At 40.6% G+C, this 144,179-nt stretch overlaps 1 long non-coding RNA gene across 1 annotated transcript; it reads left to right on the top strand.

Annotated features, from left to right (window-relative positions):
• Positions 1 to 51,054: 51,054 nt before the first annotated feature.
• Positions 51,055 to 105,313, top strand: LOC130540806 (uncharacterized). The gene is made up of 4 exons (XR_008954809.1): positions 51,055 to 51,354; positions 64,253 to 64,366; positions 91,305 to 91,515; positions 104,277 to 105,313. It is a non-coding gene; the product is annotated as an uncharacterized LOC130540806 (long non-coding RNA).
• Positions 105,314 to 144,179: the final 38,866 nt, after the last annotated feature.

The following is a 144,179-nucleotide window of genomic DNA, read 5'->3' as shown; positions in this document are numbered from 1 at the left end:
AAAACAGATACATAGACCAATGTAACAGAAAAGAGACCTCAGAAATAACACAACACATCTACAATCATCTGATCTTCGACAAACCTGACATAAACAGGCAATGGGGAAAGGATCTCCTATTCAATAAATGGTGCTGGGAAAACTGGCTAGCCATATGCAGAAAACTAATACTGGACCCCTTCCTTACACCGTATACAAAAATTAACTCAAGATGGATTAAAGACTTAAATGTAAAACCCGAAACCATACAAACCCTAGAAGAAAACGTAGGCAATACCATTCAGGATACAGACACGGGCAAAGACTTAATGACAAAAATGCCAAAAGAAATTGCAACAAAAGCCAAAATTGACAAATGGGATCTAATTAAACTAAAGAGCTTCTGCACAGCAAAAGAAACTATCATTAGAGTGAACAGGCAACATACGGTATGGGAGAAAATTTTTGCAATCTACGCATCTGACAAAGGTCTAATATCCAGAATTTACAAGTAACTTAAACAAATTTACAAGAAAACAAACAACCCCATCAAAAAGTGAGTAAAGGATATGAACAGGCTCTTCTCAAAAGAAGACATTTATGCAACCAACAAACATGTAAAAAAAAGTTCAACATCACTGATCATTAGAGGAACGAAAATCAAAACCACAATGAGATACTATCTCATGCCAGTCCGAATGGCAATTATTAAAAAGTCAAGAAACAATAGATGCTGATGAGGCTCTGGAGAAATAGGAACACTTTTACACATTGGTGGGAATATAAATTAGTTCAACCACTATGAAAGACAGCATGGCAATTTCTCAAGGATCTAGAACCAGAAATACAATTTGACCCAGCAATCTCATTACTGGGTATATACCCAAAGGAATATAAATCATTCTACAATAAAGACACATGCACATGTATGTTTATTGCAGCACTATTTACAATAGCAAAGTCTTGGAACCAACCCAAATGCCCATCAATGATGGACTGGGTAAAGAAAATGTGGTATATATACACCATGGAATACTAAGCAGCCATAAGAATGAATGAGATTATGTCGTTTGCAGGGACATGGATGAAGCTGGAAGCCATCATCCTCAGCAAACTAACACAGGAACAGAAAACCAAACACCACATGTTGTCACTCATAAGTGGAGCTTGAAAAATGAGAACACATGGACACTGGGAGGGGAACAACACACACCAGGGCCTGTTGGAATGTGGGGGATGAGGGAAGGGAACATAGAGGAAGGGTCAACAGCTGCAGCAAACCACCATGACACACGAATATCTATGTAACAAACCTGCACGTTCTGCACATATATCCCAGAACCTAAAGTAAAATTTTTTTAAAAAAGCAAAAACTAAGCAAAATATATGAACAAATATTTCACAAAGGAAGACATGAAAATGGCCAATAAGTACCTGAAAATTTCTCTGCATCATTGGTCATCAGAGAAACACAATTAAAACCACAATGAAATGCCACTACATACACACTAGAAAGGATAAAGTATCTGTTAAAGTAAAACGGTGTGATGATGTGGAACATATATCTCTCTTATATTGCTAGTGGGAAAGAAAAATGGCATAACTTCTTTGAGAAAGTTTGGCAGTTTGTATTTTTAATTATAGACCTGTCTTTGACCTCATAATTCCAATTCAAGGAATTTGCTCAGTGGAAATAAAAACACATATCTTTACACAAATTTGTACCGAAATGTTTATGACAACTTTACTTATAACAGCTAAAACCTGAAACAACTCAAATGTCCATCAACAGGAAAACAGATATGAAAAGTATAATATAATAAAATATTACTTAGCAATCAAATTGAGTGAAATATTGATATATGCAACTGCATAAGTCACACAAACGTGCTAAGAAGCTGTACAAAAAACAATGCAGATTATTTTATTTATGTGAAATTCTAAAACAGACAAAACGATGGTGAAAAATTAGAACAGTGGATGCCTCCAGTTGGAAGCAAGGAAGGGAGATTAACTGGGGACGACTGCAAGGAACTTTCTGGGGCGATGGGTACGTTTGTATCTCAACAGCGGTGTGGTTTACAGGGGTTTGCTCATTTGTCAAAACTCATTGGATTGTACACTAAAGATTCTCCATTTCCAAGTATGTAAATTGCATGTAAATAATTGTAAATAAATATCAAACTTTAGTTAGTAGATTTGATTTTTCCAGTGGTATGGGTTAGCAATTCTGAAATTGCTTTCTATGTATTCTAGACTAGAGTAAATGAGTAAATATATTGAGGATAATAGAATACAGATTTCTCTCACTATTGTGAAAGGAGTTTCAAATATGAAAAGGAAGAAACAAGATTCTAACCTGTAGTGTTGTGCTTGGTTGGAATCAGAGAATTAAATCAGTGATTTTTTAAATAAAGATAAATAAAAAGAAATACATATTTTTATACATGTCATAGGTGAATATACATATCACTATAATACATACATGTATACACCAAAATCCCTCTAAATATATAATTCAAAACACAGATTAGACATAGCTGAAAAAGAATGGAGAAAAGGAGAGACTGTTGGGAGGCCATGGCGGGTGGATCACAAGGTCAGGAGATCAAGACCATCCTGGCCAACATGGTGAAACCTCATCTCTACCAAAACACAAAAAATTAGCGGGGCATGGTGGTGTGCTCCTGTAGTCCCAGCTACTAGGGAGGGAGCCTGAGGCAGGGGAATCGCTGGAACCCAGGAGGCAGAGAGTGCAGTGAGCTGAGATCGTGCCACTGCACTCCAGCCTGGTGACAGAGCGAGACTCCATCTAAAAAAAAAAACAGGAAAGACTGACCAGAGAGTATTACCATATTACTGTAAATGCATCACAGTGTGAAAAAATAAATATTATGAAAGAAGTAGAATTAGAATGTCCAACATATATTTAACAAAATTTCCAGAGGAAGAAAACAGAATTACCAAAAAGATAATAGATGAAAATAACTGCAAATTAATAAAATATCCTGTTTGATGGAACACATGGAATTTGTTACGATGAGTAACAAATCTATACCGAGACAACTTTGCAAGAGAATAATATATGGATTCTGTATGAGGAATATCAACTAGTTTGGACTGGAAGAAGAAGGAGGAAGAAGGAGAAGAATCCTTCAAAGCTGTGAGAAAATGAAACTGTCTAACAGAATTCTATACTCAACCAAATTATTTTTCAGTATTGTTAAATTAATAATAATAATTCCAGCAGACTAAACTAGTATTCTGTTCATAGATCATTTTTTGAAAGAATCTAGAAAAAAATTAATAAATGTAAGTATACTGAAAATAAAGACTTCGGTGATTTAAAAAATACTGTAGACAAACTTACAAGATGAACTATAGATTGATATATGTATTTGCAAAGCATGTAACCAAAAGGATTGGATAGGTAGATAGACAGATAGATAAAGGTAGATAGACAGATATAGGTAGATGGACAGATAAGCAATTAGATAAAATATATAATTTCATCAAGAATATAGAAGTAGAAATACATAATACAAAATTGGCAATTAATTTAAAAGACAATTCATAAAGAAGAAAATTCAAAGGCTAATAAGTATGGGAAAGATATTTCCACTAACTAGTCATCAGGGAAATGCAAATTAAAACAATGTAATACCTTTAAAGAATGTGTTGCTACAACATTAAGAAGCTTTAATTTAAAAAAAATCTAATAATATCAAGTGTTAGTGAGAAAATAAAGAAAAGAGAAATCTCCTATACACTAATAGATATGTAAGCTGTTATGACCACTTTGAAGAACAATTTTGCAAAATCTGGTAACTTTGAGATGTGTTTACTCAGTGACCTACCATTCCCCTTTGGATGTATTCACACCCGAATTAAATACTGACAGAAATATGCAAGAAGACATGTGTAAGGATGTTTGTTATAGTGTTGTTTGTAATAGGAAAAATAAAATAAGACAACTATGTACGTGTCCGTCACAATAAGAATGAACAAATAAATGATATGTTAAATCAAAGTTAAGATGAATAAAGTGTCATCTATCAACATGGACGATTCTAAAAGTTAATTTAAACAAAAAGGCAACTAAGGAATAGATTGATACAGAGCTAGAGGTAAGAATACCAGGTATATAAATCTTAAAGAACACATCACACACTATTCTGTATAACTTAAGGCTACTTTAATATGGTACAAGCATAAAACAGAAAAGAATCACAGTTATTCTTGTGTTAATCTTAGAAAAGATTCTCTTAGAAAAAGGAAAAAGGAATAAAATTGTATGGGGAGTAGGAGGTGGTATGCTAGGGGATGGTCCATTAGCCAAATCCGTAATGTTTGTTTGTGTTTTTGTTTCTGTTTTGAAATGGAGTCTTGTTCTGTTGCCCAGGCTGGAGTGCAGTGGCACAATCTCGGCTCACTGCATCCTCCACCTCCCAGGTTCAAGTGATTCTCCTGCCTCAGCCTCCCAAGTAGCTGGGATTACAGGCACCCGCCACCACTCCTGGCTAATTTTTTTGTTTTTAGTAGAGATGGGGTTTCACCATGTTGGCCAGGCTTGTCTCGAACTCCTGACCTCAGGTGATATGCCCACCTTGGCCTCCCAAAGTGTTGGGATTAGTGGTTTTTTTAAAAAAAAAAAATCTGAAGAAAGTAAAAAAGTATTTGCACATGTCAATTTTGTGTTACTTAAATATGTGTGTCTATTATACTATCTGTACATTTTTATATCTGACAAATTTTGTAAATATAGATCACTTTAAAAGTTTTTTTGGAAATTAGTATCATGCCAGTTAATTCTACAGCTAGGCTACAAAGTGTTGTAGACAAATGCCTGCATAACAAAAGTATAAAATATAAAAGAGAAGGGTGCAGATCAATTATAAAATCCTGGAGATTTCTGGAGATGGAAAAAGAGAAACAGGGTCACAAAAGAATATAAGGGATTTTGACTCCCTCTAGAGTGATTAATTTAAAAAATCAAAGTGAAAAGTAGCAAAAGGTTTACATTTGTGAATTCTAGATATTGGGTAAATATGGTAATTATGTTTTGTCATAACATTTTTGTGTCTGTTAGTTTGACTTACAATTTATTAAAATTATTTTTAAGTGAGTCAGAAAAAAACTTCCCAAAAGTTTCCCAAAATTTTAGCACACGTTTTTAATTCCTGGTGACTTGGGTTCCTTGCTTTGCAAACTTTTTGTTTAATTAGATGTGTAGTGAAAAAAGAGGGGGAATTCAACATCTCCATAGGAGCGTAATGGCATGCACACACATAGCAACACAGAGTTGTAGCAGAAAGGAATTGAGAGTGTATAAGCACAGAACCTGTTAAAAAGAACTCACTATATATTAAGTGTAATTAAACACACACACACATAGACATATATATATATATATATATATATATATAATTTGAGCTTCAGTTTGCTCAACTCTAAAATGAATGGATGATGTTGATCATGACAACGATGACGATAGAGTTTTAGGATGTTAATGTCTGACTTTAGCTCAAGAGCTGAGAGTATGGTGTGGTACCCAGTAATCATTTATGAATACTTGTACTTTACTTGTATCTATTTCTTTCATTAAGCAACAGTGCCTATGCTGTACAATGTCAAATCATTTCTTCTGGGGGCCATTTTAAACACCCTAAAATGTATAATATATTGGAATTATATAGTCAAGGCACTTGGCTATGGCTGCCCTGGCTGCCCCTGGTCCCCAGGTATCACCCAGGAGTACCACACACCAGATAGTGGTTGTCATGACTACTCCTAGCTCAGCCACTCACTTTTTGTACAGCCTTGAGTGAGTCTTGTCTTCTTCCTAAGTCTCAGCTTTCTCTACTGTAAAAGGAAGACGGTACAGTTAACTACTAAACAACAGGGGTTTGAACTGTGCAGGTGCACTTATACGCAAATTTTTTTTCAATAAACACATTGGAACATTTCTTTAGAGATTTGAGACAGTTTGAAAAACCTCAGACAAACACATGGCCTAGAAATATTTTTAAAAGGAGGAAACAGGTATGTCATGGATGCATAAAATATACCTAAATATCAGCCTATCTATGTGTTAATCAACTGTTTATGTTACCAGTAAGGCTTCTGGTTAGCAGTAGCCTGTTAGTGTTTTCGGTTTTGGAGAGTCAAAAGTCGTATGTGGAATTTTGACAACACAACGAATTGGGGCCCCTAACCTCCACATTGTATAAGGATCAACTGTAATTCCTACCTGATTGTGTGAAGTTTAGGGACACCCAAATAAGAAGAGCCATATGAATGTTCCTAATGATCTCCTGAGAACTGCAGGCCTATTCCTCATCAGTATTATGGAGTAAGGCAGATCTCTAAAGAAGCATGCCACATTTGTGTTCAAGTTTTCAGAATTTTGTAAACCTTGCAGCAAGCCTGTGGTTCAGTTCTAAGACCCTGAGCTACGGGGCCTCCAGCATTTTTTAATAGAATGACTGCCTTGTTTAGGAAGAATCTAATTCTTATGATTTAAAGTGCTGTTGGCAGCTGACACATTGAGAAAATTATCAAAATATAATTTAACTGCCACTTTGGTAGGGAAAAACACACTTGCTGTTCATAAGAGTAACACAAAGAAACGTTTTTCATCTGAAAAAAACAACACTGAGAAATTGTGCTTTATCTCAAGACCTTTACTCTGTGAATGTGTGTAATGCTTCCTAATTATCAACTTACATTAGGTGAAAAATGACAAGAGTACAAGAATTCCTAACAAAGTATCACTCTGATAAGATCCTCACCAAATATGAGAAGGTTCTGGTTTGATCTGTTTGGAGGGCAGACAGGAGCACACCAATCTCACATTCCCCTACCTCCTGGACAGTTCCCCTAGGATGTCACCTCAGGCTTCACCTATCACTGCTCCACCTGCGTGTCACCTGCCCTCCCCAAACAAACCCTCCCTCTTGACTTCTCAACTCCTCGCCCGTCTCAGAGGCACTACACTTGAAACAGTATTGTTTCTCACTACTTCCTCTCAGGCTGAACCAGAGGCACGCAGATGAATGGACCAGAATCCATAAAGGGCCGGCTGCCTCTAGCTGTGCTACCTTGGGAGAGTCACTTGACAGAGCCTTCAACCCAACCAAACACTGCAGACCTTGTAGTTGCCTCTTGCTTTACTGAAATGTGGGCCTCAGGTCCACCGTGATAGAAAGTAGGTGTTTGACCAAAAGTTGTGGACTGCATGCTGAAAATGACAGTAGCCAGGTGGTCTTTGCAGATGCCTGCCAGAAGCCTGGGGGAGGGGATGCTATTAAGCTGGTGTTACGAGTTAAACTGTGTTCCTCCCAAACTCATATGTTGAAGTCCTAATCCTCAGTACCTCACAATGTAACCTTGTTTGGAAATGGGGTCACTGCAGATGTAATTAGTGAAGATGAGGTTATTAGGGTGGACCCTAATTCAATACTAGTGTCCTTATGAAAAGGGAATTTGAACACAGAGACAAGCACACACGGAGGACACCCCATGAGTAGAAAGACAGAGGTCAGGGTGATGCTTCTACAAGCCAAGGAATGCTAGAGATTTCAGCAACCCCAGAAGCCAGGAGACAGGCATGGAACAGATCCTCTCAAATCCCTCAAAGGAACCAGTTCTACGGACTCCTTCATCTTGGACTTCTAGCCTTCTGAACTGTGACACAATACATTTCTGCTGTTTAAGCCACCCAGTATGTGGTACTCTGTTATGAAAGCCCTAACAGACCAATCCAACTAGAGGGTGGGATAAGAGACACCCAGCTTCAGCTAATGGTCACTGCTGGACAGCTGGCTGTTGGACTTTCAGACTTTTCAAGAGATGTTAAAAGTTTCCCACTATGTGAAGTATTCCAGTTCAAAATGGGCAAGTAAGTCAAAAATTTGAAACAATGCTACTAACCCTCCACAACACAAATGTAAACAAAAAAAACTTGATTTATGGACTAAATGACCTTAAATTCTTCTTGATAACATACTGGGAAACTGCGACTTTCAAACTTCTTACCTGGGAACATTCTTAAATCAATAAATTCCAAATCATATGGATGACAGTGTGGCAATTCCTCAAGGATCTAGAACTAGAAATACCATTTGACCCAGCAATCCCATTACTGGGTATATACCCAAAGGATTATAAATCATTCTACTATAAAGACACATGCACACATATATTTATTGTAGCACTGTTCACAATAGCAAAGTCTTGGAACCAACCCAAATGCCCATCAACGATAGACTGGATAAATAAAATGTGGCACATATACACCATGAAATACTATGCAGCCATAAAAAAGGATGAGTTCATGTCCTTTTCAGGGACATGGATGGAACTGGAAACCATCATTCTCAGCAAAGTAATACAAGAAGAGAAAACCAACCACTGCATGTTCTCACTCATAAGTGGGAGTTGAACAATGAGAACACATGGATACAGGGAGGGGAATGTCACACACCAGGGCCTGTTGCGGGGTGGAGGGCTGGGGGAGGGATAGCATTAGGAGAAATACCTAATGTAAATGATGAGTTGATGGGTGCAGCAAACCAACATGGCATATGTATTACTTATGTAACAAACCTGCACATTGTGCACATATACCACAGAACTTAAAGATTATACTTATAATAAAAAATTAAAATTAAAAAAAAATCTCAAATCAAAGAGGTTTAGCCAGAGGTCCAGGTTACATGCAAAAGGAAAAATATAGGTGAATAAATATGTATGAACACTTTGTATTGCCATAAATGATTATATGCATTTTACACATAAATTCTCACATAATCTTTATAATAATGCTAAATGGTAGCCATTGTTTATCTCTTTGTAGAGATGAGAAACTGTGATTCCAAAAAGGGAATTACAACAAAAAAATCAACATCACCTTGCTGTTTCCTAGAAAACCATCTTGTCTGGCTCCAAAACTTCTGCCTGTGTTACGCTACCAGGTGCCTCCAAGGGTGTGTGGAGGTGGCAACTGAAATCACTGATGGCACCCAGGTCTTCTCAGCTTTTTGGGAAGATTGTTAGAGCTCACAGCTGACAAGCAGCAGGGACTGCTGGAGCCCTGTGCACTCTTCCTGCAGGAAGCCCTGGGAGCAACTCATAGATGTGCACACCTTCCTTTCTGCTTTTCTGGATGCAAGCTCCTTACCTCCTCTCTCAGCACAAGCTCCTTAAGTCATTCCTCTGCTGCTTGGTGTGGTCATTGCCTGGACGACCCTCTGCCCATCAGTGACCTCTGGATAGGCCTTCCTGTATGTGGTTCTTTCCTCTTTCCATTTTCTCCATCCACCATTGCTACTTGCATTCCTCAAATCCCACCAATTCCTCAAAAGACCACCAATGTGCAGGAGCTGAAATCCAAAGCTCTTTTCTGGATGGCCAAGGCCTGCCCACCACTAGGCTCCCCACCCCTACCTTGGAGTCTTCCTGCCAGGCCTCATTTTGTGATTTTCCTTGCATCTCATCTGCTGACTCCTGCTCCTGGATTTTTTTTCTCAGATATTCTACCTACATTTTAACCTCCTTGCTTTCTATTCAGATCTTCTCTACATCAAAAATATCATCTTAGAAAATCTGCTTGGAAAATCCTCGATCTAAAGTAACTAACTGATTTAGCACTTTTGGTGTATGCTGATGCATTTGCTTTTCATTGTCAAAAGAAGAAAAAAGGCCACTGCTGTTAGGAAGCTGGACTCCTGGACCAGTTCTTGCATGTACTCAGGGTGTGATCTTGGGTGCATGACTTGGCTTTGTTGGACACAGATTCACTGTCTATGGAATAAGCATAGTGAATTCAAATCAATCTCTCCAATATTTTACAGCCTCTAAGATGCCTTGACTCTACATACTTATTTTAAGCTCTCCCCATACTCAGCCCATTCAATCATTCACAAAGGCATTAATTCAGCAAATAGCCCCAGTGGGCTACACCACTTTCCAGATGCAATTTCATTTTAACAGGAACAGAGACGTAAACCAAAAAAAAAGTGCATCATTTCCACTAGTGTAGAGTGAAGCTTATTTGAGGAAAGTAAACTAAAGAGTAAGCAAGTAGGGGGCTGGGCACGGTAGCTCACACCTGTAATCCCAGCACTCTGGAAGGCTGAGACGGGCGGATCACGAGGTCAAGAGATCGAGACCATCCTGGCCAACATGGTGAAGCCTCATCTCTACTAAAAATACAAAAATTAGCTGGGTGTGGTGGCATGTGCCTGTAGTCCCAGCTACTCAGGAGGCTGAGACCAAGAGAATCGCTTGAACCCAGGAGGCAGAGGTTGCAGTGGGCCGACATCGCGCCACTGCACTCCAGCCTGGCAACAGAGCGAGACTCCGTCAAAAAAAAAAAAAAGTAAGCAAGTGGGTAAATACGGTAATTTTCTTCTTGAAAGGCGCTATGAAGAAATAAAATGATACAGTGACTCAGACAGTGGCTGAGGGGAAAAGAAACATATTAGATAGAAAGCTCCAGAAATCCTGGTTGATTTGACACAAAGACCTACAGAACAGGTAGGAGCCAGCCCTGCATAGATCTGGGAAAAGAGCAGTCCAGGAAGAGGGAACAGCAGTTGCAAAGCCTCTAAGTCAGGACAAGTTTGCAGAAGTTCAAGGAGTAAAGCAAATGCCAGTTTGACTGGGGAAGAGAGAGTGAGTGGACAGAACTGTAAGATGAGCTGGGGCCAAGTGCACAGGCCGCAACATATCTGGCTCTGCTGGTAAGAAGGAGGAGTTCAAATCTTATTTCAGATGTAATGGGGAACTATTGGAGAATCACCTTTATGTCAAGAATGCAACAGCTCCCCTACAACTTCCTGGCAAGGATTTTAGGGTACAGTGTCAACTACACTGAAAACCATTTGAAAACAAAATCCAGCCCCTGATTCCATAGTAGAAGTGCCATCTATGTAGACCTGACTTAGCTCCAGGGCACAACTTTACCCAAAGACTACAGAAGCCGTGTTCTTTCCATGACTGACTATACAAACTCAGAATGTCTGCCCATGGAAGAAAAGACTTCAGGGACACACAGTAATGCTCACAGATTCCAGAAGGGCACTTTTGGGAAGGGAAGACCAGAGAAGGGCTTTTGAGACCACTTAGGTTCAGAGGGGCCTAGAGGGGTTCCAGAGAAAGACACTTACCTATGAGAGACAATTTTCCAACAGCCAGAGTGTGTCAGGTTCTAAGAGAAAGGAATTCCCAAGAGCAGAGGCTTCTGTGTCTTGGGAGTGACGGAGTGATGACCCAGGGAAAGTGGCAGGGTTGCAGGCCAGGTGGGGAGTTGGGCTGGAGGCTCTTCCAACCCCAGCATTTCATTATTCTTTTGTTTTCTGTCACTGGGAACTGAAAATTGGTGCCAGGGTTTTACCTACAGAGAAATTTTGAATTATAGTTAAAAATTAACTTTTCAAATAAAATCATACAAATCTTCTTAAATAAAGCCTATCAGATTTTAAGAAGAGTTTGTCTTCATCAGATTTCAACTGATGAAGGAAGAAAGAAAAAAGGAAAACTTCAGTGAGAGTAAAAATGTAGAATCTGCCCTTTGACTGATTGATCTGATCAACAGCAATGTGTCATTTAGAGTTCCTCAGAGAATTATTAGCACTGGCTAGAGTCAGCCTGACCAATCTCACACACACACACACACACACACACACACACACACAAAACACACATACACATGCATACACACACACACACACACACATGCTGATGGAAAGCAGTGGGGCTGGAGGTAACACTTACCAAAAGCATAAAGTTAAGCCTTTCCATAAGCAATATCTCCACTGGCTTTTTTATATACTGCCTGCAACTCAAGATTGAAGAACTGGAGATTTTCATTCCTGTTCTTCCTCTTTCAACGGGCAATGTTGAAGCCCATGGGTTTTGGAAGAAATCTGGCTTTATTTCCCAGCTCCTCCAGGTAGCATCTAATCATGCTGGGCAAGAATTCAATTTCTCTGAACTTTAATTTTCATCAGGCAAAGAAAAAGATATAGAAGTAGCAATTGTTTTCCAGGGAAAATGTAAACATTAAATGGAATGACATACATAAACTGCTTAGTTAGAGCACATAGTGCTCTGACATTTTAGCTGGAAATAATATGCAGCATTTATTGAGTGCATGTATTGTATTTGCCATGCACACTCTTTAAGTGTTTTGCAGTGGTTTTCTTTTGTATTTAAAATTCATGTCGGCCAGGTGCGGTGGCTTACGCCTGTAATCCCAGCACTTCAGGAGGCCGAGGTGGGCAGGTCAGGGGTTCAAGACCAGCCTGGCCAACATGGGGAAACCTCGTCTCTACTAAAAATACAAAAATTAGCTGGGCGTCGTGGTGGGCGCCTGTAATCCCAGCTACTCAGGAGGTTGAGGCAGGAGAATCGCTTGAACCCAGGAGGCGGGGTTGCAGTGAGCCAAGATCGCACCAGTGCACTCCAGCCTGGACAACAGAGCAAGACTCCATCTCAAAAAAAAATAATAGTTCATGTAATCCTCACAGTATCTATATTGGCAATAAACATTATTGCCATCCACATTTTATAAATAGGGTCACTGAGGCACAGCGAGTGTAACTGCCTTGTTCCAGATTCCACAGTTGGTCCATGACAGAGCTGAGATCAGAACCCAGAGTCCTAACTCTTGGCCATTGCAGGCAGTGTCCTTTGCTGCCGCAGTGAATTCAGTAATGCATGCACAGTACTGAGAAGCATTACCTGCCCTTATGCTTTCTAACTTCTTTTCTTCTTCCCACCATTGCAGTGGATCCATCCTGCTGCAAATGGTCTTTTTTTTTTCCAGAGCACAATCTAAATATACATGGTTCTCTACTTAGAATCCTAAAGCTCTCCCACGGCCGGCAAAAGGAAACTTAAACTCCTCAGAGTGGCTCACAACCTGACCTCTTGTTCTGCCAGCTTCATTTCCTGTTGCTCTATCTCTGAACTAAACACCCAGTCACTTCAGACTTCTCCCCAAGCAATGCTGTTTCCTCATGCCCGTGTGCTGGGGTGCCCACCGCCCTCCCAGCTAGAATACTCCTCTCAATTCCCTCTCCTTGGCAAAACTGCACTTTCTACTCTCTTCTGGGCATGCTCCGTCCTGCTGACCTGGTCCTAATCTGTTTACTCTCACACCAGTTCTGTAGGGCAGACGCTGTTGGTTTTCAAACGGGGAAGCCAATTCGGAGAAAATGGTGTTCAAATCATACCGCAGGAAAGTGACTAAGCTAAGATTTAAGTCCACACTTTTTACTTTCAAGACTCTTTCACCTCCCTTGCACAATCTCCCAAGAAGAACTGGGGGCATTATTTTCTAGCTTCAGCGAGACCTGGGAAGGCTGGTGTTTCTCTTGATGGGGCATAACGTATCTCTGGGAGTGCCTGAAATTCCCTCTGGCTGGTCATCCTCACTCCTGGACTGTGTCTCCTTCCGCCACATTCAATGACCTCTGGGCCCATGGAGTCCAGGACACCCACAGGCAGATGTAGCCACAGCTCGAGGAAGGTCTCTCTGTCTCTCTCCCTCTGTCTGTCTCCCTCTGTCTTGCTGACTAGGAAAGGCACAGGCCAATGTAAGAAGCAAGCCTGGCCTGGGATGCAAAATAAAATGGAATAACGGGCATGTGCATTTTATCAGAACCAAACAAATTGTGGCTATAAACATTCCGTCGCCAGTGAAATTGCAGCCTTCTTTGAAGATCAGTGTCTGTTTTTTAATGTATCTATATTAAAAAAAAAAAAAAAAAAAAAAACTGGACCAAATTTCCATTCAACCAGTATGGGGAGGGAGCAGGGGGTGGGAATGGGGACTGAGCCCTGGGAAATGAAACAAGGGAGGGAGAGAAAGGAGACCTTATGTCCTGGATTAGCACACTGATTAAAAGCAAGTTTCTTTCTCTTGAGCAACCCGCCCCCCCACAGCCCATCCGCAGCCCCGCAAGCCACTAACCACAGTTATTCCACGGGGTCTCTCTTTGCCTTACTTATTTGATATCCTCAGACTCAACTGTTGTGGTTCAGACAGTTTGTCTTAGGGGTCCTGGGAGAGGGAGAAAAAAGGCAGCCTCCTAATTGTCTGCAATCGACTGTTGACATCTGGAAAGTACTCTGGCTTCTAACCCTCTCTGTGGATGGTGCATGAGTGCCCCCCACCCACTGCCCACCTCATCCACCTGGGCTTGGCAAGCGGGGCAGCTGCCACCACCATGCACAGCTGGGACTCCTGCCCTGAGCTCTGGCACCCTCCAACACACTGGGGTCACCTTGCTCCCTGTCCATTCCCCAGACCATCTTGTCCAACCTGTGGCTTCAATTACTCTCTGAAAACTGACAATACCCAAAGCCCTGCTTCCAGCTTTAATCAATCTTTGTTGCTCCAGAACCGCATTTGCAACAGTATAACAGACACTCTAGTTACTTCCATTTCTTTCTGGGTAAAATAAAAGAAAAAGACAAATCCTGGACATCTCATTCTAAGTAACTGCTCCTAAAGCAAGAATCTCAACTCTGACATGATTAAATGTAGCCCCACAGCAGAACTCACACATGTCTCCTGGAGCCAAGGTCCCTCCTTTGATTTTTCACCCATGCATTCTTCTGTCCTTTTGTTCTTCCAGACATTTCCACTTCTGTATGAGTTTTGAGTAAACACTCGAAACTTAAAATTTCTAAAACTGAACTCTTTCTTCTACAGTCTAGAATTACTTATATTTATTTATCAGTAATACTCCAAGACTTGATATTTCCAAGTCTTCTCTGATTACATTCCTCTAATGCAGTACAAATTATAGTCAGCATAACACATAACAATAGCAGTCACCGATGTTTTCTAGTAACACTGTTACTATCACAATTACAGCCCCACTACTTCTTGCCAAGTGTATTCACTCATAGAATGAGTTTTTCTTCCCAGCTTACTTCCAGGAATTCAATGTCACTTTCAATCAGAAAACTAGATGCAGTTAAAATAGAAAATTAGGGAAAAAAAATGAACCCCTTCCCAAAGAAACTGGATGATATGTTTTCTTAAATTTTTATAGATTTGTATTTTTATAAATTGTGCACTTTTCTATAGGTATGCTGAACTTCAATGCAAAGTTTACTTAAAAAAAAAATGGAATAAAAATGCCAAGATCCCTCATAAGGCTCTGGGTGCTCCCTCTGTTGGGAACCTCACTTCCCCTGTAATTTTCCCACTATGCCTGGCTCTGATTTCTGGATGTATTGAAGGTCTGGTTCAAATCCTGCCTCCTAAATGTAGCTTTCTCATATTTTCCTCAATCAAGGTTTGTCTCTGCACTATTGAACACCCCTCCCCATCCTAATTGGCTCGATTTATTGTCTTTCCCACAAACGTGGTCTGGTTCTGTCTTCAACAGCACCACAGTCCATCCAGAGCTCCAGCCATAAACCTGGAAGATGCCTGTGATGCCACACTGCTCATATGAAATCAATCACCAGCTCCTATGGCCTTTATATCTCCACATCACTCAAGTCATCTATTTTTCTCCCTTTCTTCAGCTAATATCCTAGTTCAAGCTGCCATCATGTCTGGATTAATGTGAGGTGCTCGCAGTGAGTCTCCCACACACCGTGGCCCTCTTTCAATCAATTCTCCACATGGCAGCAAGGTGATATTGTTAAAATGGATGTTCCCTGACAGTCCTGTTGTCTGTTCCATTCTGCCCCTTCTTAAACCTCTCAGTGTCTTCCCTTCATCCTTACAATAAAGGCCAAAACCCTCACCATGGCCATGCCTCCTCACTAGCGTCAACTTGTGCAGTATCTTCCTGGATTTTTTCACTCCAGCCACACTGACTGGCCTTCATTTTTTCCTTCAAGAGTCTTCACCCTAGCATTTCCTGCTGCCTTAAACTGCTCCTTCTGCTTAATCTCCACTCACCCTCAGAAAGCAAAGGATTGGCTTTTCAAAGAAGTTTTTCTGACTCTTTCATATTAACACAGGCTCTTCCTCTGCAATGGACCGAATGTTTCTGTCCCCATCCCCCAAAGTTCATATGTTGAGATCCTAGACTCCAAAGTAATGATTTTAGGAAGTGGGTCCTTTGGGAGCATGTGGATCTCAGACTTCCAGCCTCCAGAAATATTAGGTTTCAGCTCTGAGGGAAAAAAAAGTTGAAAACATTTTACTTGTTGATTTAAAATTATATTACAAAGCTATACTAAACAAAAAAGTATGGTACTGGCATAGAAACAAACCCATAGACCAAAGGAATAGAATACAGAGCCCAGAAATACACCCAAACATATATAGTCAACTAATTTTTGACAAAGGCACCAAGAGGACATAATGAGAAAATAATAGTCTCTTCAATAAATTGTGCTGGGAAAAACTGTATTTTCATATTCAAAAGAATAAAATTAGACCCTTAGTTTACACCATGGATGAAAGGCCCAAAAGTAAAATCAGAAACTATAAAATTTCTAGAATAGAACATAAAGGGAAAGCTCCTAGACATTGGCCTTGGCAATGATTTTTTGGATATCACACCAAAAGCTCAGGCCGTAAAAGCAAAAATAAATAAATGAGACTATAACAGACTAAAAGCTTCTGCACAGAAAAAAAAAAAATGAAATGGCAAACTACATGTCAAAAAATAATATTTGCAAACCATATATCTGATAAGAGGTTAATATCATACAACTCAATAATAGAAAGCCAAATAACCCAATTTTTAAAAAAAATGTGCAAAAGACCTAAATAGACATTTCTCTAAAGAAGGTATAAAAATGAACAATAGATAAATTAAGAAGTGCTAAACATCATTAATCATCAGGGAAATGTAAATAAAAGCCACTATGAGATACAACTTCATGTGCATTAGGATTATTGACTGTTATCAAGATTTCAAAAGATAACAAATGTTGGAGAAAGTGTGAGAGAAAAGGAAACAAATTCTTGTAGACTGTTGGTGAAAGTGTAGATAAGTTTAGCCATTATGGAAAACAGTATGGAGGTTTCTAATGAAATTAAAAATCGAACTGCCATATGATCCAGCTACTACTCTTCCAGGCATAAAGCAAAATGTTACAAAATGACCACCTTCCAAAGGTAAAGAGACCTGCACTCCCATGTTTATTGTAGCTTTATTAACAATAGCCAAGCTATGGAAACAACCTAAGTGTTTGTCAACAGAGGAATGGATAAAGAAACTATATATATATATATATATATATATATATATATATATATATGTACACACACACACACACACATTTATATGTGTGTGTGCACATATAAAATGGAATACTATTCAGTCTTAAAAACAAATAAATAACAGAAATGAGATCTTGCCATTTTCCCCAACATACATCAGCCTGGAGGACATTATTCTAAATGAGATAAGACAGACATTGAAAAAAAAAAAAAAACAGAAGAAGAATGCATGATCTCACTTATATGTGAAATCTAAAAAAAAAAAAAAAATCAAAGATACAGAGACGGAGAACAAAACAGTGGTTACCAAGAGTGGGGGTGGGAGGGGATGATGGGGAGGAAATGGAGAGATGTAGATCAGAAGATACAAAGTAGCAGATGTGTAAGATGAACATATGTAGATATCTAATGTACAACATAAGGACTATAGGTAATAAAATTGTGCTTTTTTGCAAATTCATGCTAAATGAGTAGATTTTAACTGCTTTTGCCACTAAAACAAAAGAAAATGGTAATGGTGAGATGATGGATATATTAACTTGTTTCACTATAGTAACCTTTTTACTATCCATGTGTATTCTATAACATCATGTTGTATACCTTAAATACACACAATAAAATTTATTTTAAAATAAGTTTTTAAAAAAAGATTTCATGGAGCTTTACTTACTAGGTTTTAGATTTCTTTGAAACCCACCACTTTTTTTTTTTTCTATTTCTCCCTTTTGGAATGAAAATGTCTGTCTACACCTGTTTACCATCGTATTTTGCAAGCACATAACTTGTTTAATTTCACTGGTTCACAGATGGAGATAAATTTTACCTCAGGATAAATTGTACCTGGAGTCTCACCCATATCTTATTTAGACAATATTTTGATGAGACTGGACTTCAGACTTTGAGTTGACAAGAGAATGAATTAAGAATTTTAGGGCTATTAGGATGGAATGAAAGTATTTTACCTATGAGAGGAATATGAAGTTGGGAGACCCAGGGGCAGAATGCAATGGACTGAATATTTTCATGTCTCTAAAATCAGTATATTGAAATCTCAACCTCCACTGTGAAGTATGAGGAGGTGGGGCTTTTGGTAGAGAATTAGGACTTGAGGTTGAAGCCCTAATGAGTAGGCTAAATGCCCTTATGAAAGGGACTGCAGAGAGCTCTCTTCTGCCATGTGAAGATACAGTGAGAAGCTGGCTGTCTGCTACCTGGAGGAGCTCCTTCAACCAGAACCCAATCCTGCTGGCACTCTGACCTCAGACTTCTCATTTCCAAATTGTGAGACATAAATGTCTGTTGTTTATAAGCCATCCAGTCTCTGATACTTTGTTTCAGCAAAGTCTCTTCTAAGAATTCAGATTTGTCACAGTAAAATGCTAGCTTTGAAGTTCCAAGATTAAACAGGAAGAAAAACTGCAGAGAAACTATCCAAGAGGTAAGTAAACCCAATTTGTTTGTCTTGTCTCCATTCGAGATCATTGACTCAGAGAAATCTTGGATTAGCCTCCACCCCACCAGGCATGCATTAAGCCACCCTGTTCTCTGACCCACAGTGTCCTGTACTTCCCAATAACATTGTGTCTCATGCTTCTGTTTCTAGTTCAACTCTAACCTCTGTGAAGACATGGCTTGTGCTTACTCTGCATCTATAGTGTGTAGCATTCAAATATATTTGTAGAAGAAAGAAAGGAGAGGAGAAAAAGTGAGATCTCCTGGCCTCTCCTCAGGTGGGTGGGATGGGAGTTAACTAATAGTGAAAGACAGAAAAAGGCAATATCCGAGAGAAAAGAGAAAGTGTGAAAGCAGTTCAGGGGCCCATCAGCAGAGAGGGAAAGGGCACTCCCTGGCCATATGTGAATATTTTCATAGGCTTTTGAATTGGAGATCATGACCCTAGAGATTACAAAGTGTGTAAGATTTGGGAAAATGTGAAATGCATATATGCAATCATTTTGCAACTCTCGCAGATGGTCTACCTGTTTGTGTTCACATTGCTACTTATTAGAGATAACTCAGTGTATTAAAATCTATCTAGACACTGTATATCATGATGTTATCATTCATAGTGTCCCTTTATGATGTCTAAAATTTGATTTTCATGTTTATATGTCTTCAATCAAGTCCTCCAACAAGGGAACAAGGGGGATGCAGTTGGATGGAACAAAATAGATGGTTGTCTTCCTGCGTTAGTATTATTTCTTTAACCAATATTTTTTGGATACGAAAATTCAATCATCTGAAATCCACTTATCTTTATTGTATATTTCACAACTTTGATGATAAAGAGAAAAATCAAATTATTACAAAAGGAAAACATAAAATGTATTACCTATCAAAAAATAAAATTTGACAACCATGAATAGAAATGACAGAGAACCGGGAAACAAGGTCTTCCAAGTGTTTTGTAGAAATAACTCAAGTGTGAAGATATAATAATGCCTTTTTACCTTTGGTTTATTTTTTTTTTTTACTTTCAAAGACACAAAATTTTACCTCCCAAATCCCCCATCTCAGAAAGTTTCTGGAAAACACACTGTAACCAAATAAGTGAATCATAGAGAGAGAAAAAAAAAAAGAAAATGTAGAAGAGAAAAAGGATCCGCTCCAGGGTACCATTGTACAAAAATACAAATCAAGATGGTAGCTCTATAGCATGTCCAACTGAGTCTAGGAGGAAATCAGAGAGCCTGAAGAATATATGTAAGGAGATGTTTTATAACAAAGTAAGTATATAAGTATATGTATTGGTTTTAACTTGTAAAGTCAACCAAAAAAAAAAAAAAACAAGAAAGAGATATGTGAGGTGAAAGAACAGAAAGCCAGTGGGATCCACCTGATAAAATTATAGGGATATTACAAACAACAGAAAAGTGGAGGCAAGAGTAGGGGTAGATGGGGGAAGATGACAGGAAAGCACTGCTAAATTTATAAAATAGGAATACATGATAAATATTTCATTAAAATGACACTGGTACTCCTAGAATTAATAAGTAATTACAGCAAAGTTGTAGGATATCAAGTTAATTTACAAAAATCAATTACTTCCCTATATGCCAGCAATGAACAGTTGAAATTTGAAATTTAAAGCATAATAACATTTACATTAGCACTTCCCAAATGAAATACTTAGATAGCTAACAAAATATGTACAAGATCTATGAGAAAAATATATAAAATCTAATGAAAGAAATCAAATAACTGAATAAATGGAGAGAGAGTTCATGTTCGTAGGTAAGAAGACTCAATATTGTCAAGATGTCAGTTTTTCACAACTTGATCTATACTTTTAAAAAATATCTATAAAAATCCCAGCAAGTTGGTTGGGGACAGTGGCTCACGCCTGTAATCCCAGCACTTTGGGAGGCCGAGGTGGGCAGATCACCTGAGGTCTGCCTGACCAGATTTCAAGACGAGCCTGACCAATATGGTGAAACCCCGTTTCTACGAAAAATACAGAAAATTAGCTGGGCGTGGTGCTGTGTGCCTGTAATCCCAGTTAGTCAGGAGGCTGAGGCAGGAGAATCACTTGAACCCGGGAGGCAGATGTTGCAGTGAGCCAAGATCGTGCCATTGCACTCTAGCGCTGGCAACAAGAGCAAAACTCCACCTCAAAAAAAAAAAACAGCAAGTTATTTTGTGAATGTTGACAAACTGATTCTGAAGTGTATATAGTGAGGCAAAAGACACAGTAGAGTAAACACAGTATTGAAGAAAAATAAATTTGCAAGACTGACATTACCTAACTTCAAGACATGCTGTAATGATACAGTAATCAAACCAGTGTGGTATTAGTGGAAGAATAGTCAAATAGATTGATGAAACAGAATAGAAAGCCCAAAACTAGACATGTACAATTATAGTCAACTGATCTATAACAGAGAAGCAAAGGAAATGCAATGGAGAGGAGATAGTTTTTCAACACATGGTCCTGGAAAAACTGAACATCTATTTGCCAAAAATATGTACATATATATGAGACATAGTTCTTGCACTCTTCACAGAAATCAACTCAAAATGCACCTAAAATATTTATCTAAATATAAAACATGAAATTGTGGAACTACTAGAGGAAAACATAGGAGAAAATGTGGATTACCTCCAGTTTGAAGATGACTCTTCAGATACAACATCAAAGGCATAATCCATAGAAAGAATAACTGATACATTGATCTTTATTACATTAAAAACTTGTTATCTGCAAAAGATATTATCAACATAATGAGAAGACAAGCCGTAGATTAGAGGAAAATATTTAGAAAATACTTATCTGATAAAATATGTTGTCCAAAATATCCAAAGAGCTCTTAAAAGTCAACAATCAGAAAATGAACAACCACATTAGAAGACAGGCAAAAGACCTAAACAGGTACTTTATCCAAAAAAAAATTCAAATAGCAAATAAGCATATGAAAAGATTTTTCACATGTTATGTCATCGGGAAAACGCATATTAAAACAACAAGGAGATACCATAGCACACCTATTAAAATGGCCAAAATCCATAACACACTAACAACACTGAATGCTGGTGAGGATGTGAAGCAACAGGAACTCTCATTCATTGCTGATAGAATTGCAAAGAAGTGCAACCACTTTGGAAGACAGTTTGGCAGTTTCTGACAAAATGAAACATACTCCTAACATATTAATAATAGCCAGCAGTTGTATTCTTAGATATTTACCCAAATGAGTTGAAAACTAAAAGCCACACAAAAATGTACACATGAATATTTTTAGTAGCTTTATTTATAAGTTGGAAACAACCCAGATGTCTTTCAATAGAAAAAGGCAAACAAGTAACTAAATTGTAGTATATCCAGGCAATGGAATATGATTCAGTACTGAAAAGAAATGAGAGATGAAACTATGCAAAGACATTAAGGATTTAAGTGCATTTTACTTAAAAAGCCAATTTGAGACAATATGTACTGTTTAATTCTAACTATATGACATTCTGGAAAAGGCAAAACTACATAAATAATAAAAAGATTGGTTGCCATCAGGAGTTAGAGAAAGAGAAGGATGACTAGGCAGAGTCAAGGATTTTTTCTTCTTCTTTTTTTTTTTTTTTTTAGACGGAGTCTTGGTCTGTTGCCCATGCTGGAGTGCAGTGGCGTGATCCCGGCTCACTGCAACCTCCGCCTCCCTGGTTCAAGCGATTCTCCTGCCTCAGCCTCCTGAGTAGTTGAGATTACAGGCATGTGCCACCATGCCCGGCTAATTTTTGTATTTTTAATAGAGACCGGGTTTCACCATGTTGGCCAGGCTGGTCTCGAACACCTGACCTTGTCATCCGCCCGCCTCAGTCTCCCAAAGTGCTGTGATTACAGGTGGTGAGCAACCACACCCGGCCAAGCAGAGGATTTTTAGGACAGTGAAACTATTATGTATAACACTGTAATGGTGGGTCAATGTCATTCTTTATACATTTGTCAAAATTCATTGAATTTACAACACAAAGAAGGAACCCTAATGTTCACGCCTATGAACTTTGGGTGATAATGATATGTCATTCAGGTTCATTGGTTTTTAACGGACGTACCATTCTGTGGGGATGTTGATAGTGGGGCAGACCGTGCATGTGTTGGGACAGGGACTATGAAGGAGCGCTCTGTATTTTTTGCACATATTTGTTGTGAACCTAAAACTTCTCTAAAAAAAAAAAACAGAGTCCACTTTAAAAAATTACAATGGGAAACAATAGATAAGCTAAAATAGTAAAATAAAATTAACCAATAAAATTAACTGAGTTAAAATCATTGAGTTTTAAAACAATGTAATGTAATACGTAATGTAATGTAATGTAAGTACATTGGAACTAATGTAAGTGACCTAAATTGTGTTTTATCTTGGTATGAAATCAATAAATATCTGATATTGGTAAAGTGAGAAATAAGAGTATAATAATCCCATTACTTTAACAATTCAACAATAAAAAGCAGTAAAAGTGATTTATTTAGAGGATTAGGGTACGAGTAGAGCCTGGAGACTGATGATTTGTATCATAAATTCTTATATTCTTTGACTTTTTAAGCACATGTAAGGAATAGTTTTACTTGACACATTTTAAGGGAAAAAGCTATTATAAATATCTGAGCCTATTAGAGAGCTACTTATGCAGCTTTCTTGTTTCTTTCTCTCTCTCTCTCTCTCCCTCTCTCTCTCTGTCTCTCTCTCCCTTGCTCTCTCTTTCTCCCTCTTTCTTCTTTCTGATAGGACCTCACTCTGTCACCTAGCCTAAAGTGCAGTGGCATGATCATGGCTCACTGCAGCCTTGATCTCCTGGGCTCAGGTGATCCTCCCACCTCAGCCTCCTGAGTAGTTGAGACTACAGGTGTGCAGCACCATGCCTGGCTAATTTTTGTATTTTGTTTTTGTAAAGACGAGGTTTAATCGTATTGCCCAGGCTGTTCTCAAACTCCTGGGCTCAAGCAATTCACCCACTTCAGCCCCCAAAAGTGCTGGGATTACAGGCTTGAGCCAACATGCCCAGCCATTTCTTGTTTCTTTAAACACTGATCAACTTTATTTTTTGTTGCAATTATCTGTAATTGAGTAGCCAGATTTCTATTTTTTAGACCACAGCTTTACGCTTATTCCTTTCTGCCTAGGAGTTGCAAATGAAATTATACACATTCTTTTTATGGAATTGTTTGAAATGGTTAAATTTCAAAAATGTATTTTAAAATGCAGAAAAATTTTACGCTGATCCCTAGAAGCATTCTGGCAGCATTGTGGATCATGCTTTTTCTTCACTTACTGAGAGTCAGCACCTCCTGGCCCATCTATCTTGAACTTGCGTTGCTGAAGTTACTTTGAGCTTTATAGGGATTGGATATTCCAGATATAGCAATCATGATAGTAGCAACAATACTAAATAATGGTTTATGTTAATCAAATGACTCTATGGGCAATATATTGTTCTAAGAAGTTTTAAGCATCATATTATTTTAGCCAGACGCCAGTCCTGTGGGGGCAGCTACTAAAAACAATGGTGCAGTTGAGTGTAGACTACAAGACCTATTACGGGGATTTCAAACCAAGCTCAGACACATTCTATTTTTTACCTGTAGGACACTTACTTTTAATGTCGATTGTGACTCAGCTTCCTTATGTGTAAAATGGGAATAATAATCACACTATGTACTTCCTAGAGTTTTGGTGAGGAGTAAATGAGTCAGAACATGTAAGCACTTAGAACAGAACCTGACACATGACAGGGAATGCAGCGTAATGGTGAGGTCATCCCAATTTTATAGATAGGAACTGAGTCACAGAGAGAGTAAATGGTGGAGCTAGGATCCAACCTGGAGGTATGACTCATTCATTAGTCTTTTTACCACTGGGTCCCAACTTTGAGCTAAGAGTCCCACCTTACGTTTGCTTTAATAACCTATTGGGGGAAGACACAGGCTTTGAAGACAGATACACTTGAGTTCTAAACCCAGCTATATCCCCTTCCTTAGCTCCATGGCTTTGGGCAAGTTTGAAACTTTTCTGATTTTGTTTTCTCCTTAGTTGGGGGTATGAAAACCTCCCTTGCTCGGTGGTTCAGAGGGTGAGCTAAGTCAATGTGTAGAAAGTACCCAGAATCTCATTGGAACACAGCTGTGATGAAAGAACTCTATCATCTTCCTTTCCTGATAAATCATGTCCAGAAATGTCTCTGCCCTCCAGAACCTTGTAGTCTGAAGGGACATTTAGATTAATAAATGTTCAGATTCAACTTTCCTTGCTATTTCTTAAGCACCCACTATGCCCCCAACATTGCTTGGCAATTCCACATAAATTACATCACTTAAATTACAAAGGATACTGTTTCCTTTTAACAGGTAAAAGAGATGAAAGTTTTGAGCCATGATGAAGCTTAAGTATGAAAGGTACTAGCACATAATACAAAGCCCTTTGACTGAAAAGCAAAAAGAAAAAAATGCGTAGAAACAGGCTGATAGTTGCTTCTCTGTTGTCTACTGACTTCCCTTTGCTTGTGAATTACTAAATTCCTTATGAGAAGGTGAACTTACACTTCAAGAGAGTGCTCTGTGGTCTCAGCCTTTACCAATCACGTTTGCCAATTATTTGGTTGGAAAATAGTGAGTATAGAGTTGTGTGATTAGAAACAGGGTCCTCACAGCCCACCCTGATGGCACTGAGGCCCCACAAAAAGGCAGCAAAGAGGGTCATATGGTGGATGTTAGCAGACCAGGAGACCATGGCTCCACAGAGACAAAGATGCTTCCCACACCCTATTCTGCCTGTCTGCAGAGTCTATTTCTGGAACCCTAGGGATACCTGCCACAGATGCTGTTGGAGCCCAGGTCAGGACACACATGTGCCCAGTGTGTGTCACAGCCACTCACATGTCATGATGAAAGAACCATCACTCTGCTCCTTATATAAGGGGCTTCTGATAATAAGCAGCCTCAGAGATCTAATTATTTATCTGGAGGGAAAAAGTGATTGTGTCGGTTTTGCCTAAATGCTCAAAGTTTCATGGGGAAAATATTAACAAGGACCTGCTTCCGGGTTGCGGCATCTCACGGGGGTTGACAATCCTTCCCCCAAACTGCGGAGGGGAGGCAACAGGAAGGACCTGGGCATCCACTGGGAATAATCACATTTTGGGCCACTGTTTATGCATGTTGTCAGCAGAGAGAAGAGAAAAGCAACAAAATCTGCTTTTCATGGGCAGAAAGCAAATCTAATGTTCCGGTATTTACAACTTCAATATTGATAGAGTCTCTTGCCTCTGTAGAACTGAATCACAGGAAAACATGTAATCTTTCCTGGCCCTTGTTTGGATAGGGCAGAGATAAATTAAAAAGTTACTTTTTCCTCCCTTTACATCAAGCAGTACAACTTATTTCTGTAATCAACATCAGTGAGATTCACCTTTCGGGAAATCAGAATTTTCTCTTCAGCCACAAATCCATTTTAGGTAAACATCATTGACCACCCACATGTAGAGACGCTTTGTTGGGAAAATCACTTTCCCTTTTTTCCTTTTCTTTGTGATTTTGTAGCAATGTATGGGAGGGTGCATTCCACTAAGAAAGTCTATTGTTCTCTAGACTTATTCCACGTAGGACAATGGAATCGAGGTTTGTTTTGCTGAACATACATTATAATTTCCATAAATACAATTACATTCCAGTGGAAAATATTCTGCAATAGAAGTGCAGTCGCCTGCATAACTGTAGTGTTGGACATAGAAAATGAAGACCGTATCATTCCCTGAGACGATCAAACGATTACTAAATTTTTTCAAGTTTTCATATTGAGGGGATACTCAGTCATTTGTTTAATAACTGCTCACCAAGTGGCTGTTACATGACAGTCATCGTTCTAAGTACTAAAGGTACAAAGGAGACATCACTCCTGCCTGCGTAAGGTTTTCTGTCTGCAGAAAGAAATCAGATTTGGACTCATAGCTCTCACACCTGATTAGCACTATGAATATCATGTAGGTGGGATTTGGAATGCATAGGGATCAAAGGAATGTGATTTAATCTTTACAGTCACCTGGAGAGGGTTGCAATATTACTCACATTTTATAGTTTTATGGCTGAGAAAGGAAATGCTTAGAGAGGTCAAGCAGCAACCCAAGGCTACAGCTAGAAAGTAGCAGATTCTGAACCTATATCTATGTGCTTAGAGCCTAGGTACTTTCTTCCTTCAGGAGGACAAAAACAAGGATTGCTATGGTGTTTGCAGCTGTCCCTAAAATTGTCTTCATATAATACAATTTTGATGTTGGTGATACCAAGACTGGGTTTGAGTATTTGTAAATGTACTGGGGTAGGTTAACCACAATCTCCTGTTATTCTTAATGGTATGAACATGTGTCTATTCAAAATCATTACCATTTGGAAACAACAGAAATATCCAATGCACAGCAAAGAGTAGGTAAATCATGTATCATCCATATAAAATCATAATATGCAGATATCTGAAATATTATTACAAAAGTATACAAAGTTTTTAAATGAATATCAATGAAATGGAATTGAAAGGTACAAAATTGTGTGTGTGTGTGTGTGTGTGTGTGCATTCACAATCCTTTGTAAAATGACTGTATGAAAAGAAATGAGAAGAAAAATACCTAAAATATTAACATGAGAAGTACATTTTAAAATTCATTTTATTTTTCCAAATGTTATCCAATATATATTCATTGAAGTAATAAATTAAAATACAAGTCATTTTATCAAAGCCATCTGTACTCACTAAGAATAGTCAATAAATCACAGCATTTTTAGACTTAATACCAGTCAAGAAGAGTCACTGTCAGCTTTTCTCCTTCTTGGTTTCCCCCTTACGTGGTCTACAACTGATATTTTATGTCATATAAACACACTGAATTTTGCAGTGAAAGAAATGTGTAGAATTGCAGTTGCATTGGAATATGATGGAGAGATGTATTTTTAAATATATCAATGTTTATCTCTCTCTCTCTAGCTATCTCTGTCCTATCTATCTATCTATCTATCAATCATTTCTCTTTTTCTTAATTTCAAGGAACAAATAATTTACACTTCCTGAGCACTAACAGTGTCCCTGGCACTGAACTTGAATTATTGCACTGAATCCTCCTGAGAGCCCTATGAGGAAATTATTATAGATGCCCCCATCTAATGTGACATATGCAAGCCCACATTGTCAGCAAGGGGCAGAGCCAGGATGTGCATCCGGGCAGCCTCTGTCCACCCCTCCCCTCGCAGTCCCCATCAGTTGGTTTTGTTACTGTGCCTTTCTCTTGAACGCAGCCCTTGGCGCTGTCCCTGGCTCGTGGCAGACACTCAACACTCAGCCATGGTTGTTGCTGCTACTATTACTATTCACTTCTTATTTATTCTTACATCACCTTTTGCGGGTTGTTATACCCAGTGCTTTTTCTCCTGTTTATACCTGTTTGAAAAAATATAAAGAATCATTCAATTTGAAGATTTTTGGTTTATCAAATGCAGAAGAAGGAAGAGGATATTTATATAAGTTTTTCAAGATGAATCTTTTAGAAAACCTACAAATCAAATAATCATTCCAGCTAGGGCAATAGAAAATATCTATACTGTTCTACAGTGAACTTCCCTTTTCTCCAGGAATGTCTGCTATGGAACGGGACCATCACTGGCAACTTCTACAGGAGGGCCTGCTTAACAACCTTTACCAAGGTCCAGCCCACACTCTTTAAACTGGCCTAGAAGGTCCTTCCTACTCTGCCCCTAACTTCCCTTCCAGCCTCTCTTCCTGCCCTAACCCATTCTTAATCCATCATTTCCCCCATACAGCCAAACCAAGCCATGCTCACTGACTCGTGCCTTCCTATTTCGCACCTCTGGGTCTGCACAGATTCTTTGAGCTGACAGTGGACACATCCTCTAAGACGCAGTGGAAGCATGACGTCTGGGAGGGGCCTCCAGACTCTGGCCCAGCTCAAGATTCACTCTTCTCTTCCTAGAGGTCTTCCAGGGGAGTATCCTTTCCCCATATGCTAACTAATGTCCCTGAACAGCATCACCTTCTCTAGACTAGGAAGCTTTGGGAGAAAGATCTGAGTTCTGGGCATTCTCAGTGCCCAGCATGCCAGTGGCATATGGGTGGGGATTAATGAGGACTTGTTAGGGTAGAACTTTGGTGGTCAGGTCAATGAAGCAGCATTGATAACTCCACTTAGATAAATGAAGCAAAAAGGGAAGTTTATCCTGAAGATAATGAGACGTCACAGGGAGCTTAAGAAAGGAACACTGGTAGTCTTCACGAATGGATAGAAAAAAAGATCCTCATGTCAGGTGCTTTCAGGCCCTCTCAGCTTTTGTCCATGTCCCTTATTTCCTCTCCCTCTCTCTCTCTCTCCTTCCCTCCCACCATCCTTTCATGCGCCCTTCCCTCTCTCCTTTTGTTTTCCATGTCTACTTGATAAGAAATGTGGTAGCCAACACTTCAGCCAAAGTCTTCACATATCCCTTCTCTCTTCCAGACTTCCTCAACAAAACTGTACCCCATTTCCCAGTTTCTGTCTCAAAATTTCCTAGATAAGCCTTAGATTGGCTTATTTGGGGTTGGATGACCAACACGAGACCAATAAAACAGCCAGGGGACAGAGTAACATTCTACCACTAAAGTGGATTTTAAAATAACAGTAAAGATATGGACAGTCAAGATGGGCAGTTACTAGAAAAAACATGATGACAAGCAAATTATAAAGATGTCCTGTGCAGGTGTGCATGCACACACACACACACACACACACACACACACTACCCAAAACATAGTAGGCCTGCCAAAATATTTGTTGAATTACTAATTGTATATGTACATACACCTATTTATTAATACAGGTTTTATTATTGAGGAATACATATTCATAATGGTGGCTTTAGTCCTGGAAAAATTCTCTGCTTCCTGTACCCTCAGAGAAGGAAAATGAATTTTCACTGCAGTTCAAATGCTTGCTGGGGTCAAAACACTCTGTTATCTTGAACATATGTCTAATGATATTTGCTTTAATGAAGAGCCACGGCTTACCTCCTTCTCCACAGCACTTGATCTTGCATTTGGGGTGTGGAAGGTCACCCAGCGTGTTCTTGCCCTCGGCTTTGGCTCACCCTGCTGGTGACGAGACCACAGAAGGATAATAAAGAATGGGACCCAGCCTTCCATTAATAGTTTGGCTGGGTTTCCATTGCTGCCCTCTCTCGGCTTGTGGTCCTGCAATGAGTTTCAGTCAAAAGCAAAAGGGAAGTGGTTAGTTTTAAAAGGAGTATCTGCACTTTAACAGCCACTGGAGTCTCTGCAGTTTGCCCATTGAGTTGCAGTGGGGTAGAAACAAAGAGCACAGACAGGCACCAGGCCATCGCAGTTACAAGGACAAGCTGCAGAGCCAACCCGGCTGGGTTCATTTCTGCCTTTTTTCACTTATTAACTTGGTCCATTTTCTTCATCTCTCTGTGTCTCTGTTTACTGTAAAATAGGCATAACAATAGTACCACGCCTACAGGCTCATTCTAGGGCATAAATGAATGACTGAGAGGGTTGACATTGTGCCTGGGAACATAGCAGGATGCTCAGGTCTCAGAAGCATGGAGTCATAAACTCACTCCCGAGCTGTCCTTGCGCCATCTTCCGTCATATCCCCATGTTAATAACCTAAATCTTCATGCCACAGGATTCACTGAAACCCATCCTTCTGCCTTCTCAGACACTCTGGTTGCTTGCGTCTCTCATTCCTTGACCTCAAGGATGGAGAGGCTTGACCTTCTCCATCCTTCTTCCCTGGTTCTCTTGTGACTTCTCTGTACTACCATGGCCATCTCCCACTCACTTCAATGTTCACACACATGTACACATGCACAGACTGGGCTCTGCTCCTTCCCTCATGGGTCTGCTGTGGTTGCAGATCCCACTGAGGGAGTGGGAAGGGCAGAATGAATTTACAACCCAAAGAGGAAGCACCTCAACCTCAATAGTGACTTAGCACTGCTCTTTCTACCTGGAAACCTCCTGCCCTCACAAAGGTCCCTATGCTCCTCCTCCTTCATTCTCAGCCTACCATGGCCTGGGAAGCTGTGGTCATCTCCCTGTGAAGAGCCAGCTATGCCCTGATGCCAAGCCTCAGCCAGACCCCACGTGGTCCTTAGAGACCTAGGAAGGCAGACTTTCACTTCACTCAGTAGATGTTAAACATCCTAGTGGGAACATCAAGCACTCGAATAATTTCATAGATTCTGGATTTTTCCCAAGGTTACATGTCTTCCCCCATACACAACTTTGGTAGATATTCACCTTATGCAATGCATGTTTAACTGGATCTCCAGTGTGACTTCACCTGGAACAAACACTCTCCACCCAAAAGGGATATATGCTTCCATGTTTCAGATCCCCGAAATTCAGAAATATTGGGGCCCTGCCTCAGAGCACCCCACTACAACAATATGCTATATATGGAATGTCCTTAGAAAAAGGAGGCTAGGATCAGTTGAGCTCACAGCACTGGTCATAAGCTTCATATAAGCCACTCCATTTATTTAATTCTTCCAACAATGCTGCTGAGCAGACATTTCATTTATTAGGGACTGAGACTGAGCAGGAAGTGATGACCTGAACAGTGAAGCCAGCCTCTGAGGGTTAGAATCCACTTCTGTGGCATTCCAGCCTCCCTGCTTTTTCCCAGACACCTCCCTGCTTTTTCCCAGACGCCTCACCTGCCTTCACAACTCCAGGGTTAATGGTTGCTCCATCGTGCCTGGTGTTTGCCCAACCCAATCTCCTCCTAGACCACAGACATGAGTGGAAAGTCCTACTGTACAGGAACTCAAGTCTGTCTGAGAGCTCTGGGCTGGTGACAGGAGGCTCATTCTGCTGTACACTGGCTGTGCACTCTTGGTTAGGGTTTCAACACCAGTGTTTTCACACTATGGTCATGACCTGCTGGAGGTTCATGAAATCAGCTGAGTACAACTGGCATTTTAAAACAACAAAACAGAATATTATAAAATAGAAAATATCAGATTTAAATACCCACATTTGGAAGGAATGTTGTTTTGGGCAACTTTTGTTTAGTTTATCTGTCACATAGCTAGCTAGCTGTAAATATGTTTTGTAAAACTTCTGTTTCTCACTTTGCCTATATATGTATCTGGCTATTTCTCTATCTGTTTATGTGTCTGTATCTAGTCTGTCTGTCTGTCTATCGTTCCATGCATATATTTGGACTGGATTATAGTTAAATGCATATCTTACTATGCATTGAGGTTGAAAAAGTTTAAATTCACTTCTCTGAATCTCTCTGAAAGTTTAGGTTTCTTTCTTTCTTTTCTTTCTATAAAAAAGGTTATATAAAGATATAACCTAATGGGTTGTTGTGAGGTTCAAGTGAGATGTATATTAGAGGACTTTGTAAAGTCTGATTTCTCACAAACAGTCTGTTTACTACCAAGAAAAGATTGGCATTGCATGCCACTCAGAGTTCCAGATTTGAACCCCTACTTCTCTGTTCCTCAGAGAAGGCCTCCATTTCCTCATGACCGTCTAATAAACATAGAGCTGCTCTGGGGAGATGCAGTTGTGAGGAAATGGATACGAGGCAGAAAACAAATTCCAAGGCTGTTGGAGACCCCAGTGCTAAGGACTGGAGTGAGATCCACTCAATGGGGTAACACTGAGACCCACGACTGTGGAACTGTAATAAGATGACTCAGCAGAATGCAGGCTGACATCTCCATGGACAAATCATACATTTTCTTATAAGTTGGGCCTTCAGAAGTAATATTCTTTTCAAAAAGTTAATAATAAGCGAGGCTCTTCTATTCTAGCCAGAATCCAGTGTGAATATTTGAAACAAATGACTTTCACAGATATATAGAGGGAAAAAAGAATTCAAAGCTAGCATCTTATCTTGGAGATGAAAAAAGTGGGGGTGGGAGGAGAGAGCCACCGTCACACAATGGCTCTGTGAGAGCAGTTAGGTTAGAAACCAGGTCTATCCCAGGACTGGAAAAAATACACACTCAGTGGTTCTCACTGGTGATGGATTTATGGGTAACTGATTTTCTTCTTTGTTTTTTCAAATTTCAAAAGGGAATGTAAATTATTTTTACAGTCTGATTTTTTTTTTAATTTTTCAATAAGTCATTAAAAAATAGAATGCATCAGAGGAGAGTAACCAGGATGAAAGGGGAATTCCAAATTGTTTTACACAAGAAATAGTTAAGAAAATTAGAATATTTATTATGGAGATGTAAACTTTTACCAGAGTGTAAACAGGAAGAGGCATTCACAATCACTCACTGTCTGCAAAAGCAAAAGATCTCTGAAGGCAAAGGGGCTGGGTTTTTCTTCTTTGTGGCTCCAGGGACAGAATGAAGGAGCCTAAGCAGGTTTCAGAGAGATCTTTTCCATATCTAGAAAGAATTTCTTACAGGTAAAGCTGAACTTAGGAAACCTGGGGATTGTCATCACTGGAGGAGCTTGGCAGAGACTGAAGAACAAATGGCGGTGGAGTTTTCAGAGGGATTTTCATGGGTTGGTGCTTGAAGGAAAAGATCTGAGTGTATTCTAATTTAGGACACCCTATGAGGATGCAGGAAGCTCTTACAGTGCCCTGTGGCTCCACATCTCTCTTAGATGTGGCTTAAATTATTGTAGCAAACATGTTTCATGTTCCGCCATCATCTTCTTAGCCATGGCTTTAGGACATGCTTTTATGGCGGCATCTTCTGGACCTTCCTTCGTAATAGACTCAGTAATGACCCCCAAAGATGCTCACATTCTAATGACTGGAACCTGTGAATACGTCACCTTACCTGGCAAAAGATAATTTTGCATATGTTATTAGATTAAGGGTCTTGGGATGGGAGATTATCCTGGATTATCTGAATGAGCCCAATGTAATCACAAGGGTCCTTATAAGAGGAAAGCAGGAGGGTCAGAGTCAGAGAAGAAGACGTGAACACAGAAGCAGAGGATGAAGTGATGTACTTTGAAGATAAAGGAAGTGGCCATGAGCCAAGGAATGCAAGCAGCCTCTAGAAGGTAGAAAAGAGAAGGAAACAATCTCTCCTCTAGAGCTTCCAGAAGGAACGCCAGCCTGTTAGCATCCTGATTTGGGGCTTCTAACTTCCAGACTGCAAGGTCATAAATTTGTGTTATTTTAAGCTTCTAAGTTCGTGCTAACTTGTTACGGCAGCAATGGGAAACAAATCATGGAGCCAATTAAATACACACAGGGAGGGAAAGAAAGATGATCTAACTTATTGTGAGGCCTGATACACCTGGGGCAGACTACACACTTTGCTTTATGTGCTTATCACTTGAACCTTAGATGTGGGTATCAGAAACCCTATTTTATAGGTGAGGAATCTAAAGCTTTATAGACATTAAGTCAGTTGCATAAGAGAATTTTTACAGTCTGAGAAATCAAGCTGGAATCTAGACCAAGAGCTGCCTAGCTTTTCCCACTGAACTTTGCTGCTTCCTAGCCGGTCTCCCAGGCACCAGATCTAATCACTGCTGCCCTGTGCCTTCCCTTTCTATCCACCGTCTGAACTCTAAGCCCTGCAGTTCCAGGAGACCTGGGCATGGGGAGGCCCTCTCCCCACAGGAGCATGCGCATGGTTGGCTGTGAATATTCAACACCCTGATATTCAGGAAGGCTCCCACTGTGGTCAGAGCCCAGGTGGTAGGGGAGGGGATAACTAATGTGGTTTCAGATGCCGGAGATGTGTTGAAACAAGGCTGGACCAAGAGAGGTCACCTGAACAACCCGATAAAGGGTTGTTGATCTCCGGTCTGAAACCAGAGCTGAGATCGGCTGCTTTTTCTCGTGGGTAAATTTTTAGAAAGATCACTTCCCTTCTGAGATGGAAACTCGACCCATTTCTGCAAATGCCTGTAACTCTATCTTTGCAGCATCATAGAGTGCCCATACTGGGCATGCCGCACAGGTAGTCCTTTCAGTTGTTTTCGTTTTTTAAGTTAGTACTTTCTTGTTCCTGTAAGTTACTTCACTAAACCTCGGGTTTTTTTTTTTTTTTCTTTTTAATGTGTTAGACTAGAATAACAATGCAGAATTCAGGAGGCTGCTATGAGGGTCACAGGAAAGAAAATTATGCCTGCACAAGCACCTTGAAACTGCAATATGCTGTGCAAATTTCATATACTAATTAATTAATTGATAAGTTCATAGCCTGCATTATTTACAAAAACAACTTGATTTATAATGAAAATAACAAATTATAAGTAAGCATACACACACATCTGTTGAAAGGAACAATGATAAAAAAATAGATAAGATAGAACAAGGAAGAATTAAATGATAAAAGGGCTTACCATGAGGGGAGGTATCTAAATTTGTCGTCTATTTACCCCCTGTATCTGAATCACCTGCTGTCTGGCCAAAACGTAGATTCTTAGCCCCTTTCTAGACCTGCTAAATGGCCATAGTTGAGGGCAGATATGCAAACAGCATATTTTAATGTTTCAATTTCCAGACAATTTACACTATGGTTTGAGAAACATTGTCCAAAGTTTTAGAAAATTACTAAAAGAAAACTGCAAATTTAACTTGTGGCCTTCTCAGGGGCCCAAACAAGCATAATCAGTTAAATAAGAGTTTACCAGCTAAGAACAGACTAAATCAGGAAAAGCAGATACTTTTTTTCTCTTTTTGAGACCTGAGAGAAATCCCTCTTAGGAGCAACCTCTGAAAATCAGGTAGACATCGACAAAGTTACTGGTCTACAGATGGATGCATAGCCAGGGCCACAGCAAATGGCCAGGCAGCCTGGACGCTCTGCATCTTCAGGGGCCTGACTTTGCAGGACTGTGATGAAACTGAGCCACTCAAGTTGCACAGTGTGCAACCTGCGTGCAGATTCACAGCAGCCTGTTCGAGATCTGCCAGGAATCTCTCTGTAACGTGATTAAGAAGAAAAGTTACTCAGGAGACCTGGTCACACAGGATGGATCATATGAAGACTTTGGCCACTGTGAGTCATCACAGAAGCAGCAAATAATCTATGGCAAGCCTTCTGGTCTATGTACCTGGCACCATCAACCTTCAGATGTCCTGGAGACCTGGGCACCTCTGCAAATATTTCCTTTTCCTTTTTCTCAACACCCCTTTTATATTTAGGTAGGCATTGCCATTGCTTCTGCTACAATTTCTCTAATATGTCTTAATTTAGCGATGAGTAATTTTTTAAAAGATTTATGAACATATAATTTATTTACCACATAACTCGTCTTATTTAAAGCACGCAATTCAGTGTTTTTTTAGTATGTTCACAAGTTTGTGTAATCATTGCCACAGTCTAATTTTAGAATGTTTTCCCCTACTAAAAGAAGTACTCCCAAATGTATTAGCCGTCAATTCTCATTTCCCCCATTTCTCCACCCTCACCCCAGCCCTACACACCACTGTTCTACCTTCTAGCTCTATAAATTTGCCAATTCTGATCATTTCACATAAACAGAATCATGAGATATGTAGCTTCTTTTACTTAGCATGATGTTTTCGAAGTTCATCCATATCATATCATATTTCATTCCTTTTTATTGCCAAATAATTTTCCACTTGGTTGACTATATAACATTTAATATATCCATTTATTAGTTAATGGATATTTGTGTTGTTTCCATTTGGGGGCTATTATGGGTAATGCTGCTATGAACATTCTCATATAAGATTTTCTGTGGACATTTGTTTTTACTTATCTTGGGAATACCTAGGAGTGGAGTTGCAGACTCGTGGTAACTCTATGTTTACCTGTTTGAGGAACTGCCAAACTATGTCCTAAAGTAGCCGTGACATTTTGCATTCGCACCAGCAATGTCTGCATACTCTTGCCAACACAGGTTACTGTCTTTTTTATTCTAGCCATCCTAATGGGTGCGAAGTGGTATTTATGGTTTTAATTTGCGTTTTCCTAAAGACTAGTGGTGTTGAGCAGCTTTTCTGTGCTTATTGGCTATTGATCGATCTCCTTAGGAGAAATATCTATTTAAATATTCTGCCCACTTTTTTAAACTGGGGTATTTGTCTGTCTTTCTATTGTTGACTTGTAAGAGTTCTTTATATATTGTGGATGTAAGACCCTTGTCAATATCTTCAAGTATCTCTTAGCAAATAGTTTCTCTCATTCTGTGGGTTAATCTTTCACTTTTTTCATCTTCACTTAGTGGCACAAAAGTTTTCCATTTGAATGAGACCAGTTTATCTTTTTTTTCTTTGCTCACTTGTGCTTTCCATACCATGTTGACGGCACTGTTGCCCTATGTATGGTCATGAGGAACTATGCTTATGTTTTCTTCTAAGCGTTTTATAGTGTTACTCATCCATTTATGTTTATTTCCATTTTGAGTTAATATTTGTGTAAAACATGTGACTGAGTCCAACTTCATTCTTTTGCATGCAGATGGCCCATTGTCCCAGCACTATTTGTTAAAAAGAGTATTCTTTCCCCATTGGCTGGTCTTGATGCCAATAATCAATTGACCACAAATGCAAGGGTCCATTTCTGGATTTTCATCTCAGTTCTATGGATCTCTATGCCTACCTTCATGCTGGTGCTTAATAAATTCTTCACATGCCTACTAACTCTGTTTAGACCAAGGGTTGGTGAATTGCAGCCCTGGGAATCCAGAGGCAGATGAGTTCTCTGGGTCTACTTAGGCAAGTAGTAGTCTTTTTCACAACAACAGAAGAGTACCCAGGGAGCAACTTCCAAATCGTGTACATCTTGATGTCTGTCATTCCTCGTTAAAAATACTTAACAAATTTTCCTTTTATCCTGAATGAAAATCCAAACTTTAGTAGACTTCATAAATCTTCTCATAATATGGTTGTGGATTGCTTCTCCAGGCTTACTCCCCAAAGAAGATTGCATAAAGATGGCCGTTCTGCATGGAATGGAATTCTCTGCAGAAGACACACAGAAAATATGGGCACACAGCCAATATTTTCTACTTGGAACCTGGGATACTTGCTTTGCCCAGTACAATTTAGCAAAACTTGGTGCTGGACAGATTCTGAGTTCAGACCTCAAAAAAAAACATATAGGCTCTGATTTCTCTTTTACAACCCTGATAAGTCAGAAAATAAAAAAGCCTGAGATAAACTGCTGGATGATTGGTTGCCATGTTGAGAAGATAAGAGGCACTGCATCTGACAGCAGCCAGTTTCCAGAAAACCTAGCACCTGTCTTCAGATGCATGAGTGAGGCCCAGCCAAGATCAGCTAAGTCTGGCTTAAATTAGCAGAACTACCCATTCCAAATCTGAGCTCATCTCAGGTTGCTGACCTGCAAAACTGTGATCCAAGTAAGTGGTTTTTGTTTTTTACCTCATAAGTGTCGGGTGACTTGTTACTCAGCAAAAGCTAACTGATATATCCTCTTAACCTCACACCATTTTTTTTCTCACTGTTAAACTTTTGCACATAGTGTCTTCTTTTCTTAGAAGACCTTTTCCAATCTCCTTATCTTTCTACTCATCCTTTAAGCCTCTTCTCTGAGGAGTCTTTCGTGGTGCCCATACCTGGGTAAATCACCCTTTCCCTGAGCTCCCAAAGCTCCCTAGGATCCTTCTAGCACTGCCTTGTTACCCTGTGTTTGACCTTCTCATTTACTGGTCATAACTCCTCCCCTGCAGACAGTAGAATGTACCAGCATGCATAGCTGAACTTCATTACTGCAGGCCAAGTGTCGAGATTCATACTTGAATATCATAGGAAGGTAGATGTAGACATATCACTGAAGCTTGAGAGGTCAGGGTAAACAGCCTGGAGGATATTACCTCTGGAGAAATGTTGAAGTTGGTACAACCAAGTGTTTTCCAGGTAAAAAGGCCCATGTGAAGAGCTTCAGGAAGGAGAGAGAGAATGCCATATTTGAGGACTGGAATGCATTCAGGTTTTTGTCTGATGGGGTAGAGCACAGGTAAAGGCCAGGAATCGTCAGGAGTCACCGGCAGACTAGGATCAGCCACCTGGATCAAGTCAGCCAAACCTCTCCTTCCTTTCAGTTCTGTCTATTTTCTTTATGCTCGTTCTTTGGACAGAATACAGTTGTTTTGAAAACCTCAGTCTGATTCCACTAGGCTAGGAAGAACTAAAAAGTGGATTCAGTTTTCAAGTGGCTTCAGCAAGTTCTTCCTTTCCTGGTATCCAGGCCAGTGGCAAAGATTTTCTTCCCAGATTAACAGCAGGGAGAGGAGAGGTGTGGCCCAGAAGTGTGTAAATAGAGCACTAAGGCTAACAAAACCTGGGGAGCTGACTCTCTGCATTTGCTCCGGTGTCTGGTGGGGCGCAGGCTCCTCTCCAGGTGGTACTAATAAAATGAGGCTGGGATAATGGGATAAAAGCCCAGAAACATAAAAGCTGCCTGGAGGGGAAAGGGAAGAAGCAGTGGGGGGATACTTTCCTCCCAATGTTAACTGTTCCCGCATTAATCAGATTCAGGTATCACAAATTGGTCTTGTCTGCTCTTCCAGGAACATTAAGGGAAGCTGCAACTCCAGAGTTATGGGTCTTTAAAGCAGGAACAACCCCTTTAATCAAGTGGCCTAGCCTCTCCTGAGAGAGGCAGAAAATGTAAGGCTTAGAGAGGGGCAGTGCCTTGGGACAGTTTGTACAGTGAACAGATGCCCTTTGCTTTCCTTAACTAGACTATAAGACGGCTGAGGGCAGGGACCTGATTTCTGGACTAGCTTCATATCACCATGCCTCACACACTAGTGGTGTAGATGGAAATACAATCCAACAAAATGGCAAATGACAAGGTCATCTCATGGGAAGGTAAGGGTTGTAAATGAAAAGAGTGAGAGCACTGTGAAGGTGACTGGACAGGGAAGCACATTGTGTGGTGTTTAGAATGGGAAGGACAGGGTAGGGTCAAGCTTAAAGGATGAATGGGAGCTCAGGGAATTCTTAGGTCTTACCAGCAGGAAAGGAGAACCCTAATACCACATCAGAGGAGCCAGTGTTAAGCTCTGGGGAGTGGGGGTTGGAGCCAAAACAAGAAGAGAAACCAGGAGGAAATGGCTGCTCAGAAGTGTGACGAGCTAGTAGACCAGATGGACCAGACATCTCAGCTGGGAAAGCCCCAAAGATGAGTTCAGCATCAATACCAGGATGGTGTGAGTTTAAGATTAGGAAAGGTTTTGGACTGAGGGGACTCAGCCCTCACACCACTTTTACAAGAGCCAAGGTCCAACAGCACCAGGACAATTAGTTAAGACTGAAGAGGACCTTTGGGGGACAGAAGCCACCACCAGCACAAACAAGGAGCAAGCAAGGAAGAGAGGAGTGGATGCAGATGGAGCCCTGATGGATTCCCAGGAATGACTTTTGTTTGCATAGATGCCTCTTTGGAAGAGGAGAGCTCCACGTGCCCGCGCCTCTTGAGGCCTATAGGAAGGTGAGTAGGAGCCCATCTGGACCTACTCCTGGGCACACTTCCCAGGTCATGGAGCCTCTCCATACCTTAGAGTCCTAATTCACATCAGGTAGATGATGGCAGGACCTTTCTCATAAGGCCATTGTTGTAGCTAAAGCAGGTAGCATAGGACCCAGCCCAAGCACGGGTGATGTGTGTGCTGATCATCTGACACTCGACAGTGTATAATTCTGAGAACTAAACTTCACTCACATCTTACTTTGCATTATTGCCAAGCACTTGAAACATATTCTCATTCAATCTCTATTACAGCCAATGAAATTTGAGACATTTCCCTTTGTCTATTTGTCAGCTGAGTGCCAAGGTCAAGAAAAACAGTGAACTGTGCCCTCATATTCTAAAGTAGCCATACCTGGTTCTGCCCTCATCAGCCCATCAAATACTCTTGGCAGCCTAGGAATTTTTGGGAAAGAAGGCTGAAGAATGAAAGCCTCTTTGGAAACAGTCACTGGCATGCAGCTCTCTGGTAACCCTTAGCAACTGAAGAAGCCTCAAGAGAATAATTAGGGGGAGTTGACGTGTGTACCCCACCTTTGGGGGTGATAGGGACCATCATATGACTTTTACCTATAGGAATCTGAAGGTGGTAGACTGGCTGAAATAGTGTAGTGTGGCACAGCAAATCCTGGTAGCAGCCATCAGAGCCACCTCTTCTTCTAGAAACTCTTGGTATCAGCCAGAATAGCCAATATGAAGATTCTGGCTTTGGGATGCTCAAGGGAATGTCCTACAAGGGTGAGAGGATTTCAGCATGGTGAGTATGGAGAGACCTCTTAGAAATTAAGGGCTGACTAGACTCATATAAGGCCCATTAGAGAGGCCATCATCCTACCATGGGACTACCAAGGGGGTCCCCAGTAAGATCTCTGAGGAACCCACAAAAGCATCTCAAGAAGAAAGAATTACTTTTGAATACAAATACCAATGTTTGGCTGCAACTGTACCAGATATACCAGGCTCTATGGGTACTACCATCTCTTCTGTACCCACCCTTCAATGTGGCCCCTTTCTTAAAGGACCACACATCCCAGGGAGAGGGAGGAAGACATGGAGCAGAAGGGGTTAGAGAGAGGAGAACTCATGCCTTCTCCACTGCTGGCATTTCCGTTCATCCAACCCAAATTTTAAACAGGATGAGGATTTTATTCAACTGGACTACACATCTTAACAATTCCAAGACAGGAATAGAGAAGAGGGACCTGACGTAACACAGAGGCAAGAAAATTACATGAAAGAATAAAGTTGCTTCCTGCCTGCTCCCAACCTAATAGAACCCATTCATGAATTTTGGTATACAAATCAAGTAGGCTGTGCTAGCGCCACGGTCCAGAGAAGAAAGCCAAGGCTTGGACAGGTCAGGTGATTTGCCCAAGATTGCACAGCTCAGAGTTGCAGCTCCGTATGCAGATCTATCTGCCTCCAGGGACTGTGCTGGTAATGCCCAGATGTATACCTACAGCAGTTAATGTGGAGTTAGCAAGAATGGAAGGGTTGAAGCTACAAAAGGCAGTGTGTACACAGCAGAGCAGCTTCAGTTTTGTAACGCAGAGCACAGCCTGTTTATTGATGATCCTCTTCCTAAGTACTTCCCTCATGTTTATGAAATGATGTGTGGGTCCTGCCCCATTTTTAATGACTCCTTATTTACATGGAGCATATTATTTATGGAAGAAGAGATAGCGCCATTGCAAACCCATTAGAAAGCAGAGATAGGAGGAAGGCATTGTTCGCTCCCCAGCTAGGACAGGATTCTAATTACTCAAGAGCTCACCCTCCTCGCTGTGGTACCAGGCTCAATAAATAACACCCCGTATGGAAATGGTGCTTGATGTAAATTGTGACTCAGTCCACATAAATTGATAGTTGGCTGGTGGAGAGCTTCCAGCATTTGGCAAGAAAGTGAGTAGCAGCCTGGGAATTTGAAGACCCGGTTCCTCAGAGATGGCAGCCCCCATTCCTCACTGCACACTTCTCAGAAACAATTAACATTTTTTATTTAAGTAATAAGCTCCAAAGAAGAGATGTAGCTGGAAGATAATAGCCCTTGTGAAATCACGAGGTGTTTGGAGGTGAATCTATGGGCACTTCGCATAATGAGACGACCATCCATGGATGCCAATTTTCATAGAGCTTTTCAGTGCTAATCGTTTTTCCAAGAAATAATTCTGAGAGTCCAAGGTGGAAGCTGAGCTTCAAAGGCTAAATTGCTCAAATAACTTTGGAATTCATGAACTCTCAGGAAATGCTAGTTGTGGGACCAAAGAGGCTGTCATTTGGGTTTGTTAAGAAAATACGATTTGCTTTCTTCAAGGAGAGATGGGTGGTCCTTCTGATGTGGGACTCAGGGCTACAAGACCATTCTGTACTTCTGGGAAAATCAGCAGCAAAGGTGATGATTCAACAGCCCATTCCCCTTACTCAGAAGGCAGCAACTGGTCCTGTCCAAACCAGTAGCAGAATAATTTCGGGAAGAGGTGAAAATTTGTAAGACTCGGTATTATGAGGAAAAGGGAAGTCTTCTAAAAAAACAACAACATGTAAGTGAAAACCCAGAAATGGACCCCACACACCCCGAGTACAGGCTATAGGGACTGCCCCAAGTGTTGCTGTCTGCTGCTCTTCCCAGAGGAGGCAAGGGAAGCAGAAGAAAGACTTCAAGTTTTGCAGTCCACAGAAAACTGGACTTGACTTCTGTTTCTGCTACTCATATGCTCTGTGACCATGAGCATGTGATATAGCTTGTTGTTGTTGTTTTTTGAGATGGAGTTTCCCCCTTGTTGCCTAGGCTGAAATGCAATGGTGCGGTCTCCGCTCACAGCAACCTCCACCTCCTGGGTTCAAGCGATTCTCCTGCCTCAACCTCCCAGATACCCAGGATTTCAGGCACCTGCCACCATGCCTGGCTAGTTTTCGTATTTTTAGTAGAGATGGGGTTTCACCATGTTGGCCAGGCTGGTCTCGAACTCCTTACCACAGGTGATCTGCCCACCTCGGCCTCTCAAAGTGCTGGGATTACAGGGGTGAGCCACCTGGCCCAGCCAGCCTTCATCACATTATTTGATTCCTTTCAATGAGCCAATTTTGATGCCAGCACTGGAGATACAGGTGTCTTGGGCTCAGGAAGTTCAGTGTGTGTCCTAAGGTCTCACTCAAGTCACAGACCCTTTCCTATTTGATCTCCTGCACAAGAGGCTTGGACTTTTCTCCAGAGGCTTGGTGCAACTCACACATATTGTGCTAGTCTAGGGCTGGGGGCTTCACCCTGTTTTCTCATGTATATTTCAGGACAAGGCTTTGAGGGAAGTATTATTAATTCAATTTAATTAAGCCCACTAATCAAAGCTGTGGAGTAGCTTGAACAAGGCCCATGCTAGTTGGCAGTAGAGTAGGTCTCTGGCTTCCCATTGAGTGCTCTTTCCTTGATACCGCATGAGTCCTGGGCAGAGCACCAAGCAGCAGCAGCTACTCACACATGCTCGGGCCAAAGCCCCTCATCACCCTGTGAACAGAGCAGGGATGGTAGTGCAGAGGCTGAGAGCCAAGGTTCATCGTGCTGTCCACTCGGTGCTACCCACTTGGTGGCTAAGGCAGTTCCTAGCTGGGCCTCAGTTTCCTGCTCTTTAAATTGGGCTTGGGGAGACCAATGGCTGCTGTGTTCAGTTGTACACATGAACCCCTGGCCAAAGAGAAAGTGGTGGACAGAATCTAGCCCACTTTCTGCTTGCAATGCTGGGCATCCTCACGTGGAACCGAGCCTGTCCAGAGGAAGAAGCAGTCTTTCTGTAATTACTCAGAAGCTCTATATGTGCTACTGGGTTCCCTCGACAGGCAAAAGCATCTCCACATTTCCTCCCAACACCTTTCGATATCTCCAGTGTGCACAATCCTGAGAGAGAGAGAGAGAGAAACACAAAAGCAGGAGTCCCTCCCCACCCCCAGCCAGGGTTAAACTGAATTTATCCCCATGATGTGCATTTATGTGCCTGTTGAGGCAAAGCTGCTCTGTAGAAAGAGCACAGGCTTCAGGATCAGTGAGCTCCAGCTTCACTCCCAGGACCCCATCTCCTAGCCACTGGAACTCAGACATCAGAATGAATGCTGTCCTCTGTCACAGCTATGTGCCAGAGTCTACTATGTGCCAGACCTGCAGGACGGTGGTGCACGTAGTGACACTCCAGCATCACCAACCCTCTTCTCCCCTCATCTTGCAGAGCAATGAAGGTACTTAGCTACCATGATAGAGTTGGGAAGGAGTTGCTTGCACCTGGATGAGGATTCAGGTGTCTCCAACCCAAAAGCACTTGCTCTTGGTTGCCTTGCTCTGCCTCACCCAGGTGAGAATAACCCTGCTTTTCCCCATTGGTTTCTTGTAATGGTCACAGTGGTTCACCATCTCAGGTCAGACCTGGGTTTAAATCCTGGCTTCTTTAAGTTCTAACCTTTTGACCTTAAGAAATCACTAAGCCTCAACTTCCTCACCTTTGAAATGAAGACTACAATGAAGGTCCCTAACTGAAAAGCTTATTGTGAGTATTAAATAAAAATTATGTAGATATACACAGGTCATAGGCACATGGTAAGAGCTCAATAAGTGTGAGATATTATTTAGCAGGGGTTGAAGTGATGCCGGTATTATGTAAGTTCCCAGTCCAGCTCCTCACGTAATGTGGGTGCTCCATGATTGATTATCAGCTTTCTTTCATTGTGGAAGAGTAGAGAGGGATAGAACAATGTTCCAGTGGAAAGTGGAGAAGAGAGATGGCACTTGGGAGCCAGCAGGTTATGTCTTCAGGAACTCAGTGTTGACCTCCACTGTCATTTAAACTTTCTTATTTGTCCTTAAAGAATGTCAATGCCTAGATTTTGAAGTGTTAACAAAGTGTTCCAAAGTGTGTCTCCCCAAGTTCCGTGAATTACAGGTTAGAGAACACTCTTCTAGCAAGCTCCCCATTCCCTTACTCAGGCTCAAGATCTATCACCTGTACCTGGGAACCTGGGTGAAGAGGCCTGTCCAGGTGGTTCTTTGTACCTGGGGGTATCTGACCCTCCCTGATTCCTTTCCACCTTCCATATGCTCCCCTCTGACTCACTTCTGTTGTAGCCAAGAGGGCAAGTGTGGAGAGGTTGTTTAAAACAACCTCTCACACACACCAAACCCTATAATCATCCAAAGTGGTCATTTGATCTACGTGGGAAGGCATGCACTCCCGTCAGCTTCCAGGCACCAGGAAGTGACACCAGCAAGCAAGGAAGCCACACCACTAATAGGAATAACTGCCATCTGTCACAGGATGCCTGCTGGTCACCAGGCATTTCACATGCACCGTATCATTAGTCTTCACAGCAAACCCTGAGGGAGGCCTTACAGGCTGTGTGTTACAGATGAAGGAACGAGGGTCAGCAGGGTGAAGGAACTTGCCCACATCCTCCACAGCTACTAGGTGGCAGCGCTGGGATTCTAGCCAGGTATGTCTGACTTGGGAGCCTGGGCCCTGGCCATTCAGCCAGGCTGACATCCAATTTGATATGGTCATTTGAAGAACCCAGAAAGTAACAACAGTGAATTTTCAGTCATCAAGACTGAAGGACCCCCATTCAATAGCGACTTTGTTCAGGGCCTCAGAAGCCCTGTAGATGTTTTTGAATAGTAGGTTATTCTCTTTTCTCTGGCAAAATTCAGCAAGTGTGCAAGGTTCCTAGCACAAGCGGACCTGCTATGTGCTAGGAAATGTGCTGGGTTCCTAAAACACACAATAATATTCAATATGGTTCTTCAGAACTCCAAGTCTGACTACCACTTATAACGTTGACTGTGTGACCCTGGGAAAGTTAGTTACCAATCTTGTACCCTCACTTTCTTATCTGTGTTCTGTATGTCATAAATAGCTGAGATAAATGTATCAAACAACTAGCCCAGCGCATGATCTAGGATAGGTGTGTGATCTCTGGTATCAGAAGCAGTTGCAATTACCATGATTGTTTTCCTTGCTTGGTCCACACAATCCCTTCCCCATGGTCTTTCCTTTATCCCCATCAGCCTAAGGATCCAGCCCACTTGCTTCTCCTCTCCCCAGTAAGCCACCTGAGGTTCCCTGGGCTTCCTTTCATCCCCCGTGGTATGTGAAAAACAGGATGTAGAATTCCTTTCTTTCTCCTGTTTTGGTGTCCCCACAGATAAACCTAAAGACTTTCTCACTTCAAGGATTTTACTAACAATTTATCCCAGGGTACAGGAAGGTGCCACAAATGGTCCCAGGCAGAGGCACATCATCTGTGTGTGGCTCCTGAATCCTTCTTTGAGATGGTCCCAGGACATTCTCCTCCACTGTGCCTCTAACTGACCAACTGCTCTTGTTTTTGTTATCTAACCCTAATCAAAGCAATCATCTCTTTCTGATACTTTTTCAATTTATTCATTTTTATTTTTATTTTTATTTTCATTTTGAGACAGTGTCTCGCTCTATCATCCAGGCTGGAGTGCAGTGGCGCAATCTTGACTCACTGCAACCTCCGCCTCCCAGGTTCAAGTGATTCTCATGTCTCAGTCTCCTAAGTAGCTGAGATTGCAAGTGTGCCTCACCACATCTGGCTAATTTTTGTATTTCCAGTAAAGACAGGGTTTCACCATGTTGGCCAGGCTGGTCTTGAACTCCTGGCCTCAAGTGATCCACTTGTCTTGGCCTCCCAAAGGGCTGGGATTACAGGCGTGAGCCACCATGACTGGCCAATTTTTAAATTTAAATTTAAACAGAGGTACACAGATTTTTCTATCATGCGGAATGTACGCATGCTTTATGTAACCACGGTTAACATACTAACATTGTGGGGTTCTGGGATCTGGAGTGACTTCTAGGAGGATATGGTCTGAGCCCTTATCCTTGAAGAATGAGCCTAGACTTGTGAGGTAGATAGACAGAGTGATTAAGGATACTCCAGACAGGGGAAGCAGAACAAAGGGGCAAAGAGGGTGACAATGTGTTCAAAATGGAGCAAGGCTGTGCAACTGGTGTGCCAGGTTCATGGTTGAGGGTGGGAGGCGAGTGATAGGAAATGGAGCTGGAAAATTCACTTCGGCCTATTGCAATGGTCTTTATAAGCTTCCAATTTATTAGATATTGCTATGGGGTGAAGCGTGTCCTCCCAAGAAAGATATCCACAAATGACAACCCCCAGTACCTCAAAATGTGACCTAACTTGTAAACAGGGTCCTAAAAGAGGTAATCAAGTTAAAATGAGGTTATTTGGTTGGACCCTAATCCGGTATGTTGGGTGTCCTTATAAAAAGGGAGAATGTGGACACATGAATAGACACACACAGAGAGAGCACAATGAAAAGGCATGGGATTGGAGTGCCACAATGACAAGCAAAGACATGTCTGAGACTACCAGAAGCTATGAGAAAGACCTGGAACAGGTCCTTTTCTAAAACCGCCAAAGGAAGCAACACCCTGCTGACAACACCTCGATCTTGGACTCTGGCCTCCACAACTGTAAGACAATGAATTTCTGGGGGGTTTTTGTTTCGTTTTGAGATGGAGTCTCACTCTGTCGTCAGGCTGGAGTGCAATGGCGTAATCTCAGCTCACTGCAATCTCCACCTGCCAAGTTCAAGAGATTCTCCTGTCTCAGCCTCCTGAGTACCTGGGATTACAGGCCTGCAAAACCACACCCAGCTAATTTTTGTATTTTTAGTGGAGATGGGGTTTCACCATGTTGGCCAGGATGGCCTCGATCTTCTGACCTCATGATTCGCTCACCTTGGCCTCCCAAAGTGCTGGGATTACAGGTGTGAGCCACCACGCCTGGCCATTTCTGTTTTTTTTAAGCCACCCAGTTTGTGAAACTCTGTATGACATCCTTAGCAAAGTGATATAGTCATATACTGAATGATTAACTGCCAGCAGGGAAGGCCTTCATTGGGTTGGGAATCCCCAACATGAACATGACAGGTAGTAAAAGCTCCCTCTTTAAAAGGACCAGGGGAGAGTAGAGCTTATTGATCAGGAGCTGAGCTTTTGAAACCAGACTGCCTGCTTTGTCTTCCTTCTCTGCCTCTTCCTTTCTATGTGTCTGGTGCCTCAGTTTCCTGATCTATTCAATGGGGGACATGCTAATATCTAAAGGGTTGCAGGGAAGAGTAAATTATGTCTCACAAGTACCCGCATAATGCGTGGCACTAGTAAGCGGTCAATAAATGCTAGCTCTCATTACCAAGCTTGTCTTCCTTTGAGTTTTTGCAGTGAAAACTGTTCTCTGCTTGGTAGAATTTGCCCGCAGGCCCCCATGTGACAGGGGCTCTTACAAAAGAGTTTGTTTACATGCATCAAGTTACCAACATTTTCCAAGAAAAGCCTTCTCTTTCACTTGGGTATTTACTTACAGAATCTAGTCCTAGCCCAGAGAAAAGTGATGCTTGTGGCTGGTGAGCTGCTTCTTGACCCTAAACCCCTCCCTCGTGGTTCTGCTCAGCATTTCTAGAATATATCCCAAAGTAATCAAAAGCACAGGCAAGCATGTAAAGAGAGACATGCGGTTTCATAGGAAAAATTAAAGAGTTCAGGCTGGGACCAGGATTTGAATTCCTTCTTGGCTACCAAATAGCAGTATGAACTTTGACTTGTGACCCAGGTCTTTGAGTCTCAATTTCCTCACATGCAAAAAGGAACTACTGCTTTCTTGGGAAAAAATGCCTGGAAATTTAATGAGGCAAAGCCCGTGGTGTACCTAGCACATTGCTGACGCATGCCAGGCCTTGGTGCGGACCGTTCTCTGCACCCTTGCCCCACCTGGCAAGGTCAAGGCTATGGCAATGAGGGAGCCAGTGCAATAAAACAAGATCAGTTGCTCCATGAGATTTGGAAGCGCTCATGTCTCCAGATGTCAGGCTGCGAATATTTAGATGCCACAAATATTTGCTCAACTCCCATAAGCTAAAGAATGCACTCCTCACGAATCTCATTTTAGCATTATTTTTATTAAAATCACATTTCAACCTTGAACCATCAGGACCTTTCCCACTAGCCGGAAATGATTGGTGAGCCAGATGCTGGGTATAGAGTGTCACGAGGTTTCGAATTTGATGAGAGTGACTCCTCTCTGGAAGAATCGAGGGTGACTCACAGGCTGGGAGGACTGCGGGAGCTGGGGAAGTGGGGGTCATGCTACCAGGCTGGGTCCCAAGAGCAGCAGAACCCTAGCACCGAGGAAACACAAAGGGCCAATCTCAGCATTACTGTTGTTAAGAGACATAATTCAAGTATTTTACACAAATCCAAAACAACTTTTTGAAACTTAGACTTTTTAATCTCACAGTGATTCAGTTTAGGACATGTAGCCTCATTGCAGAATCTTTTGGACCACAGGGGACATTATGACACAGGCTCGTGTGTCCATAAGGGAGTGTGGTGTGCTGATCAACTTGAGGAGTGACAGTCTTGTGGCAGTGATGCAATCTTGGGCATGGTGGCTCATGTCTGTAATCCTAGCATGTGGAGAGGCTGAGATGGGAGGATTGCTTGAAGCCAGGAGTTCAAGACCAACCTAGGCAACCTAGGCAACAAAGAAGACCTCTGTCTCTACAAAAATTATACAACAATAATTAGCTGGTCATGGTGGTGCATGCCTGTGTCCCAGCTACTCAGGAGATCTAGGTGGGAGGACTACTTAAGCCCAGAAGTTTGAGGCTGCATTTAGCTATGATCATGCCACTTCACTCCAGTCTGAGCCATAGAATGAGACTCCATCTCTTAAAAACAAAAACCAAACAAAACATGTGAGTAGTGTGGGCGCTACTAACTCTTTCTACACAGGTGACCTCTTCACTAACAATGTCCTTATCCCCAAGTGAAATTAGGGTGATTTTGAGACGGAGTCTCACTCTGTCATCAGGCTGGAGTGCAGTGGTGCAACCTTGGCTCACTGCAATCTCCGCCTCCCAAGTTCAAGCGATTCTCCTGTCTCAGCCTCCTGAGTAGCTGGGATTACAGGCCTGCAACACCACACCCAGTTAATTTTTGTATTTTTAGTGGAGATGGGGTTTCACCATGTTGGCCAGGATGGCCTCGATCTTCTGACCTCATGATTCGCCCACCTTGGCCTCCCAAAGTGCTGGGATTACAGGTGTGAGCCACCACGCCCGGCCATTTCTGTTTTTTTAACGCCACCCAGTTTGTGAAACTCTGTATGACATCCTTAGCAAAGGGATATAGGCATATACTGAATGATTAACTGCTAACAGGGAAGGCCTTCATTGGGTTGGGAATCCCCAACATGAACATGACAGGTAGTGAAAGCTCCCTCTTTAAAAGGACCAGGGGAGAGTAGAGCTTATTGATCAGGAGCTGAGCTTTTGAAACCAGACTGCCTGCTTTGTATTCCTTCTCTGCCTCTTCCTTTCTATGTGTCTGGTGCCTCAGTTTCCTGATCTATTCAATGGGGGACATGCTAATATCTAAAGGGTTGCAGGGAAGAGTAAATTATGTCTCACAAGTACCCACATAATGCGTGGCACTAGTAAGCGGTCAATAAATGCTAGCTCTCATTACCAAGCTTGTCTTCCTTTGAGTTTTTGCAGTGAAAACTGTTCTCTGCTTGGTAGAATTTGCCCGCAGGCCCCCATGTGACAGGGGCTCTTACAAAAGAGTTTGTTTACATGCATCAAGTTACCAACATTTTCCAAGAAATTAGGGTGTTGACCAATACAATCTCATTGAGATGGGGTTATGAGAGTGGTCCCTAATTCAGTATGACTGTATTCTTATAGAAAGACCCTTCTTTCTATAAGAATTTGAAGGCAGACACACACAGGAAGGGGAACACATTTAGAAGATAGAGATACAGATTAGATTTGTGCAATGGCAAGCCAAGAAATACCAACGGTTGATAACGCTATGGTGTGAAGATTTGTCTCCTCCAAAACTCATGTTGAAATGTAATCCCCAAGGTAGCAATATGGAGAGGTAGAGCCTTGAAGAGGTGATTGGTCTGCCCTCATGAATGGATTAATCCATTGATGGATCAATGGGTTAATGGATTATCATAGGAGGGGAACGGGTGGCTTTATATTAGGAGGAAGAGATACCTGGGCTAACATACTCCACTTCCTCATCATGTGATATCCTGTGCTACCATGAGACTCTACAGAGTTCCCAGCAGCAAGAAGGCCCTGAGCAGATATGGCCCTCTGACCTTGGACTTCTCAGCCTCCGTGACTGTAAGAAATACATGCCTTTTCTTTTTAAATTACCCAGTTTCAGGTATCCTGTTGCAAGCAACAGAAAAACGACTAAGATATCTGGTAACAACTGAAAGTAAAGAGAGAAAGCACGGCCCTGCCAAGACCTTGCCTTCTGACTTCCACCCTCTAGAACTATGGGAGAAGAAATTGCTGTCGTTTTGAGCCACCCAGTTTATGACCTACTTTGTTATGGCTGCCCTAGGAAGCTAATGCATTCTCAAACTTCTGTCTCCTTTGACTAGCAGGTAAACCAAATTCCTAACAAAAGGCCACGGGGAAGCCTGCATCTAGCAGTTTTATAAGAACAACAGGGGCAGGATCCAAACTGGAAGGTAACAAAGGGGTAGCTGAGGAGGAAGTGGCTACAGAGTAGACTCTTGTTTTAAGGTCCTTAGGAAAAATATTTAATTTCTGTAAGTCTCAGTTTTCTCATCCCTAGCATGGAGATAACAACAGCACGTAGGTTTGTGGTTAAGCAAAATGAATGAGTGATTGCCTGTTAAGTGCTAAGTACCAGGCAGGAAAACAAATAAGCAGTCTCACATTAAATAAATGGAAACAATATTTTAAAGATGTAAATGCTTAATATACATTGTAGATTTAAATGGCTTCTATTAATATGTTCAGTAATTCACCCTTTCTTAGTCCTTAGTACTAGGGGTGTGTTCTGGAAGAAAAGGACACCATTCCTGCTATTCAGAAGTTAATAGATGAACGCAGTCACTGCTTCTGCTACTAATAACAATCCTACCTCCCTAAGTATGGAAAAGGCAACCCAGAGAGCTGACTTAGGATGAGAACATCAATTGGCCACCTATCAAAAAGGCGGACAGCCCAACTTCTGAGCTGTGAATCTGACTATTCTGTGATGAAAACAGAATAGAAATAGACAATAAGAACCTGAAATTAAGATATTTTTCAAATCAAAAGTGAAAAAAGAGATAAGGAAAGTATTTTTTAATTGGAAAGCATTATTATTTAAAAGCATTGTCAGAAAGAATTAGGGAGTGGAGAAGCTGTTCAGCCAAGATCAAGGGTTTGCATACATGACTCTTTGATCACACAGGTTTTGAGAGAGTCATAAAATATTTACAGTGCAGAAGCCACTGGACAATGCCTAAGACAAAATCTAATTGTATCCTCAAGCCAAAGGGTCACTACCTGATGATGGGACCCCGCAGGGCCCAGAAACAGGGCTCCGATGCCCATGTTAGTGTGTGCCCATTGTGTCCTGTTGCCCCTAGGTCCAGGGCTCACCAAATTCCTCAAGAAAGGTCCAGGTTCAGGGATTCCACTTTCCCCATGGCATCCAACTCTCCCACCTTCCAGCTGGCCCTAGAATCTGCCATCTTTCTTGTCTATATACTACATCATGATTTTTCAGAGTTGCTTGCAAAGTGTATATAAATATCACATAGCACACAGTTCAGAGGGTTTGGCTGGTGACTGAGCTGTACCTGAAGAGACCCACAATCTGGGGAGGTAGGACATGCCCCTCTCACGTTGTGCTCTCAGGCTTTGTGACCTCACCCATCTCCCCACTGATACTCTGAGCCCTTTAAAGGATAGCCTCTCACCTCTATATCCAGCACTTTCTGCAGGTCTGGTTCAATGAATATTCATAAATGAATGCACAGAATTTGAATGAATATGTAAGTGGTGGGGATAAAAAATACCTAGAGAGGAAAGACTAGTTTGGGATATAGAAGACGTCATTCATAGGGTGACACATGAGTGGATCCTGAGGATGCTGAAGAGTTCCCTAAGCAAGGGAAGTGGGGCAGCCTTGGAGACAGAAAAGCATTGTATGCAGGGCTGCTCCTCGCTCCGCTGAAGAAGGGTGAGAAGTTCAGGCTCCTGAGGAGTAAGGGGCAGGCATGGATTTGCCTGAGACAAGCCTGGATATTAGATCTGCCTGGACCAGGAATGAAAGGGCCTCCCTGTTGGAGAACCTGGGATCTCTCTGGAGGGAGGCTGAGCATGAAGGATGAATCTGGGGAACAGGATGACAGTAACGGATTTGAGGTCTAGAAAAACCACGAGTGGGTTACCAATAGATGGAGGACAGCAGGCCAGGAAATCAAGAGACTAGGTGAAAAACAAGAGTCTTGACCCAAGAGGGTGAACTTTGGACAGAAAGGGGAAGGGGTCTAAAAGGCATTTTCCAGACACAATTTTTGACCCACATGGGAAGTGAGGAAAAGGTTTTAGCCTCACAGTCTGGGCAGATAATGATGCTCATTTTTGAGACAGGTGGTACTAAAGACGACAAAGCAGAGAGGGGAGCTGAGGGTTCAGTCTGGATTTGTCAAGTTCAAGTCACCGGAGGGACATCCCAGTGAGAATATCCTACTCAAGGGCTATAAATTATAAAGTTAGAGCCTTAGGATTCAACAATACCTGTAAAGAAGATCTGCAGGTCATCATGGAACCATGACTATATTTCAATATTGCTTTGAATAAAGCAAGGCTGACGTTGTGCACTGGAGCTTACCATGTGAAAATCAATTTTCCACACTTTGGAGTTCACAACGCACATTCACAACCTTCCCCTCATTAACATCCCTACCGCCACCACCATCCCTGCTTATGGCATAGACGACCAAGATTAGAAATATGATTTAGCCAATCTGAGAATGACCAAAGTAGGCAGGTTGTTCTAGGATCATGTAACTAAAAGCAGTGCCTCTTGGACTGATGGTCTCAAGTCCAGTTTCAATCTCTTCCCATCCTAGTGTTTTGACCATTGAATCTACTATATGCTAAGCTTTAAAACTCCCATGAGATGTGTTGGTGGAGTCCCTAATGCAAAGGGCATTGGATACCTTGCCTGAGCACAGCTCAGAAGAGAAGCTGGAGATTATAGGTGTGGGGCTCTCAAAGCCATCTCTGCAGAGGGAAGGCTGAGTGAGAGTATCTTCAGGGGCAACACAAGATTTCTGTGCATCTGAATAAGGTGAAGCAGGGACTAGAGGCATCTGAAAGCTGAACGCATGTGCATTAGAACTAGACTTGAGTTCAAGTCCTGGCTTCAGCACTTATTTATTTATTTATTTATTTTATTTTATTTTATTTTTCTTTTTTTGAGACGGAGTTTTGCTCTTGTTGCCAGGCTGGAGGGCAATGGCGCCATCTCTGCTCACTGCACCTCCGCCTTCCGGGTTCAAGCAATTCTCCTGCCTCAGCCTCCTGAGTAGCTGGAGTTACGGGCACCTGCCACCACACCTGGCTAATTTTTGTATTGTTGGCCAGGCTGGTCTCAAACTCCTGACCTCAGGTGATCCACCCACCTCGGTCTTGGTTAAGTGGGAGGATTGGTGGATCTTGACTGCTGGGCTGTTACACAAACAAAGTGCAATTCTGCACATGGAGACTGCACAATACTGACTGGCATTGGTAAGTGTTTAGTAAATTCATGTGGTCAGATGGGGAAAGCCAGTTTGTCCATGTTCTTTGTCATAGAATTGCTTTCTCATGGGTCTTGCCCTTTTCTGTGCCCTTGAAGACACAGGGCTTTGCACCAGATGCCTGACAGCTAGTAAATGTTCAAGAAAAGAAAAACAATCCCAGGCAGTAAATCAAAGGATAGTTTCTAATAAGAGAAACAACAGAACAAAGAATACAGGAAACATTTGAAAGATCCGGAACCATAACATAAAATAACAGTGTGTCTGGACCTATAAATAATAACGTGTGCTATGGGGGAGAAATGGTTCCCTTTTGATAGGTTTGTAAAACCAGATGAAGGAAGCAGAGGAACACGTGAACTTCCATCTCTTGAAACTGGCACTCACCAAAGGAATGCAGATGAGCTCAGTTACCCAACTATAACGTGGATTGAGAAACAGCCTAAATGTAATAAAATTGATGGTGCCTAATTGTCCAGGGGTTTAGTCCACAGGGTACAAAGTGGGAAGGGTGTGGTCTGATTCTGCAGGACCATTAATTAATTGAGAGCAGGTTAATGAGGTTTGCCAAGAATATCCTAAATCATCATGGCCTGGGAGCACGATCAAAGTGAAAAGCATAATACAGGGAACTCATCAAAACTAGAATTATGAGTTAAAAATGAGATGCAGCTTGGAAATAATGCAAACAAAAGTATCTGGAGAAAAATGATCAGAAACAACCAGAGAATGCAGTAGGGGGCTCCAGCAAGAAAAGCAATGGAAATTCAAAGACAGTAACAGATTAAATATAGGAAGAAAAGAATGGACTGCATAAGCTGGAAAAGGTTAAAGGAATGAGTAGTCTGCTGCCAAGTATAACTGTTATGAACCCAGGAAGGTGTGGCTCTGCCTTTCTAGCTGGTTGCATCTCAGAGGAAGATGGAGGTGATGGTTGTGGATATGAAGAGGTCCTAATACATAGGACCTGTGTTAGCTCCAGCAACCTTGAACTTGCTACCTGCACTCCTCATGCCTCAGTGTCTTTGCCTGCAAAGCGCAAATAAAAATAACAACCACCTCCATCCTACAGGGTTCTTGTGAGGAATAGATGACTAAAGATGGGAAAAAATTGAAAATTGTAATTGAAAATTGTAAAGGTTTTGCAAACAACAGTCATGGGTTCAAACAAACCAAACTAATAAAAAAAGTTCTATAGATGCATTGACTTCATTGATTTACCTGTCAAAGTGAGATTTTTTTAGTCCTCTGGAGTCTTCCTGTGGAGTGAGAATTAAATTTGTTGATACCTGTGAAATATGTATAATATATCATACATACATATGTATACAAGAAATATACAAAATGACATTTCACATATATACATGAAATAATAACATATATTTCACATGACATGTATAGAAAAGTATCTGGCAATAGAAAATGTTTGAGACATGTTAATGACTTTTCCACAATGTGTCAGTTCTCCTTTGTAAATCAGTTTCTCTCACTAGAATGCACTAGAATGTGCACTCCTTGAGGGTCAAAGCCACCTTATCTATGCTTTATATTTCAGCACAAAACACTGTGTTTGACACCCAGAGATATCTGTGATTGAAAGGGCAACAATGATAATGACACTTAATATTTATTAATGCTGACTTTGCATGAGGGATTATGTTAGCTGCTTTACCTTTCTTAATTATCATGAAATCATTTGAATTAGGTATTATCATGTGTCTTATTTTACTTATGAAGAAGCAGGTACAGAGAAGTGACATGAAATTCCTAAATTACACAGTAAGAGGTGGAGCAGAGATGGAGTCCATGCCAGGCTTTGTACCACACCAGTCTGGTCTTCTCACTCTAAAAAGGAAGGAATAGAAGCGTGGATGAACAAGTGAATGAAGGAATGAAAGCATGAGTGAATGAGTGAGTGGCAGGACAATTATCTAACATATTGTAGCGATGGATAATGTTGACATATGCACAGAACTCAACTCCCAGGAAGCTAGCTGGGAAAGTGTGCTCCTTGGATCCTCTCACAGTTTTCTTGGGCCTCATTTGAATTTCTTTCTATATATATATATATTTTAAGTTCTGGGATACATGTGCAGAACACGTAGGTTTATTACATAGGTATGGATGTGCCATGGTGGTTTGATGCACCCATCAACCTGTCATCTTCATTAGGTATTTCTCCTAACGTTATCCCTTCCCTAGCCCCCTACTCCCTGACAGGCCCCAATGTGTGATGTTCCCCTCCCTGTGTCCATGTGTTCTCATTGTTCAACTCCCACTTATGAGTGAGAACATGTGGTGTTTGGTCTTTTGTTCCTGTGTTAGTTTGTTGAGAATGATCATTTCCACTTTCACGCATGTCCCTGCAAAGGACAGAAGCTCATCCTTTTTATGGCTGCATAGTGTTCCATAGTGTATATGTGCCACATTTTCTTTACCTCGTCTATCATCGGTAGGCATTTGGGTTGTTTCCTAGTCTTTGCTATTGTGAATAGTGCTGCAATAGACATATGTGTGCATGTGTCTTTATAGTAGAATGATTTGTAAATCTTTGGGTATATACCCAGTAATGGGATTGCTGGGTCAAATGGTATTTCTGGTTCTAGATCCTTGAGGATTTGCCACACTGTCTTCAATAATGGTTGAACTAATTTACACTCTCACCAACAGTGTAAGTGTCCCTATTTCTCCACATCCTCTCCAGCATCTGTTGTTTCCTGACATTTTAATGATCACCATTATAACTGGCATGAGTTGGTGTCTCATTGTGGTTTTGATTTGCATTTCTCTAGTGACCAGTGTTGATGAGCTTTTTTTCATATGTTTGTTGGCTGCACAAATATTTTCTTTTGAGAAGTGTCTGTTCATATCCTTTGCCCCCTTTTTGATGGGGTTGTTTTTTTTCTTGTCAATTTGTTTAAGTTCCTTATAGATTCTGGATATTAGCCCTTTGTCAAATGGATAGATTGCAAAACTTTTCTCCCATTCTGTATGTTGCCTGTTCACTCTGATGATAGTTTCCTTTGCTGTGCAGAAGCTCTTTAATTTAATTAGATCCCATTTGTCAATTTTGGCTTTTATTGCCATTGCTTTTGGTGTTTTAGTCAGGAAGTCTTTGCCCATGCCTATGTCCTGAATGGTATTGCCTAGGTTTTCTTCTAGGGTTTTTATGTTTTTATGTTTTACATTTAAGTCTTTAATCCATCTTGAGTTAATTTTTGTAAAAGATGTAAGGAAGGGGTCCAGTTTCGGTTTTCTGCATATGGCTAGCCAGTTTTCTCAACACTATGTATTAAATAGGGAATCCTTTCTGCATTGCTTGTTTTTGTCAGGTTTGTCAAAGATCAGATGGTTGTAGATGTGTGGCATTATTTCTGAGGCCTCTGTTCTGTTCCTTTGGTCTATATATCTCTTTTGGTACCAGTACCATGCTGCTTTGGTTACTGTAGCCTTGTAGCATAGTTTGAAGACAGGTAGCGTGATGCCTCCAGCTTTGTTCTTTTTGCTTAGGATTGTCTTGGCTATGCAGGCTCTTTTTTATTTCCATATGAAATTTAAAGTAGTTTTTTCCAGTTCTGTGAAGAAAGTCAATGGTAGCTTGATGGGGATAGCATTAAATCTATAAATTACTTTGGGCAGTATGGCAATTTTCACAATATTGATTCTTCCTATCCATGAGGATGGAATGTTTGTCTATTTGTTTGTGTCCTCTCTTATTGAGCAGTGGTTTGTAGTTCTCCTTCAAGAGGTTCTTCACGTCCCTTTTAAGTTGTATTCCTAGGTATTTTATTCTCTTTGCAGCAATTGTGAATGGGAGTTCACTCATAATTTGGATCTCTATTATTGGTGTATAGGAATGCTTGTGATTTTTGCACATTGATTTTGTATCCTGAGACTGCTGAAGTTGCTTATCAGCTTAAGGAGATTTTAGGCTGAGATGATGGGGTTTTCTAAATATACAATCATGTCATCTGCAAACAGAGACAATTTGACTTGCTCTCTTCCTGTTTGAATACCCTTTATTTCTTTCTCTTCCCTGATTGCCCTGGCCAATACAGTGTTGAATAGGAATGGTGAGAGAAGGCATCCTTGTCTTGTGCTGGTTTTCAAAGGGAATGCTTCTCAGCTTTTGACCATTCAGTATGATATTGCCTGTGGGTTTGTCATAAATAGCTCTTATTATTTTGAGATACATTTTATCAATACCTAGTTTATTGAGAATTTTTATCATGAAGTGGTGTTGACTTTTACCGAAGGCCCTTTCTGCATCTATTAAGATAATCATTTGGTTTTTATCATTGGTTCTGTTTATGTGCTGAATTACGTTTATTGATTCATGTAAGTTGAGCCAGCCTTGCATCCCAGGGATGAAGCTGACTTGATCATGGTGGATAAGCTTTTTGATGTGCTGCTGGATTCAGTTTGCCAGTATTTTATTGAGGATTTTCACATCGATGTTCATCAGGGATATTGGCCTGAAATTATCTTTTTTTGTTGTGTCTCTGCTGTGAATCTGTCTGGTCCTGGGCTTTTGTTGGTTGGTAGGCTATTAATTACTGCCTCAATTTCAGAACTTGTTATTGGTCTATTCAGGGATTCAACTTCTTCCTGGTTTAGTCTTGGGAGAGTGTATGTGTCCAGGAGTTTTGGTATCAGGATGATGCTTGCCTCATAAAATGAGTTATGGAGGAGTCCCTCTTTTTCTATCGTTTGGAATAGTTTCAGAAGGAATGGTACCAGCTCCTCTTTGTACCTCTGGTAGAATTCGGCTGTGAATCTGTCTAGTCCTGGGCTTTTGTTGGTTGGTCAGCTATTAATTACTGCCTTAATTTCAGAACTTGTTATTGGTCTATTCAGGGATTCAAGTTCTTCCTGGTTTAGTCTTGGGAGGGTGTATGTGTCCAGGAGTTTATCCATTTCTTCTAGATTTTCTAGCTTATTTGCATATAGGTGTTCACAGTATTCTCTGATGGTAGTTTGTATTTCTGTAGGATCAGTGGTGATATCCCCTTTATCACTTTTTATTGTGTCTATTTGATTCTTCTTTCTTTTCTTCTTCATTAGTCTGGTTACCAGTCTATCTATCTTGTTTATCTTTTCAAAAAACCAGCTTCTGGATTCATTGATTTTTTTGGAGGGTTTTTCGTGTCTATCTCCTTCATTTCTGCTCTGATCTTAGTTATTTCTTGCCTTCTGCTAGCTTTTGAATTTGTTTGCTCTTCCTTGTCTAGTTCTTTTAATTGTGATGTTAGAGTGTCAATTTTAGATCTTTCCTGCTTTCTCCTGTGGGTATTTAGTGCTATAAATTTCCCTCTAAACACTGCTTTAGCTGTGCCCCAGAGTTTCTGGTACGTTGTGTCTTTGTTCTCATTGGTTTCAAAGAACTTACTTATTTCTGCCATAATTTCGTTATTTACCCAGTAGTCATTCAGGAGCAGATTGTTCAGTTTCCATGTAGTTGTGTGGTTTTGAGTGAGTTTCTTAATCCTGAGTTCTAATTTGATTGCACTGTGGTCTGAGAGACTGTTTTTTATTATTTCCATTCTTTTGCATTTGCTGAGGACTGTTTTACTTCCAATTATGTGGTCAATTTTAGAATAAGTGCAATGTGGCACTGAGAAGAATGTATGCTCTGTTGATCTGGGGTGGAGAGTTCTGCAGATGTCTATTAGTTCCATTTGATCCAGAGCTGAGTTCAAGTCCTGAATATCCTTGTTAATTTTCTGTCTCATTGATCTGTCTAATATTGACAGTGGGGTGTTAAAGTCTCCCATTAGTATTGTGTGGGAGTCTAAGTCCCTTTGTAGGTCTCTAAGAACTTGCTTTATGAATCTGGGTGCTCCTGTATTGGGTGCATATATATTTAGGATAGTTATCTCTTCTTGTTGCATTGATTCCTTTATGATTATACAATTACCTTGTTTGTCTTTTTTGATCTTTGTTAGTTTAAAGTCTGTTTTGTCAGAGACTAGGATTGCAACTCCTGATTTCTTTTCTTTTTCTTTCTTTCTTTTTTTTGTTTGCTTTCCATTTGCTTAGTAAAATTTCCTCTGTCTCTTTATTTTGAGTCTATGTGTGTCTTTGCATGTGAGATGGGTCTCCTGAATACAGCACACCAATGGGTCTTGATTCTTTATCCAATTTGCCAGTCTGTGTCTTTTAATTGGGGAAATTAGCCCATTTAGATTTAAGGTTAATATTGTTATGTATGAATCTGATCCTGTCATTATGATGCTAGCTGGTTATTTTGCCTGTTCGTTGATGTAGTTTCTTCATAGTATTGATAGTCTTTAGAATTTGGTATATTTTTGCAGTGGCTGGTACCAGTTTTTCCTTTCTATATTTAGTGCTTCCTTCAAGAGCTTGTAAGACAGGCCTGGTGGTGACAAAATCTCTCAGCATTTTGCTTGTCTGTAAATGATTTTATTTCTCCTTCACTTATGAAGCTTAGTTTGGCTGGATATGAAATTCTGGGTTGAAAATTCTTTTCTTTAAGAATGTTGAATATTGGCCCCCCACTCTCTTCTGGCTTATAGGGTTTCTGCAGAGAGATCTGCTGTTAGTCTGATGGGCTTCCCTTTGTGGGTAACCAGACCTTTCTTTCTGGCTGCCCTTAACATTTTTTCCTTCATTTCAACCTTGGTGAATCTGATGATTATGTGTATTGGGGTTGCTCTTCTTGAGGAGTGTCTTTGTGGTGTTCTCTGTATTTCCTGAATTTGAATGTTGAACTGTCTTGCTAGGCTGGGAAAGTTCTAGATAATATCCTGAAGAGTGTTTTCCAACTTGGTTCCGTTCTCTCCGTCACTTTCAGGTACACCAATTGTAGGTAGATTTGGTCTTATCACACAGTCCCATATTTCTTGGAGGCTTTGTTCATTCCTTTTCATTCTTCTTTCTGTAATCTTGTCTTCATGCTTTATTTCATTAAGTTGATCTTCAGTCTCTGATGTCCTTTCTTCCACTTGATTCATTTGGCTATTGGTACCTGTGTATGCTTCACGAAGTTCTCATGCTGTGTTTTTCAGCTCCATCAGGTCATTTATGTTCTCTAAACTGGTTATTCTAGTTATCAATTCGTCTAACCTTTTTTCAAGGATCTTAGCTTCCTTGCATTGGGTTAGAACATGCTCCTTTAGCTTAGAGGAGTTTGCTATTACCCACCTTATGAAGCCTACTTCTGTCAATTCGTCAAACTCATTCTCTGTCCATTTTTGTTCCCTTGCTGGCAAGGAGTTGTGATCCATTGGAGAAGAAGAGGCATTCTGGATTTTGGAATTTTCAGCCTTTTGGCACTTTTTTTTTTCTCATCTTGAGTGGATGTCCTTTTTGTTGATGTTGATGCTATTCCTTTCTGTTTGTTAGTTTTCCTTCTAACAGTCAGGCCCCTCTGCTGCACATCTGCTGGAGTTTGCTAGAAACCTGTTTGCCTAGGTATCATCAGCGGAGGCTGCAGAACAGCTAAGATTGCTGCCTGTTCCTTTCTCTGGAAGCTTCGTCCTAGAGGGGCCTTCACAAGATGCCAGCCAGAGCTCTCCTGTATGAGGTGTCTGTTGACCCCTGCTGGGAGGTGTCTCCCAGTCAGGAGGCATGGGGGTCAGGGACCCACTTGAGGAGGCAGTCTGTCCCTTAGCAGAGCTCGAGCACTGTGCTGTGAGATCCTCTGCTGTCTTCAGAGCCGGCAGGCAGGAATGTTTAAGTCTGCTGAACCTGTGCCCACAGCCTCCCCTTCCCCAAGGTGCTCTGCCCCAGGGAGATGGGAGTTTTATCTATAAGCTCCTGACTGGGGCTGTTGCCTTTCTTTCGGAGATGCTCTGCCCAGAGAAGAGGAATCTAGAGAGGAAGTCTGGCCTCAGCAGCTTTGCGGAGATACAGTGGGCTCTGCCCATTTCAAACTTCACTGTGGCTTTTTTTACACTGTGAGGGGAAAACGCCTACTCAAGCCTCAGTAATGGTGGATCCCCCTCCACCCCTCAACCCCACCAAGCTCGAACATCCCAGGTCGACTTCAGACAGCTGTGCTGGCAGAGAGAATTTCAAGCCAGTGTATCGTAGCTTGCTGGGCTCTGTGGGGGTGGGATCCATGGAGCAAGACTGCTTGGTCCCATGGCTTCAGACCCCTTTCCAAGGGATTGAATGGTTCTGTCTCGCTGATGTTCCAGGGACCACTAGATTATGAAAAAATAAACTCCTGCAGCTAGCTCGGTGTCTGCTTAAATGGCCGCCCTGTTTTGTGCTTGAAACCCAGGCCCTGGTGATGTAGGCACCTGAGGGAATCTCCTGGTCTGCGGGTTGCGAAGACCATGGGAAAAGCATAGTATCTGGGCTGGAGTGCACTGATCCTCATGGCACAGTCCCTCATGGCATCCCTTGGCTAGGGGAGGGAGTTCCCCTACCCCTCGTGCTTCCCTGGTGAGGTGACACCCCACCCACCTTTGGCTCACCCTCTGTGGGCTGCACCCACTGTCTGGCCAGTCCCAATGAGCTGGATACCTCAGTTGGAAATGCAGAAATCACCTGCCTTCCGCATTGATCTTGCTGACAGCTACAGACCAAAGCTGTTCCTTTTCGGACATCTTGCCATCCACTCCTTCATTTGAATTTCTGACACATCAAAACCCTTTTTCCTTCTTCCTTAGAAATCAGCCCCCTGGATGCATTCCAGAAATGATACTGAAATCTCTTTAATATAGGGGTGATTTCATTAGAACGATCTGAGTCAGGCTTATTTTACCGTGAGCTGTTCCACCAAATGTTGAGTTTGGTGAAATCAAATTATTACAGAAAGTTTAATGAATGCGATAGCAAGAATCACTTTGCACAGTACAGAACACAGCCCCTCTGAGACTTCCTGGTTTCAGAAACTACTTAATGCTAGCAAAAATGTGATAACACTCACTCTGATGCCCAGTCTATGCAGCTACCATCAGTACCCACCATGGCCCAGCACTGAGCTCATTGTTTCTATTTATTATTTCCATCTGGCCACAAAACTACATTATTAAGGCTAAGAAGCCTAAGCCAAGCATTTTGTTAGCTCATATCCCAGCCTAGCATCCAGATCTAATTTCTCCTTTTCTCGGACATCCCTGCAGTCAGAGCCTTGCTCTAAGCAAGCAACCTTTTTCCATCATTTATTGTCTGTTTCAGATTAAAAGTTTGGGGCTACTGCTGTTTCTGGTTGTCAAATGTTAACACTTCTGAAACTGCGCCTCATTAAACTTTTAATATCCTGCCATGGCCTCCCCTTTGGGGCTGATCTTTAACTCTCAGAGGCTTATAGAAATGTATACATTTAATAGTCTTATCACTTTCAAAATGCAAAGGAGTTAATGCAACTTATTTTCTCTGTTATTTATGTCTGGGTTTTTTGTTTGTTTGTTTGTTTCATTACACCATATGGGTTAATGCACCATATGGTTGCCTTTTACAATGGGTCAATCATGACTCTTTACAATGTCTTTCAGAAGCCACTGAGACAGTGGTGGGGCAGCCACCTTCTCCTTCTTCTTCTTCTTCCTGCTTTCCCTCAGAGATGGACTCTTAATAAGATATCTCAGAAGCTGGACTGGCTTAACTGGGTGAGTGCCTCTGCTCTGCTGTGCCCTAAACTCTGCCCATTTGACTTTCGTCTGCCCCCATTAGATCCTGCTGCTGATCTAGAATGATTTAAAATTCTGGGCAGAGTCTCTGGAGATCAAGCCCAAGGCTAACCTTGATGATGGCTGCCTCATGTGCTTCTGAAGGCTTCCTTTTGCATCTTCCCAAGTTGTCGCCCTTTTCCCAAATCCTGCACTGCAATCTTATAACTTCCCTCAAGCCCTGTATGGTAGCCCTTGAACTTCTTTTACTGTAGCAGGTTCCCATTGTAAGCAGGGGGTGGTCTCTTGGGTCTTGGCATCTAGGCAGGGCCTGGGGCTGCCAGAGGGAGAGCCATGTCACCTGAGAGTCTTTTTACTTATTGCCCATCTCCTTCCTGCCCCACATTCTATCATCTAACTGGAGGCCACCCACCCAGAAGCAGCTCTCCTCTCCTGAATGCCCGTCCATTTGCCTGGGTCCTGTTCATGGACTACCCACAGATCTCCCATCCTCAAGGTCTTCCTGCCAACCAAGTCCTACTCAAGACCCAACCCCTTGAGTCATGGCTATCTTCTTGTCACTGGTCTGTGCCATCTGTCACCACTTCCAGACACACAGCTGCCCATCTGGTAGAAGACTCTTCCTGATCTCCAGCTGGCTCTGCCTCCAAACACCAGCCTGCTTCTGGTGGCTATCTATCCTCAGCCCCTCTCTGTCCTGCCTCTCTCACAGCCTTCCCAGCTCCTGTTCTGATAGCTGTTTGAGAAGGATACCCTCTCAAACCCTGAAGGGCACAAGCGCTCTCTTTGTGTGCCCTAAAGTCCTAAAAGAAAGACCCCTCCTATATCTCAACTGGGGGGAATGTACACTATTTGGAACCTGCCCCATCATTACATCTGATCTGGAAGCCCTGACTGCTAACAGACCTTAGGAAAAGGGAGTTACCTCAAGACTACAAGATAACAGAGTGCTATATTTCCCTATTCCACCTCTGACCATCATCACCATCTTAGAGGTTCTTTATGGCATCTTGCAAATACACTCATGATTAAAACAGAATGGTGAAACCACATCAATGTCTAATGCATGATCATTAGACCTTTGATTTTAGACTGCCGTGTCAGGTATGGAAAGGAAGGGTCGTCGTGTTTCCTCTGTGGTGTCAGAAGGGGCCTGCACTATGATAAACGTTTCCAGACACCAGATTTACTTCCACCGTGCCTGGTCCTGTGCTTGACACATCATAAGGGCTTTTGGATGTTGGCTGAAATGGGTTTCAAGTAACAGGAGGCTGGGTAAACATATTCAGAGAGAGACACACAAAGAAAGACAGAGTGAGATGAGTTGTCCAGGCTTTGGCTAAGAGGGAGGGAATGTTGCCTCAGTGTCTTCAGGAGTTTAGAAGCAAGTCATTGAGCAGTGCTGACCTCCTAGGAAGAGGTGAACCTGGAAAGTAGTAAGAATGCCACTCAGAGACCAAAGGCCATCACTATTAGGTGGTAAGAAGGCGCATTCATTTCCTAGGATTGCTGTAACCAACAGCTACAAACTGGGTGCCTGAAAACAATCAGAATTCATTGTCTGGCAGTTGGGGAGAGAAGTCTGAAATCAAGGTGTCCACAGGATTGGTACTATTGGAGGCTGAGGGATCTGCCCCACCCCTCTCTGCTAGTAGCTGCTGGTTTTCTGGCTGTAGCATTTCCACCTTGTGGACTCATCTCCCATCTTCACACAGCATTCCCTGCATCTGTCTTTATATCACCTGCCCTCTGAACAAGCATGTCTCTGTGTCCAAATGTCCCTCTCCTTATGAGAACACCAGCCAGTGGATTAGAGCCTACCTATGCTAATCCAATAAGTCTTATCTTCATTTGTTTACACCTCAAAGATTCTATTTCCAAATCAACTCACATTCTGCAGTTCTGGTTGGACATAAACATTTGAGGAAACACTATTCAATTCAGTACAGAAGAGGGCCAAGTTTGAGTGGAGTCTTAAGGACATCTTTAGTTTCCTTTTTTTTTTAGAGGAAGTCTCGCTCTGTCACCCAGGCTGGAGTGCAGTGGCCCGATCTCCGCTCACTGCAAGCTCCTCCTCCCGGGTTCATGCCATTCTCCTTTCTCAGACTCCCTAGTAGCTGAGACTACAGGCGCCCGCCACCACGCCTGGCTCATTATTTTTGTATTTTTAGTAAAGACGCCGTTTCACTGTGTTAGCCAGGATGGTCTCAATCTCCTGACCTCTTGATCTGCCCGACTCGGCCTCCCAAAGTGCTGGGATTACAGGCGTGAACCACCGCGCCTGGCCAGGACATCTTCAGTTTCTAAAGGAACATCAAGGACAAGACACAGCATCAAATCCCATAACCGACAGAGTGGATGAAAGAGGGTGTTGTCTCAAGCCCTGGGGCAGAAGAACAGGCCAGGCCGAACAGATGGGATTCGTTTGAATCTAAAATTGCAAATTCCTCAATAAGTTATACAGATCACACTAATTTACCTCCATATGCAACGAAGTCGGAATCAACATTTCAGGTCCTGAGGGAATCTTTGCCAACATGACGACTTTAATGAGCCGGGAGTCAGGGGTTATTTTAATGAGAATATAAAAAAAATACATTCGCCAATGTTTCAATGTTTTGTTCTCTAACCAAAAGCAAACAAGCACACAAGCAAAACTGAATGGAAGGTGGGAAGGTGTTACCTTAAACCGTGGGGAAGGCTGTCATAGCTGTGTTTTCCCCAGCATCCACGTCCACGCTCAGCTGTCAGCCCTGCCTCAAAAGTGGAGAGTCCAGGTTCCATTCCTTCTCAGCTAGTGTCCAAAAAAGAATGTTAATTGTGAAATGAATATAATTGTTCTAAGTCACAATTCTGAGACTAACAAAAGAAATCAGGAATGGTGAGTGTGACACCAGGCTTTCCTGGAGGGATGCTGACAGATTCTAGAGACTTCTCTCTCCTCTCCCTGCAGCACACAGCACATGCGCAGAGCCGATCCCTCTGCATCGAGTGCACATCCTGCTTGGCAAGAGAAGTGGAGGAGGGTCGGGCCACGTGTCTGCAGAAATGGGAGGGCTGACAGAATCAGTGTTCTAGAGGGTCCTCAGAGCTCATCCCCTGTGCATTAATAAACCCTCTCCCATCACTGAGGGCAATCCCCATCCTTTTCCCTGACCTCCACCAAGATCCTGCATGTCCAGTTCCTTCCTTTTACCACTTAAGGAACTGCAGGTCATTTCTCCCAGCCGATTAGCAGTCAAGAGTGTGGATTTGATTCTGGAATCAAAACACAGCACAGGCCAGGCACTGTGGCTTACTCCTGTAACCCCAGCACTTTGAAAGGCCAAGGTTGGAGGATCACTTGAGCCCATGAGACAAGCCTGGACAACTCATAGCAAGACTCCATCTCTATAAGACATAGAACTAAAAAGAAAAAAAAATTAGCTGAACATGGTGACAACATACCTGTTGTCCCAGCTACTGGCGAGGCTGAGGCAAGAGGATCACTTGAACCCTGGAAGTAAAGGCTGTAGTGAGCCATGTTTGCACCACTACACTCCTGCCTGGATGGCAATGAGAACTTGTCTCAAAAAAAGAAAAAAAAAAAAAAGCACACAGCACAGGTGCTCTGACATTTAGCAGCTAAGTGACCTGGGCCTATTCACTGATACTGTTGCCTCAGTTTTCTCATGTGTAAAGTGCAAGAATAATGATAGTTTATGCCCAAATTCTGATGATAACATATTTCAGAACAAGGAAAATACTATAATTTCAGTTTTTCAGTCTAGAAAACTGAAACCCAAAGAGGTTGGATAGGTGGGCCGCTGGCCTTCTGAGGACTGATTCTTCTCACAGGACCATTTTCCTCATCCCTTAACTAGAATGGCCTCGTGTCTGCAAATGTCTTTTGTATGAACATTCAAAATTAATTCTAAAAACATTGCCTCTGGCGCTGCCTTTGTGTGCTAAGTTACAGCCCATCATTACTCTGCAAATAAGAACACAACACCCACCAGCTTGAGCTTCCTATAGGAACAGTTCTACAACAGGACAGAAATAGTCCAAAGACTCTCTCCATACGCACAGAGGTAACGGGTGGCAGAGCTGGGATTTGAACCTACAAAGTCTGAGTCCAGGGCCCTGGCTCTAATTATTACCTCTTTGGGACTGTCAGCAGCCTGGGGATCAGAGTCACTGCATCACTCTCTCATATCTCTAATGCCTATCCTTTAAGAAGCATGGATACACACTTATTGAATGAGTGAATGCAATTGTCATAATATATCATCTCATATCATCTTACATCAGTTTTATCAGGAGAGGACCATGCACAAACATGGACAATAATTTTCCTTTAGGAAAAAGAAATCTTACATAATTTATCTTTTCTGCCCAGAGCCTAGCCTACCAAGGTCATAGGTATATTTGGAAGGTGGTCAGTATATGTTTGTTGAATGGCTGAATGACTGCACAGTTTGTGTTAGTTTATGTTGATGGGTAGATTAGTTTGTTAGGGCTTCCATAACAAAATACTATACACTGGGCAGCTTAAACAACAGAAATTTATTTTCTCACGTTTCTGGAGGCTAGAAGTCCAAGATTAAGGTATTGGCAGGGTTGGGAAAGCTTTCATCTTCATAAGATAGTCAAGTTTTAAACTTGGGAGGTAGGCATGTTATTCTCATTTGCTGGACATGAACACTGAGGCTCAGAGAGACGGGGGCGCTGACTTGAAGTCAGGCATCTGGGACATCAACATGAGTCTTCAGACCTTGCAGTGCGACCCTCCTCTCTCTCCAGGGACACCTATGTTCATCTTTTCCTTGGGATGCTTAATCAATAAATATTTATTGAGTACCTTGTTCATGCGATGCATAGTTTTAGGCTCCTATGATTCCGCAGTGAACAAAGAAAATTCCCTGTGCCCTGGAAGGAAAGTTTGTCTGGCTAAGGCTCAGGCCCAACTATGGGTCTGACTAAGATTTGTAGGCTAAGATGCGGGAGAAAAAGAAACTGGAAATAAGTGGTGCACTTTTTCAGTTTTGCTGAAATTGCTTCATCAGATGCTTCAAACATCATTTCTTCTCAATGGGGAGGATGAAGAGGGAATTTTAGCATCAGTTGGGAAGTAATGAGTTCAAGAAGCTGGAATTTAGGTAAGGCACTTTCAGGTACTTCTTCCTCTGCCTTACTTTTTATCTTTGGCAATGTCAAACTCATTAGAATCCCAATACCTGCTGTACTAGTTAGAATAGACTATACTAGGCTCCAGTCATAACGTAAACCTCAGCATCTCAATGGCTTAACCCAACTCTTATGCACATTGGGAGACTCTCCAAGGAAAATGTCCTCCATGCAGTAACTCAGTGATCCAGGCTGCTGTGATCTCCATATGTGGCCTCCATGAGTGGAGTAGCAGGGGGTAGAGGGTTGAGATTTTCACATCAGCTTGTAAATGCTGGAGCCTGGAAGTGAAACACAACACTTCTACTTGCAACCTATTGGCTAGAAATAGTCCCATGGCCCTGCCTACCTACAAAGGGAAGCATCTGACTTTTCAGTGACTAGTAAATACTTCTGCCATCACCCCAACCTCTGCTTCTCCCCAGTGCCTTCTCTCTTCAGTTTCCTCTCTCTGGCATATTCCCTGCATTCCTGGGCTAAATCCTAGTCATCCTGCGAGATTCAGCCTATGTAACAACTCTTCAAAGAAGTTTTCAATGAACCTCCAGATTTGCTGGGAAGCTCTTTAGGTTCCCATAATAGCCCATGTTTGTCTCTATCAACTCCAAAACACTGCTTTGCAATGCTCTATTCACATATATATCTTCCCTATCAGATTGCAACTGTTAACACTGAAATGTAACAGTATCCCGCATCAAGTAGGTATTCACTAAATGCTTGTTGAATGAATACGTGAATGCTATTGACTGCTTAGAATTGCTTATACAAGAACAAATTAAATAAGTCCCAAACTTAAGGCTGGATTGTGGATTCAATTGAGAAAGCAGTCACCTTACTGGTAGTTTCACATCCTAATCACATTTCCAGGTAAAAAAATCATCATTGCTCTTTATTAAAAATACAGAAAAACACGTGCTGCTTAACTGGTGCATAATTTTTCCAGGACTAGGTTGCAACTTAATTTTCTAAAACTTACTCATGCCATACAAACATGTACACACATGTACTTGGACAAGCATACCTACACACATGCAGAGACATCCTAACACCGTGCATACATGCAACACTCTAGCTAAACAGGTAATGTGCTCACCTCCAAAATAGACCAAGAGAGCTCTACCCCTATACCTTGGTCTGTTTTGCCACCTCTGCCAGGAAGGCCATTCTATCTGTCCCTTTTGGGTTCAAATCTGTCTGTCTGTCCCTTGGGTTCAAATACTTTGAAACCAAGGTTTTTTTCTGATTCATTATGCAGAGTTCTTTTCTTTCATGGAGAGATGGAAATAGCCTGATGTGAAACAAAGGACACAGGATTGGAATTAGGCAACTCGTGGTGTATGTCTAAGTTCCACACCCAATTATGACCTTACTATGACCTTCTAAAACAAGTCACTGCATCCTCTAAATGTCCTCAATGTATAAGCTTCATTGTCCTTATACATAAAATGGAATCTCATGGCCTGTCATGCAATATTATTGGCTAAGTACCTGATGCTTAGTGGACATGCAATAAAGCATGGGGTGCTTGCTACACATCGGCTTAGCAGGTGCATGTTTTGTACTGGTGGATGCACGACACAGTGGCGTTTAACAGATTCTGAAACCGTAGAAGCAGGATGAAGAGACAGCTTTAAGGTCAGCAACTAAAGGGAACTTACATACCTTGTACAAATTCCTTTAAGACTAGCTTTCTTGCTGGCTTGAATGGGGAGTCAGCAATGCAGAACGAAACCTAAATTTTCTCTCTCCTGTATTAGTCAGGGTTCTCTAGAGGGAAAGACCTAATAAGATAGATGTATAATATATATGAAAGAGAGTATATTAGGGAGTATTAACTCACACGATCACAAGGTGAAATTCTACAATAGACCGTCTGCAAGCTGAGGAGGAAGGAAGCCAGCCCAAGTTCCAAAACCTCAAAAGTAAGGAAGCCGACAGTGCAGCCTTCAGTCTGTGTGCAAAGGCCTGAGAGCCCATGGTAAATCACTGGTGTCAGTCCAAGAGTCCAAAAGCTGAAGAATTTGGAGTCCAATGTTCAAGGGCAGGAAGCATCCAGCATGGGAGAAACATGAAGGCCAGAAAACTCAACGAGTCTGCTCACTCTACTTTCTTCTGCATGCTTCATCCTAGCCATGCTGGCAGCTGATTAGATGGTGCCCACCCAGATGGTGGGTGGGTCTGCCTTTCCCAGTCCACTGACTCAAATGTTAATCTCTTTTGGTAACATCCTCACAGACACACCTAAGAAGAATAGTTTGCATCCTTCAATCCAATTAAGTTGCCACTCCGTATTAACCATCACATCTCCTGAACTGAAATAAGCAAATAGGGCCGAAATACACTACTTTTCTCAAAACTGGAAAGGTAGGTGTAGGTTTTACCATGAGTCAGGCGGTAGTTAGTAACCAGAATCAGGCTGATGTCCATAGGCTTCAAATTTCCTTTAGTGGCACTTATGGAGGAGGAAGAGTGTTAACAACAACCAAAGCAAAAATGGTAAGAAAGACTAAAGAAATAAACCAGCATCATATGAACGAACCCACTTGGTCCTGGTTTCTAGCTTTCTCAGAAAGGGCCAAAGTGAGCATCGAAAGAGTGTAAGAAAAGTGAATAAACTCTGGAATCCAGATAATGCTGGTTCTAGCATGGACTGAGTATGTGGCCTTGTGAAAAAATTGACTTAAGTCCTGTTTCTTCATCTTCAAGGTAAAGAGCTCTCCTGTCTGTGGGCTGTTGCACCTGGAAGTGTTTTGTGGATGCTTCACACACACTAGGGTGTCAGCATGCATGCATACTCCCCAGTTCAGTGAGTGCTGGTGCACAGGACAGTGGAAGTGGCCTTAGAATGACTTCAGGAATTTGTTCTAACTGAAAGGTTCCACTTTAGTCCACAGTGCATTAGGAAAAAGCTCCTTCTGTCATACTGGTGGGTGCCTTGGCAGTGACAATATTCTCCTACAAATAGGGTGGCCATTAAATGTATTGTTCATACAGGGACAGTTTAGATAATAAAAGTGAGGAGGAGGACAGGTTACTAATGATCGCACTGACACAAAAAGCAAATGGCTGTGTGGTCATCCTCACTAAAGAGATGTAAAATGATCAATGCAGAGTCTTCCCCCAAACTCACACTGCCACCGCATCTCCTGCCCCAAGAACCTTCTCTGTTGCAGCTGATTCACCTTATCAAAGCCACAGTAGGTACCCCTGAGCCAAGCCTGCCAGTACCCACCATGACCTTCATTAGAGTCCTTTCCCATTCTGTTATGACTGGCTGTTCCTCTGCCTTGCCCACTAGGCTCTAAGCTCCATAAGGTCACTTCTTGTGTCCCTGAACACTCTTGTCCTTAGCACAGGGTTTAGGAGCTGGTACACAGGGATATTCCCAAATTGGGAGGATTTGCCATTTATGCTCTTTACTCTGCCTTTACCAAACACATATGAGAAAGGACTGAAGGTAAATTGAAATGTTTTATGACTTTCAAATAGTCTCAAAGGTGCACAAGTAGTCATGTATCCAAGCAGTTCTGATCAGTGCTGGGGACACTATGATGACTGTGTCACCATTCCTGCTGGTAAGGAATCCAGAGTCCTATAAAGGAAATACCTACAGGAAGTCGACAAGAGCAGATAGAAGCCTGGGATAGGGTGGTAGAGTAGGGTGGTGACACATAAACAGATTGGGGTGTGCTTTGAAGGTAAAACCAGCAGGACTCACTGATGGACCAGATGAGGGAGTTTACGGGAAGAGAAGAGACAAGTTTAACTTCCAGATTTGGGGCCTGATCAAACAGGCACACGGTGGAGCCATGGGCCAAGATGGGGAAGAACTGACATGAGACAGGCTTGGGAGAAGAAGTATGGTCACGGGAGGGAATCAAGAGTTTTGTTTTGGCCATGTTAGGTTGGAGATGGTCCATCAGCCTACCAAATGCAGATGCGAGGCATGCCCATGGGATGTGTCTGGAGCTCAGAGAAGAGATCCTCCTATATGCCAGGCCCTAGCAACATGCCTACAATGTCATCTGCTCTAGTTTAAGCCACACCTAGCTAATTTTAGTTCCCCACCATTTCATGTTATCATCTTCAGGCCTTTATACAGTCCTTGCTTTCTGCAGGCTTTTAAGTCTCAGAGGAGGCATTGCCTTTTCCAGGCAGCCTTCTCTGAGGCCCTAGGTTTAGTCATATGCCCTTACTTGGTGGCCTCACAAGACGCCATGCTTGGCTTCTCTGGCATTTATCACACTAAAATGTAATTGTCTGCTTCTCTATTTTTTTCATTCCATGTCAAGTGTCTTGGGAGTAGAGCTGTCTTCTCTCCCTGTCTCTCTATAAGCAAATGTAAGACATGGCAATGTGGAGATGGTCTGAGAATGTCTGCTGAATGAATGAGCATGACCAGCACAGGGGTGAGGGATGTAGAGACAAGTCGCCACCACGTGGAATCTCTTTAAGTTAAATCACATGTGTCAAGAACCGCTCTTGTCATGAAAAGCAGGCCTGTGTCAACCAAATTTCCAATACATATGGATTACGACTTTTCCAGTCAAAGTAATTCAGAGACCATGATAAATTAGAGGTTGATAAAAGGCTCCAGTTCAAGATTTATGGCTCTTCCAGAATTCTTTCAAGTTTTCCCAAACGTATAGAGACTGGCCTCTCTCCTGTAGCTGAAACATCTGACTCTGGTTAGGACCGCTGTCCGCTGGGAGTGAGCCATATCGTGCGGTGCACTGTCCTGGCCCTGGGAAGCTGGAGCTGGCCCTGGAAGGGGGATGTTCTTAAACATTGGTCCTGCTTGTCCCCTGTGCCCTGGATTCTTGACCAGCTGGGCCTATAGCCCAGAAAGTTAGGACCTTGGCTGTGACATTTCCGGGGACTTTCTGAGATCCGCAGGAGTTTTGCCTAGCATAAAAACAAATATGTGTGCGTGTGTGTGTGTGTGCCTGTGTGTATGTTTTGAGGTTGCTAATCCATAAGCTGCGGCTAATGTCATCTATCTTACAGAAGCAACACAAGAATTTGCAATAAAGTTTATAAAGAACCAAGGCCAGGATGATCTCTCTTCTCTGCAAGTAGTAACTATGTGAGGTTGATAAAGTTGCTTTGGGTCTGAACTTGACCTGTGATTCTAAATTCTATCAGTAGTTTATAAATCCTATCAATAGTTCTTGAGTACCTGCCATGTGTTAGGCACTGTCCTCATTTCTGGACAAACAGAAGTCAACAGGATCACCATACTTGTTGCTTTGGTGTGGTTAATATACCATTGAGGGATGGGGAAACAGACAGTAAATATCAAGCACATACCACTTACGTGAATTCCTTAAGAGGGGTGAGTGCTGTGGAACATAAGCCAAGGTGTGGTGGTAGACAGTCGCAAGTGATGAGGTCACAGATGTAGGAGGCAGCTTCCCGAGGGCAACTAAACATCTGAGCTGAAGCCAAATGATGAGAGGGGGCCATCCAATTGCAGACCTCAGAAAGGAGCAGCTCGAGGAGAGGGAAGAGCTGGTAGGACTGTGATGATGGTGACAATGAGAGGAAGGAGGCCTGTTTATGAGCACATACACAAATTCATCCATTCATCTATCTGTCAATCCAATCATTCCTTGAATGTGCTCATACCAATCCTGCAACTCTCGTCCTCTGTCCCAGGCTTTCTGAGTCAGACCCATTTCATGCTCTTGAAAACTTTGTAACCTCATGAAGAAACCACAGCCAGATAAATATTCTTCTATGTTGTTCCATTTTGCTCTTCTGTGGTCATTGGTCTGATTTTTGGCCTTAAGTGACACTCTTTTACCTCCAGCTGCTGCTGTCTTTCACATGTATGTTCCTCTCACTTCGATAGCATGCTAAGTAGCAAAACCCAAAACCCTCCTCAATCAATCTTCAATCCCTATGCAGGGACTGCTGACAAAGACACTTGTACATAACAGCCTCTAAGTAAAACGTCTACATCCACTTCCATCCCAGGTCATAATTATGTGGTTCCAAGTACCTGGTTCAGCTGCACGTTTCATCTGGGCTCAGGTTCCTTCTTTATTTACCCCACACATAGGCACTGGGTTTGAAGAGGGCTGAGGTTTAGACAGTGGGCTTTGTCCTTAGGAACATTTAGGCAGTGACCTTGTTACATCTTTCTGACTTAGTAGGTGCAAGTCCCTTTTGCACACTTCGCCAAGCCAAACATCTTCTAGGTCTTCCCAGGGCTTAGAACCATATATCATATCTTGTGGGTAAGGCCCTCAAATTCTTCCTGGGTCATGGGAAAGATGGAATCACATCTCAAATTATCCCCTCTTTTTATAAAGTGCTCTCACATACAGCATGTCATCTGACCTTCACTGCATTCTTGAAGATAGATCAATGCATCCCCATTTTATTCCAAAGACCACTAAATTTCCAGGAGGCAGAAGCCGGAGTGGGAAGTGGACAGAGATCTAAAACACTTGAGATAACTTGAGTACCTGTGCTCATCTGGCTGGGTGCCACAGGATTTCATCCAGAGACTTTGTAAAACAGTGATCATGAAGCCCATTTTCCAAGTATTTATTAATTGTCCAAGATTTCAAGGAGTAGAGTCAAGACATTAAACAAAGACTTTAGGCTTTAGTCGAGGGCATTTTCTGCTACAAGATGTGGCTCGTGTCCTTCTAAGGTAAGCCCAATGGGCCATTCCAGATGTGGTGGTGGGTGGGAGGCCAGCAGGGGATGGTGAGGAATGTTTCCCCACCCCTCAGTGGAATATCAACCACACCAAAGCAGCTTCCCTTCTGTGGCCCGGGCACTGACGGACACTCTTGCAGATGTACTAAAGAGAGAAAAGCCCTCAGTTTATTTTAGAATCATAGATCAAATTCAGACAAAAAGCATAAATGCTTCATGAAGATTCCAGGAAAACGTACCTTTGCCCCACATGTCAGAACTAAGGAAACTTATAGATCAAATGATCTCAAGCACTTTACCAAGAGTAATACACAGAAATCAACTCAAGAAGGTTCTTCCCAAGTCCCTTCCATCACCTGGCTATCTCCCACTCATCTTTTAGGACTCAGCTTACCCAAAGCCTCCTCTATGAAACCCTGCCCCATATGAGTCAAATGTCCTCTGCTGGATGACTTCAAAACATTATCACACTGCATTTTTAAAAATTGCTTATATGTTGGTCTCTTCCATTAGACCTGAAACTCTTCTGAAACAGAATGTATGTGAATATCTTTGGAGCCCAACTCAGTGCCTGGCATCAAGCAGATTCAACAGAGGCCGAAATACCGTGAAATGAGTGTTCAAATAAAGCAGCATTTGCCACAGTAGGTTCTGTGACTTGTTAGAAGGTGTCAAGTGACAAACGCGGTTCCATATTCCAAGATCTTTGGAAAAGCTCAGATGAAACCCAGGTTCTTTGAGAACTTCTCAGAGCCTCTATTTTGTAAATGGGTATGAGAATATCGGAGAGGAGCAAGTCAGTGGTATTGCCCACTTAAATGCAAGTTACTTTTCATTTAAAGAACAAGTTTAATAGAACAAATTTTGGAAAATGCTGCAATAGATTAATTTATCTGGAATCCAGGATTCCTGAATCTCAGCATTGCATGGTGTTCCTCATTGACATCAGCACCTGTGCCCAACAGTAAATCAGCAGCTTCACTCATTCTCACCCCTGTTTCCCAAGGTAAATGGTTAGGAGCTTCAGGAAGAGTCCTAGGCCATCCTTCTAAGTACAAAATGGGCTGCTGCCTTTGAGTCTTGATCTCTTTATCAGGAGAGCTCTTTAAAGAGAGCTTGGGGCCAGTGGAGCAGAGAATACAAAGTTCAGGTGGACAGGCCTCCAGGCCAGCAGCTTTCACTTAAAGCAGCTTCTTTTCAACTGTGTGCCTTTGAACAAATCACTTACCCTCTCTGAGCTTTAGTTCTCATGGGAATCATCTGATGAAGGAGATGCAGAGAAAAGTGCATGCCACAGATCTTAGGGAGCCCAGGCTAACTGTAGTTCCAGAAAATAGCACTCGGTGAAGACTCATCAGGTTCCAGGTTCTGTTAGACTTTTTCCTATCCCTTTTCTCCTTTAATTCTCAGGATTATCAACTGGGCCAAGTGTTGATATCCCCATTTTACAGACAAAGAAATCAATATGCCCATAGGCTAATTTCTCCCATTCTAAGCTAATAAATGACTGAGCAAAGAAACTGAAATAGAAGACTGATTTTGTAAGATGGTCAAACTACCCCCAACTGCAAGTCACATGTCAGTCTGTATCCTGCCTGACCTTTCACCTCTTCCCACCTGTTTAGCCTCCCTACAACTCACTCCATCTTCCCATATCTGAGGCAAGTTTTCCAAGCAAGTCTTTTTTTTCTTTTCTTTTCTTTCCTTTTTTTTTTTTTTGAAACGGAGTCTCGCTCTATCACCCAGGCTGGAGTGCAGTGGCACGATCTCGGCTCACTGCAAGCTCCGCCTCCCAGGTTCATGCCATTTTCCTGCCTCAGCCTCCCAAGTAGCTGGGACTACAGGCGACGGCCACCACGCCCAGCTAATTTTTTGTATATTTAGTAGAGACGGTGTTTCACTGTATTAGCCAGGATGGTCTCGATCTCCTGACCTCCTGATCTGCCCATCTCGGCCTCCCAAAGTGCAGGGATTACAGGCATGAGCCACCGCGCCTGGCCCAAGACTTTTTCTTTTAGATAGAGTCTGGTTCTATTGCCCAGGTTGGAGTGAAGTGGTGTGATCTAGGCTCATTGCAAACCTCTGCCTCCCAGGCTCAAGCCATCCTCACACCTCCGCCTCCTCAGTAGCTGGGACTACAGGCACGTGCCACCACACCTAGCTATTTTGTGTATTTTTTTCTAAGAGACTGGGTTTCTCCATGTTGCCCAGGCTGGTCTCAGACTCCTGTGCTCAAAGGATCCACCTGCCTCTGCCACACAAAATGCTGGGATTACAGATGTGAGCCACTGCACTCAGCCACAAATCCACTCTTCAGAAAGCTTCCACAATGCCTTGTCTTGATAAAAAAATGAACTGGCTGTGCGAGTGACAGATCACAGGTTTCATGCTCACTTCCTCACACAGCCTCGGCCCAGTTCCAGTGGAGGCTGCAGAAGTCATTTCTCCTCCTCCAGGGAGGTCCCGGATACATGACAAGTATTGCTGAACCCGTTTGGTGCCAGAGCAGTGAGCCCCTCTTTCCTTTACCACCATCTCCCTGCATCTCTGACTCCAACATTCAAGTGTTTCTTTAGAAGGGAAGAACACATCTGACTGCCTTTAGAATAAGAAGCTCCCTTTGCTGGCTGTTAAGGGAATAACATTTTCATGGCAATTCCTTAGCCCCTGAGATATACAGAAGCAGGAAACTTCTCTCAGGGAGGCAATCTGAGAATCTTGATCCCATTAGCAACCCAATATCCACCTCAATCGTCTCCTATGTAAATCAGGAAGCACCTTGCATCTCTCTGTTGAAAGGGTGTTCATCACCTGGTAGACAGCCTCTTTGATCTTGATACAAAATCCAGATTATGGGAAAATCTTGCCTTCCTTGCCCTTTAATCCTCCCCGTGTGCTCAGTTCTGCCACTCTTGGCTGCTTACCATAAGGCGAATCTTCCAGAAAGAGGCTGTTTAGGAGGCTTTGCCCTCCATCCTCCCTTCCCTTCCATCTCACAGGACATGGCCTGATGCATCCTCTCTGATTGTAGACAGGCTCCTCTGAGGTCTTCTCATATTTTGCTTCTACTCCTGTTCAAGGGCATAGCCCTGAAGCAAAGATAAACCTCAGAGCTGTTTAACCAGCACTGCTCAGGGATTCACCTGTCTTGGCTTTGACCTCATTTTTTTATTAACGCAAACTACAGCCACTCTGGAGTTTTTAGTGAGTCACATCTCACCTTCCCAATTGGGAAGAGAATGTTAAATAATATTATATCAGTTCATGATAACAACATCATGCAGTTTGTAAATAGCAACCATCAGGACCAAGCCTCAATCTAGGGCTTGCTCGCTCCACAACCTCCCTTCTCTTCTTTGCTTTCAACAGTAAGCCTGTGTCCTTCTCCTGTTAGATATGCTTCCTCAAGGGCCTTTCTCTGATCTCAGGACAACTCAGGCCTTTGTAACAACAGTTTCTCTTTGATCCGTTTTCCATCCCAAGGGAAGGCCTTTCAGCTTGAAGGATTTCACTGCTGAACATGAGGAAATCTTTCAGGCCACCAGGTGACAAAGGAGAAGGGCAAATACCATGACCTCTTGCCCCGTCATCCTCTGCACTGGATCCTACCCAAATTTCCCTGCACACTTGCAGGGGAGCAAGCACTGTTCTAAGCTATGTGCCTGCGTCATTAGCATATTTGTCCTTGGTACGGCTCCATGAGTGTAACTACTGTTTTTTTTGGCTCTGTGTTTGCAAAAACTCAGACCCAAGTAAACAACCTTGTTCATGGTCCCACATCTGGGAAATGAAATTGCCTGATTTGAACTCATGCAGTCTAGATCCTGAACTAGTGTTCTTTCTTTGAAAAGACAAACTTCTAGAAGCTTCTGAAGTCCACAAGCCCTCATCACTGAGTCCTGGCACTCTCACTGGGTGGTACCCTGAAGGCCTGTCACTCCTCGTCTTTGCCCTCCTAAGAACTTAGCCCAGTAAACCCCTTCCCTTCCAGTGCCTTCCAAGGTTGTGCAGAAACCTTCTTCCCCTACTGTTAGCAAGGCTATTCTCCTGGTCTAGCCTGACCTGGACCCCAAAATCCTGTCTATAGATAAGGTAGGATGGATCAGGCCAGGGAGCATGAACTCGTTAACTCAGGACTTGATGACAATGACAGAGGTTATATGCTGAGAAACTAAGACCGCCCTCAGGAAGGAAAACTCAGTGCAGTCATTGTACATCAAAGCCTTGAGGATGCCCTTGGCCCTGAATTCTGTCTTTGGGGGTCCATGTCTAAGAATATAAGCCAGGGTCCATTAAGGTGTTACTCACTTCTGGGACATCCATCCCTGTGTCTGTCCCCTGCTCTGAAAGCCGTCCTTCCTTCTTCTGACTTAGCCACTCCTCCCAATAAAGGCAAAATACTCCCTTAGAGACTAATCTCAGCAACATGAAGCCACACAAAAAATAACCATTTAAACTCGTCTAGGACTCCTGTAGGAAGCAGCTCCCAGCCTCTTGAAATTTGGATTCAAGCTGCTATCATTTCCAACATGTATGCTCATGTTGGAACACAGAAAGGTGGACATGATTGAAATTTGCATTTAAATGGAAATGGTTAAAGGTAAAGGCCTAATGTTTAGAGAAATGAGAGTATCCATTTTTCTAAGAGGGACGCCGAGTGTTATTGTATACCATTAAGGTGTCACTGAGCCGAAATATGTTTAGAAATATTAGATGCTGGTACTGCACACAGAGTGGAGACTGGCATTTGGAAATGACTCCACGCCACGAATGAATCTAAGTGAACCCTGCATCAAGCACAATTGCTTATAATGTGCCTGCCACCATTACCTAATTCCAGCCCTGTTCACTAAACAATAGAAGTTTTATTAGACAGCTTTCTGCTACTTTTCAATTGTAATAAATGCCAGTACTGGTTCATCAGCATACAACTTGGCAACACAGGCCATCTTCCATAGGATACACACAGAAAGACCTGAAAATATTTGGTTGAGGTTTTGCCAAAAATGTCACATGGATTTCATCCACAGTACATGAACAGTTAATGTGTCATCATAATGAGCCAAAAGGAAATAGAGCTTAAGGATGTAGAAAATGTTGTCGGCCCTTAGCAGTCTGGACAATTGTATCCACTCTGCAGCGGTATTAGGAAACTCCCAGATATTAATCACTAATAGCATCTGATCATTATTCCTTTCTCATGCCCTAAGTCCATCATGAGGTCAATGGGGTTCTATTCCTTGACTTCTCACTCCAAAACTCAGCCTGATGACTATTCTTATCACCAGGTCAGAAGGCTACAGAGAACTGAAGGGTCTTCACATGCAAACAAATGCTTTACCTGGAAGTGAGCCATATTTCCTTAGTTCACAACACATTGGCCAAAGCTGTTACAGAGTTCCTGAAACAGACTTACCCTGTGCCCAGAAGTTGGAGACTAGGAAATAATAGGTGAGCAGCACTTGCAGCTACACATCACCTTTCTGCAGCTGCTGTCAGGTGAGGAGAAACTGGGGAGGTTCCCTACGAGGGAAGGCAAATGTTATCTAGAAAGTTATGCTTGGGATTGTCTTAGTCCATTCAGGCTGCTATAACAGAATACCATAGACTGGGAGGTCTATAACCGGAGGTCTATAAAGGACAGCAATCTATTGCTCACAGTTCTGCAGCCTGAGAAGTTCAAGATCAAAGTACTGGCACTTTCAGTGTCTGATGGGGGCCTGTTTCCTGGTTCATAGATGGCCGTCTTCTAACTGTATCCTCACATGGCAAATTGGGCAAACAAGCTCTCTGAGGTCTCTTTGATAATCTCATTCTTGAAGGCTCCGCCCTCATGACTTAATCTCCTCCCAAAGGCCCCCCTCCCTCCGAATATTCTCTCATTGGGGGTTAGGATTTCAACATATGAACTTGCAGGAACACAAACATTTGGTTTATAGCAAGGAAGAAGGGCTGAGATAGAGAAACAAAAACACAACCAAAAAAGAAATTGAGCCTATGTCAGCTTGGAAGTATTGAGAAAGAGTACAGGCTGGAGACAAGGTTCATAGCTGAGACAACTCGGAGAGCAGAGGGAGAGTAGTGAACAACTGAGGTTGAAACATTTGGAATCTAACTCCGGCAGACTCCATGTGGAGACTTTTAACATTACAAAGAGGCATGATCCCTGATGAGTCAGAGATAGCCCCTTAGGGGAGTTAAGTTGAACCAGACAGCAGTCCAGAAGACCATGCTATCAGGTGTGGTGGTTGTAATTTTAGGAAAGTATTTATTGGTTTAAACAAATAAACATTACGCAAAATACACAAAACATGACAGAGATCACGTGCAGAGTTCATGCATCCCAAGTGCTTGGTCTGTTTTCTGGCTATCACACCACTATTTGTAAAGTGAATAATTATTAGCTCATTCATTCCACATATATTTTTAAGAGCTTTATTATTAGAGCTTAGAACAATTGCTAATGTATACTAGGTGTTTAACAAATGTTTGTGGATGGGCTTAATGAACGACTCTGTCCTTTGAGCCAAATGCCGTACTCTCTGCAGAGAAAGAAATGAAGCTGACAGCAGGCATCATTTCAGCCTCCAGGAGCTTACATGCAGACCCACACCACAATGAACCAAATTACAGTGGGATCAAGGCTGACACTGTGGCGTGATAATGGTCAAATCTGCTTACTTTATGCTAGATACTCTTCTAAGTGCCTTACCCATATTAATGCATTTAATCCTTAAAATAGTTATCTGAGATGAGAATGAGATACAGATCCACAATATAAATGAAGGTACTGAGGCTCGGTGTACCTAATTATCTTGCCTAAGGCCACAGAAGTAGCAAAAGGATGTGCCAGGGTTTAAACCAAGGTGCCTGGCTCCAGTGCCCACGACTATAATAAAAACATTATAGAGGTGCCAAGGAAGAAGTTGTTATTTCTGCAGAGAATGAGAGATGATGCACTATCTGGGAAAATATCTCTTTGGAGATGTTATTTAACCTGGGTCTTGAAGGATAAGTAAATGTGCATCAATATGGAAGGGATAGTCCAAGGAAATCATACCTAGAGGACCTGGGGGCTGATATCATTTTAGCAGATTCTGAGTCCTTACAGCAAGGGCTATCTCTGTTCTTCGGTGTCTCTGATCCCAGTATGGTCTGTGATTAGCACACAACCATATTTTATTGAATCTAAGATATCATCAATTGTAAGATGAAACAATATCTTCAGTACTACCAATAAAAAAGTAAGAAAAAAATAACATTGATAATAAAACCACAGCACAATTCTTTATTATTACTTAGAAATTGTATTTTACACTTACAAAAGAAATCCTTTAGATTTAAGTAGACGTAGAGTTTCATTATATATAATTCTTGTGATCAAAAGGAAGGTAGGTCTTAATAGTCTTAAAACTCGTTCACAGGTTGCAACTTTCTTGAGTCACTTTGGCAGTTGGAGTCTGTGTTGGTTCCATAGAGTGTTTGTTTTTCTGCCATCAAGAATGATGAGGATGCAGTGTTGCTTAAAAGAATGCACCAAAGAACAAAGGTTATTGAAGCCAGACAATTAAGTTGGCTTTGCAATTACGGACAGCGGGCCTATTTTTGACTCCTATTTGGGAATGTTGATAAACCCAACTGGTTCACCACTTCCCACATCTGTTTGAGTCCAGGGGGTTAAAAAACATTCTGTGCCCTTAAGTCTTGGTTACCATTACGTCCAGGTTACCATTATCTCTGAGAATCTGCAAGTTGCAATGTAGGTCCTCTGATGTACACATGCATGCAGGCTGTGTCCACTGTGTCATCAGTGCTCCTTGGCATACAGTGTTGAGAATGTGTCCTGGAAGTATGCCATTGATTTTAAGGTACATCCCAATTTCAGAGATGCTAGATCCTGTGCTTTGTAAAATTATTGAAAGATAGAAATAAAAACTGATAAATTTCTGTTGTATAAATAGAAGAATGAGAGTTTGAAAGATCCTGAATGTCAGGGGAAAAAAAACAGTTTGAGATTTGAACTTGTTCTAAAGATCATGAAATCTCCAGAAATTATTAGGATGTGAGCACTTGGAATATGGGATGGTAGGATCTGATCTTGATTTTAAAATCAAGAACTACTGGAAAGAAAAGAAAATCCTCAAAACTTGAGAATCCCATTGTCTAAAATAATTAGGGATGTTCATAAAACAAGATGGAGTCTGCTGAGCTGATCATATGGGTCTTCCTCAGGATGAGACACCTGAGGGACTGGCTGCGCACGCACCCAGAATGCTGGTGGGAGTGATTTGCATGTCGCCCTCCTCGAAGGCAGGGGTCAGGTGAGATTCGCCTCCAGGTCCCTTGGAGCCCATCGAATCTGCATTCAATCAGCAGTGCTGTTGTTGCTTATGTTTCCAGACCCAACAGAGTCTGGGACAACATGCGCACTCCTGGGGCTTTTCCAGGGGCTGTCTAAAAACGTCCTCAGGACTTTTCCCTGCTGTTTACAATATCATAATATTTATGAATTTATAAATGGAGGGACTATGGCCTCATTTGCCAAATCCTGATACAAAGAACAGATTCAGAGGAATCAAAGTCAGACTGAGGGAATTTCGAAGCAAAGAATATACTGTACTAATAGCTCCACATTCAAATGTGTTTGAAAAGACTTAGGACAATTTATAGTTAATGGTAGTATTAACCAATATTTATTGGTCACTAGTTATGAGCCATAAGTTTGATTATTTCTCAATCTCACGTTAGAAAGTAGATTCAATGATTGTTCTGTCTCACAGAGGAGGAATGTGAGGCTCAGAGTTTAGGAAGCTGGTTCCTGGAGCTGGCAAGGGGTGAAGGCCTGATAGGAACCGAGACAATTTGACCCCTGAGTTCTGGGTCTGTACTTCTACATGGCACTTTCCAAATTCCCAGCTCTAGTGTTTTCTGGATCTATCACTTATCAGCTCTGTGCCCTCTCGCAAGTTAGTTTACTCCCCTGGCCTGTTTCCCCATTTGCAGTGTTGTGGTAGAAAAAACACCTATATCTTTCCATTGACGTAAAGCTTAAAGAATTGGAAGGATGTGTAGAACAGTGCCTGGCTTTGGGTAAGTGCTCAGTAAATGTTGGCTCAGTAAGATAACATACTACGTTATTATTGTTAACCCATCACTCCCTCTGATAACATTTCTAGCTAACAAATGAGCCACAGCCTCTCTCCTCCCCTATGCAGCCTAATTGTCCCAACAGTAGTCCTGCTGATGCTTTCTCTTGGAACTCCAATACTTAAGGTGCTGTCACAATTCACACCTTGCACTATCTAAATCACTTCTTCAGTAGTGAACCTGACCACCTTATGGTGGTATTGAGGTATCACCTTGATCAGTGTTTGGCTGATCTATCACCAAGAGGCTAAATCTGGCCACTGTATCTCTGTGTATCATCTGTGAGTTAAGAGTGGTTTTTATATGTTTTAATGATTGGGAAAAATGCATAATATTTTCTGACATGTAAAAAATTCAAATCTCAATGTCCATAAAGAAAATTTTATTGGAATGCAGTCATGCCCATTCGTTTACATATTGTCCACGGTGGCTTTCATACTACAGCAGCAGACTTGAGTAGTTGCAAGAGGCACCATACGGTCTGCAAAGCCTGAAATATTTACTATCTAGTCCTTCACAGAAAAAGTTTACTGACCTTTGTCTTGGTCATTTGTAGCAAAGCTAGCAATAGAACCTACACCTCCTCCCTTCACTCTGGAACATACTCTTTATATTAGTTCATTTTCATACTGCTATAAAGAAATACCTGAGACTGGGTAATTTATAAAGAAAAGAGGCTTAATTGACTCACAGTTCCACATGGCTTGGGAGGCCTCAGGAAACTTACAATCATGGCAGAAGGTGAAGGGGTAGCAAGGCACATCTTACATGGCGGCAGGGCAGAGAATGAGGGCAGGGGATGCATAAGACATTTATCAACCACCAGATCTCATGAGAACTCACTCACTATCACAAGAACAGCAAGGGGGAAATCTGCCCCCATGATCCAATCACCTCCCACCAGGTCCCTCCCTAGACATGTGGAAATTACAGTTCAAGATGAGAGTTGGGTGGGAACACAGAGCCAAGCCATATCACTCCTTTATCACATCTCCATCCTTACCCCCCAAGGATTATACAGCACAATGCTGTGGACATACAAATTACTCATTAGTGTTTCCTTGATGGCTGACATAAATCTCACTCTTTATAATTGCCTTATTTTTACTTTGGAACCTAGTTTATATATTTTTTGCATTTAATTGTATTGATTGATTGGTTGATTGGTCTATTTATTACTTGATTCCTGATTTAGTCTATAATTTGGCATGAAGCACTAGGTCTTATTCATTGGGTTCTACTAAGCTGTTTCAATAAGAGTTACTCACATGGGTAGCAGGGTCTAATCTGAATACTGGCTTCTTTCTTTCTGCCTGCTTTGTTGTGATAAACCCAGTCCTGATCTCAGTGCCTCAAAAGGATTTTGATAACGAGATATTCAGACAGTTCCTAACCCCCTTTCCTGGATCTCCTCCCCCAACCTCTTTAGCTATAATTTCTTAAGTATCAGGGGTGGGTTAGCAGATATTCTAATGGGGTTCAGTGAATAAAAAAACCCTGTGAGAAAGAATTCACCAGGGTAATGCATCCATTGCCCTTCTGACTTTTGTAAATTTCATATCTCTTTCAAAATATTGTTCATGTCATTTCTCCCCTACATGAAAAGTAGCCCATATCACATGTAGAACATAACCATTAAAGATTTCTTTAACGTCCACCTACTGAAATGGCTTTTTTTTTTTTTTTTTTTTTTTACTTGGAAAGACTTCAACGGATTGCACTGCCGGGGACCAAAAATAAGATTTTAATTGAAATACAGATAAGATAGGAGCCTTTAATTTACCTTCTCCCTAAGCAACAGGACTTTTCTGGCTGCATCTGATAGATGGCTTTTCCCCCTTCTTTCTTTTTCAGCCTAAGCTAGAGCAAAATTATCTTATCTTCAGATGAAATATTTTAGGGATTTGGGGATTTTGTGTGCCTCAGGACAAAGGACAGTGTTTGTGAAAAGATCACTGTCCTCTTTTGGAGGCAAATTTCATCCTTATTGAAATTCTGATGTTAGAAAAAATCTGCCACCTCATTACAACCCTGCATGCCACACATTTTATGTGCTCTTATAGATGGGTGCAAGAATATTAGGGGCAAGGGAGAGAAAGAACACAAGGAGAGTTCCCCTGCAATCATGTCAGATGAGACATTTTTCTTCACCAACAAAAGAGTTTGTATAAAATGTGATGCTATAAAAGTGAATTATGTTATTCTTACTGGGGGCTCCAAGGGACAATGCATTCTGGACCACGAGATCATTGTCATCACTTTCAGAGTAAATAACACAGATTCTTCTTCTTAGCCTCCTGTCCATGTACACACCAGTGCTCTCCCTCCTCCATCCAGCCCAGGGCCACCACCCTCAGGTCTGACGGAACAACAGGGACTGATAGAGAAAGGCACATAAACCACATGACACAGACTTCCAAGGCCAAAGATAATTGAATTACCTGGTTGTCTGCGGTGATGAATATAAGTCGTAGAAACAGGATGCATAGTCTCTTTTTACTGCATTCCTGGCTGCAGTTCCAGCTTTTAGTTGCCATGCCGGCACGAAATGGCCACAACTCCACTATATTGGCCATTTCTGGCCCCAAATGATCTCTCAAAGGCCCCTTGAAATACAACTTTGAAATCACCCTTGCACTTCATAGATACTAGATGATAGGTCATCACTTCCATATGTGATGCAATTTTGCAAAATGTTTCATTTTATGATTGTATGAATTATGCAAACTTTATTAGTTCTGAATTGGGCTTGAAGTCAAATAATATCTGTTAATAATCTACATACTTGTATTTGTCTTTTGCCCTCCCTGGTCAGGCAAATCCTGCCTACTTTTATTTGGTAGTTCCAACTCCCACTTTCCTGGCTAATATGTGAACACCATGCAAAGAACCGTCAGCATCAAAAACATATTTGGTCCTTAATTCAACAGAGTAGACACTGGGTAAGGCAGAAAGCACACTGGGGAAAATCATGATATATTGGAAAATACATAAGAATTAGTGTCAGAGCTCAATGGGATTTGAGCCCTAGGTCTTCAGAAGATGCTAAAACTCCCCAGTCCCTCACTTCCAAAATGAAAGATGTAAAGCTCACCCCAGGGCTTGTAGCTGGACTGAATGGACTTAATGGTTATATAAACACCTGGAATAGGCACTGGTGCAAGTGACCCACCAACATGAATTCTCTCCTTTTTCTCTGTTTTCAGTGGTTGGATTAGCTGAGCCAGAAATTACACCATTTCATTGTCATCCTCCTTTGTTTGTCTATTTGTTCTTCTTCCTAGGAGAATTGAGAGGTTGGGAGGACTATAATCTGTAAGCTCTGGAAACACAAGAACTACTTGTGTTTACTCATCATTGAGTTTCCAGCACCAGGCCAAGCCTGGTGCAAGGTTCTTTTCTATTGAGAGAATGTGAAGATGTACCTTAATGACAAATACTCTCCTATCTCATCAACAAGCCAAAGGAAGAGGCAAGTTCTACAGTCAGTTCTGCCACACTGTGACATCTGTTTTCCTAAAAATCACTCACAATCCCAGGGATTAGAGAGGAAATTAGGCTAGGGCACAACATTCAAAAACTTCATCAGGGATACATTTTTAAAAATATGTGACCTAATAGAAGAGATACTGCCGTTTTGCACCAGTTAAGTAGTTAATAAATATATGCATGCTACAATACATGCAACACTAACTTTGAGAAAGGGCTGAAGCTTGCTTGTGGAAGGGGGCCTGGGAAGTGGGGAGGCTTGTGAGTTATTGTGAAGTGACGGAGGAAGGGTGACCTGAGATGGGAGGGTAAGTTGTCTCACATTTCTATGTGGCTCCATCTAGCTAGGTGTAGTTTTGTAATGTTGCATTGTTCCTTATGACATCAATCACATTAAACAAAAGTGCACTTTCAAAACAAAGGTTATGGAGGAACTGGCTATATTTTCAATTATTTAAGGGGATTTTCTATAGGAAAACAAGCAGGCTCTTGGTTCTCAGAGGGTGGAGCCCTGGTGAATGGCTAGGCATTAGAGAAGGCAGCTCTGATCTTGTCATGAAGCCCACATTGTAACACTTAGAGCTCTCTTGGCCAGGAATTTTCATGGGAGACAGTGGGCACCATATCAGAGGAGAGGTTCAAGCAGTGGGTGGTCAACTGCAAGACAGCTATAAAAGGGAAATTCTCAATTGGCCTCTGAAGGTCTCTCCAAGTATAAATTTTTGAATTCTTGATACTATCAAGAATTTTTAAAATTCCATAAAACATTCACTGTATCCACAAAAATGTTAAATTTCTGGTGTGTGTGTGTGTCTTTGTGTGTGCACACGTTGCTGTGTATGTAAATGTGTGAGCTATTTCTAAGTGAATGAACCACGTTGCATGGGTAAGTACTGGATAAGGTAACACTAGCCACTATAACAGGTAAACTCCCAACTATCAATGATTGGCCAGATCTGAAGTTTATTGCTTGCTGAAGTTCATTCTTAATGTGTGTTCCTGAAGGAAAAGAACCATCCTTTTAAATTCACCATCATTTTCTTCATCATATCCAGAGCCACACAGCAATGCCTAACTGCAAAGGAGGCCAGTTAATGTGGTCTGCCATGTTCTCAGGAAGAAGGAGAGTCAGGTTTGCCGAACTCCTGCAACCCCTGCTTCACCAGACCTCACATTTTCCATATATGCCTATCAACATCAATGTGTTCAAGCAAAGTGAACTCATTCCAGAGAAGGGAGAAATTGGGATAGCACTTATTAAGCATCTATTATATGCTTAATTCTGATCCTCATACATTTGCACACATTGTTTTATTTAATACTTATAATCATGCTGCTAGGTGGATATTGTTCTTCCTGTCTACCTATGGGAAAATTAGGGTCAAAAAGAAGTAGCAATTTGGACAAGATCACATGGTTAATGCATGTCAGGGGAAGGACCTGAATTTCAAATAGGAGATGCCCACTCTGCTTTCTTGCACTGTGGCCCTTGGGAAACACTCAACTGGTCACTTTGGACTGAGGCTTGGAATGACGTAGTCAATTCTCAAAATCTGGGCATACCTTCCTGGGGCTTTAAAGATGGGGAGGACTGAGAAGAGAGGGGGGCCTAGGTATTGGGACAGGGCTATCTTCAATTTGGTTGTTCAGTACGTACAATTTAGACACCATCTTTTTAATCACAGGGAAGTGCACAGCCTTGGTTCCTTCCTCAGTTCTCAGACCTGCCTCAACCACTTGTAGCCACCTGAGCTTGATTAAGCCAGCCCACCTCCCTGAGCTTCAATTCATTCAACTGAAAAACAGTTTGTCAATAAAACTCCTTTCTTCTCAGGAGTGAGCTAAGAGCATGTTCATAGACAGCCTGAAAGTGAGTGTGTTTTTAAGCCCTTAGGTGCTATATAATTATCGTCATCATGGAAAATCGCCATTTGTTTTGAGGGAAAAAAGAACAGGAAAATCAGATTCTGAATGTTTATGGGGAAAATACAAAACCTTGGTTCTGAATGCAGAGGGAGAGAATAGACAGTCTATTTTTTCTCCCGCTGATTCAGTGATAGCTATTAATGTTTTTAAGTCTTACAAATTAGTCTTAAAAATTCACTTTTCTGAGGTTTTGTTGCAGTTGAAAAGCCCGTGGGAGTGATTTCTAGTAATCTAAGTTAATAAACTGTAAATTAACTTTATTTTCAAAGATTAATTTAAAAAAAACTACAAAAAAACCCTATGACCTTTGACAAAATAATTGTACCTGTTGGAAAACAGCTAAATGCTGATTAACAGACATATCCAGAAATTAGTGTACAAAATAAAAAGATACATAGAACGAGAGAACTTATTTTGTAACTACTTCTTTCCTTTTATGTAATTTTCTTTCTCTGAATTATAATTCCTTTCTAAATCATAAAATGTTTGACTAGTGTCTGATGATGCTTATCCATAGAGATAAAACTTGAATTAAAAGAAGAGGCAAGAACTGGCGCTTCATTCATCTCTCCCATCAACTCTCTCTTTGTGGTCCTGATTTGTCAGAGAGAATGTACTGGAGTTTGCAAAGGAGAAAAAAAAACCACAGAGCTTTTCTCCCAATTGTCTGCTTTCAGAATGAAGAAGGAGAAGTCAACATTTGGGAAGTGTTTACCATGGACCAGGAGGTAATATAACACTTCATTTAACTCTCCCAACTAGCCTGGAGCACAGATTCCACTACCTCCCCATAACAATGAGAAAAGCAAGGCTCAGAGAGGCTTAGACACTCATGCTGTATGTATTAGTCGATTTTCACACTGATATAAAGAAATACCCGAGATTGGGTATTTTATAAAGAAAGGAGGTTTAATTGACTCACAGTTTTACATGGCCAGGGAGGCCTCAGAAAACTTACAATCATGGCAGAAGTGACAGAGAAGCAAGGACCTTCTTCACAACTCATCAATGACATGTTCTTCTTCCCTTATGAATGGCATTTCCTTTGAACAATAAATCCATAACTTAGAGGCCATACAAACTATTGACCTGCTGCAAAGTGGAACCTCTGCATTGTTGCTGTCTTCTCATCACAGGACTAGCAAATATTTCCTGACCTCTCATTGTGGGCCACATCATGGGGGGCTTCTACCAGTCCTACTACAGTTACCTGCACAACTCTCCCTATCAATCTCACAGTTCTTATCCTCCCAATTTGGTATTGTCATTGGTGATTTGCAGTTGGGGAAACTGAGTCTCAAAGAGATGAGATGCATTTTCTAGGGACTCACAGGTTGTGGATGCCAGCTCCAGGTTTTGGATTTGTCTCTGTGCTAACGCCTATGCTCATGACCACTGCCTCTTTCATAATCTTATTCTTTTATTTTATTTTGACACAGGGTGTCACCCTGTCACCCAGGCTGGAATGCAGCACAGTGATCATAGCTCCCTGCAGCCTCAAACTCCTGGGATCAAGGATCTTCCTGCCTCAGCCTCCCGAGTAGCTGGGACTATAGGTGTGTGCCGCCACACCTGGCTGATAATCTTTTTAGAATTTATTTTTCTTTTGGTCTCTGTAATTTTATTTTCCTTTGTTTATTTATAAGGTGCACTGCTTTGAGGTTTAAAACAATTCACTGGCACGGTGGCTCACGCCCGTAATCCCAGCACTTTGGGAGGCCAAGGCAGGTGGATCACGAGGTCAGGAGTTCAAGACCATCCTGGCTAACACAGTGAAACTCTGTCTCTACTAAAAATACAAAAAAATTAGCTGGGTGTGGTGGTGGGCGCCTGTAGTCCCAGCTACTCAGGAGGCTGAGGCAGGAGAACAGCATGAACCCAGAAGGCGAGGCTTGCAGTGAGCCGAGATGGCGCCACTGCACTCCAGCCTGGGTGACAGATCCAGACTCCGTCTCACAAAAAAAATATAATAATAAAATAAATAAAGTGTCCACATTTGGGGTACTGAATATCCTGTGTCTTGATCTAGTTGGTGGTCACATAAGTGTGCTTATATATAAAAATTCACCAACCTGTATGCTGAAGGTTAATGAGCTTTATGAAGGTATATCCTACGTGAATACAATCATTTAAAACTACAGAAATTGAAATTTAAAAATAAGCAACCAAAGACAAAACAAAGCAAAAGAACAAAACAATGAAATCAGAATCACAGGATCATAGAACACCTGCACAGAAAGAGACCCACAGAAACTTGTTTTCTTTGTTCTGACACTTTTTTCACACTGCACTGTCATGGCTTGTGTATGAGTGCTCTGGTCATCTCGCCAGACCATGAGCTCACCACAGGCAGAACCTGGCACATTTTGTCCTTTGACACAGGCTTGCAGGGTGATTAAAAGATTTTTCTGCTGTGATACTTTTTATTTGCACAAGTTATCTGGTTTGAGTCAAAAAACCTAATTGTATTGAAAAACAGGCCCTTGGCAAAGATGTTTATTGCACACCTTAAATTTGCAAGGTTATCTCTTCTCATCTTATTGAGCTCTCACCTTAATCTTCCTGATCATCTCCTTCTTACCCCGTTAAGTGCCCACTCACCTAAAACACACTGGATAATGATGTTTATTACCCAACAATGAAAATATTGTTATTTATGGTTATAATCAGGATGTCATCAAATATGAATGCTCACATTTGGTGAGGGCCTTTCAACTGATTGTTTATGTAAATGAAAGCGTTCACTCATCATCACATCCATTTTGGGAAGAAACAATCAGCCAGGCGGGTTGTTTCTCTCTATAATATCTTTTTAGTATTCAGTTCACTGAAAACCAATCTGCAACAAAAGAAAAAAAAACTACAAATTTAAGGTTAGATGTAAACCTATAGCAAATGTTAGTGTGCCCTGGAATGACACAGGCAGAAGCTCAATTGCAATTCCTCTTCACTGGGAAACTTAGAATGGGCCTCCAATCTGGATGCAGTTTCCAATAGAGAACTAGCCTTTCCATCCCAGTTTCTCCCACTTAGCAAGAAGTGGACAAGGCCATTATGCAGTGGATGTAAGCACCCCAGCCCTGGAATTGGGACATCTATATGATCTCAAGTTTGTCACGTTTACAAGCAAGTCTTAGTTAACTTATCTGTTGTATTAGTCTGTTCTCACACTGCTAATAAAGACATACCTGAGACTGTTTTATGAATAAAAGAGGTTTAATGGACTCACATTTCCACATGGCTGGGGAGGCCTCACAATCATGGTGGAAAGCAAGGAGGAGCAAGTCATATCTTACATGGATGGCAGCAGCCAAAGAGAAAGAGAGTGTGTAGGGGAACTCTCCTTTATGAAACCATCAGATCTTGTGAGACTAATTCACCATCACAAGAACAGCGTGGGAAGGACCCGTCCCATGATTCAGTTACCTCCCATTGGGTCCCTCCCTTGAAACATGGGAATTGTGGGAGCTACAATTCAGGATGAGATTTGGGTGGGGACATAGCCAAACCATATCATCTGTGAATGGATGCTTAGATGGACTGAAAGTGAAAATTCTAAGCATGTGTCCATAACAACCATCTCAGTGGATAGACTCCATTGTACTGTTAGGAAGGAGGGAAAATGTTCTGTCTCCAACATTTATGGTAACTAATGCTGAGGCTCTAAGTTACAATAAAAAGTACAAGGAGCCCATAGTACTATTCTCTAAAGGGGATACACACTTCTTTTCTAAAGAACCGGGTAGTAAATATTGACTCTGTGGGCCACTTAGTCTCTGCATTCCAAGTGTGTCTGTGCAGCAATAAAACTTTATTTGCAAGACATATTTGATCTGTGGACCATAATTTGTTGACCAGTGGTCGAAAGCATCCTTACTTGAAGTGTTATCCACAGATCGTTAGTACTGCAAGATATTCTTTGCAAAAAAAAAAAAAAAGTCTCTACACAAATAAGTTGGGAAATACTTCATAGCTTGTCCCTCTAGGGTATTCACATAGTGCACATGATCCTTCTAAATCTGCTGCAAAGAAATGATTGAAAACAGAATTTTTCCAAACTTCTTTGACCTTCCTTTGCACCCAGCCCCTGTGCCTGCCCACATGACTCTTGCTTTGGGGAATGCAGCTCTGAGCATGTTTTTGTCATCGGGCCCTGAGATGCTGAAAAAAGAAAGACTCTTTAAGCCATTTTGCTAACCTTCTGTGATCCATCTTATGGGGGGTAGGATTGAGGTCTGGGGAGGCTAATAGATTCGGCAGGTAAGGCAGTAAACCCCTGATTGGTGAGTTACTTTGTCCTAATGTTCGGAAGATCGCCAAGTAGCAGCCTTGCGACACAATGGAAAGATCACTTTGAGAAGAATAAAGAGACCTGAGTCTTCGTCTTCATGTTGCCCTCGGTTCGCTTTGTGGTTCTGGAAAGCTGCTTCATCTTTCTGAGTTTCACCTGCAAAATCGTTTTCCCCATCTGAAAAAGAAAGACATTTATTTAGAAAATTCCTGAAAGTTTTGCAGTGTTGTTGTTATTGTTTCAAGCCTTCTTTTTTTTCTTGTCTTTAAGGGCAGATTGAATGAATGTAGAGGTAAAATCCTAGGATGAGGAAACTCAGAAAGGAGGGTTAGCACTTCTTTTCTTTCTTTCTTCTTTTTTTTTTTTTTTTTTGAGACAAAGTCTCAGTCTGTCATCCAGGCTGTAGCGCAGTGGCATGATCTAGGCTCACTGCAAACTCCACCTCCTGGATTCAAGGGATTCTCCCACCCCAGCCTCCCAAGTCGCTGGGAGGATTACAAGCCCATGCCACCACGCCCGGCTAATTTTTGTATTTTTAGTACACATGGGGTTTCACCATGTTGGCCAGACTTCAAGGGATCTACCCACCTCAGTCTCACAAAGTGCAGAGATTGCAGGCATGAGCCACTGCACCCGGCCGGATTAGCACTTCTTTAACCATGCACTTGACTTTCTGACTTTTAATTTTGTGTAAACAAAGCTGACCAGATTTTGGCTTCCCAAGTCAGAATCACGAGGGTCAAAGCCCCAAGGGAAAGACAAACACAGCAGCAGCAGCAGCAGCACACACTCACAAAGACAGACGGCGGACTTGCCATCAGGAGCACAAGTCCTGAGCTGAACTAGGGTTCCTCATTCATTCCTCATGGGAACTTGCACAAATTACCCACTTTTTTTCTTCTGACCTCAGTCCCCCAATGTATCACTAGAGAGTGGTACTTTATAAACTGTTGTAATAAGCAAAGAATAGTTTTATTAATACCATAACTGCTACCATCACTATGGCTACTCTACACCAAGTATAAGAGGTGAAAGAAAATTGTGTGATGAATATTAAAACACCTCATAGAGCTGGAAGGGCCATTGAGAAATCAGCGATCCACTTCCTAGCACTTTCTATTGTTGTACAGCCTCCTCCCTTGCAAAATGGGAAGGCTTTAAAGCCCCTTTAACTCAGAGACATTTAGAGAGAGTGATTTGTAATGTCTCAGACACTGTTAAATGTGTTTGACATATCATTATATTTATTCTACTAAGATGATGATGGTACTAATGGGACAAGCCTCACATAGGAACACGGAGACAACCTCGATTTCTGTAGGAAACAAAAAATATGTTACAAATGGCAGGGCACTCTCTCTCATGGAGGGATAGGAAGAAATTGGCCTTGAATCCAAAAGTTTGTATGGATGTTTAAAAGAAAATACATGACTTTGCTTTCTGGAAAATTTATCCAATTGAATTTCCTTTCAAATGAGAACTGAATGAATCCTTCTTTTTAGCTAGACCTGGGTTTCATAAATACCATCTCTGCACAGTATATTACGCACATCATTTATTCAGCAGATATCATAATGTATTCAGGGCTGCTCTTAGGAAGAGAAATTTCAATATTAGATAAAAATAGTGAGATGGCGACGGTAACAGTGTTTGTCTGGTACACAGGGTAAATAGGATTGTTAGCGATTGCTAAAGGCTTCAGGAAAAGATAGGGAAACAAAGATAGTTCGTGCCAGATTCTGAGCTGAGCAGTTGCAGAGGTTCAAGGAAGCTTGATTACCTTCTGCCACCGTGTACTTCTAAGCAGGCCCAGAGATGAGTTCCTCCTTTCTTATATTTTCTTGTAAGAATCACTGAATGTTATCCTAATTAGAAATCTGCTCAGATTGGGAAACAGGCTGGCGTTGTCTTCTCTCCCTAACCCTCCATCCTCCCACCTCTCTGTATGTCTCTCTCTCTCTCTCTCTCTCTCTCACACACACACACACACACACACACACATGATAATGTCCACTGTCCACAAAGAGTCAGAGTCTTGTCTGAGTCTGTCACCAAACTGGCTTGACACAGGCTCTGGGCCTCTCTGAACTTGAGTTCCTGGACCTGCATGGGCAGCAATTGGACTGATGAATCTCTCCAAGCCTCTCTGCCCATGTCCTCTAAATCCAAAGTGCTGGCCTGTAATAAACACTAACAATGCCTGGGCCTGGTTCTGTATTTTATATGTATCAACTCATTTAACCCTCACAACACCCAGGGAGATATGTAGCGTTAGTCTCTTCATTTGGTGAGGAATCTCTCCACTTGACAGGTGAGGAAACAGGTGGGGTACCAAGAATTTAAGGAATTCATCCAAGGTCACAACCAGGAAGTGGCCGAGCCAGAATTCCAACCTAAGCCACGTGGTTTCAAAAGCACAAGGCAGAAAGCCTAGCACAGAGCCCAGCCTTGAAGGCACAGAGCTGCAGTGAATGCCCCTCTGGTAGACACTCCAGAGCAGTGGCTCCTGTATGTCCACTCATATGTGCGTGAACATTCATGAATGTACCCGACACTCTGCTTGGCACACGCAGAACTGAGACTTGCAGAAGTGTGCTAGTGTCATCAGAACCAACCCAGGGTTGGTCCGGGGGAGACTGTCCCGGGGAAGAAAGAACTGCAATTTAGAAGAAGAAGTCAGTGCAGCAGAGGAGGCCCTGCAGATCCCAGGCAGCGGGGAGGCAGCCTAGGGCTAAAGGAGTCCAGGGGCTCCCAGTGAAAGATACATTCACAATGTGAAGGATGGGTCAGACACGGAAATGGGAAAGGCAAGCCAGGGGGATACACAGGACAGAGAAGTGCAAAGTGAGAGGTGGGCAGGCTCTCACAACAATGGGGCTGGGCTCAGGGCTATTTTGTGTGAGGGAAGGGAGGCAAGAAGGCTGTAATAGCAAACTTGAACTACTTTTTTGATTGTTTTGTTTTCAACAAAGCTGAATGCCAGTGAAGCATTTGCAGGGGCTTTGGAAAGTCTGGTTGTGTTTTTGCACAAGGGTTCTTGGGCAACCTTGTCGATGCCTGGCAAGGTTGCAGCAGAGCCTGTAATTCTTTTTTTTTTTTTTTTTTTTTTTGAGATGGAGTCTCACTCTTTCGCCCAGGCTGGACTGCAGTGGCGCTATCCCGGCTCACTGCAAGCTCCGCCTCCTGGGTTCATGCCATTCTCCTGCCTCAGCCTCCCGAGTAGCTGGGATTACAGGCGCCCACCACCACGCCCGGCTAATTTTTTGTATTTTTAGTAGAGACGGGGTTTCACCGTGTTAGCCGGGATGGTCTCAATCTCCTGACCTCGTGATCCGCCCGCCTCGGCCTCCCAAAGTGCTGGGATTACAGGCGTGAGCCACCGCCCCTGGCCCAGAGCCTGTAATTCTTACACTTCCCAAATCCTCCCAAAAGCCTATGCAACAGTAGACCATGCATTTCTTTATTATTTTCTACACAGGGACCACCTGGATCCTTATCTGGGAACATAGACTTGAAGTTATTACAGTTAACTGACCTCCTATTCATTCTTCTCATTTTTTTTTCTAAGGCTACGGATAAAATGCTTCCATAGATACACTATGCATTTCATGGTTCTATTTCTTTCCTTTTTGCTTTTACACGTGAGGCCCAGGGGGCCCACTGCACAGCAGGAGCCGGGGAATGCGTGGGGACCATTAGTGCTCTGTGGGACCAGAGCTTGCTCTAGCAGCCATTGTTTTTGCCTCATTAAGAACTTTCTCGTTTCTTCACCCACCAGTAATAGTTGTTTGTTGTTGTTTTCTCAAGCATTCTGACAGTTTCAAAACCAGGAAGCATGACTCAATCCTAGTGGGGGCTCAGTTTAATTCTCTGAATGAACAGAATGAAATTACATATGTAGGAAGATTTTGTAATCTTTCTTTATCTACTCTGTTCACCCACCTTAAGAACCAAGCTCCAAATGGAAGTACAGCAGGTGATGTGTGTCTTTCTCTCACTTTCACCTCCTGGAGAGTCAACTCCTCTAGTGAGGGCTTCCAGGTACACGCTCCCACTTAGCCCCCATTATTTCTTCAGGGTCAGCTTCCTTATTTCCTTTAACAGCTGAGAAAGTTGAAGTTTAGCGTCATTACTAGTGCTGAGAAACACAGAAAGTGGTTAAAAAAAAAAAAAAATGCACCTGATTCTAAAGTTTGTGTTCTTTCCATCACACTCAGTTTGCTTCCCCTAAATGAAAAAAAAAGGTACACATGTAGGAAGCTTCAAGTTCAGTCTCACTGTCTGTAAAATGAGATAGTGAAAATTACTCAAAAACTAATTGGAAGTATTGAATTATTCCTGGCTTATACATTGTAGGGGATAAGGTAGGTAAATTCAGTGCTAGTTGAATTTTGTGTTAGGCTATTCTTGTACTGCTATAAAGAGATACCTAAGACTGGGTAATTTATAAAGAAAAGAGGTTTAATTGGCTCATGGTTCCCCAGGGTGTACAGGAAGCATGGCTGGGGAAGCCTCAGGAAACTTACAATCATGGTGGAAGGTGAAGAAGCAGGCATATTTTACGTGGCTGAAGCAGGAGAAAGAGAGAGAAGGGGGAAGGTGCTACACATTTTTAAACAACCAGATCTCCTGAGAACTCACTCACTATCACAACAACAGCAAGGGGGAAGTCCACCCCCGTGATCTAAGCACCTCCCACCAGGCCCCTCCTCCAACACTGGGGATTACAATTCAACACGAGATTTGGTGGGGGCACAAATCCAAACAATATCAAATTTCAATCTGGATCTTTTAAAGGAAGAATCGAAAGAATGATCTAATGTGTTGCTGGGTGGATGAGGGATATGGAAGTGGGAGAATTCAAATGGCTTGTTCAATTTCATATGGCTCATTACTTGGTCCTTTAATTCTAAATCCAGCAAGTGGGGTTTAGCCAATGGATTGCTTGGAAAGAACAATTGGACTAGATCCTCTGATTTCTCTTCTTCCGTCTCATCTCCTGATTTAATTTCTTCTTCTTTCCCTTTCCATTTCTATTAGTATAGAATGGAGAAAACAAACAAACATCAAGAAACATAGGTTTGGATTTTTCTCCTCTTTTTTGCCCTGTGAGTCTGCGAAAGTTCTCTTGAACTCTCTGAGATTGATTTCTTCCTACATAAAAGGAAGGAATTGGTCTAAACTATTTTAAGATTTTAAATCTTAATGTCTCCCTTCCTCTCCCTTGCCACATTCACCTCCTCTTCTTGTGATCTAGTCTCCGGAAACTCGAAGATTACAAGCGGAAAACTAGCCTGATACACTTAGCATATGCAAATGCTGTGCCAGAGAGACCACCAAAGCTTGGATTCCTCCTTCTGACTCTCCAGAGATATTTAGGGCCAAGCCTTTCAGCCAGGGCAGAAGGATTGTAGGTATCTAAGCACCTCGAGTACATAAAACCTAACTAGCATTCTGCTCCAAGCCAGTTAGACCTCATCAAAACACCCCTGGGGTGAGCTGTGATTCCTGGGAGCCCGTCCTCCCTCAAGACAACAGAAAGTGCTTCCTCCTGTGCCTCTCAGGAGTGCCATGTCCATTGCTCCGCCTTACCAAGAACAAGCAAAGCCTGAGAACAGGATTTGCAAATAAGGGAGGGGGAATGGAGGCCTAAGGAAAGTGGAAAGAGAGTTAAGAAAGGAAGATGGAAGATGCAGGCGCTGGAGGATAGGAACTGAAGACTGAGCAGCAAACAGGAAGAAAGAGAAGGGAGGCAGGGAACCCAGCAGAGGGACAGGCAGACAATAAGCCCGAGGCAGGAGGAAAAGGGAAAAGCCCGTGGTGCTAGTTTGAGGCGCTGCACCTTGTTTGAATTCCTAAATTTATCATTTCTACTAAATGTAACTGGAACTTACTGTACATTTACCAGACAAGCCACTGTACTTTGCAGTATCCTTGAGAGATGGAGGTGGACGGAGGGACTGTTACTTTTTGCCATCATGAGGAAGACACGGACTCTTGGGCAAGATAACCCTCCTGAAGCTACTTGACAGTGAAGTACAGACCTAGGGCCCTGGATTCTAGAGCCCAGAACCGCCAGCTGGCCTGGACTTCCAACCTCCAAATTCAGGCCTGTTCTCACCCAGCTCAGGCACATAGTCAAACTCAAAGGCGTGAAAATCAATTAGAACACGTGAGAGAAGATGGTTCTCAGTCTGAACCAGACACACCAATGAATGGACTTGGAGGCCAGGCCAGGTCCCAAATGCCTCCCCTCCGCCCGCCGATATTTCTTTTGTATATTACAGGCCAGCAGAATTAACGTCTGCTTGGAAATCACACAGAGGAGGCTGGTGTGACTGCAACTCTAGCAATGAATGCACTTAGCAATTCTGTAATTTATCATTTGACCTCTAATATATGGCTAGCAGGAGGGAACAAGTGCTGGGGACTGGACACAGTTAAAGCAGAACAAGCGTCCATCCTTCAGAAGCTTACCACGTGATAAAAGACTTAACGTATGTGTTCAAGTATCTTTTTATTTATTTATTTTTTTTCTGAGACATGGTCTCACTCTCTCACCCAGACTGGACTGTAGTGGCTTGATCTCCGCTCACCGCAACCTCAGCTTCCCAGGCTCAAGCGAATCTCCTGCCTCAGCCTCCTGAGTAGCTGGGATTACAGGCACACACCAGCACTCCTGGCAAATTTTTATATTTTTAGTAGAGATGAGGTTTCACCATGTTTGCCAGGCTGATCTCGAACTCCTGACTTCAAATGATCCACCTGCCTTGGCCTCCCAAAGTGCTGGAATTACAGGCAAGAGCCACTACTCCCAGCTGGTTCCAATATCTCTTTAAAAAGATTTTTAAAAAGGAATGAGAAAGGGAAGTCTGTGTGGTTTTGTTAATGAAGCATAAGCTTCAGTGCTGGCCTGGCATCTTTAACAGATCAGCTTTGAAGTCGAATCAACCTTGTAGATCCTCAGTTTTCTCATCTATAAAATGGAGCAAGCAAGAGTCATGACACTCAGATGCTGCGCAGACTCCAGGTGATCCTGCGGTATACTCGATATGCCTGGCATATCATCAGGGGTCCCACACATGCACAAGTTTCCCTTTCATTCCAAACAGGGAATGTTCTTTCCAGTTTTAAGTTAATGCTATTTCGTCATCTGCATTTTTTTTTCTCTTCCATTCTTAATAAGTTGAGTAAGAGGGACAGTGAACTGGAAAGGGAAAACATGTGAAAATGCCGAGAATTCTGAAAATACATCTTTCCAAATTGTGCAGCTTGGTGTTGGCAAGATGACAAGGGCCCCGGAAACCGGGTGCAAACACAGCACAGCAAAATCACGCAGCTTGCGTGTGCAATATATGTATGTTACATGCCAACTGCTGAACAAGTGCTTTTAAACAAATGACAAATATGATACGATGCTCTGAGGATCAGGCCAAGTGAATGCAAGGGTTTTCAAGATTCAGATGTGGACACGAGGTTCCTCTCGTTCCCGCCCACCAGCCCTTGCCAAGCCCGAAACCCCAACATAACACTCCTTTTGCCTCAACCTCTCTATCTGCGGCACCACACACATGCACACACCATCAAGCAATCACAACTCCATCCCTCATGTTAAGCCTGTAGGCTGTAGAATATCGGACAGCACATTATTTTCCCAATCAATTTACAAACTTAACTAATAATTTAATTCGCCGCATGACAAATCCACTAGCTCATGCCGAAAGCAACTTAAATGGAACGGTCATAAAATTCCCTTCTACGCCTTTGCTTGATGCCATCGTTAAAAAAGAGAAGGGATGACAAAGTGAAAGGGAAAGTGCAGTGATTCTTTTATGTGAAGATTACATTTAAAAATAACCGACTAACCGTCTGCACTTTTCGGGGGCCTGACGTCTCGAAACGCATTTAGATTGATGCAGGCTGGGGCTGAAGTTCTCGTGCTGAGTAAACAGTCAAGTGTTCTTAATAGGAATTGCAGTTTCTCGACATCTGTTAGGGAAAAGGGAATGGCGAAACAACAATTTAGAGTGAGATTGGTTTTGTTAAATGCATTTAAATTCCAAGATTAGTGGTGTTCTTTCTTTTTCAATTAGCATTTACTTGTAGAAAGGTTACAGATGAAAGGGCTGGGGAAGAGATCGGGTGGATTATTTTCCTTACTGAGAGGACACTACAAAGCATAGTAAAGCTAAAATAGGAAGAGAACGTAAGACTTAAAGGAACTTAAAACTGATGCCAAATTGAGATTGCAAATCTTGAAGGGAAAGCATTTAAAATAAAATAAAATAAAAATAAAGTGAAGTTGAGTCTGGATTTGATGATCCTGTCCTCTGGACAGAAAAATCATAAATTGCTTTGAGAAAATACAGGGATTTCTATTTTCCAAGCCAGTTACTAAGCAAAATTTGTGTTATTTCTCAAATATATGCCACGGTTCTGTGTGAGTGTGTAAAGAGCTGTAACTAGCTCACTTTTTTTTTTTTGATAGAAACATAAACAGAGACGAAAAATGTAGGGAATGTTTCACCTGTTTTACTGCCATTAAATAAACCTCATCTGCTACCAAGCTGTTTTGGGTGACATTTGCTAAATAAATACATTTTGTGGGAGACTTGAACACTGAAGCACAGAGACATGCAACTGATGTTCTCAGATGAATCCTGTTTGCTTCTCAGTGCCTATACCCCTACCCCAGGGGGAGAGTGAAGTGGTAAATTCAGGTTTATGTTTTCACATTGGTATTTTATTTTCAAACTTACACAGCTACAACAAAAAGTACATGCTTTTGTTACTAGCGTTTCTTGTAATTCTCTCTTTCTGCTCCCTAACCCAATTTTCCCCTCTCCCTCGCTACCTTCCTCCCTCCCTCCACAAATATCTTTATTGCTTTTTTTTTAACTGGGGAGTATTCACTATTTCTTTACACTTCTATATGGATTTCACTTTTAAAAAATCTATCAGCATGTATATTTCGTGCATGTCTGAAACCTTTAAAATATTGTTTGATCTTCATGATTATTTAAAAATATGTGTATTGAGTATTTGCTTAAGGTAAAGCCATTGCTGCCATTTCCAATTAAAAAACTAATAAATGTATTTTAAAAGAATATCTGCCAAGACTGTTCTCTGACAAAGTATCTCTGTGGATATTTAAATGGCACCAAGATGGATTACTGTTTCTGATTATTTCTCATGTAGGGTCTCAGTGATTTTGCAGAAATCGTAATTGAAGAAAATGATGGAAAGGAAGCTTTGAATATGGAGTGTTGTTATTGCACTCACTGGACAACCAGATGGAGCTATTCCCAGTCCCCAGCACACAGATAGAGAATCTATTCGACAATAACTAAAGAGGTATACAGTTCTAGAACATTCTGCAACCAGACTTCAGGCACCAGGAGGCCTCCGTAGGCAGGGTTCCTCGGGCTTCTCAGCTGGCTTCCTTGGAGAAATTTCATATGCTGATTCCTTTCAATTATCTGTCAATTTTCAAAATGCAAATAGAAACATGCAGTCATCACTTTGGTACTCACCAACTGATTTCTTCCAAGCACCCAGACCATAAGTGAATGCAGTTCAATATGTTCTCTTCCTTTTTTTAAGTGGAGTTAATATTACTGAGCAGATTTTGGTCAGCTTCCAGGAACCCAGTGTGTGGAGAGGCAGAATTTTATTTTAGAAGCACAAGTTGGTTTGAAAAATGTGAACTTACCCCAACTCTTTCTTTGTTTCATCTTTCTTACTAGACGTATTTTATTTTCCTAAAGAAAACATAAATAAAAACAAAAAAAAATTCTTCACTGATACATACACACACACACACACACACACAATTTAGGTCAAATTATTTTTACTACTTAGGATGTCTTTAGTTATTTTACATATTTATAACAGAGAAAAAAAGTAAGAAGAAAAGGAAAAATGGTGTATAATCTTAAGACCAGGAGATAACCAATAATAAATATTTTGCTATAATTTCTTTTCATATTCTATGCATATACATTTTATGGAATTGAGTTCACACTGTTCACATAATTTTGCTTTCTCTATTTTGCCTTTACCTTTATCAATAAGCATTTTCTTTATATGCTTAAAATTTCTTTATTAACGTAACCTAATACATATGCACAAAATGTTACCTGATCATTCGCCTGTTTAAGGGCATTTGGTAATTTCCAATATTTTTTCCTTTACGATTTCGGGTAATGTTTAAATAAACCAATTTATGGAAAAGAGCTACCTATGTTGGATTACTTGCTTAGAATGAATTCCTGGAAATAGAATTACTGGGTCAAAGGGTACCAACATATTTAATGTCCCCAAAGGCATATTGGCAAATTGCCTTCCATACAAATTATACCAATTCCCCCCCGTAACTAGTATATAAAAGTGCCTGTTTCACAGTATCTCCCCTTCTCCAAGATCTTTTAAAATCTCTGCAAATTTGAAAAATGAAAAAAATGATAACTGTTGCCTGGAACAATTTGTTAAAAGATGCACCGAGCAATACATTTATTTTTAAAATTTTTCATCTCACAAAGAAATATAAAAGCTTATACACAGGATGTTTTCTGACCAATAAATGCTAAAAAGCCATAATGTTTCATCATACATAGTAGATTATTTTGTTCGAAAACCTATTACATTTTGCATGCTGCTATAGCAGTCTTTCTAGTCCAGAAAACACTTCACTAAAACAGCAACAATATCAGTTTACTGCATAAGATTGCAGGCAGCTCACACTAGATTCTAAACACGATTGAATAGTCATCTTTAAGAGTGGAATATCCATGACTTATCTTGCCAGGCTTGGTACTATGTCAGTGGAGAAGGTGGATGGTGCCATTGTTATTTGGGCAGCCATGCCAATCTCAAGGAGGAAAGCTGAAATTGTTTGAAAACCTGGTTTAAGACAGTCTTTTTGAGATTTAGCCCTAGAGAACACTCAACTAAACGACCAAGAGAGGCAGAGCGAAGACTGTTAAAAGGTGCAGAAAAACTCGACAACAAAATGAAAAGACATAGGAAGAACCTTGTCATGCAAATGAACTTACCATAGAGAACCCAGAGGTCACTGAAAAGCACCTTTGTGCTCTAAGATTACAAGGTTCAAAAAGGGAAGATTCAGTCAATAATTGCTGTGTTTGTCTAAATCTGTATTCCCCCAAGCTATTGTGTTTTCCAAGTTAGTAAAGTCAATCCTGTTCCTTGAAGTTTTCTGCTAGGCATTCGAGCTTCCCTCTAAGGTTCAACCTACAGCAAACCCTAAAAGATCCCAAAATAGCCCTAATAACTAGGGGTGGATTTTGAGGGTAAAAGGGAAGATCAATTACTATTTGAATATACTCAATATGTGAATTAGCACCAAAAGTATCTCTATTTGTATGACCCTAATCATGTATTCTTCATCAGAAGTTGCCAGCAATAGTGAGTAGACACTTTAACACCACTGATTATTCAAAACCAAAAAAAAAAAAAAAACCCAAGAAAGAAAAGGAAAGAAATTAAAAATCTACCAACTTAAAGAAGCATGCTCTACCTCCCCAAATCCTCAATTCCCTTAACTGTCAGATTTTTTTTTTTTTTTAACTGAGCCAGTCTTCGGAGATGATGGCATTTTTTATTGTAAGAATATTCCTTCTAGTGATCAATTCCCGCTTAATGAAGTGTTCCCTAAATTAAATCTACCCTTTCTGAAAGGTTACTCCCCAAACAAAATGAACAGGAAAATGCCTCCAGTCCATATAAATGTCATCCTGCCCTCCAGTAAATCTGTTTTAATCACTATTTTTAAGGAAGCAGCCCGATTGAATAGGAGAGAAACTAAATTACCTTGTGAACCAAGACAACTGTCACAGGGGGTCACAAACAGTGCCTTTCAGAGGAGCCTTCCTCTGGAGAGATGCAAGACACACTTTGTCCTGCAAATGATTTGTCCTTTTCCCTTTTTTAAAAAAAAAACAACAGAGAACCATGTCCCACTGGTGAAAAGAAGAGAAGAAAACTGGTATCAATTGAAGACATACTATGCCAAGGCTCTTTCACTAACTCCTTACCACAAGATTATTAAAGAACTATTTTTCTTTCTTTCTATGGAAATAAAAATGATGTCCCAGTGGGGTAAGTTCACCCTTAAGGGGTGTGGCCACAGGGCTGGAGAGAGGAGAGGTGACACTTGCACTCTATTCTGTGCAATTACAAGGGTACCTCTGCTAATAAACCAGTTGCTGACCCCAAATCAGCATTGAAAAGTCAACCAAGTAAGGACACTCCAGAGAACATTGGGTGGAAAATGACAAGCAGCAGGTACCTCCTGACACGTATTCCAAACAGCCGTGTGCCTTGGATTGGGTTTCTGCAAAGGCATTCATATGCTTTGCAAAGCTAATGTACGGAGGCAGCCTTCAGTGCTTATGTTTTTTGGAATTAAGTTGCATGACTGTGCCTTGCTCTCTAAAATGTGTAAATGTGTAAATTATGCTGAAACAGATTGCCAATCCAAGTTGAAGAAATGAAAAATATGGTGTACTGTCACGGCAAGGGTGCAAGGGCACAGGGGTGTGGCTTGCCACCTGATGTTAAAGGCAGCCTCCAAACTCTCCACGCTTGGGGCTTCTAGAGAGGATGATGGTGAAAAAAGGGATAGTGAAATGTAAAGAAGCTAGATGTCTTTTCCAAGAGCCCAGTTACACCTAAACACAATCTCTTACTGGCACAAAAGAGGCTATGTAAATTATCATGTTACCTAAGTCCTATTTTCAATTCATATTTCATTTCCCCAATTCACCGCATCCTAATAGAAATGCCACAGTAACATGCCAAATTTTGATCTCGAAGATACTGAAGAAGAAAAAGATAGGAAAAATGCCCCCACCAAATACCTCACCATATCTCCCTAACTCCATAGCTGCCAAATTTCCAGTGGAGTGTGTGTGTGTCTGTGTGTGTGTACTCACACGCATGTGTTAGTGCCTTCCTGTTATTTTAATGTTGCTTCAGTTTACTGTGATGAGGAGACTAATTTCATGTATAAAAACATCACAAAGAAAAAAGACAGCTCCTGTCTTCAAGGAAATACTTAGAGACACCAGTATTTGATAAGTTGAAAAGGAAGAGTGAATGCCAATCATTTCTGTAGGCTTAAATGCTCTCATAAAATAAAGAAATGATACAAAAATTATACTGGGTCAATGATGACTTACTTTATGAGACATCAGGGTCAAAATGTTGTCTGTAATTGCTGAGTAAATTGCTGAAAGATATCTAGGGTTCAATCCACTCATTCTGTGGACAAGGAAACTAAAAATGTCTGGTAACTTCCTTGGATCACACAGCCAGAGTCATTTAGGATACAACCTATGTCCCTGCTAACTCCTTGCCCTATGTTCTTCTCAGCACAGGTCATCAACTGAAAATTAAACAAAATCATTTTGAAAATTTAGCCAGACTATATTTCTCCAGTGCCCAAAAATGTTTCAAGGATAAGACTGGTTTGAAAATAAATGGATAATGAACATTGTGAATTTTCCTAAAGGTCACAAGTTGGACAATGAAAAGGAAGAAATTTAGATACTACATATCAAGGTAGGTCTTGCAAGGTGGCAGAACCACGTTTCTGTAGAAACTCATTGACACAGGCAGACCAATTAAATTGGGAGGGAGGACTGGGCTAGGAATGCTAAAAATAGTGATGTCTAATTGTAGACAAAGGTTTTAGTAGGTGTGAGGGAGCCTTCCATATTTGCAGTTGTTATTCTCTTGTTCCTCTTCCCTTTCCTTTTCTATTGTTCCCTCTCATTTCTTTTTATTGGCTACCATGAGAAAGAGGTAAGATGCTGGAGGTGACAGCTCTGATTGGGCAGTGCCCTGAAGATTTTGTTTTCCTCTAGTCTTAATACAGAGCACTGTCTATATTGCAAAGTATAATAATGAATTTTAAAAATTGGCCGGAAGTGGTGGCTCACGCCTGTAATCCTAACACTTTGGGAGGCCGAGGCAGGTGGATCACCTGAGGTCAGGAGTTCAAGACCAGCCTGGCCAACATGGCGAAACCTCGTCTCTACTAAAAATACAAAAAAAAAAAAAAAAAAAAAAAAAATTAGCCGGGAATCGTGGCACGTTCCTGCAGTCCCAGCTACATGGGGGAGCTGAGGAAGGAGAATCACTTGAACCCAGGAGGTTGCAGTGAGCCGAGATCCCGTCATTGCACTCCAGCCTGGGCGACAGAGCAAGACTCCATCTCAAAAAAAAAAAAAAAAAAAAAAAATTAATGAACGTTTCTGATTGAATTAATAAAAGTTGGGTCTTACAAAAGAAGGGAAACAAGTTCGTTTGCATCCGCCACTCTGGCCTCGCATGGTATTGATGACTTGATGCCAGATGTCCCATTTGTTTCTCAGAGACATCTTGTGAAATGAGACCTGGAATCAAAATATTTATATATTAGAAAACAGCATTGCCCTTTTTTTAATTAGTTTTTTTTATTTTTTATTTTTTGAGACAGAGTCTCGCTCTGTCACCAGGCTGCAGTGCAGTGGCGCGATCTCAGCATTGCCCTTTTATATACAAGAATCCTACTAGCCAACATAAAGGGTCCCCAGATGGAGGCAAGAGGAAGACCTATGACATCTGAGTGGACCAGATCCACCACCAAGTACCATCTTTCCCCTTTACAGCAAATGATTCATAACCAAAGATTCGTGATGCTTCCAAACACTAGAGATTACTGAGAAACCATAAAGGAGTCTCCAAGTGAATTTGATCTTAAGTTACCATCACTGCTAAATAAATACAATTATTATATGAAAATAACTTGTCTCCACATCTGATTAGCAGCTATTCTGACTCTCTTGAGATTAAAAAAAAACACACTTTTTATCTTTATTTCTCTTTTGAAGTTTTACATTCTCATCAGCTAGCACATTGCCTGTTATTTAATAGACATTTAACAAATATTAAGTAAATAAATAAATATAGCCAAAAATAAATCAAATAGAAAAATAGTTTTTATGGCGCTCAAGGGCCTTGGGCTTCTGATAATCTGAAACAGTTCTCTGCTATGTTCCTGTTTCTGTGATTTTTGTATCTGCAATTCTAAATTTGGTTGAGTTCATTCAACGTTTGAATTTAAATATCCAATTAAATATCAAGAGACTATCATGAAAATTAATATATTTATTAAGAATTATGTCCTCCAAATTCTTTTAGTGTTTTATTTTGATTGAAGGTAGGTAACTATAAATAACTTCTGGAAATGACTTTGTAAAGCTTCGGAGCACATACTTTGTGTCAGATGTCATCCTGAGCATTTTCATATATATCATTTAATCATCCACAACCATGCATATGATGTCAATCTTATTCCACCTTCTGACGACTCACTCCAGAATGAAGGACCACATCCAAGGTCATTCAAATAGTGGTGGAACTGAAATTTGAATCCATGTGTGTCATTCATGGCAACCGAATATAAATATAAAAATGAAATATTCTTTTAAAAATAACTCAAGATTCTTGAGGATCAGTCATGAGTGCACCATATTTACCCAGACGCTCTGTCAAAGAATGCCATTTATCAGGAAACTACTTCACAAGAACTTTAACAATTTCGTTTCTCGAGTGATTGATTTCAGAGTTGACTCTCATTAGATTCTTGCAGGCTATGTTTAGCAAAATGGATTATGTAATCCATTTTTTTGAACTGAATTTTTATTATCAAATATATTTTCTAGTCAACTAGTCACGATTGAACTTTTTGATGGCTTCAACTTCAAAACTACTTCTTACATAATTTTAAAATCCAGCACTAAAAAATATGTTGAGAAACATAAATTAGCATTTCTAGAGGGGAAGAATGAATGTGCGTTATTCAAATTTTCTCTGGAAAAGTGGTGAAGTGGAAGGACTAATGCAGTGTAATCACTCTAACCCTTGCCAGTATATTACTGTAAACAAGTCAGTTCATCTCTTTAAGCCTTGGTTTTCTCATCTGCAAATTGGGAATCATAAAAACACACATATTTTCAAATTGCTTTTCAAATTGCCATGAGAGCACAGAGGAAATGTCTGTAAACAGAGTTTGTAAAACTCTAAAACAAATGCAATTTCTAGAAAGAGTTTGCGGTGCTACAGGCCAATCTTGCTTTCTATGTTGACAAGAGCAGGCTCAATTTTCGCCAGCGGAACAGTCACCAGCACTTACTCAAGAATGAATCCATACCAGCCAGTTATGTTGAAGCAGTAAATCAAGGTGGCGCTATGACTGATAGACCATTTGTTTATTATTGAGTCTATTGTTTTCAATTGTTGAGTCCACCACTTTTCACTCTTAATCCTGGAAAGTTAAAGAAGCTTCATTGAAAAACATCATAGTTATTAACATCATCATAATTACCTTATAGTGATTAAGTGGATCATAATGATATGTTCATTCTGTCTTCTGTTTAAAACACAGTCTATGTGGGAGAGAGCCCTGATGCCTTTGCAACAGTCGGGTGTGTACCATCATAACCTGGCATATTTCCAGCTGGGGTAATTGCATTCTGTTCACCAAAAATTCCCTGTAGTTTTCCCTGGAGAAGGTCTCCCTCATTTCCTGCTCAAAACCAGCTGTGCTGTGGGGCTGGAAACAGCTGCCACATCGCTACCCTGAGGTAGCTGTGTTTCAACACGGGTTCAAACGAGGCTTGGGTAATCCTATGACCAAGGCTTCAGAGAACACCAATGAGTATCCAGACATGTCTTTAGCTGTGAAAAACAGCAAAGCCTTCCCAATCACACATATCAGTAGATGCTATAATTGGGGAGGGGGATATAGCTTTATTTTTGCATGTATTTTAAAACAGAAAAAGCTCATCCGTTACATAAGATCATGTACCTCCTGCTGCCACAACTCTAATCGGTGAACTAACAGTCTATTTTATTTTAATTGTTCATAGTGAAAGATGACCTTGTGCACCTCCTAATTAATTACTGAGTTTCTTGCAAGACTCTTCAGTTGGAGCTAAAATTGATAGAAAACCTAGACCTCTTTCTGAACTATAATCTTGCAGATGTATTTTTGAATGAGAACATGATTCTGTTTACATGATGCTTAGTGAAAGGGACAATGTAGATGTTTGTGGCTTCGTGTGGGCCTCCCATAAAACCCCATGCAGAAGATGAAACATGACACCCGCTTTGTAAGCCATCCAAGACTCCTACCCCCAGTCCATACGTTTCATATGTATGTAATCAACTTTTATTGGTTCTTGAATTACATTCTGTGAGCACAGAACTCCCCTTTGCCAATTTGAGCACAATCACAGAGCTTGGAAGTGTCATTAATAAAAGGCCTTGTGGTTTGAGTTCAGTGAAATGTTTATAAGAACTCTCGCTTCTACCAATACTGATTTGGGTGGGAGAAAAGATTTAGAGAAGATATTTCACAAAAAGAAAAATAGATGGCATCAAAATAGAACCTTTATAAGCTAAAGGTGAACAAACTTTCATTCATTTGTTCTCTACTGAGTGCCTCCTGTATAAAAGATATAAAGTAAGTATACATGATCTAGATGGGTCCATCCAGGAACTCACACAGAGGTGACCTATTCCTAATCAATCAAGTGTTCACAGAGTGTTATCATCTGAAAGGGAAGCATGTAATCACAGAAGAATATTTATAGAAACAGCAAGTCATAAATACACCATGGTCCAAACCAGAACTTTCTGTTCATCTTTGCACATTCAGGAACTCAGTCAGATTGGCAGAATGGTCTCATGTCTAGACTGACAGTAACCAAGCTCATTAAAGTCAGATGTACAGCTTCCAAAATGTTATTTGACTCAGTTTGACAAAATGCTCAAAATACTAATGTGGAACAAAATATTTACTCTTTGTAGGTAGATACACCGAGAAAGACACTGAGGCTTAAAGTTGCTTAGTGAGCAGAGCATCAGGGCCCAGAAAGTGGAGACGTGGTTCTGACACCTGGCTAGGATAACTCCACACCTGCATCACCACCAGAAATACTCTGTGTGAGGGACTAATTTTGCTTGGACACTTTTTGGGCACTGTCAGGTCTAGATGGCTGGATGTCCCGTTTTTGTGGCCTTGGCTGCTCATAAAGGGTTTTCTCCTGATAAGCATAACAAAGGTATCCACTTCTTACATGATATCCTCATTCCGATTCTAATTCTCAGACATTATTGTTGAGCCCCCGGATTGGGATTTAAGCTGTACCCACACTTCAATGCACAGTGAGAAATCGTTTGCTAGGTTGGAGCCCACAGAGGGCTAACCCACCCATTATGTGTGGATTTGATTATTTTAAATCTCAGAGAACAATATTGATTCCAGCATTAGCAACCACCTACTGTCACCTCCAGGAGGAATCAGATTGTGTGCAAAGCATACTTCATCCACCATGCACAACCCACAAGCATGTACCTTTGTACATAAGGTCCTATTTTGGTCTGGGCCCCATTTGGGACCTATGTCTTTCCTATGTCCCATTTGGTCTGGCTCTTCATCTTCTGCATGTAATTCCAAGCCATTCGCATCTCCCAGGCTTCCCTTTTGCCTTGGATAACTTCTTTGCATGTACCTTCCTTCAAATATTTCTTACATCTACCTCTTTCTGATTATTCTCATTGCTGTTATTGCGAATCAGATCCTGGCTACTTCCAAACTGACCTACCATGAACATTTTATTGCCTCTGAACCAAGCTTTCACATTCATCAAGTTACTTCCCAGCACAAAGCTCTTCACTGGACTCTCTACCCTATAGCCAAGATTCCATACTCCTTAGCCTGGATTCTGAGACTCTTCACAATGTAACCACTGCTATATATAGTCAACAAAGTACATCTTTCAGCATCTGAAGACCTGGACTCTAGGTCCACTTCTACTGGTTATAAGCTTAATAAAACCATTTTAATACTGTGAATCTTAGGGGTATTTTTTACCTAGGGAAACACAATACTTGTCTACAACAGTGGTGGAAAGGATCTCAAGAATAATCTTCTGTAGAATATCCATGCCTCTGAACTCCTTTAGTCATACTTCCAACATTCGCCTTCCAACTTGCTCTTCATTTCTATGTCACCCTAGGATCAGTTGCCTATCTCCCTGGCTGTAGGACAATTTTAGAGTCCACTCTGATCATTAATTCTTCTCACCATCTCCTCTGCATTTAGGCAAATTGGGGTAGATTCCAGATCTTTAAATAGTTTTAGAGACAGCAAAATCATGTTAGGCAGATTAACAACAAATAACGAAAGCCCTGAAATACTAGAGAAATCTGTTCTTTATTCTATGGACAGTGGAGACTCCATAAAACTCAAATGATGGCCAATATCAATATAATATGCTACTTTCTGAGGAATATTTAATCCTTTAACACTGAAGACAAAAAAAAAAGAAGGAATGAATTCAAAGAACACGTGCAGCTGTGGAAATTTTATTGGACTTACTAAAGAGAATTTTGGTCTGAGAACTGCCAATTGCCATCAAATCCTTCTAGTTAGATCTCTGCTCTAAATGGGATTAAAATCCGTAAAACTTAAGTTCTTTCTCCCCTGCTTCTTCTCCCGCTCCTCTTTTTCTTGTCTTTCTCCTCTCTTCTTTCTCCTTCTTCATAATTGTCAATGTGTTGCTATTTACATAGAAAATACATTCATATTTGTTTTTCATTCATGAAGTAAGTTGGATGACTGTGATGCTCCCTGTGTACAGACTATGCAATCAAAGTTCACACAGAACTAGTAACTTGCCTGAGGTCACACAGGTAGTAAATGGAAAGCTATGACCTGAACTTTTTTCTTATAAACCTAAGATTTGTGGTTTGTCTTTAAAAGCAGTAGTGCTTTTATCATCATGCACTCAACTATTAACAAGTGTTCCAAATTTTAAGCATTCTTGCAACTGACAGGTTTAGAATGAAACTCCAAAACATTGAAAGAAAATAAAGCAATCTTTTACATAATAGATATAACAGATAAAATAATGTATTAATGAAAAACTCATGAATTTATTTTGCTTTTATTTTCAAAGGAAGGGGTCAAAGCTCTTTTATTCTGGAACAATTATTGTATTTCTGTCTTTCTGCCTATGCCTTCCATGTATTTATCAGGGCAGTGGGGAAATACAGGCATACTCTCCTAAATCATGTGTCTTCTGGCTTAAAAAGTGAGTATCTTCTTTTCAAGATGACACTTCAACTGAATATGGATATGAAGTTGCTGGCAGAGTTATCTACCCACATTGTCTTCTTCAGAGTAATTATTGTCCACTTACTACATTAAGAGTAAATTTATCATTTTCTCCCATTGTTGATCAAATTTTGGATTTCATTCTGAAGAAAGACTTCACAACTGTGCTAAGAATACTTCTTCAAGAATGCATGATGGATCTCATTAGTTCTCATGCTTTGATTTTCTTGAACTTCCATGGGAGTCCCTGATTGGGGTCCAAAGAGGACTCATGATAGCTTTCTAATCTGGGTGGAAAATAGGATTGGGGTAACAAGAAAGAAGAAAGATGATGAAGTCTCTGGGGCAAGCTTTACATGGAATCAGGATTTTAAGTCAATGTAACCCTAAAATATTTTTTTCAGTTTATTTATCCTCTTATTTTTCAAGATTGGGAAGCAATTTCAAGGACAAGGGACTTGCCCAAAATGATGAGGCTGGTCAGTGGCAGCTGGGGGTGTCCATTTATGCATGCATTTGCTTGAGCTCAGAGGTCCCCAGATGACACTCCCTCACTGGGTGTCATGCTGTCTTCCAATGGGCCACTGTCATGTCCTTTAAAATGCTGGTACCTTGTCATTCCTTCTTCATAGAATTACCTTTTTTTTTTTTTTTTTTTTTTTTTTTACATGCTTTATTCTCTTTGGTCATTGCTAAAATGTCACCTCTTCAGAGACATCTTCACTGACCATATTTTCTGTAGTAGATCTTCTCCTCACTTTCTCTCCCTGTGTTACATTTCTCTACATCACCTTTCAACTTGTCTGTTACTTGTTGCTTTAAACTTGTTTGTTACTCATTGTCTCCATCTCATATTGGAATGTAAGCTCCACTGCAGGCAGGATCTTTATATAAAGCAGGGATTCAATTAATATTTGACCAATGAAGGTTGGAGGTTTGGATGGGTGGATAGATGGCTTCATGTTGTGGAGTCACAAGAATTGCAAGAGCCAATTCGACTTATGAAAGGCCCTTAAAAATACAGTCCTTTATTTAGTTTTATTTGATTTACTTTTGTTTCCCCATAAAATTTCTGCAAATCAGAAACTTAAAAAAAATTATCTGTGTCTAGGAGGGTAGCTTGAGGTCTCCAGCCATGTATCTTGCCAAGTGTCTCCAAGATGCTGCCCCTTCCAGGCCTTGAGGATTTGCTCTGGCCTCTGTGTATGGGCAGGGGAATATGACTTGGCTGGTAATAGCAAGGGCTAGTGAATGTGATCTGGAGCCAGGAATAAAATTCGTAGTAAGACTCTGGAACAAGAATAGTGAGCATGAGGTGAGAGGAATGATCCTCAAAAAGCCTGTGGTGTGGCAGGTTTTGTGGAAAGAGAGAATGAAAGACAACAGGGGATGGCTAGCCAATGAGATGGCACAGGCTTCATCTCTTCTCTGTTTTGGCTAAAATCCTCATATCTATATATTGACATGTAAATCACCATAAAATGTTGGGGAGTCTTCTTTTGTGGCAAAATAATTGCAGCAGATATCAGAAGACCTATATTCTGATCCCACGTCTGCCTTGAGAAGTCATGCCTACTTTCTGTGCCTCAATTTCCTTATCTGTAAAATGGTCTTATTTCTAAAATCCTTGCCCCATCTGAGTCAGAAGGTTGGGGAGCTGATGAGCTAATTTTCTAATTACTTTGCTTAGTTGTGAAGTCGTACACAAATGAGCAGTCTCACTTATCCATCATAAAATCTTACTAAATGGTGTCTTGCTTTGTTTGGTTCAGAAAGAAATGTTTATCTTGATCTTGCATTCTGAGAGTTCACAGGAATTTTAAATCTAATTTGATTTGTCTGATTTTGACTTTCCCTCGACTTCCTATTTCAAAAGTGAAACTAAAGGAGGATCTTTTTCTCTTTGGTTTCAGGTTCTAACAGTGGGGCTTTTTTTTTTTTTTTTTTTTTTTTTTTGCATTCTGATTGCAAGCACTGCCTAACAAAGCCATATTTAAACGCAGGGAAATGTCACTTACATGTTACAAAGCTCACAGAAGCAAGTCTGTCTCTGCTGAATCTTTGAAGATGCTGCTTAATAAAACCGAGAGATCTTTCTGTCCAACAAAACCTCTGTGCATATTTTTGATGAAAGGGGTAAAAAGGGAAAAAAGAGCAAGGTGATCACAACAATGGTTTTTCATTACAGTTAGATACCTCCAAGGTTTAGCGTGACAGAGCCTATCAGAAAAGATTGGGTATTAATTATGAAGGTACACTTCAATTTATCAGCAAAGGATATCAAACAGGCCAAACGCCACAGTCTCTCATATAATTTATCTCTTCCTTGTAGGGAGGCAGATAGCAACGATTTGCAAATTGCCTCCTCTGCAAAAAGAAGGGAGAAAAACATACACACACAACACACAATTAAAAGCAGATAAGCATCAGGCAATGTGTCACATTTTCAGCAGAAAGCCAAAAGTGGAGGTCTTAATCTCCGGGTTTGGTTTGCTGCAAATGCACTCCCTGATACTTCCCTTGATGTGACTATTTAACTCCTATTAAAATTAATAGGGGTCAGGCCTGATCATCAAGGGAGAAAGGGCCTCCCGGCGTGGATAGGCTTCAAGTAATAAGGATTTGGTGATTACTATATTATTTGTCCGTTCATTTTCAGATTATCTTGTAAGTGTGTGCTCCTTGTGATCTTTGGTCCAATTATGAAGAATAACATGTCGCATAGAATCTATTTTTATTAAAGCAAACTTCTTTTCTTAAGAAGCATATAATTTGAGAGGGCATATTGGCAGGATCCTAATGCAGAGAGCTCAAAACTTTTTCCCCCAAATAAATACTGTCACTTTTTCTAAACTAGGTGTACTTTTATGAATCAACTGGGACCTCTGACCCAAAGATTGGGAGAGCATCAATCCATAGAGAAATCCCACTCAAACATGACTTGGGTAATAGAAGGAGAGTGTAATTTTTCTGAAAAAAAAAAAGTGATCTGAACTTAGAGTCAAATGATAAACAAAAATCTAAAATATCAGTGCTTAACAAAATTATCTGGACTCAGTTTACTCTTCTGTTAAATGGGGAGAATAAAAACACAAGCCTCAAGATCATTACAAAGACCACGAAGAGTGATGTGAGCTTGTACAAGGTGCACCAGTCACCTAACACCAGACTCCCATCTCTGCACTGAGGCGATTCAGGAAGAACAAAAGAGTCAACATCTATTTGCAATTTTTCTAAGTACTGCAGACTCCGAATCTTGCCAATTAAAGAAATTAGAACAACAACAAAAATAAACATAGTAACATCAGCAGCATAATTTTATACAAGAAAGGACATTTTAAAGGCACAGGGACAAAAGCATTTCTTTGAAACAAAGAAAGTTATTGTCATGAAAATCATGCTGCGTCTCTTATTTTTCTCATTTCACTGCAGACTGGTGAAAACAACCTCTCAAACCACCTCTGTTCTACAGGTAGGCATTTAGAAGCCTCTGAAATGGACCATCAGGACAGCCACAGATAAGTTCAGTAGCTCACAGAGAAAGTGATGATTAAGCAAGAAGAAGGCAGTTGAGCTTTTTCTTACTTTCTCATCTGCAGATCAAAATGCCATAATATACATATACCTAAACAAGGGTACTTCTGTCTCAATTTTCTGTCAACCCTTACTCTCCTTTTCCACACATGTTATTGGATCAAGCTTGATACTTTTACTGCTTGAATCATCCTTCATAAATTTTGGTTTGATTAAAGCTTTTTGTTTTCAAAGTCCATTTTGTCGGATATTGATATTGTATTCCAGCTTTCTTTTGGATTATACTTTTACAGTCTTTTTCAAAAAACTTTTTATCCTAAACATTTCTGTGTCATTTTTATGTGTCCCCCTTATAAATAGATTATAGATGAGAATTGTTTGCTTGTTTGTTTAATTAACTTTTTATTTTAAGATAATTCTAGATTCACAGGAAGTTGTAAGAAATTGTAAAGAGTACCGTCATAACTCTAGTGTGATATCACAGCCAGGATATTGACAGAGGTGTGGTCAAGACACTGAACACTTCCATTAACATGAGGTTCCCACTGGTTACCCTTTAATAGACATGTCCACCTCCCTCTGCCCTCACCCGTCTTAAACCCATGGTAACCACTGCTCTCTTCTCCCTTTCTACAATTTTCTTATTTCAAGAATTGTATATAAATGGAATCATGCTGTCCAACATTTTAAGATTGACTCTTCTCTCTCAACATCATTCTTTTGAAATCCATGCTGATCATTGTATAAATCAAATTAGTTCCCTTTTATTGCTGAGTAGTATTCCATAGTATGGATGCATTGCAGTTTAACAATTTACTCATAAAATGATATCTAGGCTATTTCAATTTTTTTGCTACTATAAATAAAACTGCTATATTTGTGTACAGATTTTTGTGTAAACTTAAGTCTCCATTTCTGTGGTATAAATTGCTCATGTCTCTGATATAAATTGCTCACTAAACATTGCAATTGCTGGATCATCTGGTAATTACATATTTAATTTTTGAGAAACTAACTGTTTTCCACGGTTGCTATACCATCTTCCATTCCCACCAACAATGTATGAGTGATCTGATTTCTCTGTATTCTCATCAGCATTTGATATTGTCACTATCTTTTATTTTAGCCATCCTGATAGATATGTAGTCCTGTCTTGTGGTTTTAATTTGCATTTCGCTCATGGCTAAGACATTGAACATCTATCTTTTCATGTGCCTATTTGCTATAACCTATCCTCTTTAGTAAAATGTTTTGTTATTTTTTGACCATTTTCCAATTGGATTGTTTGAGCTTTTTGTTTGTTTATTATTGAGTTTTGAGAATTCTTTATATAGTCAGGATAATGGTTCTTTACCAGATATGTGGCTTGTAAATATTTTCTTTTATTCTGAAGCTTGTATTTTCATCTTCCTGACTGTGGTTTTAACATCGCAAAAGCTTTTAATTTTGATGAAATCTAACTTATCCATTTTTCCTTTGATGGATTGTGTTGATGTCAAGTCTTTGCCTATTTCTAGATACTAAAAATGTTCTCTTATGTTTTTCTCTAAAACATTTATGGTTTTACATTTAAGTCCCTCATCTCTTTTAGATTTAGTTTTTGTGTAACATGTGAGATGTAGATCACTTAAGTTTTTTTTCTTTTCCCCCTGGATGTCCAGTTGCTCCAGCACCATTTGTTGAAAAGGTTATCCTCCTCCACTGAAGTGTTTTTGCATTTTTGTCAAAAATCATTTGGTATATGTTTGTGGTTCTGTTTCTGGGTTCTCAATTCGTTTCCATTGATCTATGTGTCTATTTCTATTCCAACACCACAGTTTTGATTACTGTAGCTATATAAAAACGTCTTAAAACTGTGTAGACAGGTCTTCCCACTTTATTCTTCCTTTTAAACATTGTTTTAGTTTTTCTATTCCTTCTGCTTTTTTATATAAATTTTATAATAATCTAGTCTATATGTACAAAAAAAACTTGCTGGGATTTTTATAAAAATCACATTAAACCTGTCTACCAATCTGTGGATTGCTGACATCTCTACTATGTTAACGCTTCCAATATATAAACATGATATGTTTTTCAATTTTTAAGAATTCTTTTTATTTATTTTTATACACATTGTGCACATGTTTATCTGTTTTATACTTAAGTATTTTTATTTTTGAAATCATTATAAGTGGTATTGTATGTTTAAATATTAGTGCCCATATGTTCATTGCTACCATATAGAAATGTAATTAATTTTTTTTGTCTTATATCCTATGATTTTGTTAAACTCAATTATTATTTCCAGGATTATTTTGTAAATTTCTTGGGATTTTCTACTTAAACTGTTTACTTTTTCTGTCCTTTTATAAAACATCTTTAGGCTAGTCACAGTGGCTCACACCTGTAATACCAACCCTTTGGGAGGCCAAGTGGGGGTGAATTGCTTGAGCCTGGGAGTTCAAGAACAGCCTGTGCAACATGGCAAAATCCTGTCTTTACAAAAGCAATACAAAAAAAAAATTAGCTAAGCGTGGTGGTACACTCCTATAGTCCCGGCTACTTGGAGGCTAAGGTGGGAGTCCTCGCAAGAGTCCAGGAAGTCAAGGTTGCAGTGAGCCATGATCACTCCAGCCTGGGTGACAGAGCAAGAACCTGTCTCAATAAAAAAATAAAATAAAATAAACAGAACTCTTTAGTCTCAACGTTTATGTTTCATTGTTTTATGTATAACTCTTGCAAATAGAATATAGTTGGAAACTATTTTGTTTTTGCTTCAATGTAAATATCTTTCTTATAACTAGCAAGTTGCACTTATTTACATTAATTGTGACTAATAATAAATTTAAATTTATCAATAATTTTATTTTTCTATTTTTCATGTTTCCTTTGATATTTTTACCTTAGAATCTCCCTTCTTTTGAGTTAATTGAATTGTCTTTATTATTTTATTTTATCTCCTCTCGTATCTGTGTTTTCCTTTATATTATATGTAAACAACATATTTGACATTGCTGGAACTTGTATATACCACCCAGGGGCCCACAAAATAGGGGCTCCTGAACTAGCCCACTCAGAACCCACCACCATCACCACTGGCACCAGTGTATACCATTTAGGGGCTTGAGAATTGGCCTACCCTGAACCCACTGCTGCTACTGCCAGAATTTGTCTCCTCCAGTGGTGGGGTCACTACATGGCCATGTGTGCTCCTTAGGGACCTGAGGACCTGCCCTGCCCCCAGTAAAACCACCTCACAACCTTTACAAACAACCACAGTCTAAGCCACTGAGGAATTTGCAGACAGTGCTGCTTTTCTTACATCCAAAGAAAGCATATAGAGACTACGCTACTCTGCCCACCAAGAACCAAAGTTAAAGCATGCTGCCCAGCCAACACTATCAATACATCTACAGGAAAAAGTCTTTCCCTATGAAAATTACTCTATAAAATTGGAAGAAGTGACTGTTATACCAGATATGAAGATATCAATGTGGGGACACAGGAAACATGAAAAAAAAAAAAAAGGAAACATGATAACTCTAAAAGAAAACAATAGTTCTCCTGTAACAGCTCCTGAAGAAAAATATATATAAAATGCCTGAAAAAAATAAAAGTAATGATTTTTAAGGAAACTCAGCAACACGCAAGAAAACAGAGATAGAAAATGTGAAGAAATAAAAAAAAGAACGATTCATGATCTGAATGAGAAATTAAGCAGAGATAGATAAAATTAAAAAATAGAAATCTTAGAACTAAATAATTCAATGAATAAAAATACAATAAAATATTTAAACTTGATTAGATCAAGCAGAGGAAAAAATATCTGCACTAGAAGACAGGTCTTTTGAAATAATTCAGTCAGACAAAAAAAAAGGAAAAGAATTTTTTAAGAAGCCCATGTGACATATGTGACACCAGTAAGTGAAAAATATTTACATTTTGGGAGTTCCAGAAGGAGAAAAGAGGGGGAAAGTCACAGAAAAGAAATGTAATAAAATAATAGCTGAAAACTTCCCAAATTGTAGAAGAGATATAGACATTCAAATACAAGAAACTTAAATATTCTCAAATAGATTTGACTCAAAATGGTCCTCTCTAAGGCACATTTTAATTAAACTGTCAAAAGTCAAAGACAAAGAGAGAATTCTAAAACCAGCAAGAGTGTCAAGTCACATATAAGAGAATCCTCATTAGACTAAAAGCCGATTTCCCAGGAGAAAGCATACAGGCCAGGAAAGAATGGGATAATATATTCAAAGTACTGAAAGAAAAAAAAAACAGAGAGAGAAGAAAAAAACTATCAGCCAAGAATATTATACCCAGCAAAACTATCCTTAAAAAGTAAAGAAGATTGGGAGGCTGAGATGGGTGGATCATGAGGTCAGGAGATCGAGACCATCCTGGCTAACACAGTGAAACCCTGTCTCTACTAAAAAATACAAAAAATTAGCCAGGCATGGTGGTGGGAGCCTGTAGTCCCAGCTACTCAGGAGGCTGAGGCAGGAGAATGGCATGAACCTAGGAGGTGGAGCTTGCAGTGAGCCAAGATGGCACCACTACACTCCTGCCTGGGTGACAGAGAGAGACTCCATCAAAAAAAAAAAAAAAAAAAAAAAGAAGAAGAAGAAGAAGAAGCAAAGTATTTCCCAGACAATTAAAAACTAAGGCAATTTATGACCTCTAGACCTACCCTACAAGAAATGCTTAAAGAAGTCTTCCATCTAGAAATGAAAGAACAGTATCTGTCATCATGAAAACACACAAAAGTATACAAATCACTGGTAGAACAAGAACACAAATGAGAAAGGAATACAACATAATCACTACAGAAGGCCACCAAGACCTCAAAGGCAAACAATAAGAGAGCAAGAATGGAGCAAAGTGTATACAACACAATCAGAAAACAATACAAGTAAAATCACAGACGTATGTGCTCATCTATCAATAACAGCCTTCAATGTAAAAGGTTTAAATTATCTTACTAAAAGATACAGCCTGGGGAAATGGATTAAAAACAACAACAACAAACAAGAAGAATCAACAGTATGCTGCCTACAAGAAACTCATTTCACCTTCATCTGTAAAGACACTATAGACTGAAAGTGAGGGGATCAAAAAAGATAGTCCAGCCAAACAAAAACCAAAAGCATGCAGAAGTAGCTAAACTTACATCAAACAAAATAGACTTTAAATGAGAAAAACATAAAAAGAGACAAGGTCATTATGAAATGATAAAGGGATCCATTCAGCAAGAGAATATAATAATTATAAATAGATATGCACCCAACACCAGAGTACTCAGATATATAAACCAAATATTATTAGAGCTAAAGAGATATATCTCAACATAATAATAGTTTTGGACTTCAAAAACCTACTTTCAGCATTGAAAATATCATCTAAAGAGAAAATCAATAAATAGATGTCAGATTTAAACTGCAGTATGGACTCAATGGACCTATCAGATATTTACAGAAAATTTTATCCAACAGATACAAAATACACATTTTTCTCATGAGCATATGGAACATTCTCAGGGATAAGCCATATGTCAGGCCACAAAACAAGTCTCAACAAATTTTCAAAAAATTGAAATCTTATTAAGTATCTTTTCAGACCACAATGGAACAAAATTAGAAATCAATATCAAGAGAAACTTTGAAAACTGTACAAATATCTGTAAATCAAATGATGTGCTCTTGAATGGCCAATGGCTCTCTGAAAAATTAAGAAGGAAATTAAAATTTATCTTGAAACAAATGAAAATAGACACACAACATATCAAAATCTATGGGCTACAAAAAAGTAGTACTAAAGAAGTTTACAGCAAAAAAATGCCTACATCTAAAAAGTAGAAAGATGCCAAATAAACAATCTAACAATGCGTTTCAAAGAAGTAGAAGATCAAGAACAAACCAAGCCAAAAATCAGTAGAGGAATTGAAATAGTAAAGATGATAACAGAACTAAATGAAATGGAGAAAAAAATACAAAAAATCAACAAAACAAAAGGTTGTTTTCTGAAAAAATAAAAGAAATGCCTAGCTTGACTAAGAAAAAAATAGAGAAGACCCAAATGAATAAAATCAGAAAGAAAAAGGAGAAGTTTAACTGATAACACATAAATATAAATAACCATTAGAGACAATTATAAACAACCATATGCCAACTAATCGGAAATTATAGAGAAAACGAATAAATTTCTGAACACACATAACATACTAAGATTGAACCAAGAATAAATAGAAAACCTAAAAAGACTAATAATGAATAACAAGATTAAATCAGTAATAAAAAGTATCCCAATGAAGAAAAGCCCAGGAGCAGATGGCTTTACTGCTGAATTCTACTAAACTTTTAAAGAATTAACATCAGTTATCTGTAAACTATTCAAAAAAGTTAAAGAGAAGGTCATTCTTCCTTATTCATTCTAAGAAGCCACCTTTACCCTAATCCCGAAACCAGACGAGGATACTACAAATTCTAGGCAAATACCCTTTATGCCTACAGATGCAAAAATCCTCAACAAAATACTAGCAAACTAAATTTAACAGCGTATCAAAAATACAACACACCGTGATCAAATGAAATGTATCTAAGAGTTGCAAAGAGAGTTCGACATACTCAAATCAATAAACGTGACACATCACATCAACAGGATGAAGAAAAAAAACATCTCAACAGATACAGAAAAAGCATTTGATAAAATTCAACATCCTTTCATAGTAAAACTCTCAATACCTTAGACATAGAAGGAATATACCCCAACACAATAAAAGTGAGATATGAAAAACCCACAGTTAATATCATACTAAATGGAGAGAAGCTAAAATCTTTTCCTCCAAAAACTAAAACAAAAAGGGATGTCCACTTTTACTGTTCTTGTTCAACATAGTACTGGAAGTCCTAGCTAAAGTAATTGGCAATAGAACATTAAAAAAAAAATCCAAATTGGAAAAGAAGGTGTCAAACTGTCCCTCTTTTTATATGAAAGAAATCTTATGTATAGAAAATCTAAAGACTTCACAAGAAAACTCTTAGAACTGATAAACAAATTCAGTAAAGTGGCAGAATACAAAATCAACATAAAAAAATCAGTGATGTCTTTATACACCATCAACAAACATGCTGAAAAAGAAATAAAGATAGAAATTTCACTTTCCATAGCAACAAAAAATAATAAAATATTTTAAAACAAATTGAACCAAGGAGACGAAATATCTCTACAAGGAAAATTATTAATCATCAATGAAAGAAATTGAAGAGGACACAAAAAATGTTCACGGATTGGAAGAACTAATGTTGGTAAAATGACCATACTGCCCAAAGCAATCTACAGCTTCAAAGCAATTTCTATAAAATACTCATGGCCTTCTTCAAAGAAATATTTAAAAAATTCTAAAATTCATGTGGAATCATGAAAGACTCCAAATAGCCAAAGCAATACTGGACAAAAATAACAAAGCTAGAGGCAGCATACTACTGACTTCAAAATATAGTACAAAACTATAATAACAAAAAGTATATGGTATTGATATGATAACAGGCACATGAACCAATGGGACATAATAGAGAAACCAGAAATAAATCTACATATTCATAGCCAATTGATTTTGTTTTTTGAGACACAGTCTCACTCTGTCACCCAGGCTAGAGTGAGGTGGTGTGAACATGGCTCACTGCAGCCTCAGTCTTCTTGGCTCAAGCAATTCTCCCACATCAGATTCCTGGGTGGCTAGGCCCTTGGGCACATATAAACACACAAGACTAGTTTTTTTTTTCTTTTTTGCTTTTTGCTTTTTTGGAGAGACAAGCTCTCACCATCTTTCTCAAGCCTGTCTTGAACTCTGAAGCTTAAGTGCTCCTCCTTTCTTGGACTCCCAAAGTGACAGGATTACAGACATGAGTGACTGTGCCTGGTCCCAACTAATTTTTGACAAAGACTCCAAGAGCATATATTGGGGAAAGGGAAGGACACAATTTGCAATAAATAGCTCAAGAAACCAAATATCCACATGCAGAAGAATAAAACTAGACCCCTATCTCTCATCATATACAGAAAGTAACTCAAAATGGATTAAAGATTTAAATGTAAGACCCAAACCATAAGACTACTAGAAGAAAACATAGAGGAAATGCTTCACAACATTGATCTAGACAAAGGTTTTATAGTTAGGACTTCAAAAGCACAGGCAACGAAAACAAAAGCTGATAAATGGGACCACATTGAACTAAAATGTTCCTACACAACCAAAAAAAAAAAAATTAACAGAATGAAGAGACAACCTGTAGAATGAGAGAAAATTCTGCAAACTATTCACCTGACAAGAAGCTAATATCCAGAATACACAAAGAACTAAAACAACTCAACAGCAAAATAATAATAATAATAATAATACATCTTTAAAATGGATCATTTCTCAAAAAGAAAGGCATACAACGTGTACATAAAATAAATCTTCAACATCAATCACTAATTAGGGAAAGGCAAATCAAAACCATAATGAGATATCATCTCACTCCAGTTAGAATGGCTATTATCAAAAAGACAAAAATTAACAAATGCCGGCAAAGATGCAGAGAAAAGGTAACTCATAAACTGTTGATCGGAATGTAAATCAGTATAGCCATTCTTGAAAACAGAATAGAGATTTCTCAAAAATTGAACAATAAAACTACCCTATGATCCAGCAATCCCACTACTAAGTGTTTATCTAAAGAAAATGAAATCAGTATGTCAAAGAGACACAAGCCCTCCCATGTTTATCACAGCACTATTAATAATCATGACATGGTATCAACCTAAATGACCATCAACGTATAAATGGATAAAGAAAATATGGTATATATACATAGCTGAATACTACTCAGCCATAAAAATAGAATGACATCCTGTCATTTGCTACAAGGTGGATGAGCCTGGAGGACATTGTGTTAAGTGAAATAAGTCAAGCACAGAAAGGTAAATACAGCATGTTCTCACTCATATGTGAAAGCTAAATATGTTGTGCTCATAGAAGTAGCAAGTGTAGTTTTCATTACCAGAGAATGGGAAGAGTAGTGGGGAGGAAAGGATACGGGGATGCTGGTTAATGGATACAAAATTGTAGCTAGATTTGAGGAATAATTTCTAGTGTTCTATAGCGCTATAGGATAAATATAGTTCATAATAATTTAAAAAGCTAGAAGAGAAGATTTTGAATGTTCCCAACACAAAGAAATGATAAATGTTTGAAGCAGTGAATATGCTAATTACCCTGATTTGAGTATTACACAGTGTATACATGCATCAAAATATTACTCTGTATCCAGTAAATATGTAAAGTGATTATGTGTCAACTGAAAATAAAAGGAGAATATACACATTTGACTTAGCAAAGTCTAGTCAACATGATTGTTCCCTTGAATATCACAAGGACTATAGAGAATTTAATTCCCTCTTCCCTCTTTCACGGTATTATTGTCTAATATTTCAGTATTCTCTTGTTTTTAAACCTATTCAAAGGCATACTTATGATAATTACTGTTTGTTATAAATCTCTCTGTATGGTCAGACAGTTTATTTGCCTAGCATTGTATTTTTGCATTTCTCCCCTTCTTGTGTTTGAGTGTCCTTCCACTTGAATGTCCTCTGACAGTTCTTTCAGCAGAAGTCCCTGAGTGATAACCTGTCTTAGATGTCCTTTTTGCCTGAAACACCTTACTTCAGTCTTGAATCAGCATTTAACTGGGTATAGAACTAGGATGAGACTTATATTTACTCAGTGCTTTGAGGATATTATTCTGCTGTCTTTCAGACATTGGGATTGAAGACAAGAAGTCTGTTGTCAGCCTAATTGTTAATCCTTTGCAAGTAATCTGACTTTTCTCACTGATTGCTTTTGAAATTGTCGCAGTCCTTACCATTTTCCAGTTCCACCATGAGTGTCTAGGTGTGAATTTATTTTTATTTTTATTTTCCTCCCCAGACTCAATATGCTGTGGCCCAAGATTGGGAACTACTAGAACTTAATCTCCTTCTCTCCATACCGTTAGTTTGATGCTTCAGCAAATTAACAGTGTGAAGGACTGTCTTTGAATTTGCCTAAATGAAGCACACTTGCAGCCCAAACCAAGCAACTCGGGACTAAAAATGCAACAATAACTGTAAGGAGGACTTATACGTAGAAGTAAAATATATTCTCAGCTTACAGAAGAAGAGAGAGTTCCTAGGCAAAATATACCCTGATATTTCAATAGGAGCATCTTCCTTTACTGGAGGACACTTGACTTAGCCTTTTGCCCCGACGCTACCTCTTTCTTTGATCATGAGTTAGTCCCTTTTCTTAGTTTTACCACCTATAATAGGAAAGACACACACAAACACACACACACACAAAAAAAAGAGATAATCTTCAAACTCCTTTGCGCTGCTAACATTCGGTGGCTTATATGTGACTCCGTTTTATTTTTTCCAGGGCTGGATGGATCATTCTGTCTCCCAAGTAGCTAAACAAGAGAGCCATGAGTGCAATTACCCACTTGGTGTGGAGAGTATGTGAGACATCCCTATGTCTGTCTTATCATCGAATGCTTGGGTTCTGGCACACCAACTGCCATGCCTCCTCCCCCTGACTTCCATCTAAAGTGATGCTAAGGGTCCGCATCTCATTTCCTTGACAAAAATGTCAACAGCATTATCTTATGCATGTGTTGTGCAGATAAGGGAAAGTCACGTTAAACAATCTGCTCCATTCACTTTGCGTTTACCGGCTTACGTCTTTATTTTTAATTCAGCAAAGCTGTGGTCTTTGTAGTGGAGGTGGCAAAGTGAATCTGAGTCACCAGCCCCAGAGGTGAGAGGGTCACCTTCCGCAGTGCCATCTTCTGCTTTGTTATTCTCTCAAGGAATTTTGCCATCGATTAGAAGGAATGGGAAGTTCTTTCTTTTTCCAGAGAAAACACATCCTATCAATTTTTGTATAAAAATCTCCTGGAAAATAATGAGCTTTCAGCACCCAACCTAGTTGGCCCTTTGTAGGGTGGAGAACAAGATGTATTTTCATGTGTGGAGTGTTCATGTATTTGAGCATTGAGCCTCAAGAAAGATTTCCCATCTTAAGTGAATAACAGTACTTTTTTGTCTAAATATTTCAGTAACAGGAATAAAAACAGCTACCATTCACTGACTGCTTACCTGCCAGGCACTCTACGTAGCACCTGTTTTTCAGCCTTCATGACTACCTTGCAAGATAAGTACTGCTGTATTTTCTACTTACGGACCAGGAAGCTGAAGATTACTAAGGTGCCTAAGATCATCCACCTTAAAAGCTGCCAGGTGGAATTTTGACTCCAGGTCTGTCTAAATCCATAACTTAGCTTTCAAGCTCTATCTTTTACTTCTCAGCTACAAACATATCAACAATCACAATGTTTGCTGTCCTGCATGCTCAACATATGTGACCAATGTACTCCTTAGAAAACAACAGCCTTACAGATGGCAAAGCCGGGGCGCAAAGACTGAGTGGCTCATCCAGGGTCTCCTAAGGAAGGGAGGCCCAGCCCACTGGACTCCTAAATTCCTGATCATAACTACTGCACTACACAGCCTAGAGGGCAATTCTTCCATGAAAATGTGGCAGAAACATTGACTTCTGTTCACTTTCACAAATTTGTTAAAGAAGGACAATCCCTCTAAATGAATAGGAATTAGCATTCCTACCAATTTAACCCAGAACAAAGTGAAATGGAAATTGTCAATTTTTTTCCTTGAAGAAGATGTACATGGCCAGCAGAGGTAACTAGAGTTTAGAAAGAAGGTTTGCTTATAGCAATAGAGGCATGCAGGTGAAAACAGGCTTTGTAAATAAATTATACATCACCATGGGGGGCTCATCTGAGAATTTTTTGTTTTTTTTTTTGAGACAGTGTCTTGCTCTCTCATCTAGGCTAGAGTGCAGTGGTGCAATCTCAGCTCACTGCAGCCTCCACTTCCTGGGCTCAAGTGATCCTCCCTTCTCAGCTTCCTGACTAGCTGGAACTGCAGGCATGCACCACTATACTGCGCTATTTTTTGTAGTTTTTGTGGAGATGGGTTTCTCCTTGTTGCCCAGACTGGTCTCTAACTCCTGGCCTCAAGCAATCCACCCACCTCAGCCTCCCAAAGTGCTGGAATTACAGGCATGAACCCCTTCCCCCAGCATCATGCGAGAATTGTACACAGCATTGCTGTGGAGTGTTCAGGGACTACTGGCCCAAGTAAACTGAATAATTGTAGCAAACTTCCTATTTGTTTGTGTGGCAAAATAAATAAAAATGTGCATTATACAGGCAGGACAAAGTACCTAGGAATTCTACTTTTAGGAATCTATCCTATATATTATGATATATGTACAACGTTGTTTTGTGGCAAATTTGCGGGTATAGGTGTAACAGTGAACAGGTCAACAATTGCTATCAAGCTAAATAAACTTCATTAAATGTATTACAGTATACATATAATATAGAATACCAGACAGCTTAGAAAACATAGATCTCACATGAAAAGCTTTCCAAAGTCTATTGGTTAAAGTTAGTTGTGATACAAAATGGATAGTTGAATTCCTATTGTGTAAAAAAATAAAATACATGTGGAGACAAAAACATATAAGAAAAAGCCTGAAGACACAAGATTGGTCACTGGTTACCTCCAGAGGGAAGATTCCTATAGCACAGAGAAGCTTTCTGCTCTTTATGCTTATGCATTATTTGCCTTTTATTTCACAACCAGCCTTTCCAAGTGTTATTGTGTATTTAAACATTTACTCATTCACATTTTTTAAAATTAGAGATCAAACATCTAGTCCTAAAGATTCGCTTTACATTTGCAGTCCATTATAATAAAAAATATGCTTTTGGTAAATCAATGAAGCATTAGAAATTTGGAATTCCATGAATCGCACGTACATTGAACAGGTGGTAAACAATGAATACTTCTAGCACCAATTGTCCATTGGAGACTGGTCCCCTTCTCTTTACTGCAAGGATTGTTGAAAAACTTCAGCTGAAAACTATTTTACATCTCAATTACTCATGATTAATGTAATCAGATGGAATCAATTAATAAAGTCAAAATATACAGGGAGAATTAAAATAGCACAACCAACACATACAGTTATGCAGATATAAACAGAAGGGGGGTAGCTACACACACCTAGCAATGAACACTCATGAGTGACTTGAAAAGTAACTTTGCAAGGTTAATTACTGGTGCATTATGCAGAATACAATCATTTCGTTAGGAGTGCAATATTTTATTTTAATAGGCATGTGGGACAACACCATCAAGCGGATAAGGTGAAACTGCCAGGGATTTGGTAAACCCTAGTCAGGGAGACTGGCAGTCACGGAGAGAAGTAAACACGCATTCATTCAACAAGTCAGCTGCTGCTGCATTTCTGCAGCCTTTCCAAAAGTCAGGGTTGTCTGTGCGACTGGTAATGTACCCTATTTATTGAGAGTTCTCTATATTTGTTTGGCCCAAGAGTGTAATGGGGAGCACATGTTAGCCATGGTGACTGCCTTCATGGGGCATAAAGCCTTGCTGGGTTAATGGTAATCAAACAGGCACACAGGTGTGCATTGTAATCACAAGCTGCAACAAATATCACAAAGGAATTTGCTCTGAATGTGGGCAGTTGGAGATGAGAGATAGCTTTGTTCCAAAAATGATGTTTGAATCTGGGTTCAAGAATAGATAGAAATCTGAAATAAAGAATAGATAGGAATGAATTAGTTGCAGGAGAGGTGGGAAAGTGGAAAGCAAGGCTGAGGAACAAATACTCCAGGCACAGGGGACAGAATGTTCAGAGTCGGTGAGACCTTGGAAAACATGTTCTCCACTCAGGTGGTTCTCACTACTCTCTGAGGTAGGAAGATAACTTAACTTTCTCATTACAGGTGAGGAAACTGAGGCATAGAGAGTTTTTTTTTTTTTTTCAAGATCCACAGAATGATCCTGACAGTTCCTTGGTTGAAACTGAGCTCTGCCTCCTGCTGACCAAATGACCTTGGCAAGTCACCTACCTGCCCTCTCAGCCCCGCTTCTCACCTCTAGGAGGGGGATAATGAGAGGCAATCAGCACATCCGAAATCACGCAGCTGGTGTTAGCTGGACTAGAACTCCAAGTCAAACCTGAGAAGCCCTGCAACCTGCTGTGGTGACCACGACCCCTTACGCAGCATTGGCCAACGCAGGGCCCCCGACCTCAACTTTGGCCTCAACACTGTCTCTACACAGAGTGGTGTTCAAGATGAGCAGAGCCCTGCTACCTCCTGTTTCTCAGTGAAACCACACTAAGGGCCCAACTCATTGCTGCAGCAAGACCAGTTTTTCCCCAAGACTCACTGTATTAGGGTGAAAAGCAGAGACTCCCCTTGGCCTTACCTTGGCCAACTTTTTCCTTCTGCATGTATGTGAGGTGCTTCTTGAAAACAAGCCAATGACATTCGTTCTCCTCACTTCATCACAAGAGGGTGGCACGGCCTAGGAGTTTCAAGTTCTGGGGAGACCCTATAGCTATGGTAGGGAAATGAGTATAGGGACTCTGAGCTGTAGAGGGACCTATGTGCTCAGAATTCTCACTCCTGATGCAGTGTTAGTATCCACTGTGCCAATGTCCCATGCTTTGTCCAGTGGCAGCCCCTTCCCAGGAGCAAAGGGAGGAGGCCACTGCAATGATACCAGTGCTCAGACAGAAACTTACACATATTCCAGGTTGGTTATTCTCTGGATGATGAGATAAAAGAAGAGGAATCAGAACTTCTGCACCAAAAGAGTCTCTGGCCAGACTTTAGGGCCCAAATTTTAAAATCTTTTTCTCACTTGCCTCTCCATGTGACCCTGCAAGTCACTTCAGCTCTACAAGCCTCAGTTTCCTAAATCTTAAAAGAGATTCCTAGTGACTACTTTATAGAATTGTTCTTTCGATTTAACTATTTAGATGGAGTGGTTACAACACGTCTCATATCCGTTTAGCTTGTTACCCACCATTGTTAATAGCTCTTGCCACACCCAATGGTATGCGCTTCCCCTAACCCAAGTGAAATTAATGACTGCTGGCCAGAGCTCTGCTATTTCCAATCCAACTGACATTACAAATGCCTCTGGCAGAACATCCTTCTTCCCCTTTCCTGTTGCTAAATCCAGATTATTCCCCTTATGGACCAACATCCATGCCCCCTTTTCCAGGAAGCCTTTTCTGAATACCCCAGCCTGGGCTAAGGGAGGCTACTCTGGAATCCCTTAACAACTCCATTGCAGCACTTATTACATTGTGTCCCATCTAGTAGCTAACTTACCTGCTCTTACTTGACTACGACCATTTTACAGACAGGGATTACAGTGTATTAAGTGCCGCATCTTGAGCATCCAGCGCCATGCCTGAATGTAGTAGGCACTCTATAAATACTTAGCGAGTTAGTGAATTAATAAACGAATGAGCGAGATGCTGAGATGATGCATTCTTGGAGTGAGAGGAAAAGGGGCCAGCTGAGCAAACTCTCTGAGCTCCAAATCTTGGGCAAGTCATTTGGCTACTGCATCTAGATGAGCTTATCTGTAAAGGAGAAAATGATGCTGACCTAATTTGTATTGCCACAGTCCTTTAGAACAACTAGTAATTGATCTGAAAGATTGAAGTCCCTTGCACTGTCCTTTCAGCCCTGTAGTCGGGCAGGTCCCTGTAGGGTGGGACTGGGTGCCACTATCACTACTCTTGGTTGCGGCACAGATGACATCAGCCTCCACTAGTAGAAAGCCAGCACCTTCTGCTCTATCCATACCCCCTCATCATTTTTATCTGTATCTTTAAGTCAACCTTTGGGGAGCTGATTGCAAAGTTGGAAGTAGGTTTCAGGGTCACTAGATATTCATGGCAATGGATACTCACAAAGCAAAAAGAAAGAAATAGTTAGAGACCCTTTTAATCTGCCTCTCACTGACATTTCTTTGCTGAAAAGTTCTGCAGGTATAGGCTAGGGCACTGGAATTTAGGTCAATGACATTCATGCTGCCTCTTAGAAAAAAATCTTTCTGCAGCAAGTGCACGATTTCCTGTTATGACTGCAGATCCCGCCGGCAGCACCAGTGTAGTGACTGTAGAGGCGTCCATCCTGTTTGTTTATAATTCTTAACAATGGGCTTTTGGGGAAGGAGGGCCCGAAGCAGCAAGCTCTGATGAGCTGCACAGAGGATGTGATGCCACCTGAATAATGCATGCCCACTTTGTGTGTGTACCCGACATGGGCCCGAATGCAGGGGAACGCCAAAGGCTTTGAAGCACCTGCTCTGAGCAGCTCCGATGACAGCCCAAGAGTCCAGATAAGATCTGAGCTCTCCCTCCTCCCCACCACCCCACCCCCTATGCCGCTCCCATTTCCCTTTTGGCATTTAAAATAAGCTCTGAGACTAAACCACCCCCGAGAGATCCTGTCAGAGATGCCGCTTTTGTGTTGCTCATATTCCTTCCTGGCCCCACCCTAGTGTAGGACCTTCTCATAACTTGTGCAGGGATAGCAGTGGCAGCCTTCCACATGACTGTCTGATCAGTCCCCATCTGGCCCCCTCCAAGCCACTCTCCACAAGGAGGCAGCCAGAAGGATCTTTCTAACAATAAAATGGTCACTTGGGCGGATGCAGCCCCAAAGGCACACGGCTTAGATTTCAGATCATACTCATTCCCCACATGAGAGTGCTACTCTCCTGCCGAATACCCTTCAGGTATTGCCTTCATCATTTGCAAATCATGTTCAAGATTTCTGGCATGGCACAGAAAGCCTTCCGCGATCTGACTCCTACTCCCCCCTCTCATCCTCTTCTCACCCCCTGTCTTTTCAGGTCCACAGTGCTCCAGTTGGCCGAGGCTCTGGTTCGCAAAACAAGATGTCCCTCCTGTCTCACTTGGATCCTCACACCTGTGTATCCTGGCATTTCTTGTCCTTTCTATCTGTCATTCCTAGTAGGAACCTCAACCACATCATAAAACAGTGGTCAACATTCAGTGTCGATCAGTCTATTCAAGGTACATTCTATGCATTCCTTGATTTAACCCTCAAAGCAACACTGTGGGGTATGCATAGTTCTTATCTCCATCATGTGGAAGAAGTCACTGAGGCTCAAGGTAATAAAATGACTCCTCCAAGGTCAAACAGCTACAAAGTTGGCAGAGGGCTCAAACTCAAGGTCACTATTAACCACAGTATCACATGGAGACTTACATGACATGGCGTACCATCTATTGCTTACCTATTCTTACACTGGCCGAACTCCAATTACTCTGAAATGCCATTTTTAAGGTACTAATGTATTCAAAGTCCACCCTCCCTACTTTAAAAGCTGCACTTTCTGCTCCCTTGCCAAAGCTGGAATTTCATCCTCACCATGGATGAAATTCACCTCAACAAAACTTGGACCTCTTTTAAACCTTCATTTCTCCATGAAGTCTTTCAAAATGCCTGAGATCCAGGTGATCTCTCTTACCCACATTGACAGCATATTCATCAACGTTGGAATAATTCCCATCATCAGCTACACATATGTCTGCTTTTTAACTATATTATAAATATACATAAAATTCTTTTTTATAAATGATTGAATTCATACACAAATTCTTCTAAAATATATATAAGGCACAAAAATTAAAAATACAAGAAAACACCTGTGTAACCCAATTTAAGAATTAGAACCTTATGCTCCTCCCTCCCCCATCCTGGCTCCTTCCCTGGTCGTGTTTCCCACACCCTCATTTTCTTTATAGCTTCTCCATTTGTTTGTATTCCTGAAAATTATTGTTTGCAGTGTTGCATGTTTCTAAACCTTATATAAATGGAATCATACTGAATGAATTCTCTTGACAATGTGCGCTATTTTGCAGTTGTTGTTGCGTGTTTGTTTTGGATTTGGGGCTCCATATTATGTTTCTGAGATTTGCCTGTGTTGTTATATGTACCTGTGCTTCATTTATTTTCATAGCTGAACAATATTCTTTTGTGTGACTATGTCAGAATGTACCTAAATATTCTATTACTCGTGTACATTTGGGCTGTTTCCAGTGTTTTACTACAACAAACTTCTCTGGACTCATTCTTCTCCCTGTCTCCAGATGTACATGTAGAGGAGATTCTCTAGGGGTGTACAGCTAAGCAAGGAAATGCTGAGACAGAAGATCTGTGCATTTTCAATGTTATTAGATAATGGCATATTGTTATCCAAAGTGATTGCACCAATTTACACTCTCTTGAGAAATGTCACAGTCTCATTGCTGTCTATTATTGCCATAAGTTCTTACTGTTAGATATAATTTTTGGCCATCTGGTGAGTGTAATATAGTAACTCATCATGGTTTTAATTTGCATTTTCCTGTTTATCAATGGGATCACACACCTCTTCCTCTGTCATTGGCCATTTGAGTTCCCTGTTTTGTGAAGTGCCTGTTCAAGTCTTTTGCCCATTTTTCTATTAGGTCACTTGAAATTATCTGATAGGTTTATAGAAGTTCTTTATTTATCTTGTATACTAACCAATATATATAACTTCAATTATATATATTATGAATACTTTTTGCATTTTTTAGTCTATGTTTTCCTTTATTTTGCTGTCTTTTGAATGTATCAATTGTTTTAAATGGATTTTGCTTTTCATGCCTTAAAAACCTTTGTTCACAGAAATTCATGAATATATTACACTCTATTATATTTTATTACTTAACCATTTTGTTTTTCGCATGTAAGTCTTTTTAATCTCAAATTCATTTTTGTATATACTGTGAGGTAGAACTCTATTTTTTATATGAATAACAAATTGTTCTGTATCATGTATTTAAAAGTCCATTATTTTGCCACTGATCTATAAAGCCACATCTGCTCATACATTAAACACACACACACACACACACACACACAATTTGTGACTCAATCAATTTTGTTGGTTGGGTTGTCTAGCCCATGAACAATATAAAACTGTCTTAATTGCTATCATTCAAATAAATATTCATATCTGTCAAAGTCACACAACCAACCTTATTCTTCTCATTCAGAAGAATCTCCATTTTTCTGTCATTTGCAAGCCCATAAACTCATCAGTTTCCACACACATACCCACATGCTCACAAAGCCTGTTGGGGTAATATTTGAATTACAATGAATCTATAAATCAATTTGGAGAGAATTGCCGTATGTATGACACTGAATCTTCCAATCCATACATCCATGATATCTCAATTTCTACAGGTCTTTAAATTCTCAAAGCAGTTTTTCTTTTCTAATTTTCTTTATAAGAGCCTTGAAGATGTTTTGTTAGATATATTTCTATGTTTCTTACATTTTTGATGTTATTACCAATTATTTATTTATTTAAATTACATTATCTATCTGTTCATTGGCTGTGTATACAATGATGACCAATTTTTGTAGATTGATTTTAGATCTAGAAAACTTAAACTCTCCTAATCCAAATGATTTACCTCTAGTTTCTTTTAGAATTTCTATATAGGCAATCATTTCACTCACAAAAGGTGTTAGAGGTGTTACTTCCTTTTGAAACCTTGTAACTTTTCTTTCTCAATTGGACTGTCTGGGATGGGACTGCTGATACCATGATGACTGCACTGGTAATAGCATAGGTAGTCTTGTCTCTGACCTCCAGAGAATGTGTCCGTGTATCAGCCTTAAGGATAATGTGTATTAAAGGCTTTGTGATTGAGTTTTCATCTCTTCCTAGTTTATTAAGAGATTTTTCTCCTAAGTAGGTACAATTGTCATCAAGCGTTTTCAAATGTTTTTTTCTGCCAACTACTGAGATGATCATATAATTTTCCTATATTATATGAATAAGGTATATAAGATTTATTATTTTCCCAATGTTAAGCCAAACATTCATTTCTATAAGTGACCCAATTTGTACATGATGGATGATCCCTTTTTATACAGGGCTGCTTTCTGCATGCTAATAGTTTTTAAAGATTTTTGCATCTATATGCACAGGAAAATTGTCCCGTAATCACGAAGTTCTTGTGAGATTTGGATATCAAGTTTACTCTGGCCACCAAATTTGTTGAGCTGTGTTCTATTCTGTAATCTGTAAAATCTGTGTAAAATTAAGTTATTTATTACTTGACTCTCAGGTAAAGCCTACTAGTGAGGTCACTGGGCCTGGACTGTTTTGTAGGAAGTTTTTAAAAAAAGATTTTTAAAGTTTTCTTACTTGTGGTAGGGCTATTATAGTTTGTTTTATTCTTATTGAGTCAGTTGGGTACAATATATTTTTCCTAAGAAGGTTTTCATTATACCTAATATTTAAAACTTATCAATATAAAGTTGTTTGTAATATCTTGTTATCATTTTCATATCTTCTACTTGGTAGTTATATTTCCTTTCTCTTTTATTTCTTCCTTGTACCTTCTTTTCTTTCTATATTCCATGTTTTTTATTACTTTCATTAATTTTACTTATTTAAAATAATCATTTCCTACTTGTGTAATTTCCTGGGTTTATGCGTTTTTTAACCTCATAAGTTGGAGAATAAGATAATCATTTTTTAACCTTTCCTCTTTTATAGAATAATCTCTCAAGGACATGATTTTTTTCTCTAAATATTGCTTTAGCTGTATCACATCCATTTTGAATTGTTTGTTTTTCTTATCGTTCAACACTATTTATAATTTTCATTATGATTACTCGTTTAATATATGAATTGTTTAGAGTTGTGTCTCTAAGTGTCCAAAAATGTAGATTTTCTTGATATGTGGTCAGTTTTTCTATGTGATCTACGTATGTTCGGAAAATAATAATTATCAAAAATATAGCTATGCCTTCTTCCTTCTGACTAGAATTGCCTGTTATATCTTTTTCCCATCTGTTTGCTTCCAAGGTATCTGTACCTCCGTGTTGCAGGTATTTCTCTTTTATATAGTTTGTACTGAGCTTTATTTTTTATTGAGTTTGAAATTTTATATCTTTCAGCTGAAGCATCTGATAACACACATTTATTGTAATCATTTATATATTTGGATTTATTTTGTATGAATTTATTTTGTAGGTTCTAGTAACCTGTATTTTTAAATGTGCTTTGTCTAATTCTTGTCTACTTTTTAATTAATTGTGCCACTTTTATCCTTTCTGTCTCCTAGCTTAAAAATTGTTTTAAACAATGTTTTCTTTTCATTAACATTCAAAAATGCTGAGAGTCATATTTAATTTGTCATAGACTAGAGCTAATTGATATCTTTTCCTCTTTCCTAAATAATACAAAGAGTTTGAAACAGGAATTCAAGATATTTCTTCTTGACTTTTGTGTATTGTTATTGAGTATTTTGATATATTTTTAATCTTTGCAAATCTTTGGTATTTTTTATATATAAAGCCAATATTTGATGAGAAATCTTCACATGATACCACTTCATTTGGTTATTTTACCTGCTTTGAATTTCAAGGCTTTCTTCTGGACTTATTTGCCTAAATAACAACTTTTAGAGTTTTTTTAGAGTTTTTTTTTTGGTGGTTAAACAATCTCTGTGTTTGTTTTCTAAACTGTCTTACTTTCACCATCATTCTTGAAATACATTGTCACTGATGTACACAATTCTTAGCTGACTGTTATTTTTTTCCAGTATTGTGGTATATATTATTTGCTGTTTTCTAGCTTTTATTGTTTTCCTAATAATAAAACTTGCCTTCAAATGTCAAAGGTAAACTCTCTTTTTTTCCCCTCCTACTGCTTTTAAGGTTTTCTCTTTGTCTTTGGTGTTGCACCTTTAACTGTGACATGTCTAACTATGGATTTATTTAATTCAAACTGTTTGGGATTTATTTTCCTTGCTGAATTTGCATATGCATATCTTTTATCAGTTGTGGGGAAATTTCAGCCTTCATCTCTTAAATATCACCTCTGCACATTCTCTCCCTGTGTTCTTTTGGAACACTGATGAGACATGTTAGACCTTCTTACTCTGTGTTTAATATTTACTGACCACTCTTACATCCTTTTTGTCTTTCTAAGGTACATTTAGAACCATTTCTTCTAATCTATTTTCTAGTTCATTAAACTTTTAATTGCCTGTGCCTTACCAACTGTTAAACAGCCATTGAATCTTTAATTCTAACTATTATTATTTTTTAAATGTCTTATTTTTCTACTTGGGTCTTTTCCTAATACAACTGATCACTCATTTTTACCATGCCCTAATTTTATGTCATACTTTCCCATGTTTTCTCTTTTTTATTGTTGCTAGAAATCTTTTATGTTTGTGATTAAAATTATAGTTAATTTCCTATATAACTAAAGCACTAAAATTACATTATTTTCTTTTTATTATTATATTGTAAATAATGTCTTTTTTATTTAAAACACATTAAAATATTTATTTTAATCAACTTTATTGAGTTATAATATACAATAAATTACCCATATTTAAAGGGTATGATTTGATGTTTTAATATATGCTAACACTCACAAAACCATCATGACAATCTAGAGAGGATATGTCCATCAAATGCTGAGGTTTTCTCGTTTAAGCTTTCCCTCCTGTCCCCTCCTGTATCCCCTTTTCCAGGCAATCATTAATCTGTTTTGTTTTGTTTTGTCACTACAGATTAATTTGCAAAAAATACTTATTCTCTGGGTCAGATAATTTCAATATCTATTTTTTACTTTTGATTCTTCTGTTTATTGTTTTTGCCAAGTCTTATTAATTGTGTTTTGTCTGTTTGCATTTTGTAATATTTTAAAATTATGAGTTTATCTTTAAAGAAAATGTTATCTATAGGTATTCCTTAAAGTTGCTGTAAAAATGGTTTCCTCCAAAAAGGATGTGTGTTTTCTATTGCCAGGTACCTGAGTGTATAACCAGCCCGGAGCCATTTTAAATTATATTCCATGAGATTTTTTAGTTTTACTCCCAATTTCCATCAGGGTTTAAGACAGGCAATTTTCACAGAAGTCCCTAGAAAAGCACATTTGTGTCTGGTGTCTAGTTCATTCTTACGCTGAGGATGTTTTGGATCCCAGCTTGCTCTATGCACATATGGACACACTGAAAGCCTTGGCCTTTGTCTCTAGTCTGCTGGGATCCTATGGGCCTTGAGAGCTGGGCTCACCTTCTGGTTTGGAAAGAGCACTCAAGACAAAATGAGGCTCTGGTGTTCTGTTGCTCTCTCTGAGTTCCCACTTTCACTGAAGTTTCAGCATCTGGATAGTCTTGACACTGTAGTCAGTTTGCTAAACAACCTAGCAGCACTTCTGTTTGTACCAGTATATATTTCCTCCCCAGGCAACTAGAAGTGGAAACTGCCTCCGCCCGGTTCATCTTGCCAGTCTTTTTTCATCCACTCACTAAAGTAGATAATGGGGTACCTCTTACATACAGCTCTCTATAATATCTTCCTATCAATGAACTTTCTGAAATTGTAAAATCCGAAAGAGCTTTAACATAAGGAGACACTAATTCTATTTATGTCTAAAAATCTTTGCCTCAGCATTTCTGTTCTTTACTTTCTTTTCACTAATCCATGTGCTAAAATTTCATCCAAGTTTGCTTTGTTTGGATTTTAATCTTACTGTTAAATTTGTGTATGTATATATGTGTGTGTGTGTGTATATATATATATATATGTATATCAAGTGTTCAAATATTTAAAAATAAGAAAATCAGCATTCTGCTTTGGGTAGCACCCTGTGCATCCCCATTCTTGGGATTGAACCTGCTAGTGATATCTTAGTGCCTTCTATACTCTATCATTGTTATCTGTGAGTACAAAAGTATGATCAAAATTTTTATTGGTGATGGGATTATGCAGCTTGGATATCTATGCTAAAATCTGGCCTGATTTTATTGTGACATCAAAAGGGCTCTTTCTCTCAAATTCTGTTAATCATAATAACAATAAAGGTGGTTCGTGTTTAAAGGTTTATTCTAAGGGCCAAGCACTACTCTAAGAGGTAAAAATGCACAATACAGGCCGGAGGAGCCAAGATGGCCGAATAGGAACAGCTCCGGTCTACAGCTCCCAGCGTGAGCGACGCAGAAGACGGTGATTTCTGCATTTCCATCTGAGGTACCGGGTTCATCTCACTAGGGAGTGCCAGACAGTGGGCGCAGGCCAGTGGGTGCGCGCACCGTGCGCGAGCCGAAGCAGAGCGAGGCATTGCCTCACCTGGGAAGCGCAAGGGGTCAGGGAGTTCCCTTTCCAAGTCAAAGAAAGGGGTGACGGACGCACCTGGAAAACTCGGGTCACTCCCACCCGAATATTGCGCGTTTCAGACCGGCTTAAAAAGCGGCGCACCACGAGACTATATCCCACACCTGGCTCGGAGGGTCCTACGCCCTCGGAATCTTGCTGATTGCTAGCACAGCAGTCTGAGATCAAACTGCAAGGCGGCAGCAAGGCTGGGGGAGGGGCGCCCGCCATTGCCCAGGCTTGATTAGGTAAACAAAGTAGCCGGGAAGCTCGAACTGGGTGGAGCCCACCACAGCTCAAGGAGGCCTGCCTGCCTCTGTAGGCTCCACCTCTGGGGGCAGGGCACAGACAAACAAAAAGACAGCAGTAACCTCTGCAGACTTAAATATCCCTGTCTGACAGCTTTGAAGAGAGCAGTGGTTCTCCCAGCACGCAGCTGGAGATCTGAGAACGGGCAGACTGCCTCCTCAAGTGGGTCCCTGACCCCTGACCCCCGAGCAGCCTAACTGGGAGGCACCCCCCAGCAGGGGCACACTGACACCTCACACGGCAGGGTATTCCAACAGACCTGCAGCTGAGGGTCCTGTCTGTTAGAAGGAAAACTAACAAACAGAAAGGACATCCACACCGAAAACCCATCTGTACATCACCATCATCAAAGACCAAAAGTAGATAAAACCACAAAGATGGGGAAAAAACAGAACAGAAAAACAGGAAACTCTAAAATGCAGAGCGCCTCTCCTCCTCCAAAGGAACGCAGTTCCTCACCAGCAACGGAACAAAGCTGGATGGAGAATGATTTTGACGAGCTGAGAGAAGAAGGCTTCAGACGATCAAATTACTCTGAGCTATGGGAGGACATTCAAACCAAAGGCAAAGAAGTTGAAAACTTTGAAAAAAATTTAGAAGAATGTATAACTAGAATAACCAATACAGAGAAGTGCTTAAAGGAGCTGATGGAGCTGAAAACCAAGGCTCGAGAACTACGTGAAGAATGCAGAAGCCTCAGGAGCCGATGCGATCAACTGGAAGAAAGGGTATCAGCAATGGAAGATGAAATGAATGAAACTAAGTGAGAAGGGAAGTCTAGAGAAAAAAGAATAAAAAGAAATGAGCAAAGCCTCCAAGAAATATGGGACTATGTGAAAAGACCAAATCTACGTCTGATTGGTGTACCTGAAAGTGATGCGGAGAATGAAACCA

The sequence above is a fragment of the Pan paniscus genome, chromosome 15, assembly GCF_029289425.2.
Source record: "Pan paniscus chromosome 15, NHGRI_mPanPan1-v2.0_pri, whole genome shotgun sequence".
Lineage (NCBI taxonomy): Eukaryota > Metazoa > Chordata > Mammalia > Primates > Hominidae > Pan > Pan paniscus.
Note: the sequence above shows the minus strand (reverse complement) of the source record. Positions and strands in the feature narration are given on the sequence as shown.